Below are 144,179 nucleotides of genomic sequence, written 5' to 3' on the forward strand. Positions count from 1 at the left end.
TTTTTAAAGATCGCAATCCTTCCCTTACAACTCTAGAAAATTTAGAATAAACAAACGCACAATACGCACTGGTGTAGTAAACCTCAGTTTAAAAGAAGTCCGAGACCGATGTACCGGGTAATAGAGGAAACTAAACAAAATAGCAATGATACATAAATAAAAAAAGGACTATATTATAAGTAAAATAAAATTGTCAGGTCGTCAAGTGTTGTGTGCACTTATCTTAAATACAAACAAGAAAGAGTGCATATCAAAGCTATTATGTCATACTTATATTTACCTAAAAGATAACAAGACAGTGTATATCGCCGATAACTTTTTTTTTTATTAGAGTGTATTTCTAAATATTAAACAACAATGGGTGGAAAAATATCAGTCCCAAGAATTCCAATTAGCAAGGACAGAGTTGTAGTTGTAACAGGTGGAAATACAGGTATGTACGCATAAACCAGTTCAAAAGTATATTGTCAATACTAAAGGTTGCTGACTAGACTTACTTTTCACACAAAGAAATCGATAAATGACATTATGTATTTCAAAATGGTTTCCGTTTTAAACTTGATAATTTTCATTTACTTGTTTGTCAACCTTTCTCGATTTTCAGAAATAATCGTATCAGTTTTTAGAGCGATCAATTGATGACTGATTAAAGTCTGGCGGTAAATGCTTGTTTACAAATAAACGGTCCACAAGTAGTTTTTACTTAGTATTATTCTCTTAGAACACATCATTCTGTGCCGAGCGGACCAGTCTTTGATCTATCTCCTATGAATCTCCTATGTATCATGTGTATCGCGTGTATGGATGATATAATATAATAATGATTCTAGTCTTATGTTAGACATGGCCAAGTAAAGATTTTGGCGCAATACCTTCTCGTTTTCAATGAAAGGAAGATGTAGGTTTCAAGTTGAATTGCAACCTTAGAACACCCCAATATGGTTTCAAACAATAGACAGGGTCTATTTGATAGCTCCAGCTCTACGTCACTTAGTGTATAGGAAAGCTGTTCTGTTTTATTTTAATAGATACTATTAAAGATATGCTATCAACATCAAATTCCACAAATTATAAAATATAAACCTTCATTCACACATGATAAAAGACAAACATTGAAGAGGTTCCTGGCTTGGGAGAGGCATTTACCATTTGACCGGTTAAACGTGGGTTATTCTGTTTTTATCTCAACCTCCCCTTTTCATAATGTACATACCAAAGGTACATACATGCCTTTCCTCGCTATTTAAGATATCGTATTCTAGATTTCTATTTATCTTATGGTATATGTTTTTCTGTTTTCTCATACACAAATTTACTGTTTTTCGGTAGGTATTGGTTATGAGACAGCAAAATGGATGGCGATGTTAGGGGCATCTGTAATTATAGCCTGCAGGTCAGAAAAAAGAGCTCTGGAGGTAAAGTGAAATATCCAAATCGAAAAAAATCATAATGTCCTACATTGATTGCAGCAGTTTGAGATAAAACAATAACCATCGAAAATTAGTTGATGTGGTCGTGGTATGAAATCAGTGAAATATAATTGAGCACTCAATCTTACTAAGCACTTTTTTGGCAATATGTCGGGGGGGGGGGGGGGGGGGAATAATAAAACAAAACAAAAAATTAACAGGTATTAAAAATAATGAAATCATAAATTTTCACCATTTCTATTGAACGAACACATGATGAACTCTTAGTATTCGAATGACTAAACAATTGGTCCTACTATAGTACTTATGGAAAATGCAGTTACTTAACTAATGGGTTGAACTGTTCAGAATTCAAAGATAATGTGTGTAAACTATTAAGAATGATGTAACTGAGCAAACTGGACAGAACCATTTATGTGGCTGAATCAATTGGGCCAAACTGTTAAAAATTTAAATTACAGGCAATCGCAAGAATGAAGTCAGATTTCCATAGAGAGAAAGAACAGAAGACAGAAGGGGTTACACAAACTGACGATATATCTGTAGAGTTTATGAAATTAGATTTGAGTTCTCTTGAATCGACTAAAGAATTTACAGATAAATTCATTGATTCTGGGCGGCAACTAAACACACTTATATGCAACGCAGGAATTGCTTTTCACCCTTTAGGTATATTTAATACTAAACTTTAAAGAACACAATAGTACAGCAACAAAAAGTGCGTTTTAGCTGCATCTTAAAATAAAGTTCACATTTTAAGTATACATATTGCATTGCTTCGTTATTCTATATATAGTTTGACTATAATAGATATAAGAAGATGTGGTATGAGTGCCAATGAGACAACTCTCCATCCAAGTCACGAATTATTAAGGAAACCATTATAGGTCAAAGTACATCCTTCAACACTGAGCCTTGACTCACACCGAACAGCATGCTATAAGAGACCCAAAATGATTAGTGAAAAACCATTAAAAAATGAAAACCAACGGTCTAATCTATATACAAACGAGAAAAACTTATGAAACACATTAACAAACGACAGCCACAATCATATAAGACTGAAACCCGGCTCTATATATATGAACAAAGTGTAGTAGTCAGCCGAGAAACAGCTTATTAAACAAAATGCTCATGATTGCTGCCTTACTACGAAAGTTGTTTATCCGCAAAAAGACGAACATTGAACACGCAACGCATATACAGTCATAACGATAAAAGGACGAACATCGGTGTTCCGGTTACTAATTAGCGAGGTTATAAAAACAAACTCTTATTGTTGAATTAAATTTATATGGGAATGCCAGTCCTTTATGGCACGCGATTTTCATATTCATTTAACGTTCAATATATATAAAAATTGATCATATAAAAGTTTTAAGATATGTTCTGAATTCTAAGGATACACCTTTTATATTTCATATGACATTTTTTTTTAATATTTTACAAGATATTTTTTATATTTTATAATATATCTATTACATACAATTTCTATATATCTTTATTTTTTAATTTTTAATAATACTCTTAGAAGATATCTTACAAAACACACTTTATAAGACATCTCGCTAAATATAAGATATATCTAATGAATTATACGAGTTATCTTACATAACTTATAAGAAATCATATTAATAATATTGGAAATACGGAAAAAATGGAACGGTTATAAGATATTTTTCTTTTTTGTGATAAAATTAACAGTTCCAAATTTTGTGCACTAGATTCATATGAAATGTTCTTTCGGTGATGCTCGATGGAACACGTTTAATTTTTTTTTAAATTAATCAATCGTGCAAAATTGTCCAGAAACATTACATATCTTTAGAAAAGATATTTTATTATAAAGTTCAAGGGACATTGGACAATTCTGTCCACTACTAGGTATTATATTTATCAAATTCTCGGTTTTTTCTTGCATCTTTTAACAAAATGGTAAGTCAATTTTTAAACATACTAGAAAGGAATATTGTTTTACTTCCAGAATATACAGAGGATGGAAATGAAACCATGTTTCAGGTGAGGCTTAAAGAGTATATATACGATGTGAGTTTTGATCACTATTGAAGGCCGTAAGGTGATCTTGGTTGCTTAAATATGTTTTATTTTGACTCTGTTTGATTAGCAATCAAAATATCAACAGAAAAATTACAAAGGCAGTGCACTGAAAACATACCAGTCAAATCCCATTAAAACTAGATGTTTTGTGCCGACCAGTATCTGAAACTACAAATAAGTGCTTGTCATGGTGAATATGTCCAAAAGTATCAAATGTAGATATTAACTTAGTTTATTGTTACAGGTAAATTATTTAAGCCAACTTTTGTTAACATTCCATTTGTTGCCAGTAATGAAGCGATCTGGTGACGATAGCAGAGTAATCCTTGTCAGCAGTCATGGACATAATTTCCACTCCACTCCATTTACTGTGGATAAAATACAAGGAAAGCAACACAACGCTGGTAACTTCCCTAGATTCCATTATTATGGAAACTCGAAATTATATCAGGTAAAATAGAATATAAACCAAGGCCATACATAATTAACTAGTTTTCCATCATTATAAATTAAAAAGTATATATTATGTGAGAAACGAAACGAAACGGAGGCAAATAAATTTACGTTGTAGTATCAAAAGTTTTTAAAAAAAACTCAGAAAATACTACCAATTACCAAATTAAAAAAAACTGTTGACACAGTGTTCTTTCAGACTTTTGTGATATTTTGATAATATACTCCAAATGTTAAACAGCATTATCCTGTACCTTAGCTTATAAACTATGCAAACCATTCAAAGACAATTCACCTTGACTGAAGGTGCAGGAACAAATAACCCTTGGAAAGGAGAAATGCCAATGCTAATACAACTACAACCCAAATACCAATGACTTATCATAAGCGATTCCCTGCACACACTTCAGCATGTAAACTTTGCAAAACTTTCAAATATCAATGAACAATGACTGAAATAATCTGGTATATTGAACCAATTGATAAATTATCTAAATCTCAAACTTCCTATAAAGACAACACAGCTTTTCTGAAATAAAGATTTAGTTCTGTCTTTTTATCTCACTCCACAGAGACCATTTCATTTCAGATTTTACAAATGTATTTTATGAATCGTCGGCTTGCTGAAAGTAATGTGTGTGTGTTGTCACTACATCCCGGATTGGTAGACACAGAAGTAACACGAGGATTTCAAGATAATTCATGGATGACTTGGGGATGGAAAATAGCAAGAGGTAATTGCTACACATTTTTTACCAAACATGAGGCAGAAAATAAGGTCAAGATTTTAAGTCATATGCTAATATCAAACAAATGTACAAACCCCATATTGCATGTAAAGGCGTAGTTTGGAGAAACGTACGCAATAATGAAAAACATGATCCATCGATGTCAATAAAATCAAAAATAAGCTACATGAATATTCGACAGACAAGCGTGGACATACTTTTGTTTCAATGAATGTAATATATGTATTACTGTTAAATTATCAAGTCAGGGATTTTGTTATCAAAAGTCACCTAATAAAATTATTAAATGTTTTCTGTTTCATAGATGTTAAAATTTGCTCAGTAAAATTGGCTTTAAGTGTCGTTTTTTTATCTGTAAAACATTGATTTTGTTTTTGAAAAAATGAAACATAACTAGATATGTTTTGTTGCTAATGTCCTACTTTCTGCCGATACCTTATACTTATATAATGGCATTGTGCATACTTATATATTGGCATTGCGCAAGGCCATGTTTTCTCATACTGTTTTTGACATCTTAATTTACACTAAATTTGTTGGATGTGTACTAATTGATTCTCAAGTCTGTGAGATCGTGATTTACATGTATTTATTCTTTTTCTGTCCACATCGGGACAACCTCAAATGAGTATTTATGTATCTGTCATCTATATGTACAATAAATCCTTCACAATAATTGTACCATCACCATATACACACTCATCAGGGTTTAAGTTAGTAGTAAATTTTAGTAGACTAGTAATTGCTTTGAATTGGCTTCCATTTACTACAAGTAAACTTAAAACTGTACTTTCCCTTTTTTTTAAACTATAATTCGGCATTAAAATTAGAAAGATCATATCATAGGGAAAATATGCCTGAAGTTTCAAGTTGATTGGATTTCGACTTCATCAAAAACTACCTTGACCAAAAACGTTAATCTAAAGCGGAACAGACGGACGGACGAACAGACGAACGAACGGACAACCAGACGGACGAACGGACGAACGAACGGATGCACAGACCAGAAAACATAATGCCCCTTAACTATCGTGGATGGGGCATATGAAATGGGGTCACCGTTCATTTAAACTCCAATCTGCCTTCGAAAGAAGCATACATTTTTGTACAGGTACCTTTTTTCTGTTGACATGAAACTGATTTTTTTTTAGCTCCATAAGTATTTCAGGATTTACAGAAATTGATAAATGGTAGTCCCGTAATATTGATGGAGCTAATTGTTAAAGACTGTATTGTGAATTATAGTGACATCGACATTGAACTAAATGAATTCTGAATAAAGCTAATAACCTGTAATGTTAATACAGTTTTCAGTAAGTCACCAGCCGAAGGAGCAGAATGCACATTAAATGCAGCTATCAACCCTGCTCTAAAAGGTGTGAGAGATGTTTACTATCAAGACTGCAAACCAAAGAATACTCATGATGATGCAAGGTTTGTTTTTACTATTTCATTAGCTACATGTAGTTACGGTTTAGGTGGATTTTCTGTATTTTGCAAAATATTTTAGGAATATTGGTCCACTTTGCTCTTCAACTTCATACTTTATTTGGCCTTTTTAACTTTTTTGGATTTGAGCTACCTGATGAGATTTTTGTAGACGAAACCCTTGTCTGGCGTAAATAAAAAAGTAATCCTGTTATCTATGATGAGTTTTTTAAGCCTCTTTCCATCAGCCCACTTTGGATAGTCCTCTAAAATTAAACACAAAATTCAAAAGCTTGTTCAATAAGTTCCCTTGGGGACTATAAGTTTGCATTAAGTCAGGAAAGTGTTCCACTTTTATATGTAATGTTTCAGTCTACTGGATGGATAATGGTTATGTAGTCATATCGTAAAACAAACTTTTTTTGAGAATGAGTTTTGTCCTTGTCGAATGACTTTTGCAGAAGTTGTGGCCCTTGGATATAAAACAATTCTTGAAAATATAAGTTTTCAACTTTATTTTTCCTTAATACTGTAATCAGTTGACTACACACTGGCCAAGTATCATCACAAGAAGTTTCAATCTGGTTAAGGTTTTCTGTAGTTAATGGACATAGGAAATTGCTTGAAAATGTTGGTTCCACAATTTTTCCTGAGCCTGAATAAATTAATAAAAGGTATGGATATATAGTCCTATGAGAAGTAAGATAGAAGTTTGTTTTTCTTTCTTGTCAGTTAATTTTGTAGGACTTGTGCTAGCTTGTCCAAGAGTGGGCTAACTCATACAATGTAAATCTTACATCCCGATGGGGACATTTCTTGTAGTGTTTACACATTACTCTCAGAATGCTTGTTGAGTTATATACTGACAGTATTTGAAATAAAGTTCTTGCTACATGTACTAAGAACCATTGAATATTAAAAGAAAATGTGGTCGGTAAAAACCTCATCATAAATATGAGGATACAAATTTTGAACATTAGATAGACCTTAAGTGACTCCTGTCAAACAGACATATACCTTGCAATGATTCTTTACTTGACAGGTCATTTATCTATAAATACTCATATAAACAGACAAACTAACCAAGCATAACGAGTTGAACTGTGAACTTTGACTCTCTATTGATACCCTAAAAAGAGGAAGTGGATGAGTGCTGAAATGTGAACACTACTCAGCCTCCTTACAGTATAGTATACTCACATGATGCTTAATACCAAATTTAAGGAATCACTGATTTAATTGATTGATTGAATCCTTGTGAATTAAGATTTAAGTACAGTGCATCCACACGAGCAGGGTCGCACTCACCAGATAGTTCTTTTTTACACCACTGGGTCGATGCCACTGCTGGTGGATGTTTCGTCCCCGAGGGTATCACCAGCCCTGTGGTCAACATTTCGGTGTTGACATGAATATCAATAATGTGGTCATTTTTATAAATTTCCTATTTACAAAACTTTGAATTTTTCGAAAAACTAAGGATGTTCTTATCCCAGGCATAGATTACCTTAGGCGTATTTTGCACAACTTTTTGGAATTTTGGATCCTCAATGCTCTTCAACTTTGTACTTGTGTGGCTTTATAAATATTTTTGATATGAGAGTTACTGTTGAGTCTTATGTAGACGTCTGGCGTACTAAATAATAAACGGTACCTTTGATAACTATCACCACCTCAGTGTTGACTGGCTAATGATTACAGTAATAGAACTACCTAAGACCACTTCACTATGGTCCTCTGATTTGAAGTTCCTGAGCAAGATGTGACCAAAATATGATGGGACATGCTTTAAACAAATCTACTTTGATTGTTTTGGCTTACTGTTTGCAAAGAATATGAGAAAAAAAGATGGGGATGATAATGAGAAATATTTTGTTTCTTTCAATTCAGTGTTAATTATCATTTTTTTCTTTTCTTTTTTAGGAACAAAGACATCCAAGAATCAGTACTAGAATATTCACTATCACGTTTAAATGACTTTATCACAGATGATATTAGAAATGAATGGAATACAAAATAGTAATTTTCTTAGTTGCCATATCTGTCTTTGATTTTCTATCAGTTACAGGGTTAATAAAAGCCTGATCTAGTCCATGAAAATAAACGCGAGAGGTGTCTTTCAGTATATTTCTTTTGGTGCCCATTACAATAGATATAGGAAGATGTGGTATGAGTGCCAACGAGACAACTCTCCACCCAAATAACAATTTATAAAAGTAAACCATTATAGGTCAATGTACTACCTTCAACACGGAGCATTGGCTCACACCGACCAACAAGCTATAAAGGGCCCCGATGTCTATTTGTCTTACATCCTTTTTAGACTTGGTGAGCTTGTAATATTCCTTAACAAATACAAAACATTATTTGATCTTAATTCTAAAATGAATTGCCAAGTGTGAATCTAACAGTGAACAGTTGATAATTACAATGAACTAATTACTCGGTGATCTTTATTCTAAAAAAAAATCACCAGGTATGAATCTAAGATTTACAGGTGATAATGAACTAATTGGTGTGTGATCTTTATTCTAACAAGAATCGGCAAGTGTGAATCTAAGATTTACAGGTGATAATAATAGTACGGCGTTTTTGTGAAAAATTGTGCACATCCTGCTACAAGCATGAAATTTGGCATAGACCTTCCTCAACTATTACTCTTTTATTTCAGATAGGGAGGCATTTGAAAAAAATGTCTCACTTCCGGTAAAATCCAAAATGGCGGACGTCATACTTAAATCAGCCCAATATCGAAGGCTAGTGTGTAAAAATGTGTTATTATCATGCTACTATCATAATATTTGGTACAAACCTTTGTTTTTTACTACTTTTGGATAAATAAAATACATTAGATGTCTTCAGAAACCCTACTTCCGGTTTAAATCCAACATGGCGGACATTGTACTTAAATAAGCTTATTTCTTAGGGAGGGTAATTGAAATGTGTTTTAACGTATTGCTACTATCATTACATTGTGCAGGAACCTTTCGTTGGTGCTTCTAATGGATACAATGTATAAGACATATGTCTAAAAAGCCCTTACTTCCGGTAATATCCAAAATGGCGGACATAGAATTATCAATTTATTATTAAAATTTTCAACTTTTTTTAAAATGTAAAGAAAATGATTTTTTTTTAATGCTGGTCATTAAACTTTTGGCTGTAAGTTATCCCCAAAACTACTTATTCTATCATGTTGTAAATGTTTAAATAAAAAGTTGACACTTCCGGTAAAAAAATGACGTAAATTTCAAAGATGAGTCCTCAATCCATTTCTTCGATGTAGAGTTTTGGATAGATTGGTTAAAACAAAATAAAATCACTATAGTACTAAAACATATTTAAAATTACTACAATTTTCGGCCAAAAATAACGAACACCACGACATGCACACATCGTAGTGCACGGGAGACCCGATTTTCCACATTAAAAATGACCGCGGCATCCTTTTTTACATCACAATGTACAGGTTCTGACAAAATGATGAGACCTCAGAAAGAGTTTTTTTGAAAAGGGACCCTCTTTGTCCCTTCGCAATCCATTAGTGCCTGGACTGGGTAGCATAAGAGCCAATCCCAAGCTCGTATCACTAAACACCTGCATTAGTATATTGCACGCTTTACATGCTTGAAAAGACTAGACCAAGTTGTGGCAATAGCCTCACTTATAATTAGCCTTCCCTTTTGTGCAAAAAGTTATTTTAATCATGTAAGCTCCATCAGATAAGTGAGTGCGATCTTACATTAAAACCCCGGTGATTTAGGCTGATCAATCATCATTCTTTATGTTAAAGTCACATCTTCAAATACCATCAATGTCTCCCACGTAGTCTTTTTTCCTTTTCAAGCAAAGAGAGAACCGTATCACAACCGGTAAAGGTATGGGTCAGAAATAAGTGTGTGTGATCACTCATTGCCTAGTGCATTTGAAAGGCCATTGATAGATATTAATACAAAGATTTTTGCCTTCTCAAACACAATCCATAGTTCGTCTGCCCCTATCTCACGGAATAGCAAAATAGTATTGACAGCATCATCAGTGACTGTTAATCATGACTCGTTTAAGTTCGTGTTTCACTGCATCAGACACATGCATCATGATTTTAGTGTCTGTTTCTTTATGTGAACATGGTGCTACACTTGAAATACATCAAGTGGTGGATAAGATAGAACATCCTGAGCATTTGTTGCTACAAATACCATACTCATCAAAGACTTCACCCACTCTTGTTACAGTTTCAAGGTATTTTATTAAGGTAAGGACATACTACCCAATCATTATACTCGTTAGGAAACACCTTGAAACTGTAACAACAGTGGATGTAGTGTCGGATGCGAACATAGACAATACTGGTATTTTGAAAGCTGCTAAAAGAAGCAAGAGCAACATTTAGGGGACAGGAAATACACAGACGAATCCAGGGTTAAAAACATCCTCAAAATTGGCAAAGTTTTCTGAGAGATGACGACAATAAGAAAGAACTTTTAAGTTTTCATTCACAGAAGCTTGCTCAATACAATTTTAAGTACAAGGTAGTTGTAGCAACAAATGTTCAGGATGTTCAATATTATCCACCACTTCATGATGTTTCAAGTTTAGCACCATGTTTACACGAAGAGACTGACACTAGAATCAAGATCGATGTGTCTGATGCAGTGAAACACAGACTTAACTGAGTCATGACTCGAACAGTCGATACTGATGTCATTGCTGTTTCGTTATTCCGTGACATAGGGGCAGACAAACTTTGGTTTGCATTTGGAAGGGGAAAAAGCTTAAGATATATATCTATCCATGACCTTTCAAATGCACTAGGCATAAAAAGATATCACGTTTGCTGGAAAAGGAACTGCGTTGGTGACATTAATGGCGTTTGAAGATGTGACTTTAGCATTTAGAATGATGATTGACCAGCCAACACTACCATATGGATTTGATAATTTAATGTCATTGAAAACGATACGTGGTTTTGTTGTAAGATCGAAAAAAAACTGATCAGATTGGGTTAACAAAGCAAGAAAATATGTGTTTTTGCAATTTATGGATGTGAGGACCAATACCACAGTCTTTGTAAATGTGGGAAATCAGCTCTCCAAATGTGAACTGCGGCCTAACGAGTATGCTGATTGGGTATAATGTTCTTACCTTAATAAAATACCTTGAAACTGTAATACGAGTGGATGAAGTCTTGGATGCGTATGGTAGTTATAGCAACAAATGGTCAGGACATTTTATCTTATCCACCATGTGATGTATTTCAAGTTTAGCACCGAGTTCACATTTAGAGGCAGACACTAGAATCATGGTGCATGTGTCTGATGCAGTGAAACACGAACTTAAACGAGTCACGATTCGAACAGTCGTTAATGATGATGCTGTCACTACTGTTTCGCTATTCCGTGACGTAGGGGTAGACGAACTATAGATTGTGTTTGGGAGGGCAAAAGACTTTGGATTAATATCTATCAATGGCCTTTCAAATGCACTAGGCAATGAGTGATCTGACACACTTATTGTTATCCATGCCTTTACCTGTTGTGATATGGTTCTCTCTTTGCTTGAAAGGGAAAAAAAACTATGTGGGAGACATTGGTTGCATTTATAGATGTGACATAAAGAATGATGATTGATCAGACTAAATCACCGGGGCTTTATTGTAAGATCGCACAAACTTAACAGATGGGTATAACAAGGTTAAATAAGCAAGAAAATAACTATTTGCGCAAAAGGGAAGGCTTTTTGAGGCTATTCCCTCAACTTGGTCTAGTTTTTTCCAGCATGTAAATCATGCAATATACTTAGGTAGGTGTTTAAGGAGACGAGCTTGGGATTGGCTCTTATGCTATCCACTCCAGGCGGCGACAAAGAGGATAACTTTTAAAAAACTCTTTTTGAGGCCTCATCATTTTGTCAGAAGCTTGTACATTGTGGATGTAAGAAAGGATGCCGCGGTCATTTTTAATGTGGAAAATCGGGTCTCCCGTGCACTGCGATGTGTGCATGTCGTGGTGATCGTTATTTTTGGCCGAACATTGTAGTAATTTTAAAAAGGTTTTAGTACTATAGTGATTTTATTTTGTTTTAACCAATTTATCCAAAACTCTACATCGAAGAAATGGATTGAGGACTCATCTTTGAAATTTACGTCAAATTTTTACCGGAAGGGTCAACTTTATATTTAAACATTTACAACATGATAGAATTAGTGGTTTTGGAGATAACTTAAAGCCAAAAGTTTAATGACCAGCACAAAAAAAAAATCATTTTCTTTACATTTAAAAAAAAGTTGAATATTTGAATAATTAATTGATATTTCTATGTCCGCCATTTTGGATATTACCGGAAGTAAGGGTTTTTAAGACATATGTTTTATACATTATAACCATCAGAAGCACCAAAGAAAGGTTCCTGCACAATGTAATGATAGTAGCAATACGTTAAAACACATTTCAATTACGCTCCCTTAAAAAATAAGCTTATTAAGTACAATGTCCGCCATGTTGGATTTTAACCGGAAGTAGGGTTTTTGAAGACATTTAATCTATAAAATATACCAAAAGTAGTACATAACAAAGGTTTGTACTAAATACTATGCTAGTAGCATGATAATAACACCTTTTTAAATACTAGCCTTCGATATTAGGCTGATTCAAGTATGTTGTCCGCCATTTTGGATTTTACCGGAAGTGAGACATTTTTTTTCAAATGCCTCTTTATCTGAAATAAAAGAGTAATAGTTGAGGAAGGTCTATGCCAAATTTCATGCTTGTAGCAGGATGTGCACAATTCGTCTGAACTATGCTTGTAGCCGCCGGACTATAAACTAATTGGTGTGTTATCTTTATTCTAACAAGAATCACCAGGTGTTAATCTAAGATTTACAGGTGATAATGAACTAATTGGTGTGTGATCTTTATTTTAACAAGACTTAGCAGGTGTTAATCTAAGATTTATAGTTGATAATGAACTAATTGGTGTGTGATCTTTATTCTAACAAGAATCGGCAAGTTTGAATCTAAGATTTACAGGTGATAATAAACTAATTGGTGTGTTATCTTTATTCTAACAAGAATCACCAGGTGTTAATCTAAGATTTACAGGTGATAATGAACTAATTGGTGTGTGATCTTTATTTTAATAAGACTTAGCAGGTGTTAATCTAAGATTTACAGGTGATAATGAACTAATTGGTGTGTGATCTTTATTCTAACAAGAATCACCAGGTGTGAATCTAAGATGTACGGGTGACAATGAACTTATCGGTGTGTGGTCTGCTCCATGAAATCTCCGTGTTGTTATAGAACCACAACTGTCATCCATTCTAATGTCCGATATTGTTTCTTTCTTGGATCTTAGGTCCTGTATATAACATGGAATAACTTAAGCTTCTGCGGTTGTTTTTTTTTAAACAGAAAATACAACAATTTAAAAATTATAAACTACTAGAAAATCAGATATTTTAGTAATTTGATGTTGAATAAATGTTTTCATGTTCATTAATTAGCAACACAAGTTTATTAGAAGCAAATTGAATGTTGTTTGCTCAACATCCTGATTACCTAGTATTATAACATTATCTTTGCTTTTCATAAGCAACACAAGGATTGCCACTAGTGGTGCAGGAACTGCCTGCCCTTCTATTCAAAAACTTTTAAGTTCTAATCTTATGCACGAAACAGTATGAAAATTCAAGCACTGCCTAACCCGTACACGTTTCTATGAAATTCACTATATAATGCCAGTGTGAACCACATATGCTTACCTCCTGAAATTCTGTGCATATCTGGGCTGCAGCATATGCTTCATCTAGCTGACCTTGAGCAAAGTTAAAATTGGCAAGATATTTATAAGCTTGGCTTACATCTTCAGGGTTAAATATCTGAAATACATAAATACAGAGTATCAACTACAGAGAATGAAGCTATCAACAATATAATTTTGAAGAAAAACAGCATAACTTTAATCACTGTATTCCTTAACTTTCACTTAAACCTACAAATGGTGATTCTGCCAATTATTGATCAAAGTCATTATTAGGCTAGGTGTACTACCTCCTTAGTTCTACAGGCAGATAGATTGGTTATCTATCAGACTAGTAAACTTTTAAAAGAGGGTACTTTACCAAACCGAATAATGACTTCTCAGTTCAGCAGGCAAGCAAGCTAACCAAAGATAATACCTTTACCTACACATTCAATACATGCTTCTGTAATGCCTTTATGTTTGACCAATTCTTGCATTTTAAAACCGTAAATGGATGAAAATATATTTTGTAACTTAATCTAGGAAGAAATGACCATGTAGGGCTGCCAATAATTTACAGTTTGTTTATAGTAGACATCACTTCCAGTTACATAGAGAAAATTTATCAACTTCAGTTACATAAAGAACATTTATCAGCTTCAGTTACATAAAGAACATTTATCAACTTCAGTTACATAAAGAACATTTGTCAACCTAACTATATAAAATGCATGACATTTTATGCCTTGACCAAAAGCTTTAACCTAAGGTTGGATAGACGGACGGAGAGACGAACTAACCAACAGACAGATGGAGGAACGAAAAACAAAAAAACACACACATACCGAAATAAAACAAATAATGGCAGACAGCAGCTGAAAACATTTAGTTTACAGAATCCTGGCTTGAAACAGGCAAATGAATAATATTCTGTATAAAAAGGGGAGGTATCTTACACTTATGTCATGGCTGATATTTCACCAATAACTGATACTTACCCCTTGTCTGTTAGCCTCATTAACATATCCGCTATAAAAAGGGGAGATTTCTTACACTCATATCACGGCTGATATTTCACCAATCACTAATACTTACTCCTTGTCTATTAGCCTCATTAATATATTCTGTATTAAAAGGGGAGGTATCTTACACTTAGGTTATGGCTATATTTCACCAATAACTGATACTTAACCCTTGTCTGTTAGCCTCATTAACATATTCTGTATAAAAGGGGGGTATCTTACACTCATGTCACGTCTGATATTTCAACAATCACTTATACTTACATGAATTACCCCTTGTCTGTTAGCCTCATTAACATATTCTGTATAAAAAGGAGCGGTGGGGGATCATGCTTTAAATAGCCCTGATTGTGAATATCAAAGGAGGGTCTCTATACAGCCTATGCTGGATGTGACAAGTTAATTTAATGACCAAGAACACATGGTGTCAATTACCTTTACTAAATGAAATTAGTGACAGGATTACTGGAGCTGACAAAGCTGTTGATACATTATATTCAATTATCTCTAGTTAAATATCATTGGGCTATGGTGGTACCGCTATATTATGGAAAAATATTTAGACACTGTTTGGCAGATAATATACAGATACCGATACAGATACAATGATCGCAAGTTCATAAAGGTGTAGCAGCAACTTATGATTCCGATTTAACGTGTGCCAAAGTCCAATCATATTTGGTCGTTATGTAAACTTTGAAATTTTATATTCCATTTGTTTTAGTCAATAATTTAACAACAATCGTTGACTATGAGGACTTAAGCATCAAAACACTCCGTGATTAAAGCATCGATCGCTCGTATGCGTGGGCATTAACATACCAATGGTTTTGTAAACTAAAAATAATGAACACATAGATTTAGCATGTACTTTTAATAAATTTGTAAAATCCTTCTATAATGGAAAATATGTTGAACGTAAACCAATTGTGTTAGAAGAAGCACAGAAGAAGGGTTTCCAATATATCCGTATATAAAAACATCAATTAGAGTTGATAATACAATATTACTAAGCATTTGTTGGCATGGCAGTAAAACGAAAATGAAAATCGGATCAAACACACAAAAATAAACGAACGGGTTACAAAAATCATAATGAAATCATAAATGTTTGTCAATTTTTTTATTTTTATGTTTTGAATACCATTTTGAAGCTTCAACTTTTTATTGAATGAACAAATGATGAAATATTGATAATGACATGACTAAACAATTTTTACTCTCAGAGTTGTTTTTTTTTTATTTTGTTACAATTTTAAAAATGATACAAAAAGAGTCTTTAAGCTGAAACAAAAAAATTATACATCTAAAAAAAAATGAGAATGGAAAAAATGGAACGTGTCAAAGAGCCTAAGGCCACCAATGGGCTTTGAATACAGCAAGAAAATCCTGTATCAAGATTCGAGTTTTAGCTGGCCTCTAAAAAATGTATACTAGTTCAGCGAAAATTGACGTCAAACTGAACTCCGAAACATATATATGAACCAAAAAAAATTATACAAGACTAACACAGTGCATAGGCTCCTGGCTTGGGACAGACGAAAGAATGCGGCGGACTTAATGGTATTCAACCCTCCTCCTACACCTCTAGAAAATTAAGAATGAACAAACGCATGTACCAATACCACTGATCGATGTAGTAAAACTCAGTTTAAAAGAAGTCCGAGTCCGATATTAAAATAGGTAATAGAGGAAAGTAGGCAAAATAACAATGATACCTAAATAAACAAAGGTCTATATTATAAGTAAATGATAATATGTTTTAGTCAGGTCTAAAGTATTGTGTGCACTTATCTTCAAATATTAACAGGAAAGAGTGCATATAAAAGCTACTAGTATTTATTAAACCCTTGTGTCATACTTATATTTACTTAAAAGATAACAAAACAGTGTATATCAATGCAGATAACGTTTTTATAATAGAGTGTATTTCTAAATATTAAACAACAATGGGTGGCAAAATATCGTTCCCAAGAATTCCAATCAGCAAGGACAGAGTTGTAGTTGTTACAGGAGGAAACACAGGTATGTACACGAACGCCTAAACAAGTTCAAAGGTCCATGTAGTAAGGGCTACTGACTTACTTTTTACACAAAGAAATCGATAAATGTATTTCAAAATGGTTTCCGTTTTAAATTTACTTGTTTTTCAACCTCTCTCGATTTTCAGAAATATTCGTATCAATTTTAGAGAGCGATCAATTGATGGCTACTTTTAAAGACTGGCGATAAATAATACGTGCTATTGAAGAAGCGGGCCACAGGAAGAAGTATTATTTCCCTACGTCACATCATTCTGTGCCGAGCGGACCAGTCTTTGATCTCTCTCCTATGTATCGGGTGTATGGCTGAGATAATAATAATAATTCTGGTCTTATGTTAGACTTGGCCAAGAAACTTATCTTTGTTACGATTTTGACGCACTACCTTCTCGTTTTCAAGTTAAAAGAGGGACGAAAGATACCAGAGGGAGAGTCAAACTCATAATAGAAAATAAACTGAGAACGCCATGGCTAAAAATAAAAAGACAAACAGACAAATAATAGTACAGAAGACACAACATAGAAAACTAAAGACTAAGCAACACGAACCCCACAAAAAACGGGGGTGATCTCAGGTGCTGCTCCGGAAGGGTAATCAGATCCTGCTCCACACCCGTCGTGTTGCTTATGTTATTACAAATAGGGTAAATAGTCTAATTCGGTAGGTCACATTCAAGAAGAGGGAAGGGTATTGTAGTTACGATATTTGGAAGATATCCGATATTATCTGTAAAACGGTTATTCCATAACGATCAACCAACTCGTAATGGCGTCTGTAAAATTTACGAAGGGATGATTTCAACTTCACCATTTGGAACTCTTGGTTTAATCGCTTTCTTGTTAGCAGCAATCCTCTATCAAGGAAATCATGATAGGAAATACAAGCCCGGGAATTTCGTATCAATTGGGCGATATAATACTCCGTATGCAGGCGTTGTCAGAATGTTGCTACATAGAAATGGAAAATTCACAATTGGGAAGCTGAAATCATCTCTTTTGTCGTAAAGTTTTGTTTTCAACCGACCCTCATTGTCAATGTCTAGATGTTAGTCAAGATATGAGGCAGACTTAGCTGTAACTGTAGTATTAGTTATCTCTAGTTCGATGGGATAGATTCGTTCAACATAGTCACCAAATCTTGTTTTATTTAGTGACAGAACATCATCTATATAGCGGAACATAAAGTAAGGATACTCATAATAACAAAGAAACAAGTCGGCAAGAAGAGGGGCACAATTAGTTCCCATTGGAATTCTGATAGTCTGTTGAAAAACACATCCTCTAAACGTAACAAATATGTTGTCAATCAAGAAATCAGGCATCTTGATAATGTCAGTTTCAGGGAATTTTTTTTTTTGAATCAGAGTGATTCTTTACAAAGTAGTATTTATCCCTCCCCAAGACAAGATACGTTCGCCATTCTTTTTTATGAAACAAAGTAATATCAACTATTTCAATTTGTCTTTAAGTTTGGAATGGGGAATACTTGTGTAAAGTGAAGAAAAGTCAAATGTTTTAATACTATTGCAAGATGAGAGAGCCTTAGATTGTATGTAAGATCTTTGGAATTTTTTAGTATCCACATCTGATTCACGCCCCTTTAGAAACGGCAGATTCACAAAAACTTTGGAGCCCGGCTTTGATTGCTGATAAAAAAGATGTTAATGATTTAGAAAGAAATTTCGTGGAGCACTTGGAAGACCCAGCAATATGCCGTTGTTTGTAAGGATACTTATGTAGTTTAGGTATCCAATACAGTGACGGAAGATCCAGTTCTTCATCTTTGATTGAAATTCCAAAGGAATATAGAACAGACCTATGATTATCCAGGATTTCCTCTTTGGTAAGTGTCGTGAGGGTATATGTTGAGTTTCCAAGTGAATTGTCAATACCTAATTCATTTATCAAGCAGTTTAAGTAATGTTATTTACACGCAAAAACGATATTGTTGGGGCTTTATATTTTCATGGAGGTAGGACAAGTGTTTTGCAACATTTGGGTCTTTAAAAATTGACGTAGCGTGGTAATCAAATTGCAACCTTAGAACACCAAACATGGTCTCAAACAAAAGACAGAGTCAGCTCATAATCTAATAAAGGTGCATGCCTTTTTCCCGCTGTAATCGATTTAAAATATTGTATGGTATATTGTTCTTCTGTTTTCTCATTCATATATTTTTTCGGAAGGTATTGGTTATGAGACAGCAAAATGGATGGCGATGTTAGGAGCATCTGTAATTATTGCCTGCAGGTCAGAAAAAAGAGCTCTGGAGGTAAAGTGAAATATCTAAATCGGAAAACAATCATAATGTCCTACATTGATTGCGGCAGTTTGAGATGAAACAACAACCATCAAGAATAAGTTGATGTGGCCGCGGTATGAAATCAGTGAAATATAATTGAGCACTCAATCTTACTAAGCTCTTTTAAGCAATATGTATGTAAGACGAAACATAAATAAAAAATAAAACAAAACAAAAAATTAACTGCTTCTAAAAATAATGAAATCATAAATTTTCACCATTTTGAAGCTTCAGATTTTTATTGAACGAACACATGATCAACTAATGGTAATTGAATGACTAAACAATTGGTGTTACTATAGTCGATCCTTATGGACAATGCAGTAACTTAACTATTAGTTTGAACTGTTCAGAATTCAAAGAAAATGTGTGTAAACTATTAAGAATGTTATAACTGAGCAAACTAGACCAAACCACTTATGTGGCTGAATCAATTGGGTCGAACTGTTAAATATTTAAAATACAGGCAATCGCAAGGATGAAGTCAGATTTCCAGAGAGAGAAAGAACAGAAAACAGAAGGAGCTACACAAACTGACGATATATCTGTAGAGTTTATGAAATTAGATCTGAGTTCTCTTGGATCGACTAAAGAATTAACAGATCAATTCATTGATTCTGGGCGGCAACTAAACACACTAATATGCAATGCAGGAATTGCGTTTCACCCATTAGGTATATTTAATACTCAAATACTTTTAAACAATTCTTATTTAATTTGCATGTTAGGGAATACGTTGATATGATTGGTCGAGAGGACTTCCGGTAGTTGATCTTGACGTTGGTTATTTTTCGATAGACGATGTTGACCGAACTTCTTTTCGTAACCAATGTAAACAAGATGGCGGCGATAATAACACCGACGTTAACAGAATTTATTTTCACTGCACGTTAATCGTTTAATAAAATAATAAACACAAGAATATTCGTTTGAATAATAAGAGTTTTTGCAGTTTATTTTTCATCAGATAGCAAATTTCATTGAGTACATATTTTTGCGTTAACCAACAAATATATTCATGCGCCAGGTCTGTTCAATGACATATATATACAATTTACGTGTGATAGAGGTAACAAGTGTGGACAAATGTATTCCCTTTATTCAATTTTTTTAAGAATTATAAGGATTTAACGCCTTTTTAAAGGAATTTATTGGTGTATAAACTGGACCAAGTCACTCACAAAAAGTGAGTGAATTGGTCGAGTTTATACACCAATAAATTCCTTTAATCAAAGTGATGGAAATCACTCATGGAAAGATTAGAAGAGTAGTTTGAAAAATTTTATATTAAGGTATGGTGGGGGAAAATGATCATTAATAAAGCACTATTGCTGAAAATTGCATTAACAGCAGGTCTTTAGAAGGAAAAGTGCTTTTCCAGTGTGAGAATAAAATGAGCTCATTTAATTAAATAATATGGGTCTCTTAATTTGCACAATTTTATTTAAACTGCAGTTTATATCTTATCCAAATAATGTTGCCTGTTCTGAACATGTTTAAAAAAAAATCCAAACAATTGCAAATCAAAAATTCTTCTAGTAAATGCTTCCAACTATCATTGTAAGACATAAAATATAGACCAACAGCTAAGAACTTTAAAGTGTCAACAAAAATAATCTAAATATGTTGTTTTGGGGCATTTTGTAAGTCGAAAAAGAGGTTATATGACATTGAAGATAAAAAGTTGTAGAGTGCCTTTTGATCAATTTTTAAAGTATTTCTCAAAACAGGGCATTGAAAATGTACTTTTTTCACCGTAAACAATTAAAAAAAAAACTTATTTTATTAAAATTTTGATTATTTCTTGATTGCAAAATATATATATTCACTTCTAATAAAAATTCAAATGACTAAAATAGACATAATGATTGATGGGAATAAATTAATTAACAATGGTTTGTTTTAATTAAAAGTTTTTACATTTTAAAACTGTTTCAAGCCAATTCCTGATGATAAAAAAAATAAGTGAACTAATCTAAATTGTTGATTAATTACAGATGATTATTGGAAATTTATCAAGTAAATTAAAGGCCTTACTTGAATAGCTTTTATATATTCATATTTATATTCATATTTCCTTTTTTTTTAAAGATCTTTTTAATCCATTGTTCATTTATCTTTCAGACATAATTTACAGAATCACTTTAGGTATTGTAGATCAAAAATAATAGGCAATAAATAAATCTATCATCCTTATATATCAAACATTTAATATATATACATTTGTGTATTCAATTATGAGGTCAAATATTTGTATATTGAAGTTGCATATTGAAGGTTCTAATTATGTAAGACTGAGGTTGATAAGTAATGTGGTCAATTTGATTGACAGTTTAGGAGGTGGGGCATTGTAATTAAAGGTCCACCTTGTCTCTGATTGTTTGGTGATAATGACAGTTGTCAATCATTATAGTATTGTATCAATACCCAATTACCTAATCAAAATGTTATAAAGAAGCCTGCACATCAACACACTTTAGTTACATATATTCTTGGATGAACTGCTCCAAAAATATACCAATTTTTTCAGTTCATATGTGTATTATGTGCACATACATGAGAACTATAGGGAACTATATTTCAGTGTGAATACATTTAGTAACAGTAGCTAACATGTCGTGTTGTAAGGGAGGCCAGTGCCTAAGTAAAGATTTAGAACAAGTTCTAATCTTTCCAAAAAGGCGTTTAATCCTAGTGCACCACATTCGCATGAAATGTTCTTTCAGTGATGCTCGTTGCAACATGTTTAATTTTCAAATTTATTATTCGTGCAAAAATGTTCAGGAAACATCATATATCTATAGAAAGATATTTTTTTCAAAGGACATAGGACAATTCTGTCCATTTTTATGTATTATTTCTATTATCTTATCGTGGGTTTTTTTTCTTGCATCTTTTAACAAAATGATAAGTTAATTTTTAAACATACTAAAAAGGAATACTGTTTTACTTCCAGAATATACAGAGGATGGAAATGAAACTATGTTTCAGGTAAGGCTTAAAGAGTATACGATGTGAGTTTTGATCACTATTGAAGGCCGTAAGGTGATCTTCGTGGCTTAAATTCGTTTCGTTTTAACTCTGTTGGATAGTTGCCTCATTAACCATGATAACACATATCCTTATGTTATACTAGCCAGAGCAGGCGACATCCGAAAAGATATGAACACTCTACTTTCAATAGTTGAGAGTAAAAAGAAGAAAGATACCACAAAAATTAGAAAACAGAAAAATTACGAAGGCAGTGCACTGAAAAAATACCAGTCGAATCCCATTAGCAGCTAGATTTTTTGAGTCAACCAGTATCTGAAACTACAACCAAGTGCTTGTCATGCTGTATATGTCCAAAAGTCTCGAATGTAGACATTAACTTAGTTTATGTTTTCAGGTAAATTATTTAAGCCAACTTTTGTTAACTTTCCATTTGTTGCCAGTAATGAAGCGATCTGGTGACGATAGCAGAGTAATCCTTGTCAGCAGTCATGGACATAATTTCCACTCCACTCCATTTACTGTGGATAAAATACAAGGAAAGCAACATAACGCTGATAACTTCCCTAGATTTAAATATTATGGAAACTCGAAATTATATCAGGTAAAATATTGTTTTAATACATTTCATATTTGCATTATTTCTATTTCAATTTAATATGTAATGTAATTTTGTCCAAAGTTACTCGTAACTTCCAGATTAAACAACCACATGTATGCAAATGTTACTTTACACTATGATTTTGTTTATGTCATGTCCCAACATTGCATGATTGATGAAGATTACATGCAAAATAACAGATTCGAAAGGTGAATTTATTTTTCAAATAAATTTTATAGACGTACTAGTTTGAGTTACACGAATAAGAGCCTTTCCCCTCCCTGAAATTGCCATAAATGTTAAATTCTTCAAATCTTTCAAAATATGTTGATTTTATTAATTATAATAATTCTTACACTTAGAAATGTCTATTGTGATGTCACTGTGACATTATACACTGGCATTTTAAAGTTGACGTATTTGACAAGTATTTTGGTAAAAAAAGATATCAGACAAGACCAAACTCTTAGATAGTTTTCTATCATTAGAAACGAAATATGTTATGTGAGAAATTAAACAACACTGAGCTCCACGAAACCAAACAAAGGAAAAAAAACAAGAATGTGACCATAGTATATGGATGCTTCACTCATCATTTTCTATGTTCAGTGGACCGTAAAATTGGATTAAAAACTCTTAATTTGGCATTTAAATTAGAAAGATCATATCATAGGGAACATGCATGTGTACTGAGTTTCAAGTTGATTGGACTTTAACTTCTTTAAAAACAATCTCAACCAAAAACTTTAACCTAAAGCGGGACAGACGGACGGACGAACAGACCAGAAAACATAATGCCCCTTTACTATCGTAGGTGGGGCATAATAAGCATGAAAAATTGAAAACACTTCAATTCCCAAGATACAAAATATTGTTGACATGGTGTGTCTTACCTTTGTGTAATTTTGACAACATAATCCAAATGTTGAAATTAAAATAGCATTAGCAGGAACCTTAATTTATAAACTGTGCCAACATTCAAAGACAAAGAACCATGACTGAAGATGCAGGAACAAAAAACACTTGGAAAGGAGAAATGCCAATGCTAATACAAATACAATCCAAAGACAAATTACCAATGATTATTATAAGCGGTTCTTTGCACACACTTCAGCATGTAAACTGCAAAAATTCCAAATTTCAATGGACAATGACTGAAATAATTTGGTATCTTGAACCAATTAATAAATTATCTAAATCACAATCTTACTATAAAGACAACACAGTTTTTCTGAAATTATGAAAGATTTAGTTATGTCTATTTTCTCAATCCAGAGACCACTTCATTTCAGATTTTACAAATGTATTTTATGAATCGTCGGCTTGCTGACAGTAATGTGTGTGTTGTCAGTACATCCTGGATTGGTAGACACAGAAGTAACACGAGGATTTCAAGATATTTCATGGATGACTTGGGGCTGGAAAATAGCAAGAGGTAATTTGCAATTCACGTAATTGATAAATCACTTAATCTGGTTTGCTACACATTTTTGAACCAACATGAATTAAAGGTTAAGATTCTAAGTCATATGCTGATACCAAACAACGTGTTTGTTGCTCCTTGGTCTCTTTGACACACTACCCATTTCCATTCCAAATTTTAACTCATATCAAAGACATAGTTTCTGTGAAACCAGACGTAATGATGAAAAGTTAACTTGATATCAGTTAAAATCAAAATCAGCTGATGAATGACAGACAAGGTCTCCTGAACATACTAGTACTTCATTTCATTAAATGTAATATATGCCTTCATTTACTAAAAGTAAACTTCAATCTGCACTTTGTGTCTTTTGTATCAAAATGTCTATAATAGTGATTTGCACTACAGTTATATCACGCTGTATTGTATCTAAGGAATACTGAAATACTTTAGGTACTCCATTATTCGGATTCAGGTTATCTATACATTTGTTACGACTGAAATCGATACATGACTGCCCAGAAGTAATTAAGGAGGTCCTTAATTTTGACTAAATTCATGCTGACATGCCTCAAAGAGTTAAGGAAAGGGTTACATGTCACAAACATGTTAAACCCGACACATTACATCTTTTTTTGTTCATCGATTTGCCATAAATCTCATTGAATTGATTCACATTCCGATAAAAGTCATATCAAAGCCTTTCATAGCTGACTTAATGGTAAGAATTTTGGTTATTGTAGAAGGCCTTATGGTGACTTATAGTTGCATTATTGTCATTTGCACTCTTTAGATAGTTGTATCATTGGCAATCAAACCACATCTTAATTTTATATTCATACAGTTTTTTTCAAGAGCCCAACGTGCAATTCTCAGGTATCCATTACAAAAACATTCTTCATAGACTGCCAAAAAATTTGAGCAACTCAATTGAACTTAATGCATTCTGAATAAAGCTATTGACCTGTAATTATTATATAGTTTTTAGTAAGTCACCAGTTGAAGGAGCAGAATGCACTTTAAATGCAGCTATCAACCCTGCTTTGAAAGGCGTGAGAGATGTTTACTATCAAGACTGCAAACCAAAGAATACCCATCATGATGCAAGGTTTGTTTTTAATATTTCATAAGCTGTTTTAGTTTAGGTGGCTTTTGCTTTTTCATCAGCCAAATAGGGGTAGTCCTTTTAAATTTAACACAAGATTCAGTAAGCCTGCCCAATAAGTCACATAAGACTATAAGTTTGCATTCAGTCAGGATTTTTTAAAAACTTTTTTATGTAATGTTTAGATATTTGGTAAGTAGTCATGTCAAAAACAAACCTTTTTTGCAGGTGTAGCACATGTGTATAAGCCAAAAGAGAGTTAGAAGACCCCTCTCAAACAGACATATACTTTGCAACTATTCTTTTATGTCATGTCATTTATGTATAATTACTCATATACCAGTAAACTGACAAACTAACTTGGCATAACAAGCAGCACTGTGAACTTTTTAAAGAGTAAACATTTACAGTTCAGCTGTAACCCTGCTTACCAATACACATGAAGTGGATGAGTGCTGAAATTTGAAATCTCTTACAGTATAGTATGCTCATATGATGCTTAATTACTAATTTTAGAAAGTCTTGATATGTAGTTTCAAAGATAAATGCTATGAAAATTTTATACATCGGCATTGTGTGTAAGAATATATAAGTATTTGGGTAACAGAATATTGATGAGTAGTGAATCTGAAAGTGCATCATACGTGATACAGTAAAGCATACTTTCATAAAGCTTTATACCAAATTTTAGGAAGCTCTGATTTGTAGTTCCTAAGCACAATGTGGCCAAATGTTATGACACAGATATTTAACAAATGTACCTTTATTAACCTATATGGTTACTTTCCGTTTACCTTGGAAGATCTTAAAGAATGGTGATGATAAAGTATTTAACAGAATTTTTTAGTTTCTTTCAATTCAGTGGCGATTTTTTCATTTGTTTTTCTTTTCTTTTTCAGAAACAAAGACATCCAAGAATCTGTACTAGAATATTCACTATCACGTTTAAATGACTTTATCACAGATGATATAAGAAATGAATGGAAGACAAAATAGTCATTATCTTAATGGCAATATCTGTCTTTGATTTTCTGTCTGTTACCTATACAGAGTTAATAAAATCCTGATTTTAAAAAAGATCTTGTCCATGATAATAAATGAGAGGGGAGTTTTGAATTATATTTCTTTTTATGTCTGTTACAATGACCATTTGTCTTTTATCCTTTTTGGACAGCATATAAATATATTTATGGTTTGATGAGCTTATTACTGTCCAAATATCAGATAAAATTTGATCTAAGATTTACAGGTGATAATGAACTAATTGCTGTGTGATCTTTATTCTAACAAGAATCACCAGGTGTGAATCTAAGATTTACAGGTGATAATGAACTAATTGATGTGTGATCTTTATTCTAACAAGAATTGCCAGGTGTGAATCTAAGATTTACAGGTGATAATGAACTAATTGATGTGTGATCTTTATTCTAACAAGAATCGCCAGGTGTGAATCTAAGATTTACAGGTGATAATGAACTAATTGGTGTGTAATCTTTATTCTAACAAGAATCACCAGGTGTGAATCTAAGATTTACAGGTGATAATGAACTAATTGGTGTGTGGTCTGCTCCATGGAATCTCTCTGTTGTTATAGAACCACAACTGTCATCCATTCTAATGTCCGATATTGTTTCTTTCTTTGATCTAAGGTCCTGTATATTACGTAGAATCACTTTAGCCTCTTCTCTTGTCTGTTTGAAACATAAAAACAAAGTATTTAAAAATCATTAAACTACGGAACATCAGATATTAAATATTTATTAATTTAATGTTAAATAAATGTGTTCGTGTTGATTATATAGCAGTGCAAGTTTATAAGAAACAAATGAATGTTGTTTGCTCAACATCCTTTTAGAAATAGACTGATTACCTAGTATTATAACATTATTTTTGCTTTTCGTAAGCAACACAAGGATTGTCACTAGTGGTGCAGGAACTGCCTGCCCTTCTATTCAAACACTTTTAAGTTCTAATTTGAAATAGACTTAACAGTATCAAAATTCAAGCACTGCATTACCTTATACAAGGTTCTATGAAATTCACTATATAATGTCAGTGTTAACCACATATGCTTACCTCCTGAAATTCTGTGCATTTCTGGGCTGCAGCATATGCTTCATCTAGTTGACCTTGAGCAAAGTTAAAATTGGCTAGATATTTATAAGCTTGGCTTAAATCCTCAGGGTTAAATATCTGAAATACATAAATACAGAGTATCAACTACAGAGAATGAAGCTATTAACAATATAATTTTGAAGAAACAGCATAACTTTTATCACTGTATGTATTTAGTTTCACTAAATCTGAAGATGGTGATTCTGTCAATCAGTGAGCAAAACCCTTTAATGCTTTAATGTTTGAACAATTATTTAGGGTACAATTTCAAAACAAGAGTGGATATGTTAAGTGCCTCCTTTACTGCCCATTGATTTTATGAAAAAAGTCTTAAAGGTGAAGGCTAAAAGTATCACATCAACTTAACATTTTTAATGATCTATGAGATTGAAGTCAAGGTCAAATAAATCCTGTTTGACAGACATATACACTTTATAATTTTTTATAAACACTAAATATAGTTAACCTTTTGCTTATGGTAATTGAACAACAGACCAAAACACACAAACTTAACATGACCAATGAACCATGAAAATCAGATACATACCCTTTGTCTGTTAGTCTCATTAACATATTCTGTATAAGATTTGACCAATCACTTATACTTACCCCTTGTCTGTTAGCCTCATTAACATATTCTGTATAAGATTTGACCAATCACTGATACCTACCCCTTGTCTGTTAGCCTCATTAACATATTCTGTATAAGATTTGACCAATCACTTATACGTAACCCTTGTCTATTATCCTCATTAACATATTCTGTATAAGATTTGACCAATCACTGATATGACCCCTTGTCTGTTAGATTAGCATATTCTGTATAAGATTTGACCAATCATTGTTACTTACCCCTTGTCTTTTAGCCTCATTAACATATTCTGTATAAGATTTGACCAATCACTGATATGTACCCCTTGTCTGTTGGATTAACATATTCTGTATAAGATTTGACCAATCACTGATACCTACCCCTTGTCTGTTAGTCTCATTAACATATTCTGTATAAGATATGACCAATCACTAATACATACCCCTTTTCTGTTAGTCTCATTAACATATTCTGTATAAGATTTGACAAATCATTAATACTTCTTGTCTGTAAGCCTCATTAACATATTCTGTATAAAAAGGGGAGGTATCTTACACTCATTTTACCAATCACTGATACTTACTCCTTGTCTGTTAGCCTCATTAACATATTCTGTATAAAAAGGTCCGAGACCACAATTATTTCGTAGTGCATTTCTTTTAGAACATAAATGAAAATAAAAAAAATCCCACCTGCGCTTTCTCAAAGAAACTTTTACAGTGTGTTGTACTACTTTTGGGACAAATTATATCAAAATTATAGAAAACTTTATCATCTCTAACTCAAAATATGGACAATTTTATGTTTAGGGCGTCTTGAAATCTTTTGACAGCTTCCGTAGTGCTAATTTTAAACATTTTTCAGCTGGACCAATCACTACTTTCCTTTAAAATTCTGGACCCCAATTTTTTTACAGTGTAATTTCACCCCCCCCCCCTTACTTGCAATTTGAGGCATTAAACATGGAGAAATAAATTTGGAAGGGGTATAAAAATTAATGGCAAGTAACCCACTGACAACCCTAGGGACTATATTCGTTAACAACGAAAATCAAGGGATGGACCAAAAGGGGAGGTATCTTACATTCATTTTACCAATCACTGATACTTACTCCTTGTCTGTTAGCCTCATTAACATATTCTGTATAAGCAGCAGCAGCATGTGTTTCTTCTGATAATCTCTCATGAAGTCTATATTTATAAAAAAAAAAAAAAGTAAAGATTAAAGAAAATCTAATTAAATGCCACATAATCTTTTGCCTTTTTCTTCAAATCAGTAACTAGTTCACTAAATTACTGATATGTTGCAATAGTTATATCCTTCAAGTGGCATCAGCTAAGATTTTGACCAAATAATTGAAAAAAATTGAATATGTTCTTATTTTCAAACATTTATAAGGAAAATTGAATAATAATTCACTGAACGAAGTCAGGTTGGTTAAAATGTGGAAAAAATTTGCTCAAAACTTTGCTGATACATTTCTGTCTTGAAAATCATTAATCTGAACATATTTTGATCCGTATGCATACAATCCATGATTTGACATCAGTAATAAACCTATTGTTTATGTGCTCAGCATTAACAGTAATAGTATATATAATGAAAAAGTGAAAAAAGATAAACTACGAAAGCCTAATAGAAAGACCAAATTTATTGACTGACTTGGCTGCCAAATTTATCTTTACTTTTTTACTTTATTTTTTTATCGATCATTTAAGATCAAGTTGAAGGAAAATCTTAAAATACTTAGTCATGATCTTATCTCCTCCTGCACAGTATGTTGATACTGTATAATGATTCTTATTGTTTTGAATAAGTTATAGTTTCAGTTCAGTCTATTCTATACTCTTTTATTTGGTTAATGTTTTAGCGCCATTTTACGTAACAATAGGCCCACAACTTCATCACTTGTCGATGTCTCTTATGTATATCATTGACTCCAAGGAAAACACTGAACACTTCTTTGAGTTTATAACCATTACTTGCCTTTATTATCTACACGTTCCAAACACCATACAATGTTAAGTTATTCCATTGGTAACAATGAGTCTGTATGAATAGTTGTCTCATTAGCAATCATACCCCATCTTCTTATCTTTATATATAATGATTGTTATCCTGAATAACAGTGTTGCTGTGAAATTTGAAAACAGTATCAATGGATAACAACAGAGAAAAGACAGTTAAGGTGGTACATAACACTGCAGGGAGATAACTTTGTAAAAATCAGCTAAACGTTTTTTTAAGCTTCTTGATGATCAAAATTTGTGTTTGTCAAACTGCTATATATCCAATGAAAATTTTCAGATAAAGTGTGTTGTTTACGTTTTTTGAAATTCTTATAGTCTTATCAAAGGGTCAAATTAAACATTTTTTCAAAATTTTAATGAGAATTAAACGAAACAAATTAATTTTAGTCAAGGTGATTGGTACCACCTTAAGGAATAACAAGAATGTGTCCACAGTACACGGATGCCCCACTCGCACTATCATTTTCTATGTTTAAAGGACTGTGAAATTGGAATAAATTCTCTAATTTGGCATTAAAATTAGAATGATTTTATCAAAGGGAACATGTATACTAAGTTTCAAGTTGATTGGACTTCTACTTTATCAAAAACTACCTTGACCAAAAACTTTAACCTGAAATTTGCACTATCATTTTCTATGTTCAGTGAACCGTAAAATTGGGGTCAAAACTCTAATTTGGCATTTAAATTAGAAAGATCATATCATAGGGCACATGTATACTAAGTTTCAAGTTGATTGGACTTCAACTTCATCAAAAACTACCTTGACCAAAAACTTTAACCTGAAGCCAAAAACTTTAACCTGAAATTTGCACTATCATTTTCTATGTTCAGTGAACCGTAAAATTGGGGTCAAAACTCTAATTTGGCATTTAAATTAGAAAGATCATATCATAGGGCACATGTATACTAAGTTTCAAGTTGATTGGACTTCAACTTCATCAAAAACTACCTTGACCAAAAACTTTAACCTGAAGCGGGACAGACGGACGAACGGACGAACGGACGAACGAACAGACGGACGAACGGACGCACAGACCAGAAAACATAATGCCCCTCTACTATCGTAGGTGGGAAATAAAAAACACATATATCTATTTTTCAATTTTTGACAATGTACTGACTTTGCTAATTTTATGATAGCCATTCCTTCTACATCGCCAATACTATGGGCTTTTCTAAAACATTTTTTAGCCTCCTGTAATCTTTCTAATTTCTCATAAGACTCTCCAAGTGCTACAACCATTCTTGAATCGTTAGGTCTGAAAATATAAAAGATTAATTTACTCAAAGAAATACTGAAGTAGCTTAATGTCTTTAAAAAACTCGGAAAAAAATACTCAATATCTCTGACACAAGTAAGTTTATTTAAATCTGTACTAGGATTTTTTTTGAAACTGTAGTCTACTAGAGAGGTGTGATCTTTTGCAGCATGCTGTAGGCCTCACTGTGACTTAATATGAAGAACTGCAATAAAAGCAGTTTCTTTGCTATGGTTTTTGCTGGAAAAGAAAACTCAATATCTCTGACACAAGGAACTCTATCTATTTAAATCTGTACTAGAGACTTCTTTGAAAATGTAGAGAGGTGTGATCTTTTGCAACATACTGGAGGCCTCACTGTGACTTTGATATGAAGAACTGCAATAAAAGCTTTGGTTTTTGTCAAGTGTATGCAGATTCTTTTTGTCATAAATAAGTGACCAATTTTGTCTTTTCCATTTTATTGCATTATGAATTGACATTCAAACTACATGGTAGCACGCAGTTGTCAATATTTGTTTTATAGATGCAGGAAACTCCTTAAGTAGTTCAAAAATGCCCTATTAGAATGACCTATGTTTGACAAAGTTAATTATAGTCTTAAAAAAAATCAACTAAATGTTAAAGAAGCAGATGACGGAATGAAGGATAAAAAATTATTGCTTAAACTAAAAGAAAGAACAAAAACAGTTGACAAGTTTATGATAGAGAAAAATCAGACTGTCCCTTTGTATTCAGCTGATTAGCATCAACACTGTCATTACTACCAACAAGCTACTTTTTCCTCACTTTATCTGAAATAATGTTTCCATTTATCTTATTCAAGAAACAAACTCCTAGATCTGCAAACTTTATAGGTTGATTATCATCATAAATACCTCAGCTGTTGAGCTTGTCTGTAATAATATAAACAATAATGATACATCTTCAGAATTTCATATGTCTGTCCTAATCCGTACCAGGCTCTATAATCCCTCCTGTTAACCTCTGAAATAAAATAAATGATACATCTTTAGAGATTCATATGTCTGTCCTAATCCGTACCAGGCTCTATAATCCCTCCTGTTAACCTCTAAAATGAATGATACATCTTTAGAGTTTAATATGTCTGTCCTAAATCCGTACCAGGCTCTATAATCTCTTCTGTTTACCTCTGTAATAATATAAACAATAATGATACATCGTCAGAATTTCATATGTCTGTCCTAATCCGTACCAGGCTCTATAATCCCTCCTGTTAACCTCTAAAATAAATGATACATCTTTAGAGTTTAATATGTCTGTCCTAAATCCGTACCAGGCTCTATAATCCCTTCTGTTTACCTCTGAAATAATATAAACAATAATGATACATCTTCAGAATTTCATATGTCTGTCCTAATCCGTACCAGGCTCTATAATCCCTCCTGTTTACCTCTGTAATAATATAAACAATAATGATACATCTTCAAAATTTCATATGTCTGTCCTAATCCGTACCAGGCTCTATAATCCCTTCTGTTTACCTCTGAAATAATATAAACAATAATGATACATCTTCAGAATTTCATATGTCTGTCCTAATCCGTACCAGGCTCTATAATCCCTCCTGTTTACCTCTGTAATAATATAAACAATAATGATACATCTTCAGAATTTCATATGTCTGTCCAAATCTGTACCAGGCTCTATAATCCCTCCTGTTTACCTCTGTAATAATATAAACAATAATGATACATCTTCAGAATTTCATATGTCTGTCCTAATCCGTACCAGGCTCTATAATCTCTTCTGTTTACCTCTGTAATAATATAAACAATAATGATACATCTTCAGAATTTCATATGTCTGTCCTAATCCCTACCAGGCACTATAATCCCTTCTGTTTACCTCTGTAATACTATAAACAATAATGACCAATTTTCAAAATTACTTTCTGTTCCATGGCTTTCAAAATGGTCCTTTTTCAGTTATAACTTATAAAATTACTAGTGTACATAAGGGAACTGCCAATTTGCACACTTAGAAATGGTATGTAAGCTGGCAATGTCTATACTGGTATAATAGAGAATTACACATTATGAGTTGGTTTTAATCTTATTACATATATTTAACAGTTGACAATATATGTTACACTTGTTATAACCCTATTGATCTTGTCCTATTTTCCTGGTATGTGACAACACAGAATAAAACTTATTACTAAGTACTTACATGAGCAACACAACGGCTGCCATACGTGGAACAGGAACTGCTAACCCTTTTGTAAGCACCCTGGATCACCCTGGTTTTTGGTGGGGTTGCAGTCTTTAGTTTTCCATGTTGTGTTTTGTTTACTGTTGTGTGTATTTTGGTTGTGTTTCCTTTTTCACCATAGTGTTGTCAGTTTGCCATCAACTTATAGTCCACCTCTTTCTTTTATAGATATTGCAAAATGTATAAGTTATCTATGTTCATATCTATAGATAAATATATATCCAGACCATACGAGTATTTGGACCGTACGCGTACGGTCCAGCTGACCATACATGTTTTGGGATCATATGGGTTAAATGTTAACAAACATTTATCAAAATCTTTATTTTTAATTATACAAATTGTTATTATTACAATTAGATGGATAAAGTGAATAAGCGAACAATTAAAATTAAATATTAAATTTTGTTTAATTTTATATCCGTGAATCCTATTTTGTTACTCTGGCCCAAGATGACACTTGCTTCCACAAGGAACGTCATATATTTTTAACATTAACATGTTTTGTTCATGCATGTTCCTTTGCATATGCATTTTTTGTAAAGTTCCTAAATATTCTAAAACAATTGTCCTTCCACATTATGTTTACTTCCGATAACTTCAATTTCAATGAGCATACTGGGCTGTAATTAATGAATTACTGACATGCTAAGTACAGGAGATTAACAGATTAAATAAGCCTGATTTTTTACAAATAGTTAAAATATTAAGTTTTTATTTCAATAACTATTCAACTTTTTATGTTAATTTGAGATATAAGTTATGTTGATCTGTTATATACATTTGTATCTAATAAACTTGACCAAATTCTTAATATTAGTCAGACCGTACGCGTACGGTCCGACCGTATGCGTATATTGAAAAAGTACGCATACGGTCCAGATCGTACGCGTACGGTCCAAATACTCATACGGTCTGGAACATAATAACACCTTGGAGTATATGTGTTAAAATACCCATATCTACTGATATGAATGTAGATAATGAATTTTTTCCAAATCTGGTGATTTTTAGGGAAATTTAAGAACAAGGTGGTATGTGAAAGCTACAGGCTGTCTAGGCAAGTTTTCGTTCATTGACGATGTGGTATTTAAAGGATGCATCTACTAAAAATGAATCCAAATAATCTGCATAATAAGATAAACTCATTAGTGGATTACATTATTCAAATGATGCATATACTAAAATGAAAGCCAATAATCCGCATAATACATATTAAATTGCTGACATTATGGAAAATCTACAGAATTCAAATTTTTACAAGGAACAAATAGGGAACTAAGAAAAGGGTGCATGAAGTTCCTTTGGTAATGGACAGTAAAGTCCAGCTATATGGGTTAGCATCACCCGGGGCTATGTATTTTTTTTAAAGATGTGTGTTAGCCGATCAAAAACCAAGAAATATACTAAGCTGGGGATAAGCATTATACACACCTATAGAACTATACATATTCATAACCTACAGTTTGTATGTAATCCTGCAAATTATCATGTTTTGGTACGATAGAAAACTACATATATATACACACCTATTGCCTGTCTGTAAGCCTGTAATGCAGCCGAAGTATTTTTTAATTCCATAAATTCATGTCCCATTAATGTCCATGCTGACAGATAATGAGGATTTAGTTTTAATGCTCTCTGGAAATACATCACAGCTTTCTCATGTTGTTGTCTTAATGAATAATAATTTCCTGAAATGGCAACAAGTACACGTATTAACTATAAAATGTCTTGACTATGGTAAAATTAAATCCTAAATAAACTTCATTTGAACATTGGTGGATAGTTGTCTTATTGGCAATCATACCATATCTCCTTATTTTTATGGTAAGGTCAAATACCAAATACACTCGAGTCCTTTTTCTTATATTTTTTTTTCTCTCTCTCAATAATTTTACTGTGAAATGTCCTATCAAAATGTACAATTATAAAGTATATAAACACTTTGTATATCTAAAGACATCATATGCATATACATTTAAGTTGTCAATAGAAAATTAAATATTCAGGGGAAGCATAAAACATCTTGGAATTAGAGAGAAAATAAGTTATAAACTTTAGCCTATTTTTACTTGGACTAACATATTTAGATACCTATAACACAACATGTTTCCACTCTGTATTTATCAATATCACAGCATCTATGTGCTAAATGTGCAAGGTCTGCTCTCATCTCCTGTTATAACAAAAAGTTAGAAACCTTACAGATGATACAGAGAACACATTTATATGAGTTTGACATCTTTATTTGTCTTTTCTTTTAGCATTTTGATGTACAAAATTTTTACATTTTCATTAATTCTATGTTTTCTATTTATCTTGAAAATTAATTAATATCAAACCAGAATAATGTAGTCAGAATAGGCCTGACTTTCATCTACTGGTAGGTAGCGCAGCATTGTTATCACAAATGTTGGCTTAATCTGCCAAGGGTGGAGAGGAGGGGACTGGATGATAACCCTTGGCTAGCAAAGATGGTAAAGCAGTAGTTAAACAAAGAAAATGAGGCATATGTCCAACAGAAACTTCAAAACATGTTGCTAGACCATCTGGCTTACAGACTGATTGATTGGTTGGTGCTTGCTTTACACGGCATGAGCACAAAAAGGCTATATCGCGACGAGAAAATTATCAATAAACAACTGATTATTCAGTAATAGTGAAGCTACTATTTTAAGCAATTGAACTTAAACTAAGGATCATATTGCTTCATTCGCCAGTGCATACTGTCAACATATTGAAATTTTATAATGTTGATCAGATGAGGAATTTCTGCAACAAATTCAAGAATTTATTTGCATATTTTGTTTGTTTTTCTATGATGGATTAAAAATGTTTATCAACTAATGTATATACACTGTTGTAACCTACCTTTATATAGAGTAGATTTGAGTAGGTGTCCATGTTTTCTAATCTATATGGATCTAATTCTTGTAATTCGGCAAATGCAGTCACTGACATATCAATCTCTACAAAATTAAGAACAAGTTACATTGAATGTAATGAATGATTATAACCATGCCATGGCTTACTATTTATACTCCTCTTAATGTAATATAATATCATGATTTTGATTGTTTTAAACCAGACTGTTACATGAACTAAGTGGAGAATTTCTTATTTTATCAAAATATTTATATGTCCTTTTTTCTTTGTGTAATAAGTTATTCAGTTTAAGACCTGTATGTAATTCTTTCGGCACCGTTTTCTAATTAACACCAAAATAAGTTCTATAGTAATAGCCTGTACTAATATCATATATATATATAAATATAATATATTGAACTGTTAAATACAGCTAGCTCCTAAATACCCACTCTGCCAGCTAGTCTTCCTTTAATCAATTACTGTAGAAACATTAATATTTCTGGGTTTAAAATTTCATGGTTTTGTGTCTATAAGATTCATGGGAATTTAATTTCTGGTTTCAAGAAAATGGAAGTGGTATTATATGTAGGTTAAATTTTCTTGGGGTTTTAATTTTGTGGATATATTCGTTCCACGAAATAAACGAATTTAAATCCTCCATGAAAATTGTTGCTTTTTAGTATGTTCAAGGGATGCATATCATGAAAATATTTGAATATGTATTACCTCTCATATTATGATAAACTACAGCCATCTGGGATACAATGTATGTACTTTTACTAAATCCTCCATCTACAAGACCTTGATAAATTTTAAGGGCTTCTTCATTTAGCTGTAATTCTAAGTACATGTGTCCTAAGAATAGATTCTTCATCCAATGGTTGGGTAATGATAATGACAACAACTGTAATGAACAAATAAAATGTATAAAAAGAATTGTTAATGGATGTCTGACCTTTTTGTTATTTTGATAGTAAAATGCAAATGTTGATATTAAAAAAGCAATACTTTAGCATGTAAGTTATTCCAAATATTTTAAGTTTACTAATGAACAATGAATTAAGGTTAATAGCCAATTAATCTTCATGGAAATGAGATGTGCCAGCACTTGTACAATATCATTGACATACCACTAATGGTTCCCCATACAAATACATCGAACCCAACACCATCAGAAACAGCATGTCTCACATTTAGAATCCAGCAAGACAAAAAACAATTAATTGACCAACAACAAATTATTACTACAAGGGTACCATCAACCTTTTTACTTAATACTGAATTAATTTCATATTTTTAAAAGACAAATATGCATGAATAACTTACAAAAATTTGTACATTTCTTAACTGTGAACATTTACTATTAGAATTTTATACACATAAGTAAGTACATTTAAAGATTTTTTTACACATAAGTAAGTACATTTAAAGATTTTATACACATAAGTAAGTACATTTAAAGATTTTATACACATAAGTAAGTACATGTAAAGATTTTATACACATAAGTAAGTACATGTAAAGATGAATAGAATAAGTGTTTTGAGTAGGATTTAGCTATAATTTTCTTTAATATGCAGATTTTACAGCTTCAAATATTCATTTTCTATATATAGCAAGTTATCTCCTCATGTCAGTATATTTATATCATGTCTCTCTCGATAACGTCAACCTCTTTCCGATACTAACAAATACATGTATTATAAACAGCTCTTTGTCTGCTTGTAAATAAGACAGTTGACCTTCTGAGTTCATCTGTTATATACTTACAGTTTCTCTATCGGGTATGAGAACAGCCAGTTCTAAACATGCATCCCAGTTCATATAAATACTTACAGTTTCTTTATCAGGTATGAGAACAGCTAGTTCTAACCATGCACCCCAATGTAATGGTTCATATAAATACTTACAGTTTCTTTATCAGGTATGAGAACAGCTAGTTCTAACCATGCACCCTAATGTAATGGTTCATATAAATACTTACAGTTTCTTTATCAGGTATGAGAACAGCTAGTTCTAACCATGCACTCTAATGTAATGGTTCATATAAATACTTACAGTTTCTTTATCAGGTATGAGAACAGCTAGTTCTAACCATGCACCCTAATGTAATGGTTCATATAAATACTTACAGTTTCTTTATCAGGTATGAGAACAGCCAGTTCTAACCATGCACCCCAATGTAACGGTTCATAATTAATACTTACAGTTTCTTTATCAGGTATGAGAACAGCTAGTTCTAACCATGCACCCTAATGTAATGGTTCATATAAATACTTACAGTTTCTTTATCAGGTATGAGAACAGCTAGTTCTAACCATGCACCCCAATGCAATGGTTCATATAAATACTAACAGTTTCTTTATCAGGTATGAGAACAGCTAGTTCTAACCATGCACCCCAATGCAATGGTTCATATAAATACTAACAGTTTCTTTATCAGGTATGAGAACAGCTAGTTCTAAGTATGCACCCCAATGTAATGGTTCATAATAAATACTTACAGTTTCTTTATCAGGTATGAGAACAGCTAGTTCTAACCATGCACCCTAATGTAATGGTTCATATAAATACTTACAGTTTCTTTATCAGGTATGAGAACAGCCAGTTCTAACCACGAACCCAAATGTAATGGTTCATAATTAATACTTACAGTTTCTTTATCAGGTATGAAAACAGCCAGTTCTAACCATGAACCCCAATGTAAGGATTCATAATTAATACTTACAGTTTCTTTATCAGGTATGAGAACAGCCAGTTCTAACCATGCACCCCAATGTAATGGTTCATAATTAATACTGACAGTTTCTTTATCAGGTATGAGAACAGCTAGTTCTAACCATGAACCCCAATGTAATGGTTCATAATAAATACTTACAGTTTCTTTATCAGGTATGAGAACAGCTAGTTCTAACCATGCACCCTAATGTAATGGTTCATATAAATACTTACAGTTTCTTTATCAGGTATGAGAACAGCCAGTTCTAACCACGAACCCAAATGTAATGGTTCATAATTAATACTTACAGTTTCTTTATCAGGTATGAAAACAGCCAGTTCTAACCACGAACCCCAATGTAAGGGTTCATAATTAATACTTACAGTTTCTTTATCAGGTATGAGAACAGCCAGTTCTAATCATGCACCCCAATGTAATGGTTCATAATTAATACTGACAGTTTCTTTATCAGGTATGAGAACAGCTAGTTCTAACCATGAACCTCAATGTAATGGTTCATAATTAATACTTACAGTTTCTTTATCAGGTATGAGAACAGCCAGTTCTAACCATGCACCCCAATGTAATGGTTCATAATTAACTGCTTCTACCAACATTTCTAAAGCTTCTTTCAGTAAATCTAGCTTTTTCAAAACTATGCCATATCTACAAAAAAGATATGATACACAAAAAATCATCTTAACTTTACCTTATCTATTAGTCAATTTATGGTATGAATTGCATTTATATTCAGTAAAATGGTTCAATATAAACCTCTAGCCAACTCAAAACAGTATTCACTAAATAGTAATTTTGTTTCTATTATAAGGTGTTCAAATCATTCTGTGCAAGGAGAATATACATGTAAAGCAGGAAAATGACATTTATTTTGGGTCACATATAATTCTCTTCATTTGAACTAGATTTTTTCATCATATAAAACAAAATTTGATTGATAAGATTTATTTTTGGTGTTAAACACTTTTTAGTGTGCACAACTGACTTTATCACAGTGACCAGTGTTTATTGGTGGAGGAAGCTTGAGTACCTAGAGAGAAGCACTGGTCAACTGAATCAGAGATGAACATACAATGTCAGAAGCTAGGTTCAAACTCACAATGCCAGTGTTGCGATTGTGTGTTCATTGTAAATTAACTATTTGGACTACTCTATCAGTAAAGCTTATCAATAATTTTCAAGTATGAAGCTAAATATACGAAGTATGTCCAGTGCACGATGTTTTGTCGATATTGTCAACATCACAATGTCAACTTTATAGTGTCGTTATTGTGTTAACATTGTATCCTATCTTTATGTTCTGTACCTTTGTCACATCGTATATTCGTGATGTTAACAATTCGTGTCAACATCGTGTTAATGTTGTATATCGACTCTATAACTTTCCGTTTAAATCGTTGACATCGTATACATCGTGATGTTGACAATTTCGTTTTTACATTGTCAACATTGTATAAATGTTGTGAACCAAGTCTTATAATCTTTGTGTTTACATCGTTCATATCGTATACATTGTGATGTTAACAATATCGTGTCAACATCGTGTTTATGTTGAATATAGAGTCCATACCGTTCTGTTTACATCGTTCACATCGTATACATCGTGATGTTGACAATATAGTTTTTACATCGTCAACATCGTATTGACGTTGTGAACCAAGTCTTTACCTTTGTGTTTACATCGTTCACATCGTATACATCGCAATGTTGACAATATCGTGTCAACATCGTGTTTATGTTGTATATCGACTCTATAACTTTCTGTTTACATCGTTAACATCGTTTATATTGTGATGTTTGAATATTGTTTATACATCATTTACATCATCAACATCGTATAAATAATGTGTACCAAATCTATACCTTTGTATTTACATCGTTCACATGATATACATTGTGATGTTGACAATATCAATAAAATGTTTTTTTATTCATTCATATAATAGTTATTCAATGAAGTTTGTCGACTACATATATACAGTTTGCATTTTTATGTTTTTTTTTAACAACAAATATTTTAATTAAATGTGATGTTATAGCTCTAATTTGACACAAAATAGTGTCAACATAGTTTATATGGCGATGTAAACACAAAATCTTTTTAACGTTGTATACATAACGATGTTTACGATGTCAACGATGTAAACAATATATAAGAGTTAAGACAATGTAAACGATGTACACACACTATCGTGTAAACATTGTATACATCGCGATGATAACGATGTCAACGATGTAAACAATATAAAAGAGTTCAAACAATGTATACGATGTTGTGTCACAACATCGTGTTAACATTGTATACATTGCGATGTTAACGATGTCGACGATGTAAACAATATATAAGGGTGCAAATAATTTATACGATGCTGACACAACATCGTGTTGACATTGTATACATCGCGATATTAATGTCAACGATGTAAACAATATATAAAGGTTGAAACAATGTATACAATGTTGACACAACATCTTGTTAACATTGTATAAATCGCAATGTAAACAATGTAAACACAATATATTTTCTAGATTGTATACATCGCGATGTTAACAATGTCAACGATGTAAACAATATATAAGGGTTCAAACAATGTAAACAATGTTGACACAATATCGTGTTAACATTGTAGATATTGCGATGTCTACAATATTGATTAATCATCGTGCACTGGACATGAATGAAATATACATCATTTTATACCACATAATTCACTTTCCCATTTAGTAAAAGGGTCCTCTTTCAGAAACCAAGTAACTTATTAACACATCTAATAAACATGACATTTCCCCTTTTTTTTTTTTTTTTTTTTGGGGGGGGGGGGGGGGGTCAAACAGCATCAATCTATCATTTCTATTCATTCTTGTGTTAATACTGTAAATGAGTATATACTTACAAATATAAACAAAATCCATCAAGTTCTTTCATAATGTATTTTTTACTTAGTTCTATTTTTAAAGTTTTCAAATGCTCATTTTCTAGGTGATCAGGAGGACCTATCAAAATAGAAAAAAGATGATATATTGTATCAAAAAGTGTTCATGATTTGCATTAGACTAAATTATAATGACTAAATACAATCTTACAGTCACAGACGTCAAGGTCTATCTTCATCTTCCAGCTACATTGACAAGCTGTATATTACAGCTACATTATCTAACTTTATCTTAAAGTCACATTGTCTAACTTTATCTGTTAGTTGCATTGTCTAAGATAGTCTTATTTATTGGCATGCAGCTTTTTCTTCCAGACCTAACATCACACTGTATAATAGCTACATCAAATAGCTGCATTGTATAGCTTTATCAAACAGCAAGATGGTATAGCATTATATTTCAGCCACATTCTCAAGTCTTATCTTACAGTCTCAGTGTCTATTTTTATCTTACAGCCACTTTGTATAGCTTTATCTTTCAGCAACATTGTATAGCTTTATTTTACAGTGCATGGTATAGCTTTTATCTACAGCCACACTGTCTAGCTTTATCTTTCAGCAACATAGCATAGCTTTATTTTACAGTGCATGGTATAGCTTTTATCTACAACCATGCTGTCTAGCTTTATTTTTCAGCATAACTATCTAGGTTTTTCTTACATCCACAGTAGAAAGTCATATACAAAATACTGCATATACAGTTAACTCTTGTTGTCTCGAACTCAGTTGACTCGAAATTTCGGATGAGTCGAAGTTTTCACGTGGTCCCAAACTTTATTCCATACAAAAGTATGTAATTCGACTCCTGATGAGTCGAATTGGACGAGTCGAAATTTCGGTTGAGTCGAACTAAATTTACGGTCCCAAGGTTAACAAAAGCATTCAAAATTCATTTTTTATCTCGAACTAATACACATATGTCAAAACATGACCTCGGGGATTTAAATGGATTGAAGAGTTAATCTGACAATACATGTGTAATTAAATTTCCGGTCACTGACCACCGTATTGATTTATTACATGCTATTTCCAAGAGTGTTTACCTAAGATTATCTTTTATGGAATTTTTATTTATATAAAAAAATTAGTGATACATTGTTAATGTTCAAAAAGTATTTAAAATGTTTACAAAACAATTAATTTATGATTTACACTAATGAGCTTGGGTGTGTATAAAGTGAGGATTATGACTTCTGTTGATGATCACCTAAAAACTACTCAAACGGCGTCTTTAATATTGTTATATTTTCTTTTGAAAAGAAAGAGTGAGATAAAACAAAATCAATAGAAATCAGAATTTTCTTAAATTTCTTGTATCCAAGAATATACAAGTTTTTCAGCTATAACCGACCGGAATAATGAAACTATCGATTGGAAATTACTCTCTTTGAAAAGCCATAGGATTTTTTTTAATTGAAACAATTGAATAAGTAGAAATAATAAAAGACTGTGACATACAAATACATCGATCTGATACTAGAATATCGATCCCCTTGCCATATTCACCCGGATCTAAGCAAGAGTTGTGTCCCTTAGATTGTCGAACTTCCGGTGTTCGTTTGAGTCGAACTACGTGTATCTCAAAATATTTCTCTGGTCTGGCTGACTTCGACATAATGAGAGTCGACTGTAATATTATTATTTGAACGATAGGATAGGGATACAAAGGGTTCTTTTTTTTTTTGGTATAGAGAATTTATATCTAACAATATTAAGTCTAACCTATAGAGTCTGAAGCATTATCCACTTTTCTTTTTTCATCAGCCAGATAGCGTCCATACAGGTACAAAAAGTAGTTATTTGAACTACTGCATTCCTGTAAGAAGTATACTGCTCTGTCATATTCTTTCAGATCAAAATAACTTGAGGCCAAAGCGAACTTATCATACTCATCATAATAATCCTGTAAATATAACATAGCTTCAAATCATTCATTTATTCTGTAGACATTTTTAGACAAAGGTAAAATTATATTTTAACCAGGGTTGGTAAAAACCCAGGTTTTATGAGTATTGCCAAGCCCAGTGGGAAATACTGGGAAAAACCGGGTCTTACAGGGTTTTACTGGGTAATACTGGGTAATATGAATTACTGGCTTGAGTTTTAAAAAGGTTTATAGTGATCAAACACAAATGCAATAGATTTAAGATATATATAAACATAATTTTAGTTTTCTAGATTGATCAAACAGTGAAACTGTTAATTTATAGCAAAAAAACAAACCTGGTTTTTTTTCAAATGCATGTATATACAACTTATGTTAGAAACAACATGCAAGAAAAGATATTTTTAAATAATGTATATGTACATCAGTGATCACTATATATTATATAGCTTATTTTAAATAATGTATATGTATATCAGTGATCACTATATATTATATAGCTTATTTTAAATAATGTATATCAGACTTGGGGTCAATTACATTGGAATGTAATTAATTAAATTACACATTACATTGCAAAAATGGTCAATTACACTAATTACACATTATACAGTTTTTGAAATGTAATTAATTAAATTACACATTACATTGCAAAAATGGTCAATTACACTAATTACACATTACACAGTTTTTGAAATGTAATTAATTAAATTACAATTACTTTACTAAAGTAATTAATTAAATTACACATTACATTTCATCATAATATTTGTTAACTAATATTATACATGTATGTATAATGTATGTGTAAAATATTCATGTTAACATAGTTTAATCGTTGCATTTGATAATCATGAGTAATTTTAATGTTTTGTCATTTAGTCTGCATCTCTCTGGTCTGTACACTTTGACAGCCATTCTCAAAAGTATTTCTACAGGAGCTAATGTGGCATATATTGCTTGATTAGATTAGAACATGGAGGTATTATACTTCCATAATCAGTAGATTTGTTGAAGAGGAAATTAGTTCCTATTAACTTGCCAATACATTAAGGGGTATTTTGACATCTCAGAAATGAAGTTATTTAAATAAAACATAGCATGAATAAAGAAATTATAAATAAATTAAAAAAAAATCACTTAATTACTATTAAAAGATATGCTTGTCACAACATTGAAAATAATTTTTAGTACAAACAATGTATATAATGTCTATATCTTAGCAATATTTTGCTAATTAGATAAAATACATGTAACAGTGGCATTGCCCCTGGACATTTTAATCTGATTAATTGCTGTTTGTTTTTACAGCTGTTAATTTTTATCTCTATAATCCTTTTGTTTATACTAATTTGACAAAATGATTGTATGCAGTAAATTTAAATTCTAAATGAACCCTCATAAAGATTTTTCACACATTTTTTGTTTTTGTTTAACATGGTGATTTATTACTTTTCAATCTATTTAGTTAAAGATCTTTCTTAAAAACATTTGTATTTCAAATCATAAGACTATTCAGAAAAAAATTCTGTTGGTCAAATAAGTAATATAAAAACTTTAGAATAAATTACAGAAAGTATGTGATATCAATATTTGAAAAATAAATATAATTTTACAATTTATATTATTAAACATAAATCCTTATCATTAACACCATAAAAGTACATGTAATTGAAATGTAATTCAAAAGTAATTGAGCAATACAAGCTTTTTTCATTGTAATTAATTAAATTACCATTACAAGTAATTAAAAAAATGCTCAATTACACATTACATTCAATTACATGGAAAATTGTAATGCATTACACTTAATTACCATTACATTTTTAATTACCCCATCCCTGATGTATATGTACATCAGTGATCACTATATATTATATAGCTTATTTTAAATAATGTATATGTACATCAGTGATCACTATATAATATATAGCTAATTTTAAAATAATGTATATGTACATCAGTGATCACTATATATTATATAGCTTATTTTAAAATAATGTATATGTACATCAGTGATCACTATATATTATATAGCTTATTTTAAAATAATGTATATGTACATCAGTGATCATTATATATTAAAAAGCTTATTTTAAATAATGTATCTGTACATCAGTGATCACTATATATTAAAAAGCTTATTTTAAATAATGTATATGTACATCAGTGATCACTATATATTAAAAGGCTAATTTTAAATAATGTATATGTACATCAGTGATCACTATATATTATATAGCTTATTTTAAAATAATGTATATGTACATCAGTGATCACTATATATTATATAGCTTATTTTAAAATAATGTATATGTACATCAGTGATCACTATATAATATATAGCTTATTTTAAGTAAGTAATTATTCAGATTAGAACACCAATTTGTTTATGTAACAATAATCAGCCTTTTCAATTCTATAAGTGTTAATGACATGGGCGCATTGCATTTGCTCCATTTTTTTAAAAATCTAATCTTTCATTTGCGCCACAAGGTTATATTTCATTTGCGCAAAAATTAAATCTTCATTTGTGCCATTTCACAGGTAATAAAGGTAACATATAACGGAAAAGTTAAATATCCATTGCTGTATCGTGAATAATATTTGTTTCTACAGTATTTCTACAGGATAATTGTTCATACTCATTTCAATGATACAAAACGGAGGATTAGAATTATGAAGTGTTCACATGTTTGAGGTGTATAGATGCACATTGTTAGTTCAAAGACAGACAGAGAAAAATAAGTCTTTTTTTTAATATGATCACACAAACGGTGTATAGCTTATCATATGTATCATATTAAAAATCGTTTAGGTGTTCCATAAAACTTGCAAAGCTAGTCTAACAACTGATATGGACAGAATTATAACTTTACTATAGTGTATAATGCTTAGAACCTTCTCGAAATTTTACTCCTTTCTTAATATGTTCAAAGTAAAAGAACTGTGTGTGAAAATACCTTGTATGGTTTTATGATGACTGATTTCTTAGGAATATGTTTATTATGCAAACAAAAACTGTCTTTGTGATTAAAATTCTTTTTTTTTAAAGTCAATTTCTTATACTACTTACCTGCATTTACCTGTATTATTGGCGCAAATGAAAGGTTTTATTTTTGGCGCAAACGAAAGATTTTTTTGGCGCAAAAGCAAAGCTCCGAATGACATGAACCATGTGGGTGTTTTGTTTAGCAATACATGTATGATTGGGAAATCAAACAATTAAACTTACAATTCATTAAAACACTGCAGTAGAATGCATGTTTTTCAAAGTTTTGATTATTGAAATAATGCTAGGAAATTAACAATGTATCATAAAATGTGCAAATGTTGTATTCTGCCTACATAGAATTAGTGAAGAGAATTAAATTGAAATTTCAATCTTCTAAAAATGTCTCTTTATGGTTATCTGTATAAAAAGTATATATTTAGCTATAAAGCTATGATACTACAAGAAATCTGTACTATTTTGTGTTAAAATAAGCTAAAAATTTCATATTGCCCAGTATTGCCCAGTATTACCCATTTCTGGGAGTACTACCCAGCGCCTGGGTTTTCCCAGGAGGGTATTACTTTGCCAACCCTGATTTTAACACCTCTTTTCAGGTTTGATTTATATTTTGAATTAATGTATTAACCAAATGATATATATATATAGAAATTAGACCTGTATTTTTGACATTTATATATTGTACAATATCGTTAATAACCAAGGGAAATGATTCTATATATGTAAATGATATATTAGAACACTAAGATCATAAGTTCTTTTCCTGTGTGATATGTTTATATGCCTGTGGTGTTTGCATGGTTTTTATTTTTGAATATTACTTTTGTTCATGCAGGATATGGTTGACTGAACATATTTGATATTTGGTATATATATATATATATATATATATATATACATTATAATAAATATTCACATTATAAGTTTGTTTTTTGTTTCAATAACATATCCGTCTCTACTAAAACAAATACCTTAGGTTCCTGGAGAAGCAAGATTTGTTGGTAATCAACTGATGCATCTACTGCTGATGATAATTCTGCAGCCCTAAAATAAGATTCAAAATGTTTGTTGCTCTTTAAATAACTTAATACATAATAAATATAAAAGTACATGTATGCTGCCCTTTTTTTTACGTGTAAGTGGTATAAAATATAGTATCCCCAGGCCTAGATCTTGTTGAATACTTATAACAATCTTTGATCTTATCAAAATTGCCTTGCAAGTAAGTTAGTTAACTAGTATATACATTTTTAGAATATCTATCATGTCTATTTTATCCATACATGTATATCTTTAATACAAATAAATCTAAGAGATTTATTTTGTAACACTTGTTACTTGTAACAGCAAACATAATTATGTTTAAATTTAACAAATAACAATTTATAATTAGTGCACGAACTCTGAGAATGATTTTAATAACCAGTGAAGGATATCCCTGCTTCTGCATAGTGTGGCATTCCAACAATGACGTCATTATAAAATATGATGTAGGTTGGATATATTTAGAATATCTCGTCATACTGATTTTTTCCGATTGTAAAAGAAACGTAAAGAGTGTAAAGGAGAGCTCAAAATACGATAATTTTGCTAGAAACAGAGGGGAAAAAAGTGTTTAAAGTCAATCTATTCATTTGTGTGTTTCCTTCTCATCAATCTCAGTAAGATTTGTTGGGGGTTCTCCACACTATAAAAACAAAATGAATGATGTGAGGGAATGTCACTCTGGTCAACCCATAGGGGATTGACGGCTTGAAGCTGTCTTTCCCCAAAAACGATGGTCATACTGAGACAAGAAGAAGTAATGTGAATAACAGGGTGACTCTCTATATTGCTTTTGACAGTAGCATAGGGCAAAGTGATGGACTGGAAAACGACTTTCTCATCCCATTTGCCTGTTAGTGCTAGTGTGTCAGAGCCCTATATCACAGGCACTAGACTTTCTGTCAATAGTATAAACATATTGGCAATGGGAAGAAAATAGTGTCCATATATATTAACTCTTTTTTATATATATTGACACTATTTTCTTCCCATTGCCAATACTTTTATACTATTGACAGAATGTCTAGTGCCTGTGCCTATATTAAGCTGGAAAATGTCGTTCTCACAAAATCTGCCCCTCAGTTTTAGCTTTCATAGTTAAAAGGGAGATCTCTCTCTTTAAGTTTAAAGGTTTCAGAGGTTGGCAGGTATGATTTGGTTTTTAAAAACACTTACAGTCTTTGCATAGAACAAAATGTTATTTGTGTATTCTGTTGCTCATATTCTAATGACGACTACAGAAAGCTTTATAAAACCTTTACCATTTAGCACTATTAAGTAGTTTACGTCGTGAGCATTCTTTGTTTGCCCTGATTAAATCAGTTTTTATTTGTTTTAAATTTGGGAGCTCAAAAACATGGCAAGTCGAAAAATCCGCCATCCTATGAGAATAAATAAACTGGTTCCCTTTACTTTAACTGCTTGGCTCTGTTATCCGTATCATTATTATATGAGAAAACCAGCTTAAAAAAATAAAAAAGCAGATCAATCCCGGACAAAATCCGTTTTTTGGCTTTTTTTTATTAAGTTAAATATAAACTAGTATCTCAATTGTTTGTAAAACAATTGAAAGGTCTTTCCTGTAAAAGTGATGTTTTCGTAATGTTCTTTGTACGACCTTTCGTTTGATATACGACAAGCATACCTTCTGAAACTTTTCGCTTTTTACACTTAATGACCTCATCCGCCTACATTTTTGAGATCGGAAGTATGATATATGTAACACAGGGTTGATGAGCTTTCATTTGATATGCAACAACGCCATGATCTAAAAAGTTTGATTTTTGCACTTAATAACCCCATCCAACCAATTTTTGGAGGTCAGGAATTTGATATTTCAAATGTACACATCATGACCTTTCATTTGATATACAACAACCCTATCTTAAAAGAAAATTTATTTTTTGCACTCAATAACCCCATCCAACCCATTTTTGGGAGACGTCAATTTGAAATTTGAAATGTACGCTTTATGTTCTTTCATTTGATATGCGACATCTTTACCATCTGAGAAATTTGAATGTTTGCACTAAATGACCCTACCCGTCCCCCTGGGATGAAAAGTGGGTTTAAAATTTTCATTTTTAAGTAGAGTTTATTAAGACCTTCAATTTGATATATCAGATGACCCCATTTCACAAAGTGCAAATAATGATGCAATATCAACTATAAAAATAGAAGTTATGAATAAAGGCAACAGTAGTATACCGCTGTTCAAAACTCATAAATCCATGGACAAAAAACAAAATCGGGATAACAAACTAAAACCGAGGGAAACGCATTAAATATAAGAGGAGAACAACGACATAACACTAAAATGTAACACATATAGACAAAATCCCACGAGAAAAACAAATATAACATATATATATAACATCAAAACCAAATACATGAATTTGGGATAGACAAGTACCGTGACACGTCTTATCGCAATGTGAATTTACACTCAAAAATAAGAGAAAACAAACGACACAACGTTATAATGTAATACACACAGAAACGAACTATAATATAACAATGACCATATTCCTGACTTGGTACAGGGCATTTTTAAAGGAAAAAATGGTGGGTTGAACCTGGTTTTGTGGCATGCCAAACCTCGCACTTTTATGGCCATGTGAAATATAACATCAAAATGACAACACAGGACTACAATATAAATAAATTGGAGAACACAATAGACAAAGAATCACACGAACAACAGCCAACAAAAGGCAACAAGTTCAAAATTTTAATACGCCAGAAGTGTATTTTGTCCACACAAGACCTATGTGTGACGCACAGATACAAAAGTTTGAAAGCCGAAACGAGTACAAAGTTGAACAGCATCGAGGACCAAAAGATCAAAAAGGTTGTGCCAAAAACGGCAAGGGTTTTCCGTTAAGTTACCAGAAAATCCCTATAATTTAGAGTAATTTATACTTTTGCAAACAGTAAATTTAATAAAATGAATATTCAAAAGATGTACATGATAAAGCTGAAGTATTAACTAATTACAGGAAACAACTGAAATACATTTACATAACCAGACATTTGAAACACAAAAGTAGACACATCCGAATACGTATAAACCTCTACGCCAAGTGACGTCCTATTTGAAACTGAAAAATGACGAAAAAATGACGTCATTAGAATTAGTAAAACAGAGCATCAAAAAATGAAAAATGACGAAAAAATGACGTCATTAGAATTAGGATTAATTTAAGATTATATATTTGAACTAAATACTGATATTGCATTTAATAACAAAGCACATTTTAATTCTTATTAATATAAAACTGAGGTAGCAATTAACTATATTATAAAACTATGTCAGGTTTGTTATGAATCTAACTTCAAACGTAAAATATCGTACTGATTACTTTGAACGAAATCAAATCTGATAAATGAAGGCGGTGATTAATTTTCTTTACCATAACACAGAAATATAATAGAAAAGACATCAACACATTAGACAAAATCCAATGAGAATTACAAATATAACATTAAACATTTAAACTAAATACATGAATATGGGATGTATAAGTACCGTACCACGTCTTATAGTAATGCGAGTTCACACTCGGCAAAACAGTCACAATCGGGAATAAGTCACGTTTGGTAATTACAAAGTCAATTCAAAACTTGAAAATTTCAAATTAAAGTTTTGGCGTTATTTTCAATGGAATGTTTTTGGTATTTGGGCAAACATATAACTATATTAACCTCTTCAATTTCTTAAACATTTTAAGTGGTAAGCTCTTGTTGATTCAGAAATACATGCTTCTGCTCGCAAAACTTCAAACTGCATTATCTCTAAAACGACAATAGATATCTCAAATCTGTTAAATGATAAATGATCTACAGTTGAAAGACAACATTATAGAAAAAGAATTGGGACAATTTCAAAGTTCATCAAGGTCACCATTAATCATCAAATATATGATGCAATACTAAACTTAAGAACCGGAAGTCGTAGAGACATGGGACTAGCACCATTCAACTCAAGACTACTTGACCTTTTAAATATCACAAGGTCAAGGTCATAGTATTATGTGAAGGTCAAGGTGAAATTTCATCATGACCTGACATTGACCTCAAATTGAAGGTCTTGAATTACTGATCATCTTTGCAGTTTATAGTAGGTTGATATCTGTTACCTTTAAAAAGATATACACAAAATACTATACTTTTAAGAATCATCCAGTTGTAACTTTTGAACACATGGTCTGACATTTTTGGGCTTATTATATAAAATGTAGAGCTTGTCGAGAGGAACATTTTATACGCTGTATGTATGCAGCAAAGTCTTATCGTTTTCCGAATATATAAGCTTGAAATTGCAGCGTAATTTTTTTTTTTGCACTCAGTGACCTTTGACCTTGACTACATATTAAAGGTCACATGAATTAAAGATTAATGGTGAAGGTCCCAAGTCTCTATGACTTCCGGTTCTTGAAATAAAATTTTTGAAAAAATATTTTTAATTTTAAAAGGGAAATAACTTCTTATAAGGGTTAATAACAAATTAATTGTTTATGTTTATAAACATTGCCATTTGTTCTAATACATGCTGTCATTTTCAATTAAATTCTATCTCAAATACTTTTTGAAAAAAATGCAAATAAAAAAAAGTGCTTCAAGGGGATATAACTCTCAAAGTAGATGATGAAATCCTATGCAGCCTCATATGGTAATACATCATGATGAGATCTACCTATTGTCCAAATAAAGTCATGATATCTTTTAACACATTTTGGGGGGACCATGTTGAAAAAAATCAATAAAAGGGAGATAACTTCTTAAGGGGTAGGTGAAATCCTACAAAAGTTCATCTGGTAAAAGTTCATGTTGAGGTCTATCGATGGTTTAATTTTGGTATTGATAACTCCAATAAAAGCGGTAGGAGGGCGTGCCAAACAAATGCTGGAAGAAAAAAAAGAAAAAAACTAGTATCTCAATTGTTTGTAAAACAATTGAAAGGTCTTTCCTGTAAAAGTGATGTTTTCGTAATGTACTTTGTACGACCTTTCGTTTTATATACGACAAGCATACCTTCTCAAACTTTTCGCTTTTAACACTTAATGACCTCATCCGGCTACATTTTTAGATCGGAAGTATGATATATGTAACATAGAGTAGATGAGCTTTCATTTGATATGCGACAACGCCATGTTCTAGAAAGTTTGATTTTTGCACTTAATAACCCTATCCAACTAATTTTTGGTGGTCGGGAATTTGATATTTCAAATGTACACATCATGGCCTTTCATTTGATATACAACAACCCTATCTTAAAAGAAAATATATTTTTTGCACTCAATAACCCCATCCAACCAATTTTTGGGAGACGTCAATTTGAAATTTGAAATGTACGCTTTATGTTCTTTCATTTGATATGCGACAACCTTACCATCTGAGAAATTTGAATGTTTGCACTAAATGAACCCACCCGTCACCCTGGGATGAAAAGGGGGTTTAAAATTTTCAGTTTTAAGTAGAGTTTATTAAGACCTTTAATTTGATATATCAGATGACCCCATTTGACAAAGTGCCAAAAATGATGCAATATCAACTATATAAATAGAAGTTATGAAACTTACAAAGTCAATGCAAAACTTGAAAATTTCAAATTGAATTTTTGGCGTTATTTTCCATGGAATGTTTTTGGTATTTGGTCAAACATATAACTATGTTAACCTCTTCAACTTCTAAAATATTTAAAGTGGCAAGCTCTTGTTGATTCAGAAATACATGCCTCCGGTCGCAAAACTTCAAACTGCATTATCTCTAAAACGACAATAGATATCTCAAATCTGTTAAATGATAAATGATCTACAGTTGAAGGACAACATTATAGAAAAAGAATTGGGACAATTTCAAAGTTCACCAAGGTCACAATTAATCATCAAATATATGATGCAATACTAAACTTGAGAACCGGAAGTCGTAGAGACATGGGACTAGCACCATTCAACTCAGGACCACTTGACCTTTCAACTATCACAAGGTCAAGGTCATTGTATACTGTGAAGGTCAAGGTGAAATTTCATCATGACCTGACATTGACCTCAAATTGAAGGTCTTGAATTACTGATCATCTTTGCAGTTTATAGTAGGTTGATATCTGTTACCTTTAAAAAGATATACACACAATACTATACTTTTAAGAATCATCCCGTTGTAACTTCTGAACAGACGGTCGGACATTTTTGGGCTTATTGTATAAAATGTAGAGCTTGTCGAGAAGAACATTTTATACGCCGTATGTATGCAGCAAAGTCTTATCGTTTTCCTAATATGTAAGCTTGAAATTGCAGCGTAATTTCTTTTTGCACTCGGTGACCTTTGACCTTGGTGCAGATTAAAGGTCACATGAATTAAAGAATATTGGTGAAGGTCCCAAGTCTCTACGACTTCCGGTTCTCGAAATATAATTTTTCAAAAAATATATAATTTTTCAAGGGAAATAACTTCTTATCAGGGTAAATAATCTACGATTTTTTTATGTTTATTAACATTGCCATCTGTTCCTGTACATGCTGCCATTTTCAATTCTATTCTATCTTTTATACTTTTTAAGAAAAATGCAAATAATAAAAATGCTTCAAGGGGATATAACTCTCAAAGGGGATGATAAAATCCTACACAGCCTCATCTGGTATTACGTCATAATGAGATATATCGATGGTCAATATTTGGTCTTGATGACTTCAATAGAAACGGGGGGAGGGCATGTCAAAAAAATGTTGGAAGAAAAAAAAACATTAGAAAAACAATAAGGTCTTTCCCATGTAGGGGAAAGACCTTAACTAGTATATCAATTGTTTGTAAAACAATTGAAAGGTCTTTCCTGTAAAAGTGATGTTTTCGTAATGTACTTTGTATGACTTTTTGTTAGATATATGACAAGCATACCTTCTGAAACTGTTCGCTTTTTACACTTAATGACCTCTTCCGCCTACATTTTCGAGATCAGAAGTATGATATATGTAACATAGACTAGATGATCTTTCATTTGATATGCGACAACGCCATGTTCTAGAAAGTTTGAGTTTTGCACTTAATAACCCCATCCAACTAATTTTTGGAGGTCAGGAATTTGTAATTTCAAATGTACACATCATGGCCTTTCTTTCGATATACAACAACCCTATCTAAAAAGAAAATTTTTTTTTGCACTCAATGACCCCATCCAACCAATTTTTGGGGGACGTCAATTTGAAATTTGAAATGTACGCTTTATGTTCTTTCATTTGATATGCGACAACCTTACCATCTGAGAAATTTGAATTTTTACACTAAATGACCCCACCCGTCCCCCTGGGATGAAAAGTGGGTTTAAAATTTTCATTTTTGAGTAGAGTTTATTAAGACCTTCAATTTGATATATCACATGACCCCATTTGACAAAGTGCCAAAAATGATGCAATATCAACTATATAAATAGAAGTTATGAAACTTACAAAGTCAATGCAAAACATAAAAATTTCAAATTGATTTTTTGGTGTTTTTTTCCATGGAATTTTTTTGGTATTTTGTCAAACACATAACTATGTTTACCTCTTCAATTTAATAAACATTTTAAGTGGTAAGCTCTTGTTGATTCAGTAATACATGCCTCCGCTCACAAAATTTCAAACTGCATTATCTCTAAAACGACAATAGATATCTCAAATCTGTTCAATGATAAATGATCTACAGCTGAAGGATAACATTATAGAAAAAGAATTGGGACAATTTCAAAGTTCACCAAGGTCACAATTAATCATCAAATATATGATGCAATACCAAACTTGAGAACCGGAAGTCGTACAGACATGGGACTATCACTATTCAACTAAGGACCACTTGACCTTTCATATATCACAAGGTCAAGGTCATAGTATACTGTGAAGGTCAAGGTGAAATTTCATCCTGACCTGACCTTGACCTCAAATTGAAGGTCTTGAATTACTGATCATCTTTGCAGTTTATACTAGGTTGCTATCTGTTAGCTTTTAAAAGATATACACACAAAACTATACTTTTAAGAATTATCTCATTGTAACTTTTGAACAGACAGTCGGACATTTTTGACCTTAATGTATAAAATGTAGAGCTCGTCGAGAAGAACATTTTATACGCTGTATGTATGTAGCAAAGTCTTATCGTTTTCCTAATATGTAAGCTTGAAATTGCAGCGTAATTTTTATTTGTACTCGGTGACCTTTGACCTTGGGTGCATATTAAAGGTCACATGAATTTAAGATTATTGGTGAAGGTCCCAAGTCTCTACGACATCTGGTTCTTAAAATACAATTTTTCTAAAATTATGTACAATTTTTCAAGGGGAATAACTCCTTATAAGGGTAAATAACAAAATGATTGTACATGTTCATTAACATTGCCATCTGTTCCTGTACATGTTGCCGTTTTCAAATCGATTCTATCTCTTATACATTTTGAGAAAAATGCAAAGGAAAGAAATTGTTTCAAGGGGATATAACTCTCATAGGGGATGATGAAATCCTATTCAGCCTCACATGGTAATACATCATGATATGATCTACATTTTGTCCAATTAAGGTCATGATATCTTTAAAACCAACGAGGGGGGGCCATGTTGAAAAAAATCAATAAAAGGGAGATAACTCCTAAAGGGGATGATGAAATCCTTAACAGAGTCATTTGGTAATACATCTTGGTGAGGTTTAGCGATGGTCAATATTTGGTCTTAATAACTTTAATAGAAACAAGAGGCGGGCATGTCAAAAAAATGTTGGAAGAACTAGTATCTCAATTGTTTGTAAAACAATTGAAAGGTCTTTCCTGTAAAAGTGATGTTTTCGTAATGTTCTTTGTACGACCTTTCGTTTGATATACGACAAGCATACCTTCTGAAACTTTTCGCTTTTTACACTTAATGACCTCATCCGCCTACATTTTTGAGATCGGAAGTATGATACATGTAACATAAGGTAGATGAGCTTTCATTTGATATGTGACAACGCCATGTTCTAAAAAGTTTAATTTTTGCACTGAATAACCCCATCCAACCAATTTTTGGAGGTTGGGAATTTGATATTTCAAATGTACACATCATGACCTTTCATTTGATATACAACAACCGTATAGTAAAAGAAAATTTATTTTTTGCACTCAATGACCCCATCCAACCAATTTTTGGTGGACGTCAATTTGAAATTTGAAATGTACGCTTTATGTTCTTTCATTTGATATGCGACAACCTTACCATCTGAGAAATTTGAATTTTTGCACTAAATGACCCCACCCTTCCGCCTGGGATGAAAAAGAGGTTTAAAATTTTCATTTTTAAGTAGAGTTTATTGAGACCTTCAATTTGATACATCAGATGACCCCATTTGACAAAGTGCCAAAAATGATGCAATATCAACTATATAAATAGAAGTTATGAAATTTACAAAGTCAATGCAAAACTTGAAAATTTCAAAATGATTTTTTGGTGTTTTTTTAAATGGAATGTTTTTGGTATTTGGTCAAACATATAACTATGTTAACCTCTTCAATTTCTAAAACATTTTAAGTTGTAAGCTCTTGTTGATTCAGAAATACATGCCTCCGCTCGCAAAACTTCAAACTGCATTATCTCTAAAACAACAATAGATATCTCAAATCTGTTAAATGGTAAATGATTTACAGTTAAAGGACAACATTATAGAAAAAGAATTGGGACAATTTCAAAGTTCACCAAGGTCACAATTAATCATCAAATATATGATGCAATACCAAACTTGAAAACCGGAAGTCGTAGAGACATGGGATTACCACCATTCAACTCAGGACCACTTAACCTTTCAAATATCACAAGGTCAAGGTCATAGTATAATGTGAAGGTCAAGGTGAAATCTCATCATGACCTGACATTGACCTCAAATTGAAGGTCTTGAATTACTGATCATCTTTGCAGTTTATAGTAGATTGATATCTGTTACCTTTAAAAAGATATACACAAAATACTATACTTTTAAGAATCATCCCGTTGTAACTTTTGAACAGACGGTCGGACATTTTTGGGCTTATCATATAAAATGTAGAGCTCGTCGAGAGGAACATTTTATACGCTGTATGTTTGCAGCAAAGTCTTATCGTTTTCCTAATATGTAAGCTTGAAATTGCAGCGTAATTTTTTTTTGCACTCAGTGACCTTTGACCTTGACTGCATATTAAAGGTCACATGAATTAAAGATTATTGGTGAAGGTCCCAAGTCTCTACGACTTCTGGTTCTCGAAATACAATTTTTCTAAAATTATGTACAATTTTTCAAGGGGAATAACTCCTTATAAGGGTTAATAACAAAATGATTGTACATCAGCATTAATATTGCCATCTGTTCTTGTACATGTTGCCGTTTTCAAATCGATTCTATCTCTTAGACTTTTTGAGAAAAATGCAAAGGAAAGAAATTGTTTCAAGGGGATATAACTCTCATAGGGGATAATGAAATCCTATTCAGCCTCACATGGTAATACATCATGATGAGATCTACATTATGTCCAATTAAAGTCATGATATCTTTAAAACCAACGAGGGAGGGCCATGTTGAAAAAAATCAATAAAAGGGAGATAACTCCCAAAGGGGATGATGAAATCCTTAACAGGATCATTTGGTAATACATCTTGGTGAGATCTAGCGATGGTCCATATTTGGTCTTAATAACTTCAACAGAAACAAGAGGCGGGCATGTCAAAAAAATGTTGGAAGAAAAAAAAAAAAAAAAAAGAAAAAGAAAAACTAGTATCTCAATTGTTTGTAAAACAATTGAAAGGTCTTTCCTATAAAAGTGATGTTCTCAAAATGTACTTTGTATGACATTTCGTTATGCAACAACACCGTGTTCTAAAATGTTTTATTTTTGCACTTGATAACCCAATTCAACTCATTTTTGGAGGAGTGGAATTTGATCTTTACATATATTATTAAAGGCGTTTAATAGTTCTCTCGTTTGTATTTTCTTACAATTGGCATTGCATAGCCTTTCACAACTGACTATGCGGTATTGGCTTTGCTCATTGATGAATGCCGTATTTTGATATATTGTTGTTAAATTCTGTGTCATTTTATCTCTTATGGAGAGTTGTATCATTGGCAAGCATTTCACATTTTCTTATTTTTATATTGAAATTGAAGCGTGAAAACGTTTTGCAATCTATGACCAGTAACCTTATGTGCAAATGAAAGATTGTTGGTGTAGGACTTTTGTCTTTAAACTTTTGATTTCTTGAAATATAGTTTTAAAAAATGGTATACAACATTTTAAGGTAAATAACTCGAAGTTGGAAAATAAATAACTGTTTTGTCTAATGACATTGTCATTTTAGATCAATTGTATTTGATTGATTGATTGATTGATTGATTGTTGGTGATTAAAGGCTACCTTATTTTTTTTTCGTGTCGGCCAGGATTTTTTAGTGGCGGAAGCCGTAATGCCAAGAGAAAACCACCGACCTTCGATAAGAAACTGAAAATCCTAGTCAATTAAGATTGGTATCTAGTGCACTCGCACGAGCGAGTTTGGAACTCACAACCTCAGTGTTGACTGGCTAGTGGTTTCAGTAGTAGGGGCCCCACTATTGTATTTGTAATAGGTTTTAAACATGATGCTATCTTAGTTTACATCGGAGAAAGCACAAAAACCATTGAGAAATGAAAATTTTATTGACAGTTACTAATCAATGTCCTATTCGGAACTTGGGTTTAGAAATAGAAACAAACCCCAGAAATTAAAAATTTATCTGTATAAAAAGTACACAAACAAAAGCTTTGCTAATTAAACGATTGAAATATTACTTTTTAGCTATGTGCGTTTTTATTTATGCAATAATACATGCAACCTATATGAACTACCAAGTGTATCTTACATAAATATAGTTTACCTTAAAAAAAGTAGAATACTACATAATTTCATATTTGCAAAACATACTTTGATCTGTCTTCTAACACAATCAAAATTTAATTTGTTTGATATTAATTATCAGAAGGAAATAATTTAAAAAATATTGACCAAGATTTTGAACTTGCTTTTATTATAACGCCGGTGAAACATACATGGCATAAACATGAATGAATAGATAATGCATATACCTATTTAAATTTTTGTTATGCAGTACGTAGAAATTTGGAATTGGGTAAGTTGAATTTAACATGTAAGATAATCCAAATAATCTCTACGAAAATACTTTCAATAAAATGTTATTACCTAACCTTGCTGAGTTTCTCTGCATGCTGAAGATGATACTTAACCCTGAGAAATTAATATTTTTGATATCAAACAAATTACTGCAAACTAAAATAAATCTTATACAACAAAATGACATAGTGGGTGGTATAAATGAATTGATTATAAATGATATATTTATATGAATTTATAATGTATACAAATAAGATAGTATCGACAACCCTGTTTCATTCGCCCCTCTAGGAAAATGACTGCCTTGTCCCTTAGCATTTTGATAATTTAAAAATTTGAGTATCTAGTCACAATAACACATTTTTATAACTAATATTCATTGAATGATTACAATTGTAAAATTGAGAAAGGAAATCGGGAATGTGTCAAAGCGACAACAACCCGACTATAGAGGAGACAACAGTCGAAGGCCACCAATGGGTCTTTAATGTAGCGAGAAACTCCCGCACCCGGAGGCGTCCTTCAGCTGGCCCCTTAAAAACATGTATACTAGTTCAGTGATAATGTACGTCATACTAAACTCCGACTTATACACAAGAAATTAAAATTAAAAATCATATAAGACTAACAAAGGCCAGAGGCTCCTGACTTAAGACAGGCGCAAATTGTACATTGTTACACCTCTTGGACACAACTGTCATTCCACAAAAAGTAGTTATCAGTTTTAATATCATACAAAATCCATCATAATAACACTAATTATTAAACTGTTATGTTATATTTCATTGAAATCCCATATTATAACTATTAGCGCTGAGTCAGATCACCATTAATTACGCATTTCCAGTGTTTATTTCAACTGCTTCATGATAACTGTAAAACGTTGGTACAATCCTTACACAACATGAATTAACACCTTTCACATATACATGATCAATCAATGTACCCTTTTCTGTTGTTGGTTCCGTAATAACCTGGACATACCCATTTGAGTTCATGAAATTTTCAATAGATCTTTCTTCTTTTAAGATATCCTGGTTGAAATCACCAACAATCACAGATTTATCTGAAATACTATTTACTTTTTTTAAAACTAATCCAAACTGTTTTACAAACATCTTAACATCATACTTTTGCGTTCTATAAACTGTAACAACAATCGTGTCTGTTTCCATTATTCTAAAACCAATACATTCAATGTTTCTTACGTCAACATATATATGTTCAAAATTTATACCATTTTTAGAAAAATAGCCTACTCCTCCATTTTTCATCTGTTTTATTGTTCGAAACATTTCATTGTCGTCATTGAAGGCATCATTTCTACATACATGACAAAAGCCATAATTTTCCAGTTTAACATTCTGATCATTTGATGTTAACCATGTTTCAGTTAAGCATATAAAGTCAGCTCGTATCATATCACTGTTTAACTTCAAATCACTAATATGCGGCACCAACCCTTGGATATTATGGTATGCAATTGTCATTTGATGTTCCTTCAAGATATTAACAACAGACGCAGATGTAGTTCTCATAGAAAATAATTTCATTGATGCTAAACCAGCTTCAATGTCAGGGTCTGCATATATTTTCGCACTTAAAGATTCATTGTTCATTTCAGAAATAAATAAACCTTTATTTGATGTTACTCTACTAAGAGCTACATAGCTTTGTCCAAATGTAAAACATTTACTCAAATCAACTGCTACTTCAGACACAGTTAATCCTTGGACTTTATGAGCTGTACATGCAAATGCTAACTTTAACGGATATTGTTTTCTTACACCACTCGCAAATGACAAATCTTCTGAGCACCGAACTAAACCTACACATCTTTTGCCACTTATAATTTTTTGCTCTTTTGCACTTTTACCTACATTGTCATCATCGAACTGAATATATATTATTTCTGGAAGATGATTGCAAGTAGTAATGATATTCTGTACTGTTCCCATCACTCCATTCACTAATCCATCTTTAATATCTTGATTTCTGATTAACATTATACGGGCACCCACCGCTAATAGAATCGACGATGGTAGTTGTATATCACTACTATTGTAAAAAGAAGACTTTCTTTTCAATGTTCCAGTAGTCTTATCCTTTTCGTAATCTTCAGCTTCAAGTAATACAGGGTCAGAAAAATATTTCATTATCATACTATTATTAAACTGTTGAACTTCAGCGTTTGTTGCGAAAATGTGTAAAATGCGATCTGGTGCTTCTTTCATGCAATGCTTTAGTAAAGTAAAATCATCAAGTTCAATTATCTCATTTTTCTTCTTAATTCTTAATCTATTCAACATTTCTGCAAATGTTTTATCGTCTTTTTGTCGCATTATTTCATGAAGTTCAGCTACCTTGAACAATTCATTCCACAGGTAATTCAACGGATTAGAAGGATCGTTAACATACAGTTTATCACTTTTTTTCGATTTCACAGGGGGTAACTGATAGAAATCACCAACTGCTATAATAGAAACACCTCCAAATAAACAACTTTCAGGTTTTTTCTTGATTTGCCTTAATCTTTCATGAACAAAATACAAAAGACGTTTATTAACCATGGATATCTCATCGATGATGAGTACTTGTAAGTTGTCTAATTTAGATCTTAATGTGTTTAATTTATCCTCACTCAATGTAGCATGATCCTTCGATAATGACTTGAATATTGACAGACAACTATGAATAGTCATTCCATTAATATTAAATGCGGCGGTGCCTGTAGGTGCTGTAAGAAGTACACTTACGTCATCTGGATTGCATAAGGTTGGAGCAAGAATTCTAGATATCTCAAAATACAGACACTTGATTAAGCGACTCTTGCCTGTTCCAGCACCACCAGTAATGAAAACGTAAAAAGGATCAACATGTTTTCCATTTGCCTTTTGAAGACACCAATGTCTAATATCAAAGAAAATGTGTTTTTGATTTTCATTCATGCTTCTTAACATCGGTATAATTTCCCGATTAGAAAACACCGTAGACCTAATCGGTAAGCTATACTCTTTTTCAGCATCACGGTTTAAATCTGGAACATTATTTTCAATGATTTCATCATCATCATTGACATTTCCGTTTTCAGATCCTTCAATACCACACATTACCCTTTCGCTTTCTGATTCTGAACATAATTGAGCCCATGCATCTTCATGTGATCCATTTTCCTCTAACTTTTTAATAGCTTCATCTATAGAACTTGGTGTTTTTACATATGATGACATATTATGATCTACAGTATCTTTCACGGCTGACAAACTATTACTATTGAAGAATTTAACATGCCCACGCTTGTAAAAGTCTTCATAAGTTTCAAACATGGACGGCTTCAATTGGTCATCACTTCTAAAGGGTAAAAACAATTGCAGAATACTTTGATAGTATTTTTCTGGCACCTTGTCGACCGAAAATCGAGGATATCTGATAATTCCTGAAGATGTTCTTGTCAATTTCCTGATATAACCCAAATCATTGTTCAATTTGAAAGTTGTGTCTTTATTTATCTTTTTAGGCACTTGAGATTCAGTTAAAACATTAAACTTTGAACAGAAATCTGCCAAACACATTTCATTAAACAAGTCGATGTCAGGTTTGGCTTTATAAATGTCATTTTTATTTCTCATCCATAAAGTTTCTTCAACAAAATGATTTTCAACCTCATCCCCGTCATGCTGTTCTTGTTTGCTTTTTGATTCGACTTTCTTTTTCAGTCGTTGAAGAGGAATCGATAATCTGCAAGGATTGTCACCCACGGGGATAAATTCAACTTTTCGAGAACATTCTTTCATTCTCAATCCAGTTACACGAAACACTGCTTCTTGTGCACTGATCTCTCTATGGTGAAGATAGGCAGATCCAACTTTTTTCATGGTTTGTTGTGCACTTAAATTTCCGTCAGCTGCTTCGCATTTTGTTTGTTGAAGTAACATTCCTAATTCCCTTTCAGATTTGCTTATATAACTTATAATGTAAACAACGCATGAAAATACATCTAAAACAAACTGAATATCCATATTGGCATCCCATGCTCTCAGTAAATGTGCATTATATTGATTTGTAAAACATTCAGTCTTCTTTCTTTTTAATACAATCGTGTTCCTGGAAGTTACATATTGAAAGCATTTTTCAAATTCCTTTTGTGACATCCCTGCCTTTTCAAATAGTTTCTCTGTGGATATATCATCTAGTTCTGAATCTTGTATTTCTTTCCAAACAGTTTCCAATTTGTCTTTGTAAACTTTAATGTCTGACTCGGTCAAGTCTTTATCCGTGGTAGGTCGAGATATGAACGAATGCACAGAAGGAGGTCTTGGAAAATTGAATCTACAATTTGTACCTTTCTTCTTGCAACTTTTCGAATGATGTTTACTATGCTGTTGTACAGCATTCACAATTTTATGAAGTTCGGGATCCACATCCACAGACGGTATGGAGCAAGTTATATATTTATCTACAAAATCGATAACTTTTTGATCTTCATCCTCTTCAAATAAAGGTGCATCTTCAATCCAAAATAAACAGTGTGTATGAGGAGAACCTCTTTGCTGAAACTCAACCCTGTAGAAATAGTCTTTTACTTTTCCAATAGGATGGGCATCTGACATAATAACTGTCTTTAAAAAGAGATGAAATCTGTGATCGAACATTCTGGCAGCTGTTACAGGATTACTTCGGAGTATCTTACATTTCTCATCCCAACTTAATTCGTCTGCATTGACAGCAATTCCTTGCTGCATCATTATAGATTCAACTATTTCTGACCATCTTAAATCAGCTGAAGAAAATGAACAGAAAAAAGCTGGTATTCCTATTTGTCTTATCATCGCCAAAACATCCTTCTGCGTCTTTTGCCAGAAAGGAGGGGTCCCTCTTATCGGCTTTAAAAATTTTATACCTTCATCACTTTTAAATAGTTGTTTCAAACCCTCACCTCTACAAATCATATCGGATGTTACCGTTTTTCCAGTTCCTGTTTTAGAAAAATCTTTCCTTAAAGATATCTGTACATTAGACATAACCTTCTCCAATTCGGATAGATACTGACAAAAAAATATATATGAGGTATCTCTTGCAAAACGATTTTCAACACTCAATAATCTCAAATTGAAATATCTCGAAGCAGATAACTTAAGAACTCTTTGATCAGTCAATGTATTTTTACCGGATGGATAATGACAGGGAAAAGTCTTTGATTCAATGCCTTCCTCTTTTAATACACGTATGGGGTTGTTTCCTTCCGCTGGTGCAATGTCAAATTCTTCATCAAAGTAACAATCTAAAACCTCTTGGCCAATATCTGCTGGTTGTAAACATGTATCTAGCTGAATGCCTCTTAAACTTTCATTCAGATAACTTTCCTCAGCATTTGTTTCGGTTGTTTTATCTGATACATTATTTGAATCATTTGAACTATCATTGACTACATCAGTTGAATCATTCTGTTCATTATTGGTATCCATCCACTGACTATTTAATTCTATATTTGTATACCATTTATTGTGGTTCCGCAAATAGTTGAAGGCTTTCTCCACATGTTTAATGTCCACAAATTCGTACTGAACATAACCTTTGTACTCTAATTTCCTTTTTAATTTTACTTTAACTAACAAATGATCGTCCACTGGTCTTGGCAATGTATTTGTTACGACTTTGACATCTGATGGAACCAAAACTACAGGTCCAATAATCCCTGCTTGATTACCTTTAGGCAAGTTCATTATTTTCTGAAAGGGTATATTGAGTGCTATCAAATGGCTTTCAAGTTTATTCAAATTACATAACTCATCAGGAACAGTTTCTAATTGTAAGTTATTACAAAATGATTCAGGTGGTGTCAAACCTCTATGTAATTTTCTATGGCATGTATAACAAATCCAAAGTTTGTTCCTACTAGAAACTGCTAATAAACAATTTGATTCACATTCACTTGAACACTTGTGAACATACTTCTCTGTAACGCATTTTTGTATTAGCTGTTTATCATAGTTTTCACATTTGCATTCTAAGACTTGGTTTTGAAATAAAAGTCTCAAACAGCAAGCACAAACATATTCTGGTCCCTTCTTAATGGCATCTTTAAATTTTTGAACCACAACATCAATATCAGACTTTGCAACTTTGATTAATAATCTCTTTTCCCTAACTTTTTCAATCATGTTGTTCCTATAAATTTCGTCTTCTTCATACTTCTTTTTTCCATTTTCAATCATGTTGGCCCTGTATGTTTCATCCTCTTCGTACTTTTTTTTACCCTTTTCAATCATGGTGGCCCTAAATGTTTCATTCTCTTCGTACTTCCTTTTTCCTTTTTCAATCAAGCTGTCCCTATACTCTTCATCCACTTCATATTTTAATTTTCCTTTCTTTTTCATCCTCAGTCTATAATCTAAGTCATGTATATATTTCATTTTCCCCTTTTCAATCAAATCTTGTCTGTATGTTTCATCATTTATATATTTCATACTTCCTTTGTAGATTTTTAAACTTCGATAAATTGCATTATTCCAATAAGTTTCTTTACAGGATCGCTTTTTCTTGTCTCTTACAGTATCATTTTGGCAATATCTCATCTTTTTCAATTCTCGTCTTCTTTTTCTACGAATGTCTGTTAAATCTACTTGTGTTTCATTCAGCAATGTCTTGTTATTCTTTGTATCAGTACAATTATTTCTTGATAGATGGTCGAAATTATATTTAACACTTGTACAGTCTTTGATCGTTTTACTCTTCTCTGGTAAATTATGTACCCTATTTTCTTCAACGTTCATTACAACTTCATAATGAGATGATTTATCGACGTAGTGTAAGTAGATAGCTTCATTTTCAACATTTACATCTTTATCTATTTGATAAGCAGAATATTTTATCCATTTATTATTGGTAAACGTGTAAATATCAGCTTGCATGAAATGTGCTGCCGCAATAATTTCTAGTTCTGTTCCCATAGTTTTTGGCTCTTTCAATTTCAGCATTCTGACATATTCCTCTGCATTTTCGTATGGATCAGGAACAAAGGATGCAATGTCTTTGGAAATATGCAATATGTGATCTACTATCTTTTTTCTTATTTGTATATGATATTCTTGTCTTTGTGAAATAGCAAATGATAATGCTCTAAATAAACTATTTCCATCAGACATTATTGATTTCGAATTCACAGGTTTACCCAGATTGAACTTTTCATTTACACCTGATGTTTCTTTGATATTTTTATGTGAAATTTTGAATTTAGAACAAAGTTTTCGCTTAGTTTTATATCCAAGGGGAATATAATTTAAGCTTGAGTTTACGGCTGGATGTAACATTTCCAAATCTTCAATAACTTGGTTGCCATCGATGCGTGTCCGTTTTTGAAATGTAACATTTTCATTTGAAATATTGACTTCAACCTCTTTTCTCCTTTTCTTTGTATGATCTGTAATATCTGTATGCTCAACTATTTCAAAAATTTCATTCGACAATGTATTACTTTTCTTTATATCATGATCAGTACAAATATTGTTTTGCCATTTTTCAAGATCCACGTAAATGCCTTTATTATTTTTACTTTTTTCTGATAGATCATATTCACTACTTCCTTCCACGCTCATAACAACTTCATAATGTGATGATTCCTCAGCGTGTTTCAAATAGATAGCTTCATTTTCAACATTTATATCTTTATCTATTTGATGAGCAGAATATTTTATCCATTTGTTATTGGTAAACGTGTAAATATCAGTTTGCATAAAATGTGCTGCCGCAAGAATTTCAAGTTCTGTTCCCCAAGTATTTGACTCTTTCATTTTCCGCATTCTGACATATTCTTCTGCATTTTTGTATGGATTACGAACAAAGGATGAGAGATCTTTGGAAATGTGCAATATGTGATCGACTATCCTTTTTCTTATTTTCATATGATTTTCTTGTCTCTGTGAAATAGCAAATGATAATGCTCTGAATAAACAATTTCCATCAGATATTATTGATTTCAACTTTACAGGTTTACCCATATTAAAAGTTACACTAATAGCTGCTGTTTCTTTAATATTTTTATGAGAAATTTTGAATTTAGAACAAAGTTTTTGCTTAGTTATATATCCAACAGGAATATAATCTAAGTTTGGACATAAATATGAACCTAATATTTCTAAATCCTTGTCTTTAACCACGTGTATGTTGTCATCATTGTATGTCTTCTTTGTATTACTTGAATCTTTATCCTTTGCAGAAATAGTTACATTTACACTTGTTATTTCAAATAACGACTGTGGATCATCTTTAACAAACTCTTTCAAAATATGATATAGATGGCAAATGTCTATTAACTCAATAACTATACTGGAACCATTTTCACATAGTTTACCTTGCATATCCCTGGAATGTGAATCAAAGTAAAATAGTCGAAATCCTTGTTTAATGACAAGACTTGTATATCCATTCACACTTACAAAACAACCATCAGCACCAATAAGGGCATTTTCAATCCCAATATTCAAAGGAAGAGCAAAAGGAAAACCAGCATCAATTTCACTATCAATTGCATTGATTGAATCTCCAAAATTGATAAAAAAAAGATGAATTAAATAGTTCAATGCTAGTCGGCATTTCTGATACTAGCAAAAAGTCATTAGAACCATGATAAGAATTATATGAAATGTTCCCTTGAACTAGGATATCATTGATATGTGAAGTTCTCCAATCTCTTACATTCTTTAATTTGCTATAAATAACAGCAGTGTAACAATTTGAAACACATTGTTTTCCTGCATTCATACCAAATCGTTTATCTCCTTGATGAAAACTCCCTTTCAGTTTAAATTTTGGAGCCACAAATTTGGCAACAGCATGATTTTGATCATATTCACCATATTTTGTTTCTTCATATATGTTTTCGTTGTATTTTTGTGATGTCTGCCCTGAAACGTCATCTGACGAGGGTTTTCTTGGTGGAGTACAAACTGATTGCTCGGAGTCCGAGCTCGGTGACATATCAGTAATCACTTGGATAGGAAGAGCACCGTTCGCCTGTCCTGCTTGATGTATGTTACCATAGCAAGGTATCCTCGGTGGAGAACACTCCCACGGTGGAGAGCCTGTACAATTACGCATATCCATACTACTTTGGATAGACAGACTTCCCTCATTATCTAGGCTAAGGGAATCGCCATACTGTTTTGTGCTTTCGTTATGTATTGCGTGGTCATTGCGCCATATTTTGTCATCAGCCTCATTGATTTTGCTTCTCTTCTTTAACAGTTCCTGAAATATATTAAGAACTTTATGTGCCCGAGCGACAATACCACCCCCCCCCCTTTTCCCCTTTTTTCAAATGTTACATACTGAACAGTAGTGATGATTATGAACACTGACGGACAATAGTAAAACTATAAATACGTATTCAACAATAAAAACTATTAAAACACTTTCCTTAATTTTGAAATTGAACATGCAGATAGTGCCTCAAATCCATCCCCAAAAATCAAGTTTATTGTGAAGTAATACTTTATAAGTGTAAAAAGACAAAATGATTTATCTGATAAGGTTATTAAGAAAATACTTGTGTTTACACAATTTCATTATTACAGCAGTAAATGTCTTAGAAAAAACAAACGATATACATTTATATAGACTTGCTACAATTCCCTCTCTATTATTTCTCTCTTACTAATTTATGTGTTTACTGATAAGTGTCAGGCTACTGATTTCCCTTTGAGAAAGGCTTCCTCCTGCAGATGTCAGTATAATTGTAATCTCCTAGATATAGCAGTAAAATTATTAAAGAGGCAAAATTGAAAAAAAAAATCATAATTAGGAAGGGACATGTAGCAAGTCTAGCATTTATACTGCATCAGCATAATTATGCAATTTCAGCATTTCACTCAATTTTAGTCCAACTATAAGAACGCACATGATTTGTACTTTTTCAATAATGTTATTAGTTTGCCGTAGATTATTTAGAAAAATAAACTGAAAAATGAATCTTACATTTTTATGGTATCGTTTTTAAAACAATTATTCCGGTGTCCTTACCAACATGTTTTCACATTCTTCGGGTTTTTCATCCAAAATGCCTCCTGGTTCCATAATGAATCTGAATAAGACAATTGTCCATATGATAACTATTTGAAAGTGGGGCATAATACTTTAAAAATATAATTGATCGGCACAGGTTTTCGAACTCCTAAACATCGCTGTTATAAACTTTCATAAAAATCTGACAAGAATGTACACATGAGAGGGCTAACGATGCAATTGTTCATATAAATAATGTCACCAAGGGGCACAACTCTTTCAATAATAGTTCATCAGCACCGATTTTCGATCTCGTATGAGACATTGCTGATTAAGCATACGATATAAGTTTTATAAAAATCTGTCAAGAAAAGTACATGTGAGAGCGCTAACAAGACCGGACGACAGACGAACGGACTTACGCCCGACCGTTTTTTTCTATGTAAAAAACGAACAATGTTTCATCTCTTTCGCTTGCATGAACTCTTTTCTCAGTGATATCACATGTCTTCGATAAACATGTACATTACAACAATCATATTAAAACAAAACTTTGAGAACTATTCTTGATCTGAGTAAAGTTGTTCAAAAACTAATTACTTGGCTGGTTTTGACACATAGAGATTCATATTTAAACGATTCTTAAGCACCGCCCCTGGTGTCTTCTCGAGTTTTTGCCATCATATAAATGGCCCCTATTATCTATTTATGTATTCCTTCTTGCTTGGTTTGCTGGTTAAGAAACTGAGAATTTGTTTGTATATGATTCTTAAGCACTGTTCTTTAGTGTCTCCTGCAGCTAAAGCAAGCAAAATATGTGTCCCTCATTTGGTTGCACTGGCGCTAAAACCCTTTTTGCAAAATATTCGATATTTAAAATAATCTTATACTGTTTTTGTTAATACCACACCGGTATTATACGTTGCAATATCTATAATACTAAAATAACGAGGTCCAATTTGTCAGCCGTCATCGGGTAAAAATGAAGAATCAAAGAATGCAACTTTATATATAGCTAATATAGGACAATGGTGTTGATTCAAAATTACACCACTCCAGATCCTTTTGTTTTCTACATTAATATTGCCAATAATTAACAAGTTCCAAGTCGAATCCGATACCGATACCAAAAGTATATTCACCTGATACCTATTACCTTATCTGTACGTTCCGCATCTGACAGGAGCACCACCAAACGGTGTATTTAGGACTTTGCTATATACACGGGTTATAATCACAGGTTTGACACTAATAAATTCAATCATTGTCACATTGTTCCCTATTGTAGTATTTTGATCAGTCATAATGAGTTTCCAAGATGACAATACGAATACTAAAAATCTAACTTAAAATAAGGCGTATAGGTACAGTTTTCTGATTCCTTTCACGGATTTGGCTATACTTTTTGGACCTTTTGGATTATAGCTCTTCATCTTTTATATAAGCTTTGGATTTCAAATATTTTGGCCACGAGCATCACTGAAGAGACATGTATTGTCGAAATGCGCATCTGGTGCAAGAAAATTGGTACCGTTAATTTTATTATTTATAATTCGTAAGCCGGCATGACGCAAAACAGCGAATCAAAGAATTCAACTTTATTTATAACTAATATAGTACAATGCTGTTGATTAAAAAATACACCATTCCAAGCCCTTTTGTTTTTCAAATAATTAATATTACAAACAATTGATAAGTTCCAGGTCGTCGGGTTCAAAGAGGAAGATTTTGAAATCAGAGAAAACTGTGCATACAAAAATTATTATAATCGGCATGACTTTATCAGATGACAATACCAATACTAAAATAAGGCTGACGTATAGATTAGTTATATACTTTAATTCAGTCACGGACCCGCGATATCACGGGTGTGTTATAGTTGGTTTTTTTTATAATGAGTGTGTTTCTGTCATTGCCCCATGACGGACCTTTATGGGAATTAAAACAAAGTGTAGTGTATTGTATCGTAAACTAAGGTTACTAGAATATGATTATAGACTAAAATGCAAATCTTTTTACATCAGTTCGATATTGAATATTAATTTTACAATGGTGTGTTAGTGACCCAATACGATATATATGGGGTCAGTAAATTCTATATGGGACAAGATCAAAAAAAGAATAATAAAAAAATGCCAACAATAACATCTTTATTGTTAGCTTGAATATTGTTTAATGGATTTATTTCAATCGTGCATTACTGATCAGTCCAGGGACAAAAACTCTGCACAAAATCTATAAATCGGAAAAAAATTCGAACTTGATCTGAAATTGGTTATAATAAAACTATTAAATAATTTTCAAATCAATATCTTTAAGAATGACGAAAAAATTGTGGAAAACTGATTATTTCAGTGAATTTTCTGGACCATAACTCTGCACAAAGTCGTCAGACCGGAACTTGAACTGTAACATGTCATGATAAAACTATTTATCAATTTTTAAATCAATATCTTCAAGCATGACATAAAAAGTGTGGAAACCGATTATTTTAGTGAATTTTCTAAGTCTGCTCAAAATCACGAGACCGGAACAAAATTCGAGCTTGATCTGTTACTTGTCATGATAAAACAATACACCAAATTTCATTTCAATATCACCAAGCATGACGAAAAAAAAGGTGCGGAAAACTGATTAATTAGGTGAATTTTCTAAGTCCAAGTACCAAAAATCTGCACATAATCATCAGACCGGAACAAAACTCGAACTTGATCTGTAACTTGTCATGATAAAATGATACACCAGATTATTCAATATCTTGAAGAGTGTGGAAAACTGTTTTGTCAAACTGACGGATAGACCGACCGACCGACCGACCGACCGACCGACCGACAGACAGACAGACAGACAGACAGACAGACAGACAGACAGACAGACAGACAGACAGACAGACAGACAGACAGACCCCTTCGACTTTGTGGGAAGGGGACTAATAACGACTTTGTGGGAAGGGGACTAATAAAGTCGTGTATTTTTTTTTATTATATGCGCATACAGACAGACAGAGTTCAAATCTACAGTCGCCTTCGACTTTGTGGGTAGGGGACTAATAAAGGCTGTGTTTTTTTTTATCATATGCGATTTTTTATTTCAATGTTTGTTATCAATAAAAAAAGTCATTTAATTGAACAAAGTTGCAGTCTCAACTTATTATATTCTTTCTTACTACAACTAATCTCCAAACACACTTGCCTTTTTAGCAAGATTTTTTTACTATATGGCCAGTAAAGGACAAAAATAAATCAAGTTTTTATCAATTTTAATTTTTGTAAACCATTTTACATGTTTTATGAAGGGCTTAACTTACTACACATATCCCATTATCCAAACTAAAGAACTGACTCAGCTGGGCTATTCTTATCTAAGTAGTTTTGTTCATTCTAAAATTTTATTTACATTGGGTTTAAACAAATACTCTTGCTCCAGTGTCTTATTGAAAAAAGTTTGCTTGGAATAGGTCAAAAATAAAAGAAATTAGATAATAAATAAAATCCTGTTTCAGAATGGGGCTGGCATGTCAGTATCTGCTAGTCCTTTAATAATGTATATATCATTGTCGTTTTGTTTATTTCGTTTGTTACCTTTTCTGACATTGGACTCCGACTTCCTTTGAATTGAGTTTTATTGTGCGTATTGTTATGTGTTTGTTGTTTCTACATTGGCTAGAGGTATAGGGGGAGGGTTGGGATCTCAAAAAACATGTTTAACCCCGCCTCATTTTTGCGCCTGTCCAAGTCAGGAGACTCCGGCCTTTGTTAGTTTTGTATGGATTATAATTGTAGTTTCTTGTGTATATTTCGGAGTTTAGTATGACGTCCATTATCACGGAACTAGTATACGTTTTCGTTTAGGGGCCATCTGAAGTACGTCTCCGGTGCAGGAGTTTAGCTGCATTGAAGACCTATTGGTGGCCTTCAGCTGTTGTCTGCTCTGTTGTCGGGTTGTTGTCTCTTTGACACATTCCCCATTTCCATTCTCAATTTTATTATTAACTTTTCAAAATTTCCTACTTCAAAACTATGCTTCATACAATCAAATTATACGATGGTATAGTATCCGTAATTTGTACCTTGCCCTAATAGTTTTTTTTTACCATACCAAGGTACCATATCATACCACTGTAGCATACCATGTAGAAATAAAATCTATTACTGTATGTCATTGAGATTGTGTCACCAGATCGAGCTTAGTGTTATATTTCAGTGTTTGCAATAAAACAATTAAATTGTCAATGGTTTAAGTATTATTTTCGATGCATCTTTTAATATATATGTTCCAGTTGTACATAATTGTTATTTATATTGTAATTTTAATTGATACAGGTCGGGACCACTACCTTATATGGAAATGCATAAATTAGGATACTTATGTTCTCGCACATTTAATTGTTTATTTACATGTGACGCAATTTATTTTTACCTAGGTTTTTGACCAATCCACTGAATGAGTCACAATGCATGATGGACTACTACGTGTTTACAATCAACCAAGAGCACGTGTTATTTAATGAAATACAACACATTTTTTCGTGCAATGCGGGATTCACAATTTCGCTTAGTTTTTCATTTTTTGTATCCTCATTTATAGTTCGTGATATAAAGTATTACTTCCATGCTCAGATTAACGAAGGGTTGTTTCTATGCAAAGAAAAAAGGGTTTGATTTACCCGATATATAGCCATAAACATGTTTGATGATGTCACAGAGATTTCATGTATTTGTCCGCCAGACAGCAACGAAACAACCGCGAAAAAACACAGTTACCCATAAGACAAACTTACTAGTGTAAAGTAAGCCGTCGGTAACAGCCGGTGCTGATATTCACCAGTACAGCAATTTTCGTAAAGATAATTAAAGGCAAATGTGTGATCCTTAATTTTGTGTTCGTAAAAAAGGCGAAGAAATATTTAAATACATGGCAGTGTTAACAAAATCTATAAATATTTATTTTTGTCACATTTCAGTATATGGGACTTCCAAACTGTTCCCTTTGTTTTGAAGGTAGTGAAGTCAACAACTGAAGTTTCAGTTTTCTCGTTTTTTTAACGGACTCGGACATTTGCCAAACTGAATAAAATCAGTACAGCTGATTTCTTATACCTGCAATGTAAAACTTTGTTTGGCTTGCTTGCTTTGTTTGTATAGTTGTTTATACAAGATTTGAAAATAAGAATGACATCTTTAAACAATATCTATATATATTTATAGGTATAGTTTAACTTGTATATTTTATATTTTGTACAATATACAAACAACGCAAGCAAGCTAATCAAAGTTTTGCTCTACATGCATTCGGAAATAAGCTGTAATGATGTTATCCATATGTATGAGCGGCAAGGTGGAAAATTTTATATGTTTTGTGAAAATTGCAGCGTTGGATCTATAATAAAAAAGAAGATGTGGTATGATTGCCAATGAGACAGCTGTCCACAAGAGACCAAAATGACACAGAAATTAACATTTATAGATCACCGTACGGCCTTAAACAATGAGCAAAGCCCATACCGCATAGTCAGCTATAAAAGGCCCCGATATGATACTGTAAATCAATTCAAACGAGAAAACTAACGGCCTTAGTCATATAAAAAAAAAATGAACGAAAAACAAATATGTAACACATTAACAAACGACAACCACTGAAATACTGGCTCCTATTCAATATATATATTTTTTGATGGGATAGATTTTTTCTCCTTTCTCCTTTAATTCGGCCGGTTGTTTTTGTTTTGTTTTTTAGGGGGGAGGGGGGGGGGGTGGGGGTTGGAATGTTTTACACAAGTAATTTTGGGGTCATTTATGGCTTACTTTTCAGCATTGAATCTATGACTGCTATATACTATATACTAAATTATGTCTTTGTTGGAAAGATGTCTCAATTGGCAGTCATACTTCATCTTCTTATTTAAGAATTGAATGCTCTTTTTTGTAAATTTATTGGGGTGTAAAAGCGTTGACCGAAGTACATTTTGTATGAAGCGCGAAATACTAAAAATGTGCGCACGGTCAACGCTTTTACACCCCTATAAAGTTACAAAAAAAAGCATTCAATACTTATAATTACATTTTTACCTATATGATCATGAAAACACAACTTTTATCAAGTTTTTATTTCATTTACCTGTGCACTTTATTGTGGGACCTCGTGTCATCATGAATGAAAAGTTGCATTGTGTGATGCAATTGATTCAGGAATATCACGAGATTGCTAGTTAGCCAATCAGAATAACGTATTATAATGAAACATACATCTAATGTAATTATTTCTATATACAAAGCAAAAAAATAATAGGTAATATGGCACCCACTATGATCCAGAGACTTTTAATATTGGAGATATTTTACATATGTCAACAGGACAGCAGCCGAACGATAAAAAACCTCTGAGGTAAATTGTGTGATAAATTAGCAACAAACGGATATTATCGATGGATGAAACTATAAAAGAATGTATTGAGCTATATACCGTAACCGCTCAGAAGCGGATCCAGGGGGCAGGGGGCAGGGGTGATGGACCCCCCTTTTTTTTTACGATCAGTGCATTTGGATGCGGACATGTAGTTGGAACCCCCTCCCCTTTTGTCCAGGGTTAGTACCTCCTTTTAAAATGACTGGATCCGCCCCTGCCGCTATCATAACACTTATTTTTAGCATACTGAATATTATGATGTTCTTACTTTTAGTTCAGGTCCTGATAACAAAAATTACACATTCAGTACAGAAAGAAGTGTTTCAATAAAAGTGTTCGTGTTTTTTTAGGCAGAAATGATTTTGGAATGACATTACATCGGCTTAAAAGAGCTCAAATGATTTTCTTACTGGACAGTGGTCACCTCATTGGATATTTCACTGTTTCATGTGAAATTAATGCAGGTTCAATTCATAACAATGCGCAAAACTGGTTCAACTACTTTTGCAAGGCGAAAAAGAAAGTCGAATCGTGAAGCCAGTAAACAATATGTTTTTAATCTGAGCATGCAAATTGAAGATTACGTTATATATTTTTATTAAAAATATTTGCAGAATAAAAACATTGGTAATGAGAATCCCAGACAATATATTAGTTTACTGTTTTCCCACTAATTCCACGTGTTTTAAGTAGTAGTTTACTCGTAGTAGCCCACAATGCATTGTAGTTCATTGAGTCGATTGGTCATTTTTCTAAGGCCATATTGGCCTTGTGTTTTGGAAATAACTATGCAAATATATTCTGATGTCAGAAAATCTAGAGTTCTCGACCTGTGATAAGTAGAACGAATATAAATAAAATGTACTTTCATTCATTCATAAATAATTATATAATGCATATATATAGTTCATGCACGTGTTGTTTTGATAGACATAGCAGATAAGAGTGCTTCATATTGCAATATCAAGTGTTAATTACTTAGCTATAGCATTGTATTAAAGTATGTTAACCAGTACACATTACTCGTTTCTCGTTTATTATCTATGAGGCCCCTCATGGGGGGGTCCTAGTAATCACATAATCACCATTTTTTTGCCAATATAATCACATAATCATTAAATATTTGCTTATCTTTAGTAATCAAATAATCATAAACTAAAAATACAGTCCTAGGTAATCAAATAATCATGAAATATTTGGCTTAATAATCAAATAATCATTAAAAAAAACGGCCAAGTAATCACATAATCAAAAAACCCATGAGGGCCCTCATCTATAGGCTATTTACCTTACAGCAAATACTGGTTTTGTCCTTTTTATAGTATAATCATAGATGATAAATTGGTTTATGCATCTATGTATAATTAATTTTTCAACGTTGTATACCCATGGTATGATGTCGTCGTCGTCGTCTGCGTCGTCGTCCGAAGACACATTTGGTGTCCGGACAATAACTTTAGTTTAAGTGAATGGATATCTATGAAATTTTATAAAAAGGTTCAATACATCAAAATAAAGGTTGGGATTGATTTTGGGGATAATGGTCCAAACCGTTTTGGAATTAGGGGCCCAAAAGGGGCCCAAAACAAGTATTTTTCTACTTTTAGGATATTAACTTGTGTAATAGTATTTCAATTGCTCTGAAGGTAAAAGGTTTGGATTGACTTTGGGGATCATGGTCCCAAAGGTTTAAGAATTAGGGGCCAAAAAGGGGGCCCAAAATAAGCATTTTTGTAGTTTTCAACAATAATTTGTGTTTAAGTGTATGAATCTCTATGAAATTATACCACAAGTTTCCATACCATGAATGGATGGTTAATATTGACTTTTGGGGGTTATAGCTCAAAATATTTTGGAATTAGGGACAAAAAAGGGGGGAAATTAGGTTTTTGGTCAATGGACAATTAAGACAATTTAAAAGCAGTGTAAGGGAGGTAACTCAAAAACATTTACCATACAATGTTGGGTATGTTTGGATTTACCTCCCTCACAGTTCTTGTAAATTATGCATAGAGAATTGTCAGGTTTAGGACTAACTGCAAAAAAGGGGGTGGTAATAAGTAGTTTTCAATTTTTTTCCCAAATTTCTCAAATTCCAAAAAGTTAATCTGTTGTAAGATCTTGACATTTGTTTTGTGTCAGAAACTCAAATTATGTCAAAAATTTAATTACAATCCAAATGCAGAGCTGTATCAAGCTTGAATGTTGTGTCCATACTTGCCCCAACTGTTCAGGGTTCAAACTCTGCGGTCGTATAAAGCTGCGCTCTGCGGGGCACCTGGTTTAATATTTCAAATAAGATTTGTATGATATTACACATACATTGCTCCCTACCGGGTGGCAACAAAAATGTTTTTAGCGCTGTCTACATCTATATACACAAGAAAATTTCATATTTTATTCTCAGTTATAAACTGGTAAATAGTACTATAAATTTGTCAACCCGTACTGAAAGGGCGGTAGATAATTTAAACATATTAAAACAAAAACTGTAATAATTCAAAAGTTGTACAAAAATATTGGCTTTAATTTTGAGTGTTCAATAATCAAATATATTAAATGAATTGAGATGTTGAGATAACTTATCATATTACTGCATGTAATGTTGGTTATTTTATCCTGACTTTCAAGATATATTTACATAAATAATTAAAATATCCTAATTTTGCATTAAGTTGAAAAATGAAATAAATTATATAAAAAAAAATATAACATATGAATGAATGATAAATACAAAGTGTTTGATTATAGTCTTGAGTATCAAATAGTGTATCTATTTTCGCTACAGTAACTGTAAATTACGAAGCGAAACATGTGGGATCTATCAACTAATATGATGTAATTAATTTGACATATTAATTTGAATGAACTATATTTTGTAAATGGTGCCTGAGATATTAAGTAAACGTTCTTTTTCAACATGATTTTTATGCGAACTCTTCAACTGTTTAGGTTATATACATCCTTGACTTTCCAATAGTCAGCTTTGAACGTTCCTGATGAAGGGAAATCCAGAAAAGCGCTTCTAATGCAAGAAATTTATAACGTGTTTTATTTATCTTGAACATTGATGTATGATTATAACTATTCTATCCTAAATTAATAGTAAATGGTACAAACTAAGACGAGAAATAAGTCCAAAACGTTAAGACATCAATGTCCTATTGTTGGCTACTTAACACCCAGTGACAAATATTTCAAGACTTAAATCCTGACCCAGTAAGAAATCAAATGACTGCTCATATGAAATAAATGACATTTAATCCACAAATAAGGAAGGTTGGTTACATTTACAACCACTAAATGTCTTTTTTGCGTCAGAATAGCATTTTCCTTCTAAATATTGCCAGAATTGGTCAAGATAACAACCGATTTCATTCATAAAAATGAACAAATTGCAAATATCAAACAATACCGATTCACGATATATCATCGTACCGAGAAATCATCTTTGAGATGAGAATTGTATCAGTTACATTGAAAAGACTAATTTTGCAGCTCATTTACATGTATTACACACAGCTATACTTTGTTTCATGAAACAAGACATCTACTTAACGTTTGAAAGTAACTAAGATATTCAACTTTTTAAGAATTATGAAGGAAACAAATCGTAATCATATACAGCTAAAAATGGTCTGTCGAAATCTTTTTATAACTTTTTATATAGTAATTGAGAGAAAACACTTTTTCATATAAATCTTATGTCTACATTCAATAGATGTTAACATATATATTCCATACATTTACACTGATCACGAGTATTTACAAGAACAATTTTAAAACATTGACTCTATTTTGTTACAGTAAAAACAATGAACAATTACTTTGTATATAAAAAAAAAATCACTCACCTCGTTAAGTTGTGTATGAATGTGTCTTCAGATGTCACAGTCTGTTTAACTAATCGCAGATAATAGTTCTCCTCAGTACTTCGATATGTTCACATAAAACAATTATCATTTACACTTTTCATCTTAATGTTTAGTTTAAAATTATCCTCAACAAAAATATATTAAGTCAAAGTCAACAAAATTAAAGCAAAACTTTCATGGATTTTAAACACTATTCCGGGAGGAAATAAAACAAAATCTAAACAATATAAGAAAACTTTTCGCTTGATTCTAAATCCTTATTATTAATATGAATTTATATTGCAATTGTTTGTGTTATTCATAATAAAGTATCGTTTGCACTAAAATCTGATGAAATATAAAATCTGATTATAAATAAAACTTATGAAACATACATTGTGTGTATGCTGAATGGCAAAGTGTATTTTACAGACTGGAGTGGAGTGTTGGCATAGATTTGTGAAATAAAATTTTGAATTAACAAAAAATGAGCACTGTTTGAACAAACAAAACCAGTGATACCAATTCTTCATTAGGACAAAATATTGGAAATATACACATTACGAACTTTCACTTTGATATGGAACAGCTATACATTTTAAGACAATTTCACTTTTGCACTCAATTACCTCACCCAACCTACTATCCCAAAACACGCTTACTTTCTGAAACTTTTCATTTTCTATACTTAACGACCCAATCTATGTTAGATTTCGTGATCAGAAGTATGATATTTGTAATGCAGACTTGATAACCTTTCATTTGCTATACAACAAGACCATCTTCTAAAAAGTATGATTTTTGTTTGCACTTAATAACCCCATCTAACTAATTTTTGGAGGTCGGGAATTTGATATTTCAAATGTACACATCATGACCTTTCATTTGATATACAACAACCCTATCTTAAAAGAAAATTTATTTTTTGCACTCAATAACCCCATCCCACCCATTTTTGGAAGACGTCAATTTGAAATTTGAAATGTACGCTTTATGTTCTTTCATTTGATATGCGACAACCTTACCATCTGAGAAATTTGAATGTTTGCACTAAATAACCCCACCTGTCCCCCTGGGGTGAAAAGGGGGTTTAAAATTTTCATTTTTAAGTAGAGTTTATTAAGACCTTCAATTTGAAATATCAGATGACCCCATTTGACAAAGTGCAAATAATGATGCAATATCAACTATATAAATAGAAGTGATGAAACTTACAAAGTCACTGCAAAACATGAAAATTACAAATATAATTTTTGAGTTTTTTTTCCATGGAATGTTTTTGGTATTTGGTCAAACATATGACTATGTTAACCTCTTCAATTTCTAAAACATTTTAAGTGGTTAGCTCTTGTTGATTCAGAAGTACATGCCTCCGCTCGCAAAACTTCAAACTGCATTATCTCTAAAACGACAATAGATATCTCAAATCTGTTAAATGATAAATGATCTACAGTTGAAGGAAAACATTACAGAAAAAGAATTGGGACAATTTCAAAGTTCACCAAGGTCACAATTAATCATCAAATATATGATGCAATACCAAACTTAAGAACCGGAAGTCGTAGAGACATGGGACTACCACCATTCAACTCAGGACCACTTAACCTTTCAACTATCACAAGGTCAAGGTCATTGTATATTGTGAAGGTCAAGGTGAAATTTAATCATGACCTGACATTGACCTCAAATTGACGGTCTTGAATTACTGATCATCTTTGCAGTTTATAGTAGGTTGATATCTGTTACCTTTAAAAAGATATACACAAAATACTATACTTTTAAGAATCATCCCGTTGTAACTTTTGAACAGACGGTCGGACATTTTTGGACTTATCATATTAAATGTAGAGCTCGTCGAGAGGAATTTTTTATACGCTGTATGTATGCAGCAAAGTCTTATCGTTTTCCTAATATGTAAGCTTGAAATTGCAGCGTAAGTTTAATTTGCACTCCGTGACCTTTGACCTTTAGTGCATATTGAAGGTCACATGAATTAAAGATTATTGGTGAAGGTTCCAGATCTCTAGAACTTCTGGTTCTCGAAATAGAATTTTTCAAAAATTATTTTTAATTTTTTAAGGGAAATAACTCCTTATAAGGGTAAGTTACAAATTAATTGTTTATGTTTATAAACATTGCCATCCGTTCCTGTACATGTTGCCGTTTTCAAATCGATTCTATCTCTTATACTTTTTGAGAAAAATGCAAAGGAAAGAAATTGCTTCAAGGGGATATAACTCTCATAGGGGACGATGAAATCCTATTCAGCCTCACATGGTAATACATCATGATGAGATCTACATTATGTCCAATTAAGGTCATGATATCTTTAAAACCAACGAGGGGGGGCCATGTTGAAAAAAATCAATAAAAGGGAGATAACTCCTAAAGGGGATGATGAAATCCTTAACAGGGTCATTTGGTAATACATCTTGGTGAGGTCTAGCGATGGTCCACATTTGGTCTTAATAACTTCAACAGAAACAAGATGTGGGCATGTCAAAAAAATGTTGGAAGAAAAAAAAGAAAAAAAAAAACGGAAGAAAAACAATAAGGTCTTTCCTCACGAAGGGGAAAGACCTTAAAAAAAAGAAAAACTAGTATCTCAATTGTTTGTAAAACAATTGAAAGGTCTTTCCTGTAAAAGTGATGTTTTCGTAATGTACTTTGTATGACCTTTCGTTTGACATACGACAAGCAATACCTTCTGAAACTTTTCGCTTTTTACACTTAATGACCTCATCCGCCTACATTTTTGAGATTGGAAGTATGATATATACAGGGTAGATGAGCTTTCATTTGATATGCGACAACGCCATGTTCTAGATAGTTTGATTTTTGCACTTAATAACCCCATCCAACTAATTTTTGGAGGTCGGGAATTTGATATTTCAAATATACACATGATGACCTTTCATTTGATATACAACAACCCTACCTTAAAAGAACATTTATTTTTTGCACTCAATGACCCCATCCAACCCATTTGTGGTAGACGTCAATTTGAAATTTGAAATGTACGCTTTATGTTCTTTCATTTGATATGCGACAACCTTACCATCTGCGAAATTTGAATGTTTGCACTAAATGACCCCACCCGTTCCCCCTGGGATGAAAAGGGGGTTTAAAATTTTCATTTTTAAGTAGAGTTTATTAAGACCTTCAATTTGATATATCAGATGACCCTATTTGACAAAGTGCAAATAATGATGCAATATCAACTATATAAATAGAAGTTATGAAACTTACAAAGTCAATGCAAATCTTGAAAATTTCAAATTGATTTTTTGGTGTTTTTTCCATGGAATGATTTTGGTATTTGGTCAAACATATAACTATGTCAACCTCTTCAATTTCTAAAACATTTTAAGTGGTAAACTCTTGATGATTCAGAAATACATGCCTCCGCTTGCAAAACTTTAAACTGCATTATTTCTAAAACGACAATAGGTATCTCAAATCTGTTAATGATAAATGATCTACAGTTGAAGGACAACATTATAGAAAAAGAATTGGGACAATTTCATAGTTCACCAAGGTCACAATTAATCATCAAATATATGATGCAATACCAAACTTGAGAACCGGAAGTCGTAGAGACATGGCACTATCACCATCCAACTCAGGACCACTTGACCTTTCAAATATCACAAGGTCAAGGTCATAGTATAATGTGAAGGTCAAGGTGAAATTTCATCATGACCCGACATTGATCTCAAATTGAAGGTCTTGAACTACTGATCATCTTTGCAGTTTATAGTAGGTTGATATCTGTTACCCTTAAAAAGATATACACACAATACTATACTTTTAAGAATCATCCCGTCGTAACTTTTGAACAGACAGTCGGACACTTTTGAGCTCAGTGTATAAAATGTAGAGCTTGTCGAGAGGAACATTTTATACGCTGTAAGTATGCAGCAAACTCTTATCGTTTTCTTAATATGAAAGCTTGAAATTGCAGCGTAAATTTTTTATGCACTCGGTGACCTTTGACCTTGGGTGCAAATTAAAGGTCACATGAACTTAAGATTATTGGTGTAGGTCCCAAGTCTTTACGACTTCCGGTTCTCGACATACAATTTTTCAAAAATTGTGTATATTTTTTCAAGGGAAATAACTCCTTCTAAGGGTTAACAACAAAATGATTGTATATGTTAATTAACATTGCCATCTTGTCTTGTACATGTTGCCGTTTTTAAATGGATTCTATCTTGAATACTTTTTGAGAAAAATGTAAAAGAAAGAAATTGCTTCAAGGGGACATAACTCTCATAAGGAATGATGAAATCCTTAGCAGCCTCATATGGTAACACATCATGATGAGATCTAACTATTGTTCAAATAAAGTCATGATATCTTCAAAAACAACGAGGGGGGGGCATGTTGAAAAAAAAACAATAAAAGGGAGATAACTTCTAAAGGGGATGATGAAATCCTACACAGCCTCATCTGGTAATACTTCATGATGAGGTCTGCCTATGGTCCATATTTGGTCTTGATAACTCCAATAGAAACAAGGGGAGGCCATGTTAAACAAATGCTGGATGAAAAAAAAAAAAAAAAAAAAAACTAGTATCTCAATTGTTTGTAAAACAATTGAAAGGTCTTTCCTGTAAAAGTGATGTTTTCGTATTGTACTTTGTACGACCTTTCGTTTGATATACGACAAGCACACCTTCTGAAACTTTTCGCTTTTTACACTTAATGACCTCATCCGCCTATATTTTTGAGATCGGAATTATGATATACGGAACAGAGTAGATGAGCTTTCGTTTGATATGCGACAACACCATGTTCTTGAAAGTTTGATTTTTGCACTTAATAACCCTATCCAACAAATTTTTGGAGGTCGGGAATTTCATATTTCAAATGTACGCATCATGACCTTTCATTTGATATACAACAACCCTACCTTAAAAGAACATTTATTTTTTGCACTCAATGACCCCAAAAATTCCAACCCATTTTTGGGAGACGTCAATTTGAAATTTGAAATGTACGCTTTATGTTCTTACATTTGATATGCGACAACCTTACCATCTGAGAAATTTGAATGTTTGCACTAAATGACCCCACCCGTCCCCCTGGGATGAAAAGGGGGTTTAAAATTTTCATTTTTAAGTAGAGTTTATTAAGACCTTCAATTTGATATATCAGATGACCCCATTTGACAAAGTGTAAATAATGATGCAATATCAATTATATAAATAGAAGTTATGAAACTTACAAAGTCAATTTGTGAAAATTTGAAAATTTCAAAATGATTTTTGGTGTTTTTTTCCATGGAATGTTTTTGGTATTTGGTCAAACATATAACTATGTCAACCTCTTCAATTTCTAAAACATTTTAAGTGGTAAGCTCTTGATGATTCAGAAATACATGCCTCCGCTCGAAAAACTTCAAACTGCATTATCTCTAAAACGACAATAGATATCTAAAATCTGTTAAATGATAAATGATCTACAGGTGAAGGACAACATTATAGAAAAAGAATTGGGACAATTTCAAAGTTCACCAAGGTCACAATTAATCATCAAATATATGATGCAATACAAAACTTGAGAACCGGAAGTCGTAGAGACATGGGACTATCACCATTCAACTCAGGACCACTCGACCTTTCAAATATTACAAGGTCAAGGTCATAGTAAAATATGAAGGTCAAGGTGAAATTTCATCATGACCTGACATTGACCTCAAATTGAAGGTCTTGAACTACTGATCATCTTTGCAGTTTATAGTAGGTTGATATCTGTTACCTTTAAAAAGATATACACACAATACTATACTTTTAAGAATCATCCCGTCGTAACTTTTGAACAGACAGTTGGACTCTTTTGAGGTCAGAGTATAAAATGTAGATCTCGTCGAGAGGAACATTTTATACGTTGTAAGTATGCAGCAAACTCTTATCGTTTTCTTAATATGAAAGCTTGAAATTGCAGCGTAATTTTTTTTTGCACTCGGTGACCTTTGACCTTGGGTGCAAATTAAAGGTCACATGAACTTAAGATTATTGATGTAGGTCCCAAGTTTTTACGACTTCCGGTTCTCCAGATACAATTTTTCAAAAATTGTTTATATTTTTTCAAGGGAAATAACTCCTTATAAGGGTTAACAACAAGATAATTGTATATGTTAATTAACATTGCCATCTGGTCCTGTACATGTTGCCGTTTTCAAATCGATTCTATCTTGAATACTTTTTGAGAAAAATGTGAAAGAAAGAAATTGCTTCAAGGGGACGTAACTCTCATAGGGAATGATGAAATCCTTAGCAGCCTCATATGGTAACACATCATGATGAGATCTAACTTTTGTCCAAATAAGGTCATGATGTCTTCAAAAACAAGGAGGGGGGGCCATGTCGAAAAAAACCAATAAAAGGGAGATAACTTCTAAAGGGGATGATGAAATCCTACACAGCCTCATCTGGTAATACTTCATGATGAGGTCTACCGATGGTCCATATTTGGTCTTGATAACTTCAATAGAAACAAGGGGAGGCCATGTTAAACAAATGCTGGATGAAAAAAAAAAAAAAAAAAACAGGAGAAAAAATATACGACAAGCATACCTTCTCAAACTTTTCTCTTTTAACACTTAATGACCTCATCCGCCTACTTTTTTGAGATCGGATAGTATGATATAAGTAACATAGAGTAGATGAGATTTCATTTGATATGCAACAACACCATGTTCTAGAAAGTTTGATTTTTGCACTTAATAACCCTATCCAAGTAATTTTTGGAGGTCGGGAATTTGATATATCAAATGTACACATCATGACCTTTCATTTGATATACAACAACCCTATCTTAAAACAAAATTTAATGTTTGCACTCAATAACCCCATCCAACCCATTTTGGGGAGACGTCAATTTGAAATTTGAAATGTACACTTCATGTTCTTTCATTTGATATGCGACAACCTTACCATCTGAGAAATTTAATTTTTTGCACTAAATGACCCCACCCGTCCCCCTGGGATGAAAAGGGTGTTTAACATTTTCATTTATAAGTAGAGTTTATTAAGACCTTCAATTTGATATATCAGATGACCGCATTTGACAAAGTGCAAAAAATGATGCAATATCAACTATATAAATAGAAGTTATGAAACTAACTAAGTCAATGCAAAACATGAAAATTTCAAATTGAATTTTTGGCGGTTTTTTTTCCATGGAATGTTTTTGGCATTTGGTTAAACATATAACTATGTTAACCTCTACATTTTCTAAAACATTTTAAGTGGTAAGCTGTTGTTGATTCAGAAATACATGCCGCCGCTCGCAAAACTTCGAACTGCATTATCTCTAAAACGACAATAGATATCTCAAATCTGTTAAATGATAAATGATCTACAGTTGAAGGACAACATTAGAGAAAAAGAATTGGGACCATTTCAAAGTTCACCAAGGTCACAATTAATCATCAAATAAATGATGCAATACCAAACTTAAGAACCAGTAATCGTAGAGACATGGGACTAGCACCATTCAACTCAGGACCACTTGACCTTTCAACTATCACAAGGTCAAGGTCATAGTATACTGTGAAGGTCAAGGTGAAATTTCATCATGTCCTGACATTGACCTCAAACTGAAGGTCTTGTCTTACTGATCATCTTTGCAGTTGATAGTAGGTTGATACCTGTTACCTTTAAAAAGATATACACACAAAACTACACTTTTAAGAATCATCCCGTTGTAACTTTTAAACAGACAGTCGGACATTTTTGGGCTTATTGTATAAAATGTAGAGCTCGTCGAGAGGAACAATTTACACGCTGTATGTATGCAGCAAAGTCTTATCGTTTTCCTAATATGAAAGCTTGAAATTGCAGCGTAATTTTTTTTTGCACTCAGTGACCTTTGACCTTGACTGCATATTAAAGGTCACATGAATTAAAGAGTATTGGTGAAGGTCCCAAGTCTCTACGACTTCTGGTTCTCGAAATACAATTTTTCAAAAATTATGTACAATTTTTCAAGGGGAATAACTCCTTATAAGGGTTAATAACAAAATGATTGTACATGTTTATTAACATTGTCATCTGTTCCTGTACATGTTGCCGTTTTCAAATCGATTCTATCTCTAATACTTTTTGAGAAAAATGCAAAGGAAAGAAATTGTTTCAAGGGTATATAACTCTCATAGGAGATGATGAAATCCTTTGCAGCCTCATCTGGTAATACATCATGATTAGATCTACCTATTGTCCAAATAAAGTCATGATATCTTTAAAAACAACGAGGGGGGGCCATGTTGAAAAAAATCAATATAAGGGAGATAACTTCTCAAGGGGATGATGAAATCCTACAAAAGTTCATCTGGTACAACTTCATGATGAGGTCTATCGATGGTTCAAATTTGGTATTGATAACTGCAATAGAAGCGGTAGGAGGGCTTGCCAAAAAAATGCTGGAAGAAAAAAAAAAAGAAAAAAAAAACATTAGAAAAACAATAAGGTCTTTCCTCACGTAGGGGAAAGACCTTAAAAAACTAGTATCTCAATTGTTTGTAAAACAATTGAAAGGTCTTTCCTGTAAAAGTGATGTTTTCGTATTGTACTTTGTTCGACCTTTCGTTTGATATACGACAAGCACACCTTCTGAAACTTTTCGCTTTTTACACTTAATGACCTCATCCGTCTACATTTTTGAGATCGGAATTATGATATATGGAACAGAGTAGATGAGCTTTCGTTTGATATGCGACAACACCATGTTCTTGAAAGTTTGATTTTTGCACTTAATAACCCTATCCAACAAATTTTTGGAGGTCGGGAATTTGATATGTCAAATGTACACATCATGACCTTTCATTTGATATACAACAACCCTACCTTAAAAGAACATTTATTTTTTGCACTCAATGACCCCATTCAACCCATTTTTGGGAGGCGTCAATTTGAAATTTGAAATGTACGCTTTATGTTCTTTCATTTGATATGCGACAACCTTACCATCTGAGAAATTTGAATGTTTGCACTAAATGACCCCACCCGTCCCCCTGGGATGAAAAGGGGGTTTAAAATTTTCATTTTTAAGTAGAGTTCATTAAGACCTTCAATTTGATATATCAGATGACCCCATTTGACAAAGTGCAAATAATGATGCAATATCAACTATATAAATAGAAGTTATGAAACTTACAAAGTCAATGCAAAACTTGAAAATTTCAAATTGAATTTTTTGCGTTTTTTTCCATGGAATGTTTTTGGTATTAGGTCAAACATATAACTATGTTAACCTCTTCAATTTCTAAAACATTTTAAGAGGTACGTTCTTGTTGATTCAGAAATACATGCCTCCGCTCGAAAAACTTCAAACTGCATTATCTCTACAACGACAATAGATATCTCAAATCTGTTCAATGATAAATGATCTACAGTTGAAGGACAACATTATAGAAAAAGAATTGGGACAATTTCAAAGTTCACCAAGGTCACAATTAATCATCAAATATATGATGCAATACCAAACTTAAGAACCGGAAGTCGTAGAGACATGGGACTAGCACCATTCAACTCAAGACCACTTGACCTTTCAAATATCACAAGGTCAAGGTCATAGTATACTGTGAAGGTCAAGGTGAAATTTCATCATGACCTGACATTGACCTCAAACTGAAGGTCTTGAATTACTGATCATCTTTGCAGTTTATAGTAGGTTGATATCTGTTACCTTTAAAAAGATATACACACAATACTATACTTTTAAGAATCATCCCGTTGTAACTTTTGAACAGACAGTCGGACATTTTTGGACTTATCATATAAAATGTAGAGCTCGTCGAGAGGAACAAATTATACGCTGTATGTATGCAACAAAGTCTTATCGTTTTCCTAATATGTAAGCTTGAAATTGCAGCGTAATTTTTTTTTGCACTCAGTGACCTTTGACCTTGACTGCATCTTAAAGGTCACATGAATTAAAGATTATTGGTGAAGGTCCCAAGTCTCTACGACTTCTGGTTCTCGAAATACAATTTTTCTAAAATTATGTTCAATTTTTCAAGGAGAATAACTCCTTATAAGGGTTAATAACAAAATTATTGTACATGTTCATTAACATTGCCATCTGTTCCTGTATCTGTTGCCTTTTTCAAATCGATTCTATCTCTTATACTTTTTGAGAAAAATGTAAAGGAAAGAAATTGTTTCAAGGGGATGTAACTCTCATAGGGGACGATGAAATCCTATTCAGCCTCACATGGTTATACATCATGATGAGATCTACCTATCATCCAAATAAGGTAATGATATCTTTAAAAACAAGGAGAGGGGGCCATGTTGAAAAAAACTAATAAAAGGGAGATAACTTATAAAGGGGATGATGAAATCCTTAACAGGGTCATCTGGTTATACCTCATGATGAGGTCTAGCGATGGTTCATGTTTGGTATTGATAACTTCAAAAGAAACATGGGGAGGCCATGCCAAAAAAATGTTGGAAGAAAAAAAAGAAAAAAAAGAAAAAACATTAGAAAAACAATAAGGTCTTTCCCATGTAGGGGAAAGACCTTAAAAAAAAAAAAACAGGAGAAAAACAATAAGGTCTTTCCTCGGGAAGAGGAAAGACCTTAAAAAGAAAAAGAAAAAGAAAAAACATTAGAAAAACAATAAGGTCTTTCCCATGTAGGGGAAAGACCTTAAAAACATTAGAAAAACAATAAGGTCTTTCCTCGCGGAGAGGAAAGACCTTAAAAATAATAATTAATGAAGAGAGAACCGATATCTTCAGTTTTCACCTTGTAACAATTTAGAACTTTACATACCATAATGCAAATTACAATTTTGTTGCAGACTGTTGTACGCTGTCTTTAATACTCACAGGCACTTGTCTCAGAATCAGTTTTTTTCATATTATATACCTTAATGATATATAATTTTAAAGATATATTTATGATATATAATTTTAAAGATATTATATACTAGCACTAGCAGGCAAATGGCGCTAGAGCACACGACCACCTGGGCTTCTCAATAATCATCTTTCAGTGGCCGTGTGTTACAAGTTCCTCGTCAGTTTTAATCTAACGTCGTACTATACAGTACATGATCTATAAGGCATGGAGATGTTATTGTTACAGATAAGCTCAATTATCTATAGTAAAGGATCCTACAAATTAATGCAAGATACAGTCACAGAAAATAATTATATTTATAAGTACGTCTGAGTCAGTGACAACTCTACAACAGATTTATCCATCGGATCAACATTGTTGTGTACATTATGTATATACAACTCGTCTAAACATCAACCCATCAATGTTAGATCTGTAAATTAGCTTTCGCAATTTTTTTTGTTCTTCCCTCGCCGAGATTTGAACCCATGCTACAGAGATATCGTGACACCTAATCGTCTGCACTGTAGCCGTCCCGCTAGACCACGCGACCACCTGGGCTTCACAATAATAAAGCTTTCAGTGGCCGTGTGTTACCTTTCCTCGTCAATTTTAATCTAGCGTCGTACTACAGTACGTGATATATAAGGCATGTTTGTACTTGCAATGCTTAAACCGACTCTAAATAAAGCTTAATGTCTTATGTATTATGTCAAATCTGTGAACAGGATTTTGACAGCTTATATCCCTTTAAAAATTACATGTCTAATTATAAAAAAAAAATCAGTGACATGTATAACAGAGATGGATTAATGTGGCCAGGTTGTCCTCGGCCCCTTTTTGTGGAAAAAAGCAATAAAACATGACTGGAGCAGACCCCCTTATGAAGATTGCTGGATCCGCAACTGTGTAGCAATCGATTCTTGGTATACACTCAATAAAAAATTTGTGAAAAAGTCTGTAAACATTCATCCTTATTTATATACACAATTTTTTTTCCAAAAAAAAAAAACGATTACTCGTATTACAATGTTATACCAGAGATATATTATACCATTTAATTTTATATGACTCTATTCAGACGTCTTTCTCTATGAATGAAATAATGATTCCATGCATGTTACAAAGGAAAAGCAATGAATATAATCGAAAATGCAATTTGAATGTTAACAGGACATTTATGATATTATAAATGAGAAATAAAGATTACTTTATAATTTCACATTGCACTATTGTTCCGATTGGAAATATATTTATCTGAAATTTTATACGGACAAATTATAAAGTTTGTTGAGATTAATTGTAATATGTATTGTTAAAATAAATTCTGAATTATTCAGCTTCATGATTGGATTATGCATTGTTATTTCACAGAGAATCAGAATCATATGAATTCAAGCATGCACATAGTTACGAATTATATAAATCAAGCAACAAATGCTAAATTTTAAAAGGAAAAACACAGCACTATTGAAGCCATTTTTCAGTATTCAAAATGAAATTATCTACGAGGATTCGTAAGTTTGAAAGTCTGGGATTAGTTATCTGCCTTCTTTTAGTGTGTATCAAAGGTTGGTATCGTTTTTATAATTCTCCAAAATCATCCTTTATCGTCATTCATAATTATATACATTTCAAAAACTCAGTTAAAGTACACATTTAGTCGTCCAGAAAATGAATGAAACATTTGCCACTGAACATTAAGTAACCAACAATCAATCATATTAATGAAACCAAATTCTTTTTTTATAAAAAGTGAAAAGAAATATTTTTCATTTCTGTCTAGTAATCATAGTTTTTCAGTGACAGGATCAAAGCCAAAATTATTTAGAAACTAAAAAATGTGTTTGCTAAAGGTACATGGCAAGCAGTGGCGGATCCAGGTGGGGGGGGGGGGTGTCCGGGGGTTAGAACCCCCCTTTTTTTGGCCGATCAATGCATTTGAATGGGAGCATATTGTTGGACCCCCCCCTTTTTAAAATGGCTGGATCCGCGCCTGTGGAAAAGTACAATCAAATTATTCGATTGACTTTCATGCTAAAAATTCAAAGTAGTGTCTTTATATAGATATAGTCAGTATAATGACAAATATAGAAATCGGATTGGGACAAAGTCCTGCCTTACTAGCGGCACAAAGTACAAATAAACAATATTTGTCAATTATACCGGTACCTTTTATGTGCAAAATTAAAACATGTCTTTTCTAAATCATAGTTTTCATGTATGTACAGGAGTAGATGGATCCAAAACAATAGCACATGGACGAAAGGTGGCCACGAGTGAAGTACTTCTGGGCATGGCCGAACCAATCAAGTCATTTAAATACGTTTCCCGACCAACTGGTTGTGTTGCACATTGCATTGCCTACCAATCTGTCTGTAAGATGTTTCTGTACAATCCATTGCATGGTAAATGTGACATCATTGGAACTTATTACCTTATAAACAATACAAATACAGTAATCAATGAAACAGTAATAGGAGTCAGTGATGATACGGTTATATTTATAGTTACATGTTCATAGTAATTTCTAGAAAACTTTTGTATGTGGTGTGGTATATTATAATGGAGCTGTGAACATCTAATAATGTGTTTGAACTACATGTGTATATCATATTGGAGATGTGAACGTCTTAATTTTATGTTTAAACTATATGTGTAGATTAAAATCTGGTAAAGTTTGTACGAGCTGATGTTTTTAAACTGAGCTTTGTTACTTATTTTATAATGGCCTCTACAATATTATACATATTCAAGACCATTAATAAATGAAATGATTAAGTGTTCTCGATCCAACCACGACCAAAGTCCCGAGACGATCTATATCTCTCTCTCTATATATAAGTTCAATATCAATTAAGATCACAGAAGTCTTAAATTTTCACTAAAAGATATGTCTATACTCGAAACGAGAGAAATGTGGTGATGTTCTTCTGACCCCATCTCATTGAACTCGTGTACATTTCTCACTTGGTTTTCATCGATATCTCTGACTGTCATATAGAAAGAATAGAGAACGAATAGATTTCCGTCACAAGAAACACTTTAACCCTTAACTTGGTAAAGATAATATTCATCAGAAAATCTAAATGTATCCTGAATATAGATAATAATAAATTATAGCGAAAGTATAACTCCATCAGCACGGATTCAATAGAAATTCGTGTTTTGCATATACATATAACAATCTTTTTAAAATTCTGGTCCATATTAACTCGCGTGCTTGTATAGTAAAGAAATTAGTTAACTATATTTAAGTTATATTGAGCTTGTAAAAGTTTGGGATTTTTTTAGTTTCAATTAGATTTTTGCTTGTTACAGACTTAAACTCAGCACTATAATTTTTTCATGTTACCTTCGCTGAGGTCGGACATTTTGGTTTTCGGAAAAGTATACTAAAAGATGTAAAATCATGCTTACATGCAGTCGGTGAAATTTGTGGAAAAATCAAGCGTCTTCTTTACACGAAAAAAATCATCGAAAACATTTTTTTCCGTAAATTACACAGATTGTACTTTGATTTTACCTCTTTTAGTCTACCAAGTACCAGAATGTCTACCACTGAGTATTCACAGACACTATTCTCTGAAAAATACCTGTCAGTGGCCTTCGGCTGCTAATAATCTTATCTTTGGTCGGGTTGTGTTATTTTTGAAATATTCCCCATTTCAATTCTCAATTTTACTATAAATACCATATACTAATGTATCTTGCGGAAAATATTCAGAGATATTAGCCTGTGTTGGTAACCAGTCGAAAAAATTATATACTCCGGAGCTCAATCAAAAATAGGCAATATGAAAATAAGCCAGCTTATGAAGTTCGCTCACTATTGAGGGTCATATAGTTGTATCCTATATATAAGCAATATCAATAATACCACATATTCTAATTTTATATAAAGCAACATGCTTGAAGCATTCTTTGACCATAAAGGTTATTACATGGACTACAACTTCGCTCAAGAACGAGAGGCTATAAACTTTCTGAAGAAAAGAAGAACAAGTCCGTATGTAAAAACTAATAGGACAATTCCTTATAAATTATGATACTTTTCTACCAGATGGATTCACGTGTATCCTTTTTGAGTGGATATACTGTTATCCATGCAGAATAAAAAACAAAACTTCATTTTTTCCACAATTAAATTTCAAAATCTTTGCAAGATTTACTCATAGAAAGCTAGTCTAAAACAACGTGACCCATCAACAAACAGACAGACAGCACCAAAGCAACAAATTCAGTTTTTGATTCTCTAGCAAACAATCAAAGATTGAAATAAACTACCACCCGAAATTTCAAACCATAGTTTCAATTACAATTTAAAGGAGTAGTCACTTATGAAGTACTCCTTTAAATTTTCTCTCACCTTACCTAAATGTTAATCATAAGTTATTATTTTTATAAATATTAGAAAAGAAAAAAAATAGTACGATATTTTACTTGACAAAATACTAGCTTATGACTATCTACACATTCAGATCTCCCTTGCATTCATTTATCTGTCTAAAAGAGGACCAAAAGTTTATAAGTCAAATGTGTTCTGGGGCTTACATACAAAAAGGTCATGATAACATTTTGTCTTTTAACGGTCACGATAACATTTTGTCTTTTAACGGTCATGATAACATTTTGTCTTTTAACGGTCATGATAACATTTTGTCTTTTAACGGTCATGATAACATTTTGTCTTTTAACGGTCATGATAACATTTTGTCTTTTAACGGTCATGATAACATTTTGTATCACTTATTTCAACGCTGGAATCTGTGTCTCGAGTGCTCATAGACTTGTTCAGGGGCGGATGCAGGAATTTTCGAAATGGGGGGTGCTAACCCAGGGCAAAAGGGGGGGGTGCAGGGGGGTGCAAAACATATGTCCCGATACAAATGCATTGATCGGCAAAAATAAAGGGGGGGGGTGCGCACCCCCGGAACCCCCCCCCCCCCTGGATCCGCCACTGTTGTTCAAGGTAATAAACTGACTGCAGGCCAATGATATGTCGCGTTACTTTTCATCCCGGAAAGGGAATCGAACCTTAGAAGTTAGAAACATTGCAAGAGAAAGCGCTCCGTTTTGTACATGAGGACTATACCCCATTATATGAAACCCTTCTTGATGTTGCAAAGGTTCCAACTGGTGAGAAAAATCAGGTCAATCGCACTTGGGGCGTACACAATTCGTAACGGGAATGCTTCATTCAGTCACTGTGTACTGGAGTGACTTAGTCAATATAAAGCTGGAATCTGGAATGTAAAATCCTAGAACAACTTGCCAAACCATTTTAGGACTGAACATAGTCGCATGGCCATGGTCACCGCTTGGATCATATGTTCAATCCACATGTTTTTTCGAAGTTCACAAATTTGTGACTCTGGCAACGCATAATGTATAACATTTTTTGCTGACTGCAGATAGTTTTTTAATTATCACACAGATCTTAAATTACATTGTTTTCGTCATGTTATAGGAAGCTCTTATTTTTATGTGTATCGTTTGAGTTAAAAAAAAAAAAAAAAAAAAGATAATAGTTCTAGTTCTTAAATTTCTTAGTTTATAAATTCCAAATCTCAAAGTTATCACAATTTTTATCAATATGTGCTAAATATTCTTATTGCGTATTCCAAATGTATTAGAAGATAAACATTTTATTTACTTGCCTAGAGATATTAAACCGGCGAAATTTTTCACACATAGATGTCAACTTGATTATGTGTACATGATGCAATGGATGCAGGGGCGGATGCAGGAATTTTCGAAAGGGGGGGGGGGTGCTAACCCAGGGCACCCAGGGCAAAAGGGGGGGGGGGTGCAAAACATATGTCCCGATACAAATGCATTGATCGGCAAAAATAAAGGGGGGGTGCGCACCCCCGGAACCCCCCCCCCCTGGATCCGCCACTGGGATGTTGTAATTCTGTGTCTACATGTTTTTATATTCGATAAAAAGCTCTTTCGGGCTTGTGTTGTATAGTTTCAAAAATGTCAAATCGAAATAAAATTTCTTTTACTAACTGTCATGCACTATACTAAATTCAAATATCATCATCAATTACGGCTTTACTCACGGTACAATTTTGTATAGTTTTAAACTTTATTTAAAGACACCACCGTATTTGATTCATGAATGTAAACTTCGCATTATCATGATTATCATAGTCTTATTAATTTAACTTTTTAAATTTTTATTTTTTTGAATATTTATATAAAAGGACAATTAAAAAAGTAAAGTACCATGATTTTTATATATCAATCATTGTGTCTAGCTTTTATGATCTTTTATGGGGGGGGGGGGGGGGGGGGGGGCTCAGTTTACATTATTTGTGAAATATAAATAGGTGCTTCAATAACGGGTGCATTTAATTTATTGAGAAGAAGAAGCGCTTATACCTAAGAAAAGAGAAATGCACCGGTATTTGCTTTTATTCTGAATTACAATTTTATTATTAATCATATTTTTTCAGCAGCTGGTAATAATTTGGGATGTGTCTCGAGAATAACCTCCCCTTGTCCATATTCGGAATACACGAATTGCATTCTGGGATTGTTGCCCGATATTCGCCATGTTGAATCTGATAGACGGACACCCGTCAAACTACTATTTTATATTTTGATAGTCTTTTAGCATATTTGAAACATTTGAAACAATAGTTTTGTAGTAACGTGCATATAATTTTCCTAAATATGAGTGCTGCGGACGACAAAAAGGCGAAGCGTCGAAAAATCAAGAAAAGTCTTGTTGCCAAGAATCTCCCCCGGTCGTCGACTTGTCAAAATGGGACGGAAGCGTCAAACTTATCCAATTCACCTTCAGAAACTATTTTGTCTCCAGCAATAGATAGTGAGGTATTCAAATAAGAACAATATATCAATGCATAATATGCTTTTAATATTATAAGCGACGTATTTGATCATGTGATTGAAGCTAAATATTTTAGGAATGTCGTCCAAACAAAAGGTCTCCAACAGTGGGTCCAGTGAAAGTGATTCTGTTAAAAGTTCAAATGATTGCATATTTGTTTTAAAGTTTGCTTGATATAAGTCTTGACTGAAAAAAATCTATCAAGAACCAATGATATCTGAGAATTGCTCAATAGCTTTGTACTGCATGTTCTTTGACTTTGTGAAGTTTGTATTGACTTTACTCTGTACATGTTGCAGGCTGTTGCCTGTAAATCACAGGATTAAATGTTTTGTCGAATTGATGAATTACTCTGTTCAAACTTTTTTGTTCTGGATTTTTTCAAACATGAAAATAACAATTTTTAATTAGATGTTGAAAATTCTTATATAATTTTATCAACATTGTTTTTCAGATTTTTCTGATTCAAATCAATTGTGCCTCTTACAATGGTACATGTTCATTAAAAAAAATATATAGCAACAGAAGGAGTCTCCTAGATGCATGAATTTCTGTCCACACATATAATATTAGTCCAAATAATTATGACCTATTAAAAGTCTATTATTTTTCTGCTTCCACGCCTTAGTCGCCTTACAGCGATATCATAGCACCTTGTAATTATGATGGATAAATGATGTTATTTGAATTGGCTTTCCTCCTGTTCCTTCTTCTGGTGGTACCGTGTTTATTAATTATCTATTTATTTATTTTTTTTTTATTTTTTTTTATTTAAACAAAATTATTTTTATGTTATTTTATTATATTTACTTTTATATTCTATTATTTAATTTATTTATTTACTTATTCATAATTTTTTATTTTTTTTTATTCATTTAATTATTCAATTTTTTGCTCTTTTAAAATTTTATTAAACGGATAGTAGCTACGATTTTCATTAAAATTACTTTTTTAATCTATATGCCGGATTTTGTACAAAAAGTAAAATAATTATGATTAGAACAATTACTGGTTACGTTCAATAATGATTAAGCATTTAGAAGCTTTTTAACGTTTAACACCTACATTTATTTATTATCTATAGATAATAATTCGATGTTAAGCCCAACACTTATTCATATGACCTTTACTCTTCAGTTCCCAATGCGCAATCGCAAATTGTGCCTCGAAGGGAAAATGGTCGAACAGGGGAATGTTATCGTGGAAATGGTACGCGAATTTACAGTTTCAGCGAGAAAAGAAACAAAAAAGAGGTGCAGACAAGTTATTGTAAATCAAAAGTAAAAAACGTCGATGAGATTGGTCATTAAAATCACTCAAAACACCTGCGACGCAGGCAAAGTCAAACAGAAGTAGCCGACGGTTTGTGTAATGTTTACATTTCTTAAATTTTCCAGATTACATGAAAAAAAATCTCAACGTGTTCATAATTGTCAAAAATATATTTATAAATTTACGGGCAGTAATCTCCCACCTTAGAAGAAATTAGAAATCAACTTCCTAAACTTTAGTATTATTCTTGAAGTGTATCCTTCATGGAGGCCCCGATTTAACACACAAACACGTGTATACATTATCAGCATGGTCTGGTCATACAAATGTAATAACAAGTGTATAATATAGCCATTGTTGGAGAATCTTGGGTTGGAATAATATGCCGGTATTTGTTATATTTTTTATTTGATAAATGGCGTCAAATATGTACGTTTAATAAAGAGTAATTATCAAATATGTAAGAAAACAAAAAGCACGTGTTCGTATCTATATATATCTTGGTTAGCTCACTCGCTATGTCAGCAAAGTTCGGGAAGTAAACCCGATGCATAATTAATGAGATGAATAGGCACACAACACGATATGAATTATCAATTATTAACACTTCTGTAGTTTATGAAAACATTCTAGCGATCTTATTGCTTATATTTAGTTCATATCTTTGATTTTAGCAGCTTTAAAACGTGTTCATAATTTTGTCAAAATCGTAGCTACTATCCCTTTAAACTTCATTATTCAATTTTTTGCTCTTTTAAAATTTTGTTAAACTTTATTTATCATTCTAAATTATGTCAAATACCACATGGTAAAAATTCAATTATTTAATGTCCAAAAGGGCGCAAGCCAGGGCCGACCGTGCAAGGGCTGTATAGCCAGTCAAGGTTGTTAAAAACTTCCATTTGTTGTTGTTATTTGGCATGAAATTATGTTCTGTGTTTTATGATTAAGAGTTGAACCTTGTGCTTGATTCAAAAATAGGATGCTGATAGTCAATGATACAATGTACATTTGTACATGTAGTGTAAATCATTTAAAGTCATAAGAAACGAGTGACTGGTGAAAAATAATGTTTATCCAATTCTTGAACCAATGCATGTATATATCATAAACTTAGTCCTCTGTGCTCGATTTTATCATTTTTTACGCACGTATATCGTATAATCGTCAATTTTTTTTCTCTCTGTCTGTTATGATTTAACAAATATGGCTACTCATTAAATGCCGTGTTTTGAAGCCGAAGTTTACCGATTGTCACCTTAAAGTAAATAATAAACAAAAAGCATGGATATTTAGCACGTGTTAAACATATACAATCAGGTAATTGTTTATTTTAATGACAGATTCATGCGTATTTCTATCACCGAATTTTTACGAAGAGGGTCAAGCTTAGGTCACTTTGCAAACGGAAAATATGTCGACGAATTAGTTCCTGGCAGCAAGCAATTGAAAATAAGTAAACTTCTTCTAAATGTGGACGTATTAAAGAATTTTCCTCAGAAAAAAAGTATATGTACATAAGTTGTATAATAAAAACTATCCTTTTAGTTTTAAAAAACATATGCATATTTTTTTTTTTTTTTGAGGTTTCATATGACTTTAAAGCACACATTTAATTTATTAAACTTTTTTCTTCGTAATTAGATTTAATTTTATTTTTTATTCTAAATTTCATCAACTTTAACTAAGAAAGTAATAAAATAATACATTTGATCTCTTTTGACAATGCTTGACTCATAAATACCTGTACAAGTGATAAGTAATTGTTTGCTAAATACAATGTATCTCAGAGCTGTAAAACAGTAAACAATCAATTTATATTTACATACAAAGTGGAGACTAGTGAAATTTAACAAATATTGGCTACACCTTTCAAACATAATGCAGTTTCACAACAATGGCAGGGATCATTTGACAACTACCATGACTTTGTAAGATAATTTGAAAATGGCGGAAATTAACTTTAACACAGAAAGCAGTGTCTGTGTGTCATCAGTAAACAGGTCATGGAGATGATCTGCGAACAAGGATTTGGTTGGTTGTTTTTATATTAATCGGACTTATCAAGAGTTTTTAAGATCTGTCCAGTCAAGAAAGTAATTTACAACAATGTAAGCCTAGTCAAATACATTGTAAGACTGCCAGGTAGAAACTCTTGGAGTTATATATATATATATTGTCCTTTGGACTCATCAGATCCCACAGACTATGAAGTACACTATGAAGTACACTATGAAGTACACTTATGTTACATTTTTGTTATGTTGTAGACACTGAGAAGATTGGAGAAATTAATGGATGCAAGTGATGATGCAGATTCCTTAGAACTGTTATCTCTGTCACGTGGACCTAACCCTTACCTAGATAAGGAGAGATGTTTGTTGTGTGGCTGTGAAAGACAAGATCCTCCTGAAGCTGCTGCATATAAAATAGGTAAATTAAATACATCCAATTCAAACTTTGCAGTGTATCCCAAACTCTGTCTGACCAACAGAATGTCAGACAAAAAAATCATTCGGACAGATAGAAGTTATAAGATTTTAGGCCAACCTTAAAAATATGTTTGTTTGCAGTTTTCCGACTGTACCTTCAGACTGAAGGGTCGGTAGGTAGGAAAAATATTTTATTTTATCAGCCAAAATACAGTTTAAACAAGCAGTTACACTAAACCAAGTTTCTTGTGAAGAAAAAAAAAACATTTTAAAACAACAAACACTGGACATGATGAAAACCAACATCAAATGAACAGGCATTTTCAGATAAAAAACTGTTTAACCAAAACTGAAACTTTAACATAGTGTCATTATCCAATTTATGACATAAAATATGGTATAATTATTAAATACTGGAACGTCATTGTCATTATGACTAGAACTGTTTTAAAGAAATATATTCAGACATGTATGCTTCTTGACTAGAATGTTTTCATGAGTAGAGTATTTTCATCAGAAAAATGTAGATATTAAAGATTTATAAGACAATGTATTAAAGAGTATTTTTAATAAAAAAAAAATAACCATTGAATCTTCCTCAATTGAAAAAAAGGAAGTATTAAGACATTCGACTGTTTTCATATTTCTAACAATATTTAATTATATATGTGATAAGGTTATATTTTTGTCAGGCTTTAATGAAAACCAAAGAAATCTAAAGTTTGGGGTGAAATTCATAGCACCCCATTAAAAGTAAATGGTCTGTACTGAAATGTTTTTAATGCATAAAAAAAAATTGGCAGAATAGCTCCTCAGGTCATGCTTTAATTGAATTCACACAGGCCACACAGTTTGGGTATATTTAATATTGTAAGAAAGAGAATAATTGCAATGAGTGGGGCAGCCCCCCTTATCCTAAAGGAGCATACTCATTGCAATCGAAGATAGATTTTATATAGAGAGAGTATATTTATTTTTCAAGCTAACCATTCATTTTCTCTACATCTTTGTGTAGTTAGGGTTGCTTCTTATTGATTTGGCATGATCTATATCCATTAACATTTCAAATGAGCCCTTCCTCCGTACAGGCGTGTTTACAGATATCCATGAAGATTTAAGTCACGGAGGAGTGGTTTCATCTTTGTCGTTTTCACAACGATTTGTAGAAAATATGCCATACTTCAAGCTGCGGTCGAATTACTTAACCACTGAAATTGGTTCCATAAAGTCAGGCTCCACAGATTCTGTACCCGATTTGTTTGAGACATAATGGTTATCGTGTCAGTTATGAATATCCGCTGCATCATCGTCAATGATATCATCACACATCATTACATGTGCCTGAATCTGTATAAACAGTTTACTAATAAACTTTTTTGTTTGTTATTTGTCTTAAAATTGACACGAGACGACAGCGTAAAGTACTCCTCCGTGACTTCATGGATACCTGTAAACAATTTCCATGTGCTTTATCATTAAATGGTCACATGAACGCTTGACGGGAAGCTAAGAAAAACCGAACTTGAAATGCGTAATTGACCCAGACTTTAAATCATTTCCGGAAAGGACCCAAAATTCCGGATCGCGTCAATAGAAGTATTAAAAAAAATTTCTTCAAATTTAAAGCAATAAAATTTTCACAGTCGGGAGGATTTTCAAGGGTCGGTCGGTAAACTGCAAACAAACAATATTTTAATTTAAGCCTTATGGTTGAATATATAGAAGAAAAGTTCAAATTTCTTTTTCGGTCAGACAAACCCTAAAACAGTTTGGCATAGACTGCATTGATGCTGAATTTATTGATTATGTGTCGATCACTCAAATGTCAATAAATAATTAAAGGCATATTTTGTTACATCTAAGACATACTAGTGTTGAAGCATTCTATGCATGAAATGGCATGATAGAACTCAAACAACTTGCACAGATTCCCATTTTGGACATGATGTTCTTTCACTTACTTTTTTATTTTTCATGGATTTCTTAACCAAAATATTCATCGCAAATGTAACTTATGGGGCTAAACTTATCTTAAAGGCTCACTTTTTGTATGATGTCTATTTACAACATGTACATGTATATATCACAACAAATATATGGATACTAAATCATTGTTAAAAGAACAGATAAGGTTGGAAAAAAAATATATATTCTTACTATATACCATGTGCATTGACTCAGTTTTTTGTTTGTAGAAAATTCTGATTGTGAGAAGAGGGCAGTTGAAACAAACTTATTAACACAGGTATGTACAATGTAGATGGTACATTTGTAATGTTAGTCATATGAAACCAGTGACTGGTGAAAAATAATGTTTATCCAACTCTAGAACCAATGCATTGAAGCCGAAGTTTTCTGATTGTCACCTTATAGTAAACAATCAACAAAGAAGCATGGATATTGAGCACATGTTTAAACATGTACAATCAGATAATAGTTTATTTCAGTGACAGATCCATGCGTATTGCGATCACCAGATTTTTACGAGAAAGGTCACGCTATTAAAGGTCACTTTGCATACAGAAAATATGTCGGCGAATTGCTTCCTGGAAGCAAGCAATTAAAAAAAAAAGTAAACTTCTTCTAAATGTGGACAAATTAAAGAATTTTCTTCAGAAAAAAAGTATATGTACCAGGTTTAAGAATAAAAACTATCCATTTTGTTATAAAAAACATATGCATCTTTATTTTTTTATTTGAGGTTTCATATGACTTTAAATTGGGCTTAATGTTTTTTGGTTGTAATAAAGAAAGTAGTTAACATAGCAAATATTCAGCTAAATTTAAACAATATTTTCTGTATTGAAGCTTTTAGTAAATGCAGTTAGTTACATTTGTGCATGAAGAAAAATAAATATTGTTTGAATTCATATTTTTACAGCTTCCATTATGGGTTTGTCCTGAATGTAGAAAGTCAACTGACCAAGAAATGGAGAAAAAGATGTCTTCTAATATTACAGGATTTATGGTAAACTCATATCCATAGTTTTTACTGCATTATGCTTTTTTTATTGCTGATTATTGAGTCTCTCTTGTGCTAGCTTATATAGTGATTGATTCTTTTCTTGTGCTGGTTATTTAGCGTTTTCGTGTGCTGGTTATTGATCAGAATATGCAAAAAATATAGAATAGATGGCCAAGACATGTCTAACTAGTAAATACAAGCTTGCTTAGAAGTTGTATGGTTAGTTCACCAATTGTTACTTGGAATCTATTTATGGCTGTTCCTATAAAAAAATTCACATCGAACACAGAGTGAGTCTTTTTGTAAGGTGAAAGTGAAGAGTAATTCTAAAGCTGCCTTTACTGTATACGGTTATCTTCATTATCAAAATGCTTTCATATAGTGTCATGTTGATTTTAGTGGACAGAGCCATATTTAATACTTGGTATTCATGCATTGGAAATTTTTAGAAATATAGGAGATTTTATGATTAATTAATTTGTTTTGTAGGATCCTGATTTACCACCAGAACCATCATCTCCACCTTTCTTACCTGAAGCTGCTCTACGATTCAGTTCACCCCCAAACACTAGTAATGGAAGCATGTGTTCTTGTGATGCTTGTAAGGAAATGAGGTAAGTTTGTATGACTGTTGCCTAGTGGTGTAAATTTTCAGTGATTGATTATTGGCCTGTCAACACAGAGGTTGTAAAATTAAACCATGCTCAATGCATACATGTGCATTCTACTCAGTCTTAAAAGACTAGTTAGTATTGCCCATTTTCCTGCCTAAGGACAGTGGTTCTTTCATGTTTTATTTGCCAATAACTGCATTCAGAGAAGATGGTAGCAATAAATTTTAAAAGCATGATATAGAAAATGAAAGGATTTATGGTCAATATTTTTATATATATTAATTAGTTGTCTTAAAGGGTAAAATATTAAAAACAAAAGTGTTTATTATTTGTTATAAAATAAACTATGGAATAAAGCTTTGGCTTTTAGTAAAAATCATAACAACATACAATTCACTCTATTATTTATATTTACAGAGAAATTGAAGCACAACATGATCTAGAAACACAAGAATTACAGAATTGTTGGACGGTGTTAAGGAAGTTAGTGCGAGTTATGTATGGTAGACGTGAAGAAGATATAACCCCAGATAATGACACACCTAATGAAGAGGAAGCTAGGGAATTAGTAGATAGGTAGGAAATGAATGACATGAATGAAGAAGCATGAAAAGTAGATAGTTAAAGAGTATTATATTGAGAATGACATACACAACAAGGAGTAGGCTACTTTAAAGAGTATTATATTGAGAATGACATACACAACAAGGAGTAGGCTACTTAATTGGTTAATAGGTAGGACCTCTATGTTAAATAATGCAACTAGTGTGGACTAGGCTAGGAAATTTGTAAATGAGGCTACTTTATTGGTTAATAGGTAGGACCTCTATGTTAAATAATGCAACTAGTGTGGACTAGGCTAGGAAATTTTGTAAATGAGGCTACTTTATTGGTTAATAGGTAGGACCTCTATGTTAAATAATGCAACTAGTGTGGACTAGGCTAGGAAATTTGTAAATGAGGCTACTTTATTGGTTAATAGGTAGGACCTCTATGTTAAATAATGCAACTAGTGTGGACTAGGCTAGGAAATTTGTAAATGAGGCTACTTTATTGGTTAATAGGTAGGACCTCTATGTTAAATAATGCAACTAGTGTGGACTAGGCTAGGAAATTTGTAAATGAGTTGATTGCCTATGAAGAACAACACAATGTGACATAATTAAAAGAAACTAGGGAATCGGTCAGGTCTTCTTTTGAGAATAACACACCTAATAATGAGGCCACCCTTTAAAAAATTGTTTGTTTGGCATTGCCGACCCACACTATCAGCAGGTGGGTAGGTAGGTAGGGAATTTTTTTTTTTTTTACATTTAAAAGCTTTATACATGTAAATCATGAAGTATCTCGATCAATGTTGTCTAAAGCATTGCAGCATTGTTGTGTGTACATACTGGTGGTTTCTTTGAAAGGGGTCAACAGTCAATGTCACATTCTACATCATATGGATAATTTCATGTAAGACAGTCAGTTTTATTGGCAGAGTTAACCAAAGTACCCAGAAAAAAACACAGAACTGAGGCAGGAAACTGACAAATTAACCATATAAAATGTATGACGTGAAAATTGAACTTTTATTGTGGGACTGCCCATTGAACAGAGGCCTGATGTCACATCTTGAAGTTGTGGTCACAGTTTGGTAAAATTACCATAAGTTAAATGGCTCAACCACTACGGCTCCTTGTACAAATGGACAAAGACTTAAAACTTTGGTTGTTTGCTTTGGTTTTATAAACATCACTTTCTACACCATATGGGTAATTTCATGGCAGTCAGTTTTAGTGGTGTACTAAACCGTAGTACTTCAGGGCTCACACTACTTCAGAATTATAGGGAGAAGTGACTTCTCTTTTTGAAACTGATAGGGAGAAGTGGTGAGATTTGAAAGAGAAGTGCTCATTCGCGCGTTGTGCTACATTGTTTGGATTTTACAATAGTATAAAGGGCCATATGTAAATAATGTTTTTTTTTATATTGTTCAATTCATATCTGAGTAAAAAAATTACAATTAAAGTAACATTTGAAATTAAAAGTTGTTCAAGTTTTACTAAGGTTCTTGTGAGAAACTACCAATTAAATATCTAGCACTAAAAAAAAAAACAATTTTATTTTAAAAAATGTAAAGAAATTATACTATATCAATTACAATTTAATTAAAAATTATCTTGTGTATGAAATTCAGTGTTTCTCATAAAAAAATATAAAAGTTATTAAGCTGGGCCATAATATTTTGATATTAGTATAATAGTCTCAGAGTTAAGCAACTTTAATCAATAGTTTGACACAATCCATAAAAAATATAGGGAATTATATACACCAATCAATTAGATGTAACCAAAAGTCTCTTAATGCGTGTGGAATGCGTAATTTTCCCCTTTTGGGATCAATATTCTTCTGTCAGCTGTTCCATCCGTGCGTCCGTAGTAATTATTGTAAAAGTACGGATTTCGGTCATAGCTGGTCCGGTTCAGATCCGTAGTTTAGAAATCGGTCAATGGCGGACGAATGCAAGAAAATTTACAAAAATAAACGATGTTTGACAAGTTATTTGGAAAGGAACATGACGTTTTTAATGCAATAAATGGATTAAACATTTACTGGATGTAACTTTTATCACGTTTAAATGAAGTAACAAACTTATTTTGCCGCCGAAATTTAGGTTGATGTACGTTTTCGAGTAACAAGCACCGGAACTTGCGGAAATGCACGAAGTAAAAAAGTTGTATTTTTATCAAATAACCTGCTACACACTGCGAAGACAATGCTTCAACCTCTTTTCTAAAGATAATGAATCGTTTATGTCTGAATTTCTTTAATTATCAATAAAAAATTGATGTTTCATCAACTTGGTAAAAATTGAAAATGTCCGATGACGGAAGCGACTGAAAACGAGTATCGTCAAGAACAGGGCGACTTGTTTTTCGCTTTTGGGGGTCGGGGGAAGCGAAGTGACGGTCGGGAAGGCGACTTCTTTGCCCAAGTCGCCTGGTAGCGTGAGCCCTGGTACTTGAAGGAAATTGCCAACCTGCGGGAGGAAACTGACTAACCTTATCACATATGACATGAAAATCAAACCTTAATTTTGCAACTGCCCAACTAGGGCTCAAACCAATACCTAGAGGCTAGTAATCATACATGTAAGGTGTGACGAACTACCATACAAACACGCCTACTGCCCCTGATAAGTTTTGAGGATAAACAATCTGTACCAAATTAGGATAGCAAAATATTAAAAATTTGGAAAGTTGGCACAAATAGACATGGTGTTTATACTAATATTATCCAAGTGCAAGGTTTTTCAGGGCTAGGTTTAAAACGTATGATAAATTCAAAATGGAAATATGCAGCAGGACAGACAATTTTTGCAGATAAATAAATTATGGGTTGTAATGCTTGTTTGATTAACAGAAATCTGGACATGCATTACATGAAAACAGATAAATTAATGAGCCCTTAGAATTGTGGAAATGGAGGGGATTTTATTCATCACTAGTACACTAGATACATTTATAAATATGTTTCTGTCAGTATCTTTTGTTTTAAGAATTATCTTATTCATGTTAAGAAGAAAGGCAAGAAAAGGGAGAAGTACTTCAATTGACACAAGATGCTAGTCTTTAAAATATGTATGTTTTGTACCAGGCTAGCATCTACTGATACAAAACTACTATAAACCTGTAAATCTGGGACCATTTTGGTCTTTAAGCTTTGGTGCTCACAGACATAATTATCTTGAATGCATCATAGTGGTTCTGACTGTTGTAGATACTTTGTTCTCTGGTTCAAGGGAAAATTTGTCAATTATAAATTTCAAATATTTAATAAGTATTACAAATGTAAGAGCCACGCATATTTGTTCTGTGATGTCCTGATGAAAAACTTCTATCTCATGAAGTGACAAAGTCAAGCCGTGAGAAATCATCTGTTTCTGCTTGACAAAAGATAAAATTTGAGTCCTCTACAAGGTCTCTTAGAACGTTTCTTTCAAAGAATAGCTGAAAATTTGATTTTTAATAAAATCCATCTCCCTTAACCAATGCATTGCAGCATAGGGAGATGCTTTCACATTACTTTTGGCAGAATTTTTCTATTCCATGTCATTTTGCACCCAATACAGTGTAAGACAAGCGCTTTTAAGATCGTGATTTGAAATAAGTAAAGCTAGGAACAAACTCGGCGGATACGATTAAATTCCGGCACAATTTAGATTTTTTTAAATAAAAAAAAAATAAATTTCTGAAACGAAAATAAAATTATTTGGGCAGCAAGTTTTTCAGTAAGTCGGGTGGCAATGCCAAACAAATGAAATTTTATTTTAGGCCTGAGTGATAGATAAGTATGTCTTCTTGAATTTATGTCAGATCGAATATGAAAAAATGTCCGAATATCATCGTATTGAAACTTGACAAAATGTTGAACACTGTTCTTATAAATCTTTCTATTTTTCAGACTATGCACACGAGATCCACACCAGTTATTTTTAAGATTAGAGTCCCAAGTGAGGGAATTTGTTATAGAGATGAAGGTTAAACTATTAAAACAATTAAATTCAGGATACAAGACGCCCCCTGAAGCCAAAGCATTCATTTCATTGTTATTAGATGAATATTGTCATTTATGTGGTGTTTCAAGGAAGATGTCGGAAATATTAACAAAACTGGTAAGTCATGGGAAATTAAGTTATTCTCTATAACTTAATTTCCCATGATATGAAGTTAAACAGCAATCATTGCTTATGCTGGTTTCAGTCAGTTGAACTTTAAAGTAACAAATATTTTCTTGAAAAAAAATGGCACTAACAGCTAGTCTATGATTGTAAGTTAAAGAGTGGGTTTGATAAGATCATAATAAACAAACAAATCTTAACATTGTTTAACATAATGTTTAATAAAACAACTTGCTTATCTTGTTTCTTCAGGTGTGTGAATGTCAACACTTTATAAGAAAAGTTTGACAGCATAAAAAAAATATTTCACATTCAAAAGGTTTTTTTTGTCAACTTTTTTTTTTATCTGGAAACAATGCCCTTAATATTGAAGCTAAAAATTGCACTTACTAAACCTTCTTGGTGTTAAAATTTTTTTTAGCCATTAAATCTCAAATATATCCGGTCAACCCAAAGTGAAGCTGAAACTTTCCTTTTTGGTTTTCAGTTCAAAAGATTATGTCTCTAACTTCAAACTCTTCTAAGCATCTTAAATTAAGAAGTCTATAATTAAAAATTTATTTCAGAAAACTGACCATCTTGCCAAGTTTAATGTGACCTGGGAGTTACATAACAAACATTTATTCCAATCAATAGCTTATACAGAACCATCCATACAGAGCAGTCTTCATTTGATAATAACACAACTAAGGTAAGAATTTATAAGTCTCTGAACCATCCATACAGAGCAGTCTTCATCTGATAATAACACAACTAAGGTAAGAATTTATAAGTCTCTGAACCATCCATACAGAGCAGTCTTCATTTGATAATAACACAACTGAGGTAAGAATTTATAAGTCTCTACACATACACATCAATAGTAAAACAAAAAATCACTATTCAATTTTTTTTTTATTGGTTATCAAATGTAATAAGATTTGGTGGCCTGTGTAGGTTTTTTGAAGTTAAGGAACCTTTTTGACATTTTTTCAATAAAGATTCCATTGTTTCAAATATTAATCTTTGAGTAGTCAAAAAAAGAACTGTCTGACATGTTAAAGTTTTAGATAATCTCAGATACAACAATTCACCTATAATCACATAATATTTGAACTTAGCCAGTAAAGGTTGATCCAATACAATAATTTTTAAAGACCAGCTGACTATAAAAGAGGATGGTTGGTCTGTACCTACATCTGACTGTCTTTCATCACACCTGTCAACATATCAATGGATCTACACCACTTCCTGATATGGTTAATGTCAGACAGTAAAAACATATAATTATTTGAAATGTTAAAAATGGCATCAGAAGTTGCTTCATCAGCTATAGTTAATTTAAATTATTCAATAATTGTAATCAATATCTTAACAAGTCAATAAAATCCTTTTATGATTTTGATAATAATAATCTTTGGAAAATGAATCTGCATCTAACTTCTTGCTTTGTTCTGACTCATTAAAATAAGAATTCCTGTACCTTTTTTTTCAGTTTATATCTGATTTTATTTGGAAATTAGCTCAATCCCTCCAAGAGAGATATTTCCTTTGAGTATTATGATAGTTATAGTGTAATGAATTAGCCTAATGACTATCCAAGAATAGAAGCATTTTGAAGTCTGTTTACATTTTGACAGATCGATTATTTGAGTTGTCCCAACTCTGTTGGAGTTATTACCCTTTGGCCAGTTTTAGGCAGCCAAATTTAAACACTGGATTTTCTACACGTTCTGTTTATTTTATTGACAATAATAGGAACCAGTGGCTGGTTTTTAGACTGACACTGCTGTATTTGAGAACCTGTATTTTACATACAGATCACTTTCATGTGTAATTGAAAAGTGTTTATTCTGTGATTTATAACTGTTAATTTATATTACAAATAAATAAATATGACATGAGCAAAATATCCTATTGATAAATTGTATTCAAAATGTATTGTAACACTTATTTATTCCAGGATGGGTGCTGCATCGAAAGAATCTTACAATGAAGATACCTACCCTAATTTGTTACATAGATATCTGAAGTTTGATGATGAAATGTCAGTGATATCTGTTGTATGGAGGGATAGTCAACAATTAATAGAACAATATAATGAAGAACAGGTGAGAGGATAAGCCATTTTATTTATTTGTGTGCAATCAGCCTGAATGTTAAGGTCTTTATTAGGCCACAACCACCTATAATGTAGTTTTCAATTTACTTAAGTTAAAATTCTATTATTAACATTAAAAAAAATTAATCAACTGACAATTTACTGATTTAAGTGACTCCCATCAGTCTAAATCTGAAACAAACCTTTAGGAATTTTTAGCCATCATCAAAAGGATATGTTGTATTTACTTCATGGACATTTTAAAGAACCTTTCTTCTCGTTTCATTCAAAAATAATCTATAAAGTTGGCATTTGAAAGACAAAGGTAATTTTATCTCCCTTTAAATATAATTTATAAATGGAACGCTTGAAGTATGCATTTCAGAAAAGAAATGTGAGTTTTAAAAAATAATCTTAAGAACACAATGGCTATTTATACACTTCCACATTAAATTGAATGGTACTCTAAAATATTTTCAAAAAGCACTGTTTCCCTAAGATTATAGCACCACATTAATAATACATTTCATTGATAATTCCTTACTGATACCACTATGATACCATAGTTTTAAAAGGACCTGGAGAGTACACTGAATTGAAAATTACATTAATTAATGTATTTATAGTATATTTTTCTTGTGGTAAATAGGCTGCCTTAAAATTAAAACAGAAGATGTTAAAAGAAGATTGGGAGTTTTTCAAAGCACAGCGTACTATATTAGAACAACAAGTTGCAAAGAATGACCAACCGCTTCCTCCTCACAAGTAAGTTTAATTAATATGAAATTAAGGTTTTGTGGTATGATTGCCATTGAGACACCTATCCACTAAATTGAAATTAAGTGTATGTAAGCAATTATAAGTTTAATTATAACTATTTAAATATGTTAGATTTTAAAAGAGCCAACCACTTTTTATACGACCACAAAAATTTAAAAAAATTTGGTCGTTTATTGGTATCAAGTCGTCGTCAGCGTTGTCCGAAGATGGATTGTTTTAAGATAATAACTTTTGAATAAGTAAAAAGAAATCAATAAAATTTTAACACAATGTTTATAACCACAAGAGGAAACTTGGGATTGATTTTGGGGATTATGGTACCAAAGGTTTAGGAATTAGGGGTCCAAAGGGGCCAAAAAACAGCATTTATCTAGTTTCAGGTATTAGTATTTCAATTGTTCTGAAATTGTACCACAATGTTTAATACCATAAGTAGAAGATTGGGATTTATTTTAAGGGGTTATTGGGCAAACAGTCTAGGAATTAAGGGCCAAAAAGGGGCTAAAAACAAGAATTTTTCTAGTTTTAAGACAATAACTTGGGTGTAACTGTATGGATCTCTCTGAATCTCTCTGACATTGTACCACAAGTTTCTATATAACACAGGGAAGGCTAAGATTCAGTTTGGGGTTAATTTTCCCGAATATATGTAGAAATAAGGGGCCAAAAAAGGGCCAAAAAGAAGCTTTTTTCTAGTTTATAGACAATAACCTGTGTTTAAGTGTATAGATCTCTATAAATTTTTACAAGAAGGTTCAATATCACAATACAAACATGACAAATAAATATCTGTCAAATATAACTATGTTTTCAACATTTGGTTAATAAGTATTTGTGTATTCCTAGCTTTGAGCAGCAGTTTACAGAAACAATGAGGATGATGTTACAAGGCACCAAACCAAGTCAGGAAGAATGTCACTGTCCTAGATGTAATAGAAAAAGGTATGTTTGTATACTTCATCAAGTTGGTAGATATTTAATAACCTTAATTCTATTTTTTTTATGCCCTACTAAAGGGGCATTATGTTTTTTGGTCTTTGCAAAAGTTTGATTGTTCATCTGTCTGTCCCGCTTCAGGTTAAAGGGTTGGTCAAGGTAGATTTTGATAAAGTTGAAGTCCAATCATCTTCAAACTTAGTACACCCGTTCCCTATGATTAAAAAATTCTCATTTTAAAGCCAAAGTTTTCACTCCAAGAGTGGGGCATCAGTGTACCAAGGACACATACTTGTTTGTGTTTGATTTATCTTCAACCCCTTAAAAACATCTTGATGTAATAAATCTTTCTGTTAAGGTCTATTTCAGAATAAATGCTTAAGATATCAAACTGAAATTTGTTATACATTGTTGATAGAATTCAAAACCAATTCTTACTTTTCAGTTGGATGAGATTAAAAGCTGCTAATGTTTTATTGACTGTACAATTATTATATATTTCAGATGTCCCTGTGATGAGTGTACTATAACACATATGATAACATGTGGTATAATTAACCCTGAAGCATTAGAAGATCAGGAAAATTCCAGTCACATAAACTTCCTACATGATCCAAACCGGTATCGTATAGATGTTAGTCCACCTTCCATGTCCAGTACTACATCCAGTAGTGGTTCTTCTAGTCCAATAATGGTTGACCATGAACGACTCACTCTTCCTTTTGATGAGACGGGTGACAGGTATGTGATCAATTTTACAATAAAAATTGGAGAGGTCAACTTGAAGCAGGTTTAACTGATTTCTTCATTTAGTGGCTTGTTTGACATTTTTCATCTCCCTTTTTTTGTGAATACACAACATAGCAATGTTTGGTTAGGTGCTTTCCATTTAAAAATAAGAAGATATGTATATGTTACCAATGAGACAAATCTCGATCAAAGATCACAGGACATGGATGTGAACAATTAAAGCCTTCAACAACAGGCAAAATAATATAAAATTATTGTGAGCTATGAAAACACTGAAAGACAAATAGGTGGCCTAAAACTATAGAAAAAAATTTTAAAAATATGGTAGGCATGCCGCAACAAATAACTACCACTGAATTACAGGCTACTGGCTTGGGACAACCACATTAAGAATTTGACAGGATTTAACATGTCTGTGAACACTCAACTTCTTCCTAACAGAGGAAATGGTTTGACTATGAAGGTCAATAGTAAACACCAAAACAACAAACAAAATAGACACAGAGTGTCAATCTTTAATCAGAGTACTTTTAGTTGCTAGAAGCTAGTCCAATGTCGGCTATAAAAAAAACAAATGTACCATATTTTACCAGACTAAAATATCAATTAGTAAGCTTCCACTAGATTAAGTGTAATAAGCAGTCTGAGAATAACATGTCCTTGTACAATACCTAGATATAATATCAACAAGTTGAAGGACAATAAATGTTTGAAAATGCTGGACAATATTTAGTTACGTAGAAATAAAACCAATACTGGAACCTGTAAAGACGCAAAGTCCTTACTTCGTTGATGGATTGATAACATTACCGGCCCCTTTAATTTCCATGTCTCTTTTATGTTTGTCATTTTGTTAAAGTTTCATTTTCATATACATTACATCTCATGTCAAGCACTTTATTAAAACGATATTGAATATTCACATTACATAATAAAATATACATGTATGTAAAAAAAATTTCAAAATGATTTACTTATTAAAATATGTCAAGTATCAATGTATGAATTGCACTATTTTTTTTTCAAAACCTTATTTATTCTTTATTTCATCAGAAATACTGAAGAAATTCCCGAGGAGATAGAAGGAAATAGTCAATCTGACATTGATGATGACGAGGAAGATGATGACTATGATGATGAGGAGGATGATGAAGATGAAGAGGAGGATGAAGATGATGAGGACGAGGAAGTGGAGGATGACGATGATGGAGACAATGAAAATGAGGATGAGATAGACATTGAAGAGGATAAAAATGATGAATTGGAAGAACAAATAGATAATAAGAGTATTTCAGATCTGTCATCTTCGTGGCCAAATGATGATGAGGGAGCAGAGGAATTAATTAACTCAGAAAAATGTGATTGTTATCACTGTGTATCACAGGCAAAAGCTGAACAAATGGTAAGTCTAAAAAAGTGTGTTTGTTATCACTGTGTATCACAGGCAAAAACTGTACAAATGGTAAGTCTAAAAAAGTGTGTTTGTTATCACTGTGTATCACAGGCAAAAGCTGTACAAATGGTAAGTCTAAAAAAGTGTGTTATCACTGTGTATCACAGGCAAAAGCTGAACAAATGGTAAGTCTAAAAAAGTGTATTATCACTGTGTATCACAGGCAAAAGCTGTACAAATGGTAGTCTAAAAAAGTGTGTTTGTTATCACTGTGTATCACAGGCAAAAACTGAATAAATGGTAAGTCTAAAAAAGTCTGTTTGTTATCATGGTGTATCACAGGCAAAAGCTGAACAAATGGTAAGTCTAAAAAAGTGTGTTTTCACTGTGTATCACAGGCAAAAGCTGAACAAATGGTAAGTCTAAAAAAGTGTGTTTGTTATCGCTGTGTATCACAGGCAAAAACTGAATAAATGGTAAGTTTAAAAACTCAGAAAAAATGTGATTGTTATCACTGTGTATCACTATCACAGGCAAAAGCTGAACAAATGGTAACTTCAAAATTATATTATAGTGAATAATAATTAAGGGTATCACTGCAGTTGAAGAAAATACAGATCCCCTTTAATTCCATTGGAATTAAAAATTGTCTGTATTGGATAAGATAAAATATATTTAGTGTAACGGAAGGGCCAATGAAGAGCATAGTTATTTATTACAATGATTTTTCTTATAATTGACACAAATAGTTTGGATAATCATATATAAATATGAATTTAACCATCTGGATTTTAAGACCTTGAGACACCATAGCCAAGTCATAGCCATAAGTACCATGGATTCATCATTATTCTATTGATACCAATGGTTTCATGGGTACAGGTGAACCATCAATTCAAATGTTCAACAATTGACATAATTTATATAAGCCTTGTATGCAGAGATTAGCAAAACCACAACATCATATATCCATGAAAATGCAAAATTTCCTGAATCCACAAAAATTCATACCCACCAAAATAAATGAATCCACAGTATTTGTGTAAAAAAGCAGTAATATAACAATTCATACTTGAATCAGTAGTATTATAATATAACGGCATAACATGGTAACATTAGGTAACATTCTATTAACATTGAAAAAAAGACAGAAAAAAAGCGCTTTGTGTTTAGGAGAATACACTATATGTCTATTGTCAGATTCAGTTCCCTATTCTAAAAGAAAATGCAATTTTTCAGATAAAAGTGGAAGAAAATCAGTGTCAGTGCTATGTATGTTTGCGACAACAAGGAAAAGCTGTATCTACATCTTTACCTCAACAAGTAGCACCAACATCTCAACCTGGTGAACTACATTTATATCCTCACATTCATGGTTCAGCTGGCCTTCATGGCTTCAGATCGCATGTTAGACCCTTATTACAACCACAACTTTATGACTTACATATGCCACTAAGACAACCAAAACCTTTAATTCAGTCACCCAAAGTTCCGCTTAAACTGGATTTCGATTCACCTGATGGAATTCATGAACATATTTACCATGCTTATGGAGACTGGGACAATACATATGATTCACGTATGATGCTGTCAAACATACCAAAGTATGGTCATGGATTAGGAAGTGAACTACTGCCAGCTGCGCCGTTAACAACAAATTATACAACAAACTTTCTTACTGAGCCATTCTCTGTGTCAACACAGACAGGAATGGACACAGTCATGACATCAACATCACCCTCTACCAGTTCTTTCAGGACCACCACTAGCGTCCACACATCTCTGGCCACCACTCAGGCCAATAGTGACCAGACTGCCAGTATTACTAACAATCATCTTGCTATTTCTAGTGTACAAAGTATTTCTCAAACACTTTCTAGTACAACTACTGATTGTAGTAAAAATAGTGCCACACCTCCTTGTACAAGGCCAGTAACTCTTGGAGGGAACATTCCGCAACAGAAGCAGCCTGTGCTTTCAGAGAAACTGCCTGCTCAGCCACGTAAACGTCAGAATTCAGCAAATTCTACAAATGTAAATAACTCTCCTGTCAATCATTCCAATGGAGGAATATCGGATAAAGTTACTCAGGACTTCATTCAGACAGCGGCTAGAAATATACGTGAAGGTGCCAAAGAAGGAATGCAAATGATCCGTCAGTTTGCCAACAGTTTAAATGCTAATGTGAACACTCACACATGCAATCACAACTGTCGAAATTCTCAAAATGTTCAATCCTGTACTGAAGGTCCTCCCCCTGGGTGTCGTAACGCTGTAGCACTTCCCTCCTCTGTGAACAACGTTAGTGTAGGAACGTCCACTGTCTGTATGGAGCCTGATTGTGAAGGTCATTGTGATGAGAATGGAGATGGTATAGATGATAGTTGTTCAGAACAAAGCTCAACCAATTCCAGTCAGAAAGATGGCAAATACTGTGATTGTTGTTATTGTGAATTCTTTGGACATGGCAATGTAAGTTTATTTGTTGGGTTTGAATGTCTATAAAAAGGAGATGCAGTATTGCCAATGAGACAACTCTCCACAAAAGACCAAATGGCATAGAAATTAACAACTATAGGTCACCTTACAGCCTTCAACAATGAGCCAAGCCCATAAGGCATAGTCAGCCATAAAAGGCCCCGAAATAAGCAAACTAATGGCCTAATTTGTGTACAGAAAATGAACGAAAAACAAATATGTAACACATCAATAACCACTGAATTACAGGCTCCTGACTGGGGACAGGCACATACGTACAGAATGTGGCGGGGTTAAACATGTAAGGGGGGTCCCAACCCTCCCCTAACCTGGGACAGTACAACATAAGAACGAACTGTAAAAATCAGTTTAAAAAGGCTTAACTCATCAGATGGATACAAATAGAAATACTATTCTAGTGTTCATTGATGTATTATTGAGGATGTTTGGTGTCCTAGTTTAATTTGCATACTAGGCTATAGATAATTTGTACTTGGTTTAACATTTAAAATCCTGGTTAACCGATACCAATGAAATCCACTAAAATTGGTAACCAACAAATAATAATGAGTGAAAACCTTTCTCTGTTTGAATTCTCTTTATATATTTGTGCTATTAAATGGCCTGATAAATAGATGAAGCATAAAAATGTATATGCATTTGAACTATTTTAGCCTCCTCAGACACCAACAAGTAAGAATTATGCTGAAATGAGAGATAGACTGAGATTAAGATTAAAGAAGAAAGTTGGAAGTCAAGTAAGATATTTTTCAGTCATCTTCCTTAATCAAACATGTATTATCTCATTGAATATACATGTATACTAAAAACTCATTTTATCAGAGATTGATATCTATATTTCAGATTAATTAATTTAGATAAACATTTGAAGTCCTTATGGTCATCTAGTTTCTTATGGGTGCCCTATATATATAGTTCAATGTTGCAGTCACTGTTTAATTCATTTCTTAAGGACATATCCACAGTTTTTACACAACATTCAGGTTTTATTTATTTGGGTTTGTTAAAAAAAAAATGCTCAAAATGTTCTGTATCTGAAGAAGTCTTCAAGATTTTAGAATGATTTGTCAACTTCCAGACATTTTGTTGATTGATTATTTAGGAAAAGGATAATGCTTGTTGAAGCTGCATTTCTAAAGGCACTCCGTATAGTTAATGGTGACATTAACCAACAATAGCCTGACTTTAAGAATTTGAGTTCCATTTTTGAAGACCAAATAGATGATAAAATTTATTAGATGTAAAATCAAATAATTATAAAAGCAAAACACATTTAGAAAAATAAATGCCACAGAAAATGGGATTATACAACCTAGTAAAGTAATTAATCTGGGTCAGAAACTGAGAAAAAAATACTAAGAGTGATGCTGTAACATTTACGTTAATGTGGTTCCTCAAAGAATTGTCCTCTGTGTTTTAGCTACTATCTTTACTTGTGGACATGTCCTGATGTATTGCTCAGAGATTAACATTTCAGATCTTATCTTACTTTTAAATATGGTTTGTATAAGTGTTCAGTACCACTGGAAGTATATCATTTTAAAATATTAAACTTGTTAGTCGGAGATTCTTGATTATCAAATTATTATAAATGATTCCTTCTCTGTATTTGGTATTGGTGTTCACCATTGTAATATGGTTATTAACTGTGTTGGAATCGGAAGGTTTAAAATTTATATTGTAGGTAAAGCCTAAGTGTCATGTAAACTTACTATATCATGTCTCAATAATGAGCAACAAAGGCAAATTATTTGATCATTTCTATCACTAGAAAGGCTTGTTATAAAAATGAACTGAATCTCAAGCTTGGAAGTAGAAAATCACAAGCTAATTTAAATGTCACTGACCTAAGGTCTGTATGCAATGCAGTCATATCAATTAAACGCATTGATAAAATGATACTCAATGTTAAATTGTAGTACCTAAACGATACACTTTGGAGCTTAAAGTTAGTCAAAATAGGGGGTTGCAGCTCACCTGTGCTTTTTCTATGTTTTCCTCTGCACCTTTTGTGCAACCCCTGCCATAGAGGCATATTAGTTTTCTGAAGGAAACATGAACTGTCAATGCCAGGTTAAGTGTCCTTTGGCAGCATGTTAAAAATTATTCTTTAAAAGGTGATTTATTTTGGGTGTTATCTTTTTGCGCCAAAAAGTAACACATCTTGGCCACAACTTAATTGCGCCAATACTTCTTTTGCGCCACCTAACTTTCAAAACTATAGGTATCATTTGCGCCAAAAAAAAATAATCATCTAATTGCGCCAATTTTATTTATTTTTTATAGATAGATAGTTTATTGCTAAACAATTTACCTTTTGGTGAGTTTTCTAAAATTTGATGAGTGTTCAGTTAATCTTTAGTGGAAAGGTTAATTATAGGACATGTATGATAAAGGCAAAACATGTACAGGTATGATATACAACAACAACAACAAATAATTTATTATTGAGTATCAACTCTTTAAAACATTTGATATAAAACATAATATAATATTAACAGATCAATTTATTAAAGAGCCACTCTAAAGAGAGTTATGAGAGACTGTAAAAACACAGATTAAAATACATTTATATTACATCTATAACATATATCAATATATCTTAGCATAAAACACCATACTATTAAAAACAATTATACAAAAGAAAACAAACAACATTATATACACTTATTACGAGTATAAAATACACTTTCTCTTAAAAAGTACTTCATGGCAGATTTTGGCTGTAAAAAAACAAACTCTATCATCATGAAACATAAATAAAAACCTTTACATTTTGCTATTAGTAACCCTAATGCCCTACTGGCAGATTTGGCAACTGCTTTTGCCATAATCTCATAACTCAAATGTTCGGTTAATAATAAACCTAAATATGTATAATTTGATACTTAATCAACACATTTTTATACGACCGCAAAATTTGAAAAAATTTTCGTCGTATATTGCTATCACGTTGGCGTCGTCGTCGTCGTCCGAATACTTTTAGTTTTCGCACTCTAACTTTAGTAAAAGTGAATGGAAATCTATGAAATTTTAACACAAGGTTTATGACCACAAAAGGAAGGTTGGTATTGATTTTGGGAGTTTTGGTCCCAACATTTTAGGAATTAGGGGCCAAAAAGGGCCCAAATAAGCATTTTCTTGGTTTTCGCACTATAACTTTAGTTTGAGTTAATAGAAATCTATGAAATTTTGACACAAGGTTTATGACCACAAAAGAACGGTTGGGATTGATTTTGGGAGTTTTGGTTTCAACAGTTTAGGAATAAGGGGCCAAAAAAGGGCCCAAATAAGCATTATTCTTGGTTTTCGCACAATAACTTTAGTTTAAGTAAATAGAAATCTATGAAATTTAAACACAAGGTTTATGACTATAAAAGGAAGGTTGGTATTGATTTTGGGAGTTTTGGTCCCAACAGAATAAGGGGCCCAAAGGGTCCAAAATTAAACTTTGTTTGATTTCATCAAAATTGATATGCCGAATCTAACTGTCATGACTGTGTATGTAGATTCTTAACTTTTGGTCCCATTTTCAAATTGGTCTACATTAAGGTCCAAAGGGTCCAAAATTAAACTTAGTTTGATTTTGACAAAAAATGAATCAGTTGGGTTCTTAGATATGCTGAATCTAAAAATGTACTTAGATTCTTGATTATTGGCCCAGTTTTCAAGTTGGTCCAAATCGGGGTCCAAAATTAAACTTTGTTTTATTTCATCAAAAATTGAATAAATGGGGTTCTTTGATATACCAAATCTAACTTTGTATGTAGATTCTTCATTTTTGGTCCTGTTTTCAAATTGGTCTACACTAAAGTCCAAAGGGTCCAAAATTAAACTTAGTCTGATTTTAACAAAAATTGAAATCTTGGGGTTCTTTGATATGCTGAATCCAAAAATGTACTTAGATTTTTGATTATGGGCCCAGTTTTCAAGTTGGTCCAAATCAGGATCTAAAATTATTATATTAAGTATTGTGCAATAGCAAGTCTTTTCAATTGCACAGTATTGCGCAATGGCAAGAAATATCTAATTGCACAATATTGTGAAATAGCAAATTTTTTTTTAATTAGAGTTATCTTTCTTTGTCCAGAATAGTAAGCAAGAAATATCTAATTGCAAAATATTGTGCAATAGCAAGATTTTTTTTTAATTGGAGTTATCTTTCTTTGTCCAGAATCAACTTAAATCTTTGTTATATACAATATACAATGTATATTCACTTTTTACTACCAACTGATAAATTAAAATAATCTTTACCATTCAGTGATAACAAGCAGTTTTTTTACATTTTAATATTTTATGATGTATTTAAAAGAGTAGTTATTGTTGCAAACTCCATTAGAAATTTGAATTGATATCAGTTTTGGAAAAAGGGAAACGGGGATGTTAAAAAAAAAGGGGGGGGGTTTAAATTTTTCTCATTTCAGATTTCATAAATAAAAAGAAAATTTCTTCAAACATTTTTTTGAGAGGATTAATATTCAACAGCATAGTGAATTGCTCAAAGGCAAAAAAAAAACTTTTAAGTTCATTAGACCACATTCATTCTGTGTCAGAAACCTATGCTGTGTCAACTATTTAATTTTAGATTTAAAAAGTTTGAAGAAGAAATCTTTAATTGATTTGTAAAATCTTGACATTTGTTTTGTGTAAAAAAAAACCATGTAATGTCAAAAATTTGATCACAATCCAAATTCAGAGCTGTATCACGCTTGAATGTTTTGTCCATACTTGCCCCAATTGTTCAGGGTTCGACCTCTGCGGTCGTATAAAGCTGCGCCCTGCGGAGCACCTGGTTATACATAAGGTGAGACATAAATAAAATATTGAATTGAATTGAATTTTTATAGGTAAAAAATATTTACAGGTAATGTGGCGCAATTTTATTTCATTTATTGGCGCAATTAATACCATCAAAATAAAAGAGAGTGGCGCAATTAATACCTTTTCAAAACTGCAATTGGCGCAAATTGATTCTGCCCTTTATTTTAAACATTTTTTTGTGAGCACTACCACACTTACATTTCTTATCCATTTATTATGAAGTTTATAACAACAAGGTCTTGGAAGGGGGCCAACCAACTACTTTTACAGGAGTTGTTCCCCTTGGGGGTATATCTATATTGTTAGCAATCTCTTTCCTATATTTATTGTTAGATTTTTATAAAAAGTTAGAGGGAACCTAAAAATAAAATTGAAACTGTATTTTGTTTCAAACAATACATTGTAGGTATTCATGGTTCTGAAAAAAGTATTTTACAAACAAAAGTACTTTAAAATCTACAGATTCATTGATTTATTTAATCATTTACATGCATGATCAAGTTATCCCCTTTTTAGACAAGAGCCTCATATTTTCTCAAATATATCATGTTTATCAAAATTGTTGATCAAAACTTCTACTGAAAATTCAAAATTGAAATTTAAAAAGTTATGAGATATATAATTTAACAGTTAAATGTAGGTGAGTAAATTTCAAACTAAATCTGAAAATCCAATTAGTAAAGTTTTAAAGATGATAAAAATTAATAACAAAAAAAAATAATCTCATATTGTTGGTGTGATGAAAACAATTACGAACTGACTTAGGATAAATAATAAATCTAGCAAGAATTGTAAATACTGATTTGTATAAAGATGAAAATTTCCATATTATTGGAAAATAAATTAGTGGGTACCCCTATAATATTTGATAGGAAAGCAAAATGTATTATATAATAATATCTATATTCTCCTGCAACTTTCCCTCGTTTTATTACCATCCAGCTATAAATTTTCCTGTTTTGTAATTAAGTATAGACTAAGACATCATTAGACAAGAACACCTGTCCAGGTAGACTGTAGTTGTGACTTCTTAATTAGTGATCACCAATCAGTACACACATGTCAAATAACTCAGTGTGAGCACAAATGTCAATAGATGTTTGATAAATACAGTGTAATGCCACACTGACCTTGTCATTGATGACAGAGTTAACACGATGTTTGGTCAGATCAGTATGTCATTACTCCCTCATTTACATAGTTTTATACCAAAGGATTATATGTTCTACTTCTGGAGATGGCAACTCAGACATTCTGTTGTAAGATATGTTACTCAGGTAAATTATGTTTTCTCTCTGGAGTATTTATCAGAATAGTAGCACCACTGAGTACCATTGTTTTAACAACTCTCAGCAAATACAGGGATTTCTATATGTGATAACACCTATTGAGACATTTTGAACGTTACTGATAAATATTATTAAATGTAAAAACATATGTTTCACCACACAATTGTGCACAATACTGATATATTCTGTTCTTGGTTTTCAAGAAATGTGTTAAATTTACACATACTCCAGTAAAACTTGCAAGATAAGACATATATAGTAGCATTTTTTAGTGCAACTTTGCATGAGAAAACACAAATCCATCCTTTTCTATTTCTCAAGGTTTCCCTATAAATAGTGTGATACAGTTTCTAGTTTGCCACTTTATTGGAAACGCCCATCAACTGTTTTATCTGTATTCCCTCTACTACAGTATTTCAGATATGAATCCAATGCTACAGTCACCCATTATTTTCTCTCATTTTAACTCTCCCATCATGTTATACTTATATTAATGATTTTAGGGTGACACCAAACATAAAGACACTTGTTCTCATCACCATATGATAGAGCATCAGCCTTTAGAAGATAAAGGCTCAGAAGAATTGGAAGAACTGCTACATTATATCAATGGTACAGATAATCAGAAGGAGGAACAGGAAGATAAACAACTTAGTGCTAAAGCAGCTAAACGTGCTAGACAGAAACAAAGAAAGGTTAGATCAATAAGAAACTTTCCCAGCTCTATTTTCTTGTTCAGTCAAATAGAGTATGTTTGCTTTGTGTTTTGAAAAAAGATATTTTTTTTCTTTTCTGGAATCTGTCTATATCTCATCTGACCCATGGATGGGAAGATTATATTGGGGAACAGAATTTTAACTTAAATATTTAAAAGCTTAGGTTACAATTATGGTTTATCTTGCATACATAAACTTGTAAAGACCATGATGCATCGATATATATATGTAAATGTATTTCAGGCTGAAGAGAAGGCCAGGATAGAGGCAGAAAAGTTACACCAGGAGAAATTGGAAAGGGAAAGAGAACTGGCAAAAAATTTGCTTAATGCTGCCAAGCTGGAAGAAAGTAAAAATGAAAAGAAAAAGAGAAAGAAACGCAAACAAGTTGAAGAAATTAAGCAAGCAGAGATTAAAAATGGCTGTGATAAACGAGAGGATCCAAACTTAGTTAGGGTTCCTCCATTAGGGAGAGAAGATACTGACAATAAAGTCAAAAACAATGTAAAACTTCAAGTTAAACTTTCTGATGCTCCATTAAAATCTCCTTCCACTGAGATTAAAAAAACAGTTAAAATAGTCAAGACCGATCCAGTTAAAACTCAAAGAATAATAGTTGAACCCCTTCAAACAAATGGAAAAGTAAATTTAAAAGCAATTAAAAAGCCAGATCTTCTGAAATCATCCCCTGTTCAGCCTAAAGTACAAGTCACTAAAGGTGCCTCCCAGTCTTCTTCAAGCAGTGCCAAACCTGTTCCCGAACAGACAACTAAATCATCAGCGAAGAGAAAAGACAATAAAAATGAGAAAGATGTAGATACAACGGAGAAAAGAATGGATACAAGTGATGTAAAACCAAGGAAAGGAAAAACTGTTCACAATAATAATGATATTGTTGTTAATAAAAACATTGTTCAATTAAATGGGAATAATAACAATAAAACAGTAAAGAAAGCTGCAAACGCTCCAACGCCTCCTAAACCGTCTCCTCCTCCTCCACAACAAATCAAATCTAGTCCTACTAGCTCGCCATCTTCTCCTAAGAAAGCTGACACTCAAAAGACAAAAGCGGTTGTTAACCAATCACCACCCCAGGATCAGGTTAGTATCAGTCTGAATTAAAATTATCAATCAAACTTTTCTGTGTAAACTGAATTTAAATTTGCAATAGATTTACAATATAGAAATAAAGAGATGTGGTATGATTGCCAATGAGACAACTTTCCACCAAAGTTCAAATGAAGGGGATAAAAGCAACACCAGTTTAGAGTGGACTATAAAAAGCCTTGACATTAAAAAAATGGAACAATTCAATAAATAAAAACTAATGGCCTTATTTATAACAAACAATTTACATAAAAAAACAATTATAACAGACATGACAGTGTAGAAAATGTAAAGAGTATTGACCCTACTCAAGAAATCTATTTCTTTTCTTCATATTTTTTGTAGCTTTTACAAGTTTTAATCTACCAAGAAACCTAGAGTTGTGGGGTGTTTTTCTGCTTAATATTGATATGAAGTACATTTAATTGTTGATCTTGTAATTTTTTAATGAAAATAATTGCTTAGTGTGCAAAATTTTAATTGTTTTGTTCAAGTTTTATGAAGAGATTTGATTTTGATTATCATAAACACTGATAAATTATCAAGTTTGATACACGTGAAATCTATATTTTATTAAAAAAAAAAATTGAAAATAGTCCGTACAATTTTTATTTTATGATTTTAGCAGCCTAAAGGTGGGAAAAAGGGCAAGAACAAAAAGAAAAATAGGAACAGTGAAGATTTAAGTGTAATTGGTAAGTTTATAGAAACTTCGTTTAACTGAGAAATGAGTTGTTAGTGCACAGTAGTATCTAGAACTAAATTATGAAATGTAAATAAAATTACGTGTTTAAGCCCATTTTTGTACAACAGAATGACACTTGTGATACATCCATCTATATACAGGATTTTCTTTAAGTTTTATGATACTTGGTCCATTTCTTCTTGTATATAAAATGAAAATTATTGATGGCTATTTTACCTCTATTGTCTTTCTGTATGATTCAGCTGTGTTTATAGAGATCACTGTGACCCAGTTTTTTCTCTTTTTTTTTTTTACATAGGAAAGCATCTTTGTAAATAATGGTTCATTAACCAACATAAATTTTAAGGTCTGTTTATTTGATCATGTATTTCATAATGTCTACTATGTAAGATGTATGGAATAATTGTAAGGTCTACATGTCTGACTGGCAGAGTTATCTGATCTTTACCTCAATTTAATAAATTGTCAATAATGTCAAATGTACATGATATTCATATCTGTAGGCTGTATATTTCAGATTGTAAACTTGTTATTCCATTTCTACTATGTTGCATACTTGCATCATGATCAAACCTACAACCTCCAGTACTTCAGGTTAACATTAATTCACAAGACAAATGAAATTTAATAAAAATCATGTCCCTGAGAATATTATTAGATAGCAGTTGACAAATATACTATATTTGCTATACACAAAGTAAAACAGTGATTAGATTTGGTAACATTCAAATATTGTTTTTTTTTTTTATCTATACCAGTAGTGATATAGAAATTTCTAAAATGCTGTTTGAATAGAATAATCTCGAGTTTTTGTTTTGATTTTAATACTTTCTTTCTCTATTACAGATGAAATTTTCCTTCCCAAGTCTGAATCGGACCTTGAGAATGGTGAATTGGATGAAACTGAAAAAGAACTTGAAGCCTTCAAAAGGTAATACATATTGTGATGAGAACTATTGATCAATTGTTCATTTGAATGGTCTACAACATATTTTAATTGAATTTTACAACAATTAATATGTTTGTACATATATCTTTCATTTTGTATATTAAAAAAAACCCAAAGAAAACAAATATAAGTAAACTGTTTAAAATAGAAAATGTACATTTAACAAGTTATTTTTTTTTTTTGGGATACTTTTTATGCTCTTTAGACCTTTCCAATTTTAGTGGCCATTTATATGACTTTTTGGGGGGGGGGGGGGCTCATGTCATTACCACAATTTATAATTCGGCCGTGTATTGTCCGCATTTGTGTATATTCCGCACCCCTCTTCATCCCCAAATATCAAGGAATGATGTTTGATGTTTAAAAATTGATTAGAACTCATTATTAAAATGTTATTACTCTTTAATCTTATCATTTCTTTTATTGATTTGAAGAACTGTCTCAGGTTATTCAATTACATTCATCACTTGCCAAAAGTTGACATGGTAATTGCTTTACACACAAACCCGTAACCTCATTCATGTAAGAAGATACACCTGCACAATGTGACCTTTCACCTGGAAATATAGTTTCGTATACAAAATTCCACTTCTTTCAGGTTTACATTTTCAGTATTAATGGTTACGATTTACAATTAAAAGATGTTAGGTCTATATTTGTTTACGTCGATAAGTTAAGAGTTAAACACAAAAAGTCGGAATATGAAAATTTTTGATACTTTTATCACACATTTTCAAAATTGCGCATCGTGGTTTACTTGTACTGTACACATGCGAATAACATTAAACAAAATCGATCTTGGGAAGATTTCACTAGGTTTCAACTTGTCTATTATGGTTTTACCATTGAAGGGTTCATCTTTCATTGATATTCAGGATTCAGGTACACTGTTAAGATGTAATGACACAAATTTGACCAAATCTGAAACAAAGCGGACATTTGATGAAAGGCTGATTTTTATGCAAATTACTAAGTCAACACTGTTAGATTGTTTATTTTATTTAAAAAAAATAACAAAGAGTAGTCAAGAATATAGTTAGATTGTTTATTTTATTTCTAAATAAAACAAAGAGTTTTCAAGAATACATTATAACTTTGACAACACATGATGTTTCTGTTTACTTGGTCAAACCTCGTTCAACATCGTATCCCAAATCTGGAAAAAAATGTCATAAAATCCTATAGTACTGCATAGTCCACACCCCTTCCATCAATTTCATTCCCAGGGTAAAAAAATGCGGACTATACACGCCTTTCTATGGTATTTATGCAATCAATGATTGAAGTGAAGGTAAATAAATTGTTTGACACAGTTGGTTAATGTATACCCAATTATCTTCAACTACGAAGGTCAGCGGTTTTCTCATGGCACTCATCTTCCTCCACTCTTAAAAACTTGACCACCACGTATAGCCTAAAATTGGACCTAAAAAGTGGTGTTAAAACAACAACAATCAATCATCAATCAACATTAGCTTACATATCTTATAAGAGAATGAGAACCACAGAAGGACATCTATCATTCTAGTTGATTTCACACAAACTTTTATTTTACATTTCAGATTTTGTTTGGATTATACACCAGTTACTAGAGAAAAATTACAAGTCAACATGAATATTAAAGATATCTTTGTCAAGAAGAAGTCTGGACTTAGCTGCACTTAATGGCGTGATGGCATCCATAGATATGTTTAGTCCCCTGCTAACAAATTCTCAATATGAAACTTCCTGTAATATCACAGTTTTTGAAAAGTTTTGTTTATATTCTTAAAAACATCAAATAAAAAGTACTTGGTGAAGATTTTTATAAACAAAGAATAGACATACATTTGAGATTCTTCCCTACATGGAGGAAAGTAAGGAAAATTAAAGTGTTATAATTAAATAAGCAACACTTTCTAATGAGCTGTTTAGGTAGAGAACAATTTGGACCATACTGATATTATCAATTTACTGAGTCAAAGTATGTTTTAATAACCTGACAAAAATTTAGTTGTATCATGAATTGAAGACAATCTGAAGTTGTTTAAAAAACATTTCACTAAAAGTTCATAACCATGTACTATTTAAATGAGTGTTTCATTTGGTCAGTAAGATTAAGAATAAATTTTTCATATGTCAATCTACCATACAGTGAAATGAATTTGAGGTATTTTTAGTGTTTCTCACTCCCTAGACATCCATAGATATGAGAACTTGCTTGATTTTTTTCTTTTATTGGTTGCTTTCTGCCTATGTAATTTAATACTAGAAAAGACTGTCAACATTAGATATTCAATGTCTTTCAATATGTTAGCACTGGTGAATTAATTATTTTATGGAGAAAAGTTACGAGTTGATTGAAATAGTGTTAGTCTATTAAAATGTGAAAAATCATGTTGAGGAGTAGTTTGATAGCCTGGCACCATAAAGAGATTGTCCATTATTAACATGTGTGTTTGACTGTCTTACTTTACAATTATTCATTCAGATATCATATTCAAGAACTAAATTGTCTCCCCTTCATTTTATAGAATTTCAGTCATTCTTAAGAATGTTTCAATACAGCCATGCTTTATGGTGCCAGATCTTGTCTTTTTTAACTTATTTTATTGGGTTTAATGTGTTTGAAATAACTAAATTATCTTTTTAACTTTTGTTCAATATTGTTTTGCTGCTAAGCATTGGAATATAACATGTATATGAAATCTTCCTACTCTATTGTTAAGTTTGCTAATGTTAATGCATGTTTGTGTGCTCCTCCATATTTGACTATAAGCAGTGATGATGGTGTATTTACATTTCTATAAGTAATAAAGAGATTGTTGTTATTAATATATTGTTGCCTATTTACAATTGATTTTAACTTGGTATTTTAATGAATTTTTTTCGAGGGAATGTAAATACACCACATTTACTGATAGTATTCTAATAATATTATTTATTGATAAGTAGTTGTTCTGTAAACTTTGTAGTGTACTATTTAAAAAAAATCTATGCAATTTGTTTATCACAAACTGCTTGTTGATTTTAATGTCTGCTAATTATTTCAAGTTGCTTGTATTTTGTTTTTAAATAATTTTCTGAAATTCAGAAAAAGAAGTTTTAATGACAAGCCAAACATTATGGAAAGGAAGGCATTATGAACTATGTATTCTATTGAAGGCTAATTTGAGTCAATATTACACATTATTACTATTACTCTATTATTATCTCCCCTGTTTTGACCTGAGGAACTGGACAGGGGACATAACTGTGCTTACAATAAGCATTATATAGCAGCTTCCTGTTTGATGTTTGTCCAGTCATTGGTGGCAGAGTAATAGTAATAATGCAATCTTCCTGTTATATAACAACTGCTGTGTCACCAAGTCTTTTATTTGTGTGCCTGTTTTAATGATACGTTTGTTTGGAAGAAAGTTGGAATGTGTTTGATGTTTAATCAACATGTCAAGTGTTGATACTGAATAAATGAAATATCACATTGAAATTGATTTTAATTATATTTATTTTAAACCTTTTAAGGTTGTACCAAGCACCTTTACAAAAAACTTGAACCACACACTATAGAAAAAATTTCATTGGCTATATAGCAGTTTCACAGCCACTAATTTTGATCTATGAGAAGCTTTATATTTTCTTTACAATAGAACATTCAGCTGATTTTTACAGAGTTATCTCCCTGTAGTGATATGTACCACATTAACATTTAATCTTCTTACCTCTTTCAGGGAAACAAAGATTCTGAGAAAAAAAAATGTATATCTTCATCCTTGACATACTCTTCTGTCCATTCATTCATTGACCAAAACATTGTTACAAATGTTTTCTTTATACCCCATGCAACAAAGTGGAAGAGGGTAAACTGATTCATCAATCTGTCAGGCTCCTGTTGTTATAAATAGAAAGTAATTGTAAAAAGCATTTTCAGCTCATATTTCAAAAACTAAAGCATTAAAAGCAAAAATGGCATACATTTTTAGTTTGACTATCAGGACTATAGTGGTTGCTCCAAGGATAAATGTCATGAATAAACAAAATTTGACTTAATTGGAGTAATATTTTCTTACATTCCTGTCAATTTAAATCAAACTTAAATGTACACAAAAACTACATTTGTGTGTCTGTCTGGAGGATTTGAACTAGTTTGGGTAACAATGCAATGTAATATTGATGCTGTTGATGATGGATTGGTGTTAAAAGTAATAGTGGCAGATGCATTGACATACAAAATTATTTCCTTTCTGAACACAAGAGTGATATGAAAAATTATTGCTAGAAACTAAGGACGCTCATGCCCGTTGTCAATGAAATTAATTAACGTAAAATAGCCATTATCATTGGTCATCTCAACTCTATTGTTTTTCTTACCTTCACTGTACTGGCTGAAGCAAGAAAATCAATCTCTTAGAGATGATAATTGATAATCTATAAGTACAAGTTATGCAGTGTTCAAAATATTTGCAAAAGAGCAAATATAGAAATCTGCTCTTTGAAGCAGTTAAAGGATTGCTGAGGTGAGAAGAAGGTTCCATTGTACTCCTGTATTAGGATAAAATTAACATTTATAAGAATCTTCATTGGTTTGGATTTGTTAATAGTGGTTGGTATGCTTATGTCTAGATCTTGTTCTCCTGTCTGATTTAATGAGAAGAGCTTCAGGGTAGATTGCTTAATGATGGTGTATGATTTTTGTCTTGAAGAAAGCTTGGCATGAAGATGGTGATCCGGCCACATCAGCTCACTTCTTAAAAAGGCTTTATATTTTATAAGCTAGAAGACCTGGATACTCAATACTTTGCATATAGATGCCTTATGTTAATATGTTTCTGTCTGTCCATTGTCCTTCTCATTTTCATGGTCCAGGAACTACTGGGGGAAAAAAAAATTGAAATGTTATTTTTTTTTCTTATTATGGGTAATATGATAACTATATTTAGTATGTGTAAGGTCCTCATGCCCGTCAGACAGTTTTCATTTGACCTCGACCTTATTTCATGGATCAGTTAACAAGGTTAAGTTTTCATGGGCAAGTCCATATATCAGATGCTACTAGAACACACCCGCGAAATCGCGGGCATTCAGAGCGTAGTTTAAAGTATGTAAAGTGTTGTTGGAAGAATTTTGTAAAATATTGAATGACTGGAGAATTTCAGCAAAAAATATCATAAGTCATATATAGGTTATTTGGGACAGGAAAATGCTTTTTTTTATCCCTCCTCCCGGCTTTATTTCCAAAATTCCCAATTTTTGGTTTTCTATCAATTTCAATATGAACATAGTTTTCATTTAGTATGTTATGAACATTTAAGTAAGGAGCCTGTAATTCAGTGGTGTCGTTTGTTAACTTTATGTGTTACACATTTGTTTTTCGTTCACTTTTTGTACATAGGCCTAAATAAGGCCGCTAGTTTTCTGGTTTGAATTGTTTTACATTGTCAGTTCGGGGCCTTTTGAAGCTGAGTATGCGGTATGGGCTTTGCTTGTTGTTGAAGGTCGTACGGTGACCTATAGTTGTTAATTTCTGTGTCATATTGGTCTCTTGTGGAGAGTTGTCTCAACATGGCAATCATACCACATCTTCTTTTTTTTGTAATCAATGAATTTTGATCAATTTTGTAAAAGATTTAATGACTGGAGAATTTCAGAAAAGGTATCAAAAGTTCACATGAATATTTTTAGCGCTTATCTGTATATTATGAACATTCATACACCTTATCGCTATTTGTCCGCCATTACTGGATATCACACAGGTTCCCGTAAAATTTTGACGTCATAAAACAAAATATCTGACGCCACAATGGAAAAGTGATTATTGTATGCGTCAAAAGTTCAACGTTAAGGCTAATAGCGATAAGGTGTATTACTATAGTGTATTTACTTTCAATTCTAAGTTTACTAATCGATCCATGGTGGTCATTGATATAGTATACAGACCCTCTCTATTTAATAAACTCTGTGACCGCCGCCGTGGATAGTAAACTTGAAAATGATAGCAGATAGAATTCTGAAAATACACTTTATTCTTTGTATATATGTATGTTCAAAGTATACAGAAAAACGCAAACCGAAAGTCTAATCTGACTTAAAATTTTGTCCAAATGACGGGACAATATCCGGATGCCTTTTTTCTCGTTTTTCTCCAAAAATAACTCAATCTGAATAATCATATGAATGGATGACAAATGCGACTATGCACTGAACCTATAGGACACAGAGGCGTGTTGATTAATTTATTGTGGAAAGGAGAGAAGCGACACCAAAAATGAGGTCTTCTCGTTTAATAGTATAGATAAGCATTAGGTCTTCTATATTCGGTATATGGAATGATTGTAAGGTGTATATGTCCAACTGGTAGGTTTCATCTGACCTTGACCTCATTTTCATGGTTCAGTGGTCAAAGTTAAGTTTTTTGACTCAGTCTTTTTTCTTTTACTATATGCAATAGGTCAACTATATTTAGTGTATGGAAATATTTTATGATGTACATGTCAGTCTAGTAGGTTTTATTTGACCTTGACCTCATTTTCATGGTTCATTTCTCAGTGTTAAGTTTTTTTGTGTATTGGTCTATTTTTTTTTAACAATAAGCAATATATCAACTATATTTGTTGTATGAACGGATTGTGTGGTGTATTTGTTTGTCTGGCTGGTATTATCTGACCTTGACCTCATTTTCATGGTTCATTAGTCAATATTAAGTTTTCATGGTTAAGTTTGTTTCTTAGATACTATAAGCAATAGGTCAACTATATTTAATGCATAGATTTATTGTAAGATGTACATGTCTGTCTGGCATGGTTCATCTGACCTTGACCTCATTTTTATGATTCATTGGTCAAAGTTAAGTTTTCTTGGTTAAGACTGTTTTCTTAGAAACTAATCAATAGGTCACTATGTTTAGTTTATTGAATGAATGTAAGGTTTACATGTATTTCACGTTTGTTTTATCTGACCTTGACATCATTTTCTTGGATCATGTTAAGTTTATGTGTTACTTGTGGTAAAGCTTTATATTTAGGACTATTATCATAAATTCAATGGTTTGTAAAGAAGCCCAGACATTTCAGCGTGTGCACTCTAAGAAAACCACTAGTCTTGTTTGTATTCGTCTCAATAGTAATGTAGGTGTTCGAGCATATTTGAAACAGATTTGTTATAATGGTATCTATTACATACATAGCAGGCAGCCTTTCGCTGGACCATCTCTATTTGATTTATTTGATTTTTGTTGTGAGGGCCCCAGACACAAGACCTGTACTCTAGCTTAGGTCTAACCAACGACATGTATGCCCTTACTTTTATTCAAAATTGAGAATGGAATGGGTAATCTACCAAAGAGCAAAAAACAGCCGAGGGCCGCCAATGGGTCTTCAACACAGAGGGAAAATCCCACACACGGAATTGTGCTTCAGCTTTGTTTTGATGATTCTTTTAGGTAACGTTTTATAAAATTTAGTTGTCGATCTGCATTTGCTGTTATATTATCGACATGTTTATTCCATTTGATATCTAAATGGATGAGTATAGATATAGGAAGATGTGGTGTGAGTGCCAATGACACAACTGTCCATCCAAAATAACAATTTAAAAAAGTAATCAATTATAGGTCAATGTACGGCCTTCAACACGGAGCCTTGGCTCACACTGAACAAAAAAGCTATAAAGGGCCCCAAAATTACTAGTGTAAAACCATTCAAACGAGAAAACCAACGGTCTAATATGCCTATATATCATGTATATTTTGTAGCTGTTTCAGTTTGAAGAATGTGACTATGAAGGATGTAGTCATGGTTGACTGGTTTCTTTTTTTGTATGATTCTTAGTATAGGGCATTTGTCTGGATGGCATAACATTTACAAGTTTTTTCCCCATTGTGACGCGTAATTTAAGTCCTGTTGTAATTTGGATACCCTGTAATGCTGGTGTCCCGAATTTCAACATTGATAGTAAAAAAAAATCCGATAAATACCATGAACAGAACAGAACAGAACAGAACATATTTTATTTCCAATTAAGGGCCCACAAGGGGCATACAGAGTATACATGAATAAGGCAAAAGAATAATGATTTGCATAGATACATAGATACAAACAACTTTTTTTACATACAGTTACAATACAATTACTAACTCATATTCACTTTAATAAATTTACCAACAGCATTAAGGACCTGATAGTCTTCACAGTTTAATAAATAAATAAATTTATGCTGATTATCAAGAATAGAAAAATTTGGAATTCTTTGACAAACAAAGTCAAAGAGAGCATCTCTATCTGATTTAAAATTTTCACAGTTAGTTAAAAAATGGATTTCATCTTCAACACAGCCAGAGGAGCATTTTTTGCAAATTCTTTCATTTCGTGGAATATTTAAAAAACGACCAACTTCAATTTGAAGCTTATGAGCATAAATACGTAATTTACATATAGATCTTCTAAAATCAAAGTTCTTAATTAAAGAAAGATAATTTTCATAACCAAAATTCTGCTTAAATTTCACATAATTAAACAGTTTTCCATCAGAAGCTTTATTTTGGCTAGCATACCAATTGCTAATATATTTAGTGTGAATTAATTTACTAGATATGTTCAAAAATTTATATTGTCCGAAATGTTTTACTTCTTGTTTAATTTCAAAAACTTCTAATACTTTTTTAACAAATGAGAACCAAGAAGTTATGTTAGATTTGTGAAGCTCTTGGCTGCATTTATAAGCATCTTTCAATAGACTGAATTCAGTTGTAAGATTTTCAAATCTATACCAGTATTTTACAATTGACTTTACAATATCATAATGTAAGGGGAAACGTCCCAGTTCTGATAATACAGCAAAATTGACACTCCTTTTGTGTACACCAAGTATAAATTTAGAAAATTTAAGATGGAGATTCTCACACTTAAGATTTTTAAAAATATTTTCAAGATTAAATAAGGAAGACTGTAATTTATTACAAGAGACATTATAACCTCCCAATACCTCTGAATTATATAACAGAATGGGTTTAAGGGTATGATCAAAAATATGAACACAAGATTTTATTCCAGGAGACAAATTGATAAAATCCTTTCTAAGTTTATAGTAGGCCTTAAGAGCCTTATTATAAAGTTCAGTTTTAGCTAGATGAAAACTTCCAGAAGCAGTAAAGTGAACACCTAAATATTTGTAATGAGCGACACAGTCAATCAAGATATTCTGCAGTCGAAAATTCTCCTGAATTTTCCTTCCAGCCTTATTAAAAATCATGAAAACGTTGAATGAAAATTATATGAAACTCCGAAGTCTTATATTAAAGGACTAGGTGCAATGTACGACCTAGATGCTACCCCAATTTTTTTTTCTGATTGTTCTCCATCTAGCAGGACTGTCTTTGTACATTGGTGAAAAAAAATCACCGATCTATTCAAAGGTATATACAGTTCGAACTACAGAAAAAATGAAATATGAAGATATACAGATTTTCACAACCAGCTTTTGTTCCCTCATGGGTGGGGCACTATAGTCATGACGGAACTTAAAAAAAAAATAGACTAGGGTATAAATTATTTAAATGAAAACGTAGTTTGATATTCATGAAATAATTTTTTCATATACATAAGTATATATTTTAAAGTTATCTTTTATTGTTTTATAAAAAAAGAAGATAATAAAAAAACTAGTATCTCAATTGTTTGTAAAACAATTGAAAGGTCTTTCCTGTAAAAGTGATGTTTTCGTAATGTACCTTGTATGACCTTTCGTTTGATATACGACAAGCATACCTTCTGAATCTTTCCACTTTTAACACTTTATGACCTCATCTGCCTACATTATTGAGATCGGAATTATGATAAATAACATAGAGTAGATGAGCTTTCATTTGATATGCAACAACTCTATGTTCTAGAAAGTTTGATTTTTGCACTTAATAACCCTATCCAACTAATTTTTGGAGGTCGGGAATTTGATATTTCAAATGTACACATCATGACCTTTCATTTGATATACAACAACCCTACCTTAAAAGAACATTTATTTTTTGCACTCAATGACCCCATCCAACCCATTTTTGGGAGACGTCAATTTGAAATTTGAAATGTACGCTTTATGTTCTTTCATTTGATATGCGACAACCTTACCATCTGAGAAATTTGAATGTTTGCACTAAATGACCCCACCCGTCCCCCTGGGATGAAAAGGGGGTTTAAAATTTTCATTTTTAAGTAGAGTTTATTAAGACCTTCAATTTGATATATCAGATGACCCCATTTGACAAAGTGCAAATAATGATGCAATATCAACTATATAAATAGAAGTTATGAAACTTACAAAGTCAATGCAAAACTTGAAAATTTCAAATTAATTTTTTGGTGTTTTTTTCCATGGAATTTTTTTGGTATTTGGTCAAACATATAACTATGTCAACCTCTTCAATTTCTAAAACATTTTAAGTGGTAAGCTCTTGATGATTCAGAAATACATGCCTCCGCACGCAAAACTTCAAACTGCATTATCTCTAAAACGACAATAGATATCTCAAATGTGTTAAATGATAAATGATCTACAGTTGAAGGACAACATTAAAGAAAAAGAATTGGGACAATTTCAAAGTTCACCAAGGTCACAATTAATCATCAAATATATGATGCAATACCAAACTTGAGAACCGGAAGTCGTAGAGACATGGGACTATCACCATTCAACTCAAGACCACTTGACCTTTCAAATATCACAAGGTCAAGGTCATAGTATAATGTGAAGGTCAAGGTGAAATTTCATCATGACCTGACATTGACCTCAAATTGAAGGTTTTGAACTACTGATCATCTTTGCAGTTTATAGTAGGTTGATATCTGTGACCTTTAAAAAGATATACACACAATACTATACTTTTAAGAATCATCCCGTCGTAACTTTTGAACAGTCGGTCGGATATTTTTGGGCTTATCATATAAAATGTAGAGCTCGTCGAGAGGAACATTTTATACGCTGTATGTATGCAGCAAAGTCTTATCGTTTTCCTAATATGTAAGATTGAAATTGCAGCGTAATTTTTTTTTGCACTCTGTGACCTTTGACCTTGGATGCATATTGAAGGTTACATGCATTAAAGATTATTGGTGAAGGTCCCAAGTCTCTACGACTTCCGGTTCTCGAATTAGTTTTTTACTAAAATTGTGTGCAATTTTTCAAGGGGTATAACTCCTTTAAAGGGTTAAAAACAAAATGATTGTATATGTTCATTAACATTGCCATCTGTTCCTGTACATGTTGCCAATTTCAAATCGATTCTATCTCTTATACTTTTTGAGAAAAATGCAAAGGAAAGAAATTGTTTCAAGGGGATATAACTCTCATAGGGGACGATGAAATCCTATTCAGTCTCACATGGTAATACATCATGATGAGATCTATATTGTGTCCAATTAAGGTCATGATATCTTTAAAACCAACGAGGGGGGGCCATGTTGAAAAAAATCAATAAAAGGGAGATAACTCCTAAAGGGGATGATGAAATCCTTAACAGGGTCATTTGATAATACATCTTGGTGAGGTCTAGCGATGGTCCATATTTGGTCTTAATAACTTCAACAGAAACAAGAGGCGGGCATGTCAAAAAAATGTTGGAAGAAAAAAAAGAAAAAAAAGAAAAAGAAAAAAAAAACATTAGAAAAACAATAAGGTCTTTCCCATGTAGGGGAAAGACCTTAAAAACATGTTGCATATAAAAAATGTGGAACATATTGTCCAGTCACCGTTAAAGAAAAATCCGTGCAGAATCATAGATCCTGTTTAATATGATGTCCAGTACTTATACCATACTCTTGATAAAGGCCATTGTAAACGTCATGTAAGTTGTCTGTACAATACTTTTGTATCTTTCCAATCACTCTATCAGCTTCAGCAGTGAATGAAATGTTAGAAATAGCATTTTCATAAAACTTTGTTGTTTTCTCTGCTGCTTTTTCGAATGGGGTAGGGTTCCATCCCAGGCGTTCTTTTGCTTTTACTATATTTATTGGCCCTAATTTCACAGAAGGAAACAAATGCATATAGTCCTCTCGTTCATTTAGATAAATATTTGTAGACCCTTTTCCTATTTTATCTCTGATATGTGATAATAACTGGTATAAAGTTTGTGTTTCTGAGAATGCTAAGTTATAAGCCTCGTTAAAAACATCTGGTTTAAATGATAATGAATTAACGATAAGATCTGACACATCTTTTACGTATACAAAACTTAATGACTTATAAAACAATCGTTTTGGTATAGTTATTGGACGAGTTAAATAATCGGATAATTTTATCCATAGCTGGTACATCCACCATCGTAAAGTGTTATCTCTCGGTCCTACAACATCCGGGAGCCTCAAGATTAAATATGGCACTCCATCTTGTATTAATTCCTCTTCACATTCGAGTTTCTGGTGACCATAATCATCCTTTTCATTAAATTCTTGTTGTAATTTTTCATCTGCAGGTCTGACAGCATCAGTTTCTACTGTAAATTCGTAATGGTGCTTCTCTTTACACACTTCGTATACTGAATCTGAACTTATGTAAATGTACTTTCCTATTTGATTACGGAATGTTTCAAGGACGTCGGTTATCTGAAATGAAAAGTATCCGCTGAAATCTATAACGAAATCAAAATACAAACTTTCACCACTTTCTAATAAAAAAGATTGTAAGAGATTGCAGTCTTTCAGAGGTTGTGCTCTATCGCAGGTTATGTGTTGAACAAACGGTTTGATTTTTATCCCAGAATCCCAATACCAATTTCCTCGATTTACAAGCGTCACTTGATGACTCTCTGATAAAATCCTTTCCACAGTTTCAGCACCAATAAATCTGTTTCCTCCGAACACTAATATGTTTAATTGTTTGCCAGATATAGCATGTATAAAACTAAATGCTATAATAAGAAAAACACTAATCACTTTCATCAACATCTCCATTGTATGTGACAGCTGATGCGTGGTCTATTTATAGATGTAACACGTATGCATCTTTAAAGATAGTAAACGTAAATATATATTGACCTAGCAAGTAACAAGAGCTGAACTATACATGTAATATATCTTACTGTGTGGTATGGGCTTTGCTCATTGTTGAAGGCCGTACGGTGACCCATAGTTGTTGAATTGTGTGTCATTTGGTCTCTTGTTTAGAGTTGTCTCATTGGCAGTCATACCACATCTTCTTTTTTTACACTCCATGATAAAGGTTTTATTCGTTGACAAAAATTAACGAACTGATAATGAATTGCTATTTTGACTTTGTAAAAGAAACGCTATTATGATCCTCCCCATGTCTACGACAGAAGCTAGGGCTAACACCGCAATGAATGATACCTGATACTCTTATGTTTCATTCTGATACATTTTTTTTCATGCGTTGTCAGGACTGTATTTTGTTGGACAAAATATGCATGTTCATTCTGCCGTGGACAAAATGGAGATGTTGAAGATATCTATTTTCAGTTATTTCCAAGCTAGGTTCAAAATCATCCTCCGTATTTTTACTATTACAGGGACTGAATTACTGAAACCCTATAAGATTCCATTACTCTCTGTGAATAGGCAAAATGGTTTATTAATTAGGAAACAAAGACAACAAAACTCCTGCTTCTAAGCTTATAACAAACTTGTCATATCAAGTTGAAAATTTGCAAATTGTAAGATTAGTCATCCGCAACAGATCTTCATCAATCATTTTTCTTTGATGATAAAATTGTCAATAGCAAATCTTATTTCAAATATCATTTTTGATTGGAACGGAATTTTTTAATCGCATTGAACGATGCTTTGAAAATAATCAAATATACGCACATTTCGAGGTTATTCATGTCGTAGTGTGGTGTATGCCCGGCAACATTCCCATTTATTTTTAATTAACGATTTTGATTGATTAATTGATTAGTAGATCGTCCTGAACATGCATGAAATATTTGCCACTGGACTTTAAGCAACCATCAACCAATCAAATTGTAACTTAGTTACATAAATGTCGAACAAAATGTATTAAAGATACAAGGCTGCGAAATTAAACAAAAAAAATATGTTTTTCTTGTACAAAATTTGCTCCAGATTTAAAGTCTTTGTTTTGTGATTTAAATATAACATACATAAAATAAGGAGATGTCAAGTTACTGCTTATGAGACTATCCATTATAGAGACGAGAATGTAAGTAACTATAGATCAACGTACGGCTTCAACAATGAGCAATTACAAAGATCATAACGCTTAGAAAAACACAAAAGGCCCCGATATATACCTAATGTAAAACAATTCGACGAAAAAAACTACGCTATCGTTATTAATAAACAATAAGCAGAATACTAATATGACCAACAACAACCAAGGAAAACCTTTAAATTTAAGGGAACATGCAAATACATAATAATGTTCAACGAAGCAAAAAAAAAATGCCCTGTTTGTTCGATTGTTTAAATATCTTATAGAAATTTCGGTGATAAAACACTTTGCCGGTAAACAATTTGTTCGTCGTGGTAAAGCAAAACCCACAACAGCTTTAATAAAAAATAACACTATTAGTAACCTTGCAGAGTACACCACGGAATGAATTGCCAATATAGAGTATCACACGATATAGATCGTCAACTCATAGCCTAACATAATATTGTTTGTCAACTCAGATCATATCTTAACATAATATAGATCGTCAACTCAGTGTACCACACGATGTGAATTGTAAACGCATAAAAGCCTAACATAACATGAATCGTCAACTCAGTTTACCACACGATGTGCATCGTCAATTCATAGCATAACATTATATAGATCGTCAAGTCATAGCCTGCCCTAACATAATTTAATTTGTCAACTCAATTTACCACTCGATGTGAATCGTCAACTCAATTTACCACACGATGTGAATCGTCAACTCAGTTAACCACACGATGTGAATCGTCAACTCAATTTACCACACGATGTGAATCGTCAACTCAGTTTACAGATGTGAATCGTCAACTCAGTTAACCACACGATGTGAATCGTCAACACAGTTTACCACACGATGTGAATCGTCAACTCATCACCTAACATAATAAGAAACTTCAACTCAGATGTGTTTTCTATAAAAAGAGTTGATATCATTTTTCCTCTCAAGATTCCGACGTTAATTCCTGTTATTATGCATTTTATGGCTAATAAATTTATGTTTTTGTGTTTTACATATAAAGAAGTCTTTTCTGACATTAAAGACGATCCTCGATCGATTTTTATACCTTTCCTCTATAAATTCAACGTATTTGTGAAAAAATGACGACAATAACATCCTATTCTATAATGTGGGCAATATAACAGTTAGAGCCGAAAGTCGTAAAATAAAGCCGTACAATTATAGAAACGAAATAGGCATTTTCTCTTTATGTGATATTGGTGTTTGTTTTTGTGATCACTTTGAGTTTCATTAAATGTTTAGTTTCAAACAAGCAAGCAAATTTTTGTTATTTTACTGTTCATAGTTGTAACATATTTTTTTTCTAGATTTTTTTTTTAAAACTGAGAAAATGTTCCTTTCATCCTGCATTCACCGCTTATACATTGTCGATAGGAGGCTCCCACAGGGTACCACCCTCGGGTCGCAAGGTCGCTTTTAAATTCGTCGAGAGGTCGTTTTTAAGGGAAATGTACAGGTCGCAGGTTTTTCCCCAAAACAGAGGACGGAAGTCAGTCGGAGGTCGTTGTTTTTCCCAATTTTACAGGTCGCAGGTCGTTTTTAGAAGGCCCTCAGGTCGGAAGTCGCCTCTAAAAAGCTCAGAGGTCGCAGGTCGTTTTTGACCCTGCGGGAGCCTCCAATAACACAGACATTTAATTTACAAAGCATAATTATCTCAGTGCCATTAACTAAATGTCGCTCAAAAGTATTTTGTATACTTGTTTAATTGTTTCTTTGCATTTTTCTTACTTTGTTATTATTTCCTTGTTACCACCTCTTTACTTATTGGCTGTCAATTCAAAGTGTACATGTTATTAGTTTGAATCCACCGTTATATTTTGAATCTTTTAATCTGTTTTGTAAATGTTAACCGGAAGCTGTGAAGCAT

General features: G+C 32.4%; 4 protein-coding genes and 1 pseudogene across 5 annotated transcripts; 3 read left to right on the forward strand and 2 right to left on the reverse strand.

The window, feature by feature from the left end:
* The first annotated feature begins 272 nt into the window (after positions 1 to 272).
* On the forward strand, positions 273 to 8,235 carry LOC143071796 (retinol dehydrogenase 12-like). Its single transcript, XM_076246380.1, has 8 exons — positions 273 to 433; positions 1,330 to 1,415; positions 1,892 to 2,099; positions 3,415 to 3,449; positions 3,733 to 3,939; positions 4,531 to 4,675; positions 5,998 to 6,124; positions 8,042 to 8,235. Exons 1-8 carry the CDS (start codon positions 358 to 360, stop codon positions 8,136 to 8,138), a joined length of 981 nt encoding a protein of 326 aa, XP_076102495.1. The 5' UTR covers positions 273 to 357; the 3' UTR covers positions 8,139 to 8,235.
* An 8,519-nt stretch (positions 8,236 to 16,754) lies between these two features.
* Positions 16,755 to 26,702, forward strand: LOC143071797 (retinol dehydrogenase 12-like; annotated as a pseudogene).
* Positions 26,703 to 26,827: 125 nt separating this feature from the next.
* Positions 26,828 to 49,485, reverse strand: LOC143071795 (cell division cycle protein 23 homolog). The gene is made up of 14 exons (XM_076246379.1): positions 49,327 to 49,485; positions 47,992 to 48,064; positions 43,845 to 44,025; positions 42,084 to 42,183; positions 39,705 to 39,837; positions 37,179 to 37,356; positions 36,456 to 36,553; positions 35,679 to 35,760; positions 35,111 to 35,275; positions 32,225 to 32,333; positions 31,209 to 31,346; positions 29,166 to 29,244; positions 27,424 to 27,540; positions 26,828 to 27,038 (listed from the first exon to the last, which is right to left on the reverse strand). Exons 1-14 carry the CDS (start codon positions 49,443 to 49,445, stop codon positions 26,847 to 26,849), a joined length of 1,764 nt encoding a protein of 587 aa, XP_076102494.1. The 5' UTR covers positions 49,446 to 49,485; the 3' UTR covers positions 26,828 to 26,846.
* Positions 49,486 to 97,854: 48,369 nt separating this feature from the next.
* Positions 97,855 to 131,617, forward strand: LOC143071798 (protein FAM193A-like). 2 transcript variants are annotated; one of them, XM_076246381.1, is made up of 20 exons: positions 97,855 to 98,154; positions 101,713 to 101,875; positions 104,070 to 104,119; positions 104,756 to 104,842; positions 105,329 to 105,453; positions 105,871 to 106,029; positions 109,903 to 110,113; positions 110,686 to 110,810; positions 112,062 to 112,209; positions 112,849 to 112,964; positions 113,826 to 113,921; positions 114,420 to 114,656; positions 115,719 to 116,067; positions 117,298 to 118,530; positions 119,211 to 119,294; positions 125,174 to 125,365; positions 125,630 to 126,487; positions 127,119 to 127,188; positions 128,046 to 128,130; positions 129,711 to 131,617. In XM_076246381.1, exons 1-20 carry the CDS (start codon positions 97,993 to 97,995, stop codon positions 129,811 to 129,813), a joined length of 4,653 nt encoding a protein of 1,550 aa, XP_076102496.1. In that variant the 5' UTR covers positions 97,855 to 97,992; the 3' UTR covers positions 129,814 to 131,617. The 2 variants fall into 2 exon arrangements, with proteins under 2 accessions (XP_076102496.1, XP_076102497.1); XM_076246382.1 differs by lacking the exon at positions 117,298 to 118,530.
* Positions 131,618 to 138,815: 7,198 nt separating this feature from the next.
* LOC143071799 (uncharacterized) lies at positions 138,816 to 141,081 on the reverse strand. The gene has a single exon (XM_076246383.1). The coding sequence runs from the start codon at positions 141,063 to 141,065 to the stop codon at positions 139,887 to 139,889; it is 1,179 nt and encodes a 392-aa protein (XP_076102498.1). The 5' UTR covers positions 141,066 to 141,081; the 3' UTR covers positions 138,816 to 139,886.
* Positions 141,082 to 144,179: the final 3,098 nt, after the last annotated feature.

This window comes from Mytilus galloprovincialis, chromosome 4 (genome assembly GCF_965363235.1).
Source record: "Mytilus galloprovincialis chromosome 4, xbMytGall1.hap1.1, whole genome shotgun sequence".
Taxonomy (NCBI): Eukaryota; Metazoa; Mollusca; class Bivalvia; order Mytilida; family Mytilidae; genus Mytilus; species Mytilus galloprovincialis.

Bases quoted from the DNA above. Each gene is read 5' to 3' on its own strand.
- LOC143071799 (XM_076246383.1), bottom strand. From the start codon at position 141,065: ATGGAGATGTTGATGAAAGTGATTAGTGTTTTTCTTATTATAGCATTT.
- LOC143071795 (XM_076246379.1), bottom strand. From the start codon at position 49,445: ATGGCGGATTTTTCGACTTGCCATGTTTTTGAGCTCCCAAATTTAAAA. The intron at 35,761-36,455 runs GTAGGTTACAAC...TTGTTATAACAG, and splicing joins CAAATCTACTCTATATAAAG to GAGATGAGAGCAGACCTTGC. The intron at 35,276-35,678 runs GTATCTAAATAT...TTGCCATTTCAG, and splicing joins GGAAACATGTTGTGTTATAG to GAAATTATTATTCATTAAGA.
- LOC143071798 (XM_076246381.1), top strand. From the start codon at position 97,993: ATGAGTGCTGCGGACGACAAAAAGGCGAAGCGTCGAAAAATCAAGAAA. The intron at 112,210-112,848 runs GTGAGAGGATAA...TGTGGTAAATAG, and splicing joins AACAATATAATGAAGAACAG to GCTGCCTTAAAATTAAAACA. The intron at 113,922-114,419 runs GTATGTTTGTAT...TATATATTTCAG, and splicing joins CCTAGATGTAATAGAAAAAG to ATGTCCCTGTGATGAGTGTA.
- LOC143071796 (XM_076246380.1), top strand. From the start codon at position 358: ATGGGTGGAAAAATATCAGTCCCAAGAATTCCAATTAGCAAGGACAGA. The intron at 1,416-1,891 runs GTAAAGTGAAAT...TTTAAATTACAG, and splicing joins CAGAAAAAAGAGCTCTGGAG to GCAATCGCAAGAATGAAGTC. The intron at 4,676-5,997 runs GTAATTGCTACA...ATGTTAATACAG, and splicing joins GGGATGGAAAATAGCAAGAG to TTTTCAGTAAGTCACCAGCC.